At 39.5% G+C, this 144,179-nt stretch overlaps 3 protein-coding genes and 1 long non-coding RNA gene across 12 annotated transcripts; 2 read left to right on the top strand and 2 right to left on the bottom strand.

Moving 5' to 3' along the window:
• Positions 1-39,034: 39,034 nt before the first annotated feature.
• LOC133660653 (uncharacterized) lies at positions 39,035-39,870 on the bottom strand. The gene is made up of 3 exons (XR_009827858.1): positions 39,823-39,870; positions 39,691-39,743; positions 39,035-39,112 (listed from the first exon to the last, which is right to left on the bottom strand). It is a non-coding gene; the product is annotated as an uncharacterized LOC133660653 (long non-coding RNA).
• Positions 39,871-56,195: 16,325 nt separating this feature from the next.
• Positions 56,196-80,962, top strand: fxyd5 (FXYD domain containing ion transport regulator 5). 2 transcript variants are annotated; one of them, XM_062063164.1, is made up of 10 exons: positions 56,196-56,308; positions 61,678-61,723; positions 62,137-62,181; positions 62,256-62,354; positions 64,393-64,449; positions 67,382-67,435; positions 67,683-67,712; positions 79,308-79,382; positions 79,464-79,509; positions 80,043-80,962. In XM_062063164.1, the coding sequence occupies exons 1-10, from the start codon at positions 56,207-56,209 to the stop codon at positions 80,050-80,052; spliced, it is 564 nt and encodes a 187-aa protein (XP_061919148.1). In that variant the 5' UTR covers positions 56,196-56,206; the 3' UTR covers positions 80,053-80,962. The 2 variants fall into 2 exon arrangements, with proteins under 2 accessions (XP_061919148.1, XP_061919147.1); XM_062063163.1 differs by having other exon boundaries at positions 62,253-62,354; positions 80,043-80,951.
• On the bottom strand, positions 80,354-105,922 carry si:dkey-262k9.2 (uncharacterized). Of its 6 annotated transcripts, none has more exons than XM_062063166.1 (9): positions 104,309-104,429; positions 104,159-104,246; positions 95,587-95,644; positions 95,243-95,278; positions 92,087-92,119; positions 90,154-90,228; positions 89,985-90,053; positions 89,792-89,831; positions 80,354-84,163 (listed from the first exon to the last, which is right to left on the bottom strand). In XM_062063166.1, exons 2-9 carry the CDS (start codon positions 104,192-104,194, stop codon positions 84,118-84,120), a joined length of 393 nt encoding a protein of 130 aa, XP_061919150.1. In that variant the 5' UTR covers positions 104,195-104,246; positions 104,309-104,429; the 3' UTR covers positions 80,354-84,117. The 6 variants fall into 6 exon arrangements, with proteins under 6 accessions (XP_061919150.1, XP_061919151.1, XP_061919153.1 ...); XM_062063167.1 differs by having other exon boundaries at positions 95,587-95,641; XM_062063169.1 differs by lacking the exons at positions 104,159-104,246; positions 104,309-104,429 and adding an exon at positions 105,775-105,922 and having other exon boundaries at positions 95,587-95,641.
• LOC133660066 (IgGFc-binding protein) lies at positions 104,707-137,032 on the top strand. 3 transcript variants are annotated; one of them, XM_062063161.1, is made up of 44 exons: positions 104,707-104,881; positions 107,302-108,444; positions 108,522-108,856; positions 108,948-109,536; positions 109,603-110,198; positions 110,268-110,814; positions 112,113-112,654; positions 112,717-113,251; positions 113,371-113,567; positions 114,681-114,819; positions 115,087-115,664; positions 115,750-116,314; positions 116,526-117,097; positions 117,214-117,775; positions 117,850-118,049; positions 118,134-118,547; positions 118,637-119,198; positions 119,281-119,480; positions 119,570-119,989; positions 120,074-120,635; positions 120,726-120,925; positions 121,000-121,416; positions 121,502-122,063; positions 122,133-122,332; positions 122,419-122,784; positions 122,916-123,477; positions 123,558-123,757; positions 126,679-127,098; positions 127,187-127,748; positions 127,838-128,037; positions 129,115-129,531; positions 129,601-130,162; positions 130,232-130,431; positions 130,513-130,648; positions 130,740-131,062; positions 131,130-131,712; positions 131,782-132,365; positions 132,439-133,006; positions 133,334-133,908; positions 133,996-134,539; positions 134,614-134,813; positions 136,152-136,529; positions 136,594-136,865; positions 136,954-137,032. In XM_062063161.1, exons 1-44 carry the CDS (start codon positions 104,836-104,838, stop codon positions 136,961-136,963), a joined length of 18,345 nt encoding a protein of 6,114 aa, XP_061919145.1. In that variant the 5' UTR covers positions 104,707-104,835; the 3' UTR covers positions 136,964-137,032. The 3 variants fall into 3 exon arrangements, with proteins under 3 accessions (XP_061919145.1, XP_061919144.1, XP_061919146.1); XM_062063160.1 differs by having other exon boundaries at positions 122,419-122,835; XM_062063162.1 differs by lacking the exons at positions 117,214-117,775; positions 117,850-118,049; positions 118,134-118,547; ... (1 more) ...; positions 119,281-119,480; positions 119,570-119,989 and having other exon boundaries at positions 122,419-122,835.
• Positions 137,033-144,179: the final 7,147 nt, after the last annotated feature.

Here is a 144,179-nt window from a genome sequence, read left to right as displayed (position 1 = left end):
TCAGGGTGAGCAGAGCGGTGCTGCTCAGTCACGTGCGAAGCTGCCGGGGAGGCATGCTGTTCCATCCCATGCCACAGCGACCTTCACTCGCATGCCGCCTACGTGCAGGGTTGGGCTAGGTACTGCCAGTCACATCCTTGACCTGTACCAGCCACCCTTCCCCATCGCCGCAGGACTTGAGGGCGGGGAGGTTGGGGGTAGTGCTGAGGAGGAGCAAAACACCTGCGCAGTGAATTGATTTAAGTGGTGGTAGAAGTGCGCAGTCTCTACCCGCACTGTTTTGTCTTGGCCCCATGTGGCATCCTCCAGTGGCATGAAAAGCTCATGACGACCTTCTGCCGCCTGGTGTTGCAGAGGACTGCCAGAGCACCGGTCTGTTGGTGACTGCCTAATGCGGGTCCTCGCCACAGATTTTTCGTTAGGGGTTTTCTCCCGTAGCCTATAACCAAGTGGTTAGCCAGTAGGCACTGGTCAATGAGGCAGAGACTTTTGAGGCGGTCTCTGCAAGCTATTTTAACCCATAGCTGGGACCCTGACAGGTACTACCACCCCGGGTCAGAGTGGACCTGGGAGTAATGATGACTGAGGGGTAACTCCACCTACCCCAGAACTCCAGAACTCCCGAACTGAAGCCTCATCACCGGATGCAGTTTTGAGTCATACCCAGGACACAGTGGTAATACTTAAGCAATATATGAACGATTATGGTCTTTGCGATGCCTGGCGTTCTTATCACCACACTCTTAGGGAATACACTTATTTTTCCCCAGTTCACCACTCATTCTCTCGCATTGATTACTTTTTAACTAGTAGCTCAATTTTATCTGATATCGCAAACATTCACATTCATCCTATCATCATCAGTGACCATGCACCTGTCTCACTTTCCCTAACTAACAAAACTATAACTGCACCTATAAAACAATGGAGACTTGATACATCATTACTAAAGGACCCAGACTTCCTCAACTATTTTGAGAAAGAATGGACAGATTTTTTAGATTTTAATGATCAACCAGAAATCACGGCGTGCATTCTCTGGGAGGCCACAAAAGTAGTTATGCGAGGAAAAATAATTTCTTATTCATCATACAAGAAAAAAAAGGAACGTTTACTAGAGCAGGAACTTGAAAATGAAATAAAAATATTAGAAATAGCTTATGCGAACTCACAAAATGAACTGAGAAAACTCAAATTAGATTTAAGAGAAATAATTGATAAGAAAAGTCAATTCCTGCTCCAGAGGTTACGCTTAGATAAATTTGAACATGACAATAAACCAAGCAAATATTTGGCTATCCAACTAAAATTAAACAAAGAAAAAAACTCCATACCATCCATTAAGGATTCAGCTGGGAACAGTACTCACGTTCCTGAGGAAATTAACTCCATATTTAGAGACTTTTACAGAAACTTGTATACACCCCAGATTGACCCATCTCTTTCAGACATTGAGACATTTCTCAATGGTATAGACTTACCTAAATTAAATACGAGGCAGGTATCAAATTTAGATCTTGCTATTTCTGTAGATGAACTTCACGATGCTCTTCAACAGATGCCAAACAATAAAGCACCAGGGCCTGATGGGTTCCCTGTGGAGTTCTACAAAACATTCTGGTCACTGCTAGCTCCGATATTTACGAAAATGGCTTTAGAGATTAAAGAAAACTCATTCCTTCCTCCAAATATGAACTCTGCCACAATCAGTCTCTTGCTAAAACCTGATAAAGACCCAACACTTCTATCCAGTTACCGGCCAATCTCCCTGATTAATGCTGATCTTAAAATTATCTGCAAAGTATTAGCTCAAAGATTAGAAAAAGTCACTCCATATATAGTACATCCTGATCAAACAGGTTTCATCAAAGAGAGACAATCGTCCAACAATGTTCGCCGTCTACTCAATGTGATAGACTATTATGTTATTCATAATTTAAAAACAGCTGTTGTTTCATTAGATGCTGAAAAAGCATTTCATAGAGTGAATTGGAATTTTCTTTTAGCTACTCTACAGAAATTTGGATTTGGAGACTCATTTATAGAATGGATCAAGGTCCTATATAGTTTCCCTACAGCCTCGGTTAGAACGAATAGCCAAATCTCCCCAAGGTTTAATCTTATGAGGGGCACAAGGCAAGGGTGTCCACTTTCTCCGTCACTGTTTGCTATATTTATTGAACCTCTTGCAACCGCAATTCGACAGCATGCAAATATTAAAGGCATCCATACCGCAACCGTTCATCATAAAATAAGCCTTTATGCTGATGATGTATTACTTTTCTTACAAAATCCACATTCTTCTCTTCAAGATACAATCTCACTTATCAATAAATTCAGTTCTATTTCAGATTACTCAATCAATTGGTCCAAATCTACTGTGTTACCAATAAATTTTGACTTCCAGAGCACCTCATCGATTCCACTGCATAAAGGGAACATTAAATACCTGGGAATCAATATTTCCTCCACATTGTCAGATCTGAATCGCTTGAATTACTCCCCAATCTTAAAATTGATTGAGGATGATCTGGCGCGTTGGAAAGCACTGCCAATCTCACTTATGGGAAGGGTTTCTACCGTGAAAATGATGGTCTTGCCTAGGGTTAATTATCTATTTTCAATGATTCCAACCAAACCTTCTCAAATCTGGTTTAAATCACTAGACTCACACATCATTCAGTTTCTCTGGAAGAGTAAACCAGCACGAATCAGCCTTAAAACGTTACAAAAACCAAAAGAATACGGGGGTCTAGAACTCCCAAACTTTTCATATTACTTCCTTGCAAATAAACTACAATATATATTAAAATGGACCAATCCCACTTTATTAGATAGTTTATGGTTAGAGATTGAACAATCACTTAGCCAGGAGATCCCAATTTCTAACTTGCCCTTTATTAGCCAAATTCTCCGAAAACACAACTGCTTCAAAAGTATTAATATACACACTATCTTTACAGCTTGGTGAGAGTTTTTGAAAATAACTGGATCCCCGCTCACTCCCTGTCAATTTACGCCTATTTGGAATAATCCTGATTTTCTTTTAAACAAGAAGCCATTGAACTTTCCAACATGGTATGATAAAGGAGTCAGATGTCTTGGGGATATCATCAATGCAAACAGTTTTATCTCTTTTAAAAGTTTAATAACACAATATGCAATCAATCCTAATAAATTCCTAGAATATATACAAATCAAATCTGTAATTAGCGCAACAAAACAACATGGGAAAGTAATCCTACGACCGTTAAATTCTTCAAAACATCTGCCCCCAAAGCTTTATCCAAATTATATGCTCTCTTATCAAAAATAGATAACACAATAAGTATCCCAACTTCCAAATGGCACTCAGACGTATCCACAAGCCTTGACCCAGAATTCTGGAAACAAATATGCCTCAATACTTCTCGTTTGATTAAGAATCCGAATTTACGACTGATTCAGCTCAAAATACTTTACAGAATACATTACACCGGTCTAAGAATGTATAAAATGGGTTTAGCCGACTCTAACATTTGTGTACACTGCTCAGATAATAAGGTAGATAACTACTTACACTCAATGTGGTCCTGTGCTCCTGTGAGTAACTTTTGGCTTGGAGTGTGCGAGAACCTATCATTAGCGTTAGAGATTCCTATTCCCATCTCCCCCGCACTCTGCCTGTTGGGTGATCTCTCCGCAACTGACTTTGATATAAACAAAACATACCTCCTTATAAATGCAATAGGCATCGCCAAGAAAACTATTCTCATGAATTGGAAATCAAAAAATAATTTATGTATAAACCTTTACAAAAACATTTTATTAGATTATGTAGTTATGGAAAGAATGTCTGCTGAATCAAAACAACAACTCACAGAATTCAGATCTCTTTGGGCACCGCTAATTGATTTCCTGACCTGATTCCCCAGGGGGCCGAGGCTGGGGCTCTGTCCCGGGGGTCTTGCTCCGTGGGTGGGGGGTCGTGTGCCGCGGGGTCGGGTGGGCCTGGGACGTGTTCCCTGGTGCCGGCCTGGCGGGCCGATCCATGAGTGGTCTGGGGGCTGGGGTGGATGGGGTGCCTGGGCGGGGGTTGGGGTGCGGGTGGAGCTGTTGGGGGTGGCCGCCTTGGGTTGGGTGGGGGGCTGCCCCTCTCGTGGGTGGTTGGGCGGGGGGGGTTGCGCCCGTGGGGCCGGGACCTTGCCGCTGTCGGGCGGGGGTCGGCTCGTGCCCCTCTGGCTTCGGGTGTCCGTGGGCTTCCTCCTTCCCCTGGGGCGCGGGGCGGGGTCTGCCCGGGGTCGCCCTACGCTGCGGCTGTGCGGGCCCGCCTGGTGCCGGGTTGGGGGGGCTGCCCGACTGCCCTGCGGGGGTCTCCCTCCTGTGTTTTACTCCGCCCTTATTTATTTATTTATTGTATTTATATATATACTTATATATATATTTTTTTAATTATCTATTTAATAAATTGTATTTATTCTGTTAAATTATATATGTGTATATATAGGTGCGTGTGTGTGTGTGTGTGTGTGTGTGTGTGTGCGTGTGTGTGTGTGTGTGTGTGTGTGTGTGTGTGTGTGTACGTTTGTATGTATGTATGGTGGAATCTGTGTGTATGTATGTAGGTACATGTGTGTGTGTCGCTGCCCCGGTGTGCATTGCTGATCGCGGCACCAGGCCTGCATAGATGCCATGGCATGCCGGCTGTGGGCGCGGGGCTGGGCCCTTATGGCTTTTTGCCGGATGGGGTGCCTGGTGGGTGGTGGGCGGGGGGGGCCTGGACGTGCGGGTATGGCTGCGGGGTTTGGTGGCGCTGGACACTGTTGGCAACCAGGCCTCATGTTTATTTTTATTTTATTTTATTTAAAGGGTTTATTTTATTTTATTTATTATTATTATTATTATTATTATTATTATTATTATTTTTATTTTTTTTTGTTTTTGTTTTTGTTTTGTTTTGTTTTGGTGTATGTATGTGTGTGTATATGTGTGCATATGTATATGTATGTAGGTGTATATAAGTGTGTGTGTGTGTGTGTATGTGTATATGCATGCATGTGTGTACGTGTATGTATGTGTATATACATATATGTATGTATACGTGTATGTGTGTATGTATATGTGTATTTGTGTGTAGGTGTGTGTATGGGTGTGGATGTCCGGTGGATCGATTGGCCTGTATGTGGATGAGTTGGGGTAGGTGGGTTGGTGGCCTCTGTGGTAGCTGGGGGTGTGCGTTGTTGTGGTTTACGGGGTAGGTCGCTTTTTTTTGTTTCGGTTTCGGGCGGGGGCTGGCTTTGTTTGGCGGGGAGTGGGCTCGCGTGGCGTCACGCTAAAGTGGTCTGGTGTGGTGTGGGTCACGGGCCGTGGGGGGGGGGGGGGGGGGGGGGCGGTTTCCTGGCCGTAGTTCCTGGTTGTCGGCCGCATGGACTGGGGGGGATGTCCGGGCCCTCTACTCCTCCTACTTATAGCACACACAGTCACACAAATATAGGACTTTGGGGGATTGTCCTGCGGGGAGGCATGGCGGGGGGTTGAGGATGCCTCCTATGGGGCTCCGGTCCTCCTGTCTTGTCCCCTGCTCGTCCATCCCTCAATCTTAGCTGCATATTAGACACTTAGGATTTGGAGGGCTCGGCTTGGTTGGGACCCACCAAGACCTTGATGTCCCCCAATTTTAATCGCATTATTAGTTCCCACAAGCATACATATCTCACTCACGCTACAGTACACGCATCAATAGGGACTGGAGGTCGGCTGTAATGGCTGACCTCCTAATTTTAACTACACAGTAGACACTCTGGGGGCCTTGTACACATGCATGTGGGGGGGTTGGGGTTCGGCGCACCCCTCATTGCCTCGTCGGCCGGCGCGGATTCCGGGGACTGCGTTCTGGTTTATTAATTTATTTTTTTTATTTTATTTTTTTTTATGTGTATATATGTATACACATACATACATACACACATTTATATATATATATATATATATATATATATATATATATATATATATATATATATATATATATATATATATATATATATGCTGTCCTTCCCTGAGGACAGCAGGAACTTCACTCGGTGACAGAAAACACTGTGAGTAATGGCTTCCTGCGCGTCTTGCACCATACTCACGGAGAGGTTGGCTCTGCTAGAGGGCCGTGTCCGCCAGTTAGAGCAGAGTAATGTCGTAACTTTAGATGTTGCGGACACATCTGCTAGCGTTAGCTGTAGCAAGCTAACTAACCCAGCTTGTAGCAGTCCTAAGCGGCCTACAAGCTACGGTGTACCGGTTGAGACGCATAATAGATTTAGCTCTTTAGCTAGTCCTACACCCCAGTCTACCGGGCACCTCACCTTAGTCATAGGGGACTCCATCACCCGAAACATAAAGCTTAGCAAACCAGCCACAGTAAAGTGTATCCCCGGGGCCAGAGCACCTGACATTGAAGGTAATCTTAGGGAGCTAACTCGCAACAGGCCTAGTAAACACGTACGAAAGGCTAATCGCACCACTAATTATGCGAATATAGTTGTACACGTTGGCTCCAATGACACTAGAATGAGACAGTCAGAGATTACAAAGAGAAACATAGCCAAGACTTGTGATCTCGCCAGAAAGATGTCCAGGCATCGAGTAATTGTCTCTGGCCCTCCGCCTGCGAGAGGCAATGATGAGAGGTATAGCAGATAAGTTTCGCTTAACAAGTGGCTGGCTAGCTACTGTAGGCAACAGGGACTAACGTTTATTGATAACTGGCCCTCTTTCTGGGGCAAACCAGGCTTGCTGATGAGAGACGGCCTTCACCCTAACCAGGAAGGCGCCATCATCCTGTCTAGAAACATAGACTACTATTTAAGTCTCACTTGACTGACTACACTAGAGCAAACCCGGTCACAGGCAATTACAATGTCTGTTAGTCCGGGTGAGGAGTCAGTTAAGCTAGAACTAGCCAGCGCCAGGCTGGATAATCCATGTACGCATAGCAATTCTCTTAGAATAATACACAATTCACATAATGTTTTTTCTGTTGTGTCTGTGTCAGAGGTGGACATGCATTCTACTGAGGTGGCAAATTATGATATGTCCAGTCTATTGCAGCACCAAGCAAACAATCGGAAAATTCCCGTCATATCAATTCCTAGATATGGTCGAAACTATTTAAAGTGCACTACGCATGTATGTATGTATGTATATATATATGTGTATGTGTATGCATGTGTATGTGTGTGTATGTGTACATGTGTATGTTTATGTGTATGTATATATATATGTATGTATATTTCTTGGGGTACGTTCTGGGCCTGCCTGTCGGGTGGGGGTCGGCGCCTCAGGCTACTGCATCCGGACTGCGTGTCTGGAGCTCCTGGGTCCCGCCGTCCATCCCTTCCGGGTGCCCGTCTTGGTTGGGGCCTGCTGGGTCTGGTCCCTGCGTCTACTGTGGTGGCTTGGTGCTGCAGGGTATTCCGAGGTGCTGCGAGTCGGCCAGTTGTTGGGGTAGCGACCTTGTGTGTCAGCATGTCTGTGATCTTCTTTTAATTCTTTTTTTATTTATTTATTTATTTATTTATTTTATAAATAGATTTAATTATTTATTTATTTATTTTTTTCCCCTTTTTTAAAAAAAATATATTTTATTAATATTATTATTATTATTATTATTATGTATTTATTTATTTTATTTATTTATTCCCCTACCTCAGGGGGGGGGACTCGGCGGGCCGGTTGCTGGTTGTTCCATCTCCATCGTTGGGGTCCCTGCGGGTGGGGTGGGTGGTTCCTGTGGCCCCGTGCTGGGTGGTCCTGTGGCGGCCGGCTTGGGTGGGGTGGCCGTGGGCTGGCCTCGCCGCGCTCTCCGGGGTGGGGGGGGGGGGCTCGTGGGGGCCCTGTTGCCGGTGGGGCGGGGGCGGTCTTCCCGTCCGGTTGCGGGGGGTCTCCGGGCCCCTCGGGTGGGGCGTCCCGCCTTTCTGTCCGTGTGGGGTGTGGTCTCTCGCTGGCTTGGGGTCTGGCTTCCCCCTGTTTTTCTCGTGCCTTGTCCTCTGCCGGGTGCGTCTGTCTGCGGCCTGCTGCTGGCCCTTGTGGGCGGCACGGTGGGCCAGGCTCTGGGGTTCCTGTCGCTGTCCGGCTTGGCTGCGTGGGGGCGGTGGCCCCTGGTTCCCTGGGCACCACACCTACTGTTTGTGGGATGGGTTCTCGGGGAGGCTGGGGCCGTACTCTGGCTCCCGCACACACTGGGAGTCAAATGTATTGTACATGCAAATTCACATATACTCACACACATACATACAGACATACATAGGTACCTACGCTCCCACATACATATACAAATAAATACAGTACATATTTACACACTCAAAGTTCGTACATCCACACGCACATTCATTATACAAACATACTGTATACACATACTGTACATATACATTCACTGTAAAAACATACATATACACATACTGTACATATACATTCACTGTACAAACACACACATACACATACTACACATACATTCACTGTACAAACACACACATACATATACTGTACATATACATTCACTGTACAAACACACATTTACACATACTGTACATATACATTCACTGTTCAAACACACATACTGTATACACATACTGTACATATACATTCGCTGTACACACATATACACATACTGTACATATACATTCACTGTACAAGCACACATACACATACTGTACATATACAAGTACATATGTACACATACACTCATGCACATAATCACGTTTATCAAACATATATTAACGTTGTTGCCCTAGGGTAAACTGGGTATAACACATGGCACACTGACAAAGCTTAACCTATTGTTACTATAACAATCTACAAGGTTAAGGTTGCTTCTCTTTCTTCCCCTCCATTTTTCTGCATTCTTTCGTATCTCAAGTTATCATTACGTATATGTATTGTTGCATTTGAACAATTGTATTGTTGATAATAAAGGTAAAGTACTGGTATTGTTTATTATCAATAGCACTATTTCTATTGGTATTCATATTGCTCCATTTTTAGTGTAATAATGCTCATTGTCATTTCTGTATTTTTTTTTTTTTTCCGCTAACTGCTTATTTGCTATTACTTTTACCATCATATTTGTACATGTCGTATTTGCTGATGTTGCTCTGTTGTTGTTGTTGTGTTTGCTGTTGTTGTTTTTGTCTCTCTGTCTAATCCCCCTCTTGTCCCCACAATTCCCCCCTCTGTCTTCCTTTTTCTCTCTTTCTATCCCCTCCTGCTCCGGCCCGGCTGCACCAAATGATAATATAAATACATTTAATAAAGTCAAAATACAAGTAAGGCAACAAGAGAAGTATCCTACACTTCTCTTTTGTAAAGTAAATCTGAACAGCCGATATGGGCATCTACATCTGCTATATGATTTGCCCGAGAAGCTGGGCAGGACATTATAAAAAATAAAAAATAAAAAAAAAATAAAAATAAAAATAAAAATAAAAAAAATAAAGTGCACTACGCATAATAAACGCAACATTGTTAATATTGCCACTACGGATAATCTTAACAAAAACTCGTCAAAACAGCCCAATACCTATAATATGGGCTTTTTAAACATAAGATCATTGTCTCCCAAGGCGTTATTGGTTAATGAGGGAGGTCATTAGAGACAACAATCTTAACGTCATTGGTCTTAGCGAAACCTGGCTCAAACCAGACGAATTTTTTGCGCTCAATGAGGCATCTCCTCCTAACTATACGAATGCGCATGTTGCCCGTCCTCTTAAAAGGGGAGGGGGTGTCGCACTAATATACAGTACAATGAAAATTTCAACCTTAGCCCTAACCTAAATAATAAATATAAATCGTTTGAGGTGCTTACTATGAGGTCTGTCACACCGCTACCTCTCGACCTGGCTGTTATCTAACGCCCCCCTGGGCCCTATTCGGACTTTATCAGTAAATTCTCAGAGTTCGTTGCTGATCTAGTGACGCACGCCGACAATATAATCATAATGGGGGACTTTAATATCCATATGAATACCCCATCGGACCCTCAGTGCGTGGCGCTCCAAACCATAATTGAAAGCTGTGGTCTTACACAAATAATACATGAACCCACACATCGCAACGGTAAAACAATAGATCTAGTGCTTGTCAGGGGTGTCACCACCTCCAAAGTTATGATACTTCCATATACTAAAGTAATGTCCGATCATTACCTTATAAAATTTGAAGTTTTGACTCATTGTCAACAAGCTAATAATAATAATAACTGCTATAGCGGCCGCAACATTAATGCTGCCACAACGATGACTCTTGCTGACCTACTGCCTTCGGTAACGGCACCATTCCCAAATTATGTCGGCTCTATTGATAACCTCACTAACAACTTTGACGATGCCTTGCGCGAAATTATTGATAGTATAGCACCGCTAAAGCAAAAAAGGGCCCCTAAAAGGCGCACCCCATGGTTTACAGAAGAAATTAGAGCTCATAAATTATCATGTAGAAAACTGGAACGCAAATGGCGCGCGACTAAACTTGAGGTTTTCCATCAAGCATGGAGTGATAGTTTAATAACTTATAAACGCATGCTTACCTTAGCTAAAGCTAAATACTACTCAAATCTCATTCGCCTCAACAAAAACGATCCTAAATTTCTGTTTAGTACAGTAGCATCGCTAACCCAACAAGGGACTCCTCCCAGTAGCTCCACCCACTCGGCAGATGATTTTATGAATTTCTTTAATAAGAAAATTGAACTCATTAGAAAGGAGATTAAAGACAATGCATCCCAGCTACAACTGGGCTCTATTAACACAAATACGACTGTATATACGACGGACACTGCCCTCCAAAATAGTCTCTCTATTTTTGATGAAATAACATTAGAGGAATTATTACAGCGTGTAAGTGGGATAAAACAAGCAACATGTTTACTTGACCCACTTCCTGGGAAACTTATCAAGGAACTGTTTGTATTATTAGGTCCATCAGTGTTAAATATTATAAACGTATCACTTTCCTCCGGCACTGTTCCCCTAGCATTCAAAAAAGCGGTTATTCATCCTCTGCTCAAAAGACCTAACCTCGATCCTGACCTCATGGTAAACTACCGACCGGTCTCCCACCTTCCGTTTATTTCCAAAATTCTCGAAAAAATTGTTGCACAGCAGCTAAATGAACACTTAGTGACTAACAACCTCTGTGAACCTTTTCAATCCGGTTTCAGGGCAAATCACTCTACGGAGACAGCCCTCGCAAAAATGACTAATGATCTATTGCTAACGATGAATGCTGATGCGTCATCTATGTTGCTGCTTCTTGATCTTAGCGCCGCTTTCGATACCGTCGATCATAATATTTTATTAGAGCGTATCAAAACACGTATTGGTATGTCAGACTTAGCCTTGTCTTGGTTTAACTCTTATCTTACTGACAGGATGCAGTGCGTCTCCCATAACAATGTGACCTCGGACTATGTCAAGGTAACGTGCGGAGTTCCCCAGGGTTCGGTTCTTGGCCCTGCACTCTTTAGTATTTACATGCTGCCGCTGGGTGACATCATACGCAAGTACGGTGTTAGCTTTCACTGTTATGCTGATGACACTCAACTCTACATGCCCCTAAAGCTGACCAACACGCCGGATTGTAGTCAGCTAGAGGCGTGTCTTAATGAAATTAAACAATGGATGTCCGCTAACTTTTTGCAACTCAACGCTAAGAAAACGGAAATGCTGATTATCGGTCCTGCTAGACACCAACATCTATTTAATAATACCACCTTAACATTTGACAACCAAACAATTACACAAGGCGACTCAGTAAAGAATCTGGGTATTATCTTCGACCCAACTCTCTCGTTTGAGTCACACATTAAGAGTGTTACTAAAACGGCCTTCTTTCATCTCCGTAATATCGCTAAAATCCGTTCCATCTTGTCCACTAGCGACGCTGAGATCATTATTCATGCGTTCGTTACGTCTCGTCTCGATTACTGTAACGTATTATTTTCGGGTCTCCCTATGTCTAGCATTAAAAGATTACAGTTGGTACAAAATGCGGCTGCAAGGCTTTTGACAAAAACAAGAAAGTTTGATCATATTACGCCTATACTGGCTCACCTGCACTGGCTTCCTGTGCACTTAAGATGCGACTTTAAGGTTTTACTACTTGCGTATAAAATACTACACGGTTTAGCTCCAGCCTATCTCGCCGATTGTATTGTACCATATGTCCCGACAAGAAATCTGCGTTCAAAGAACTCCGGTTTATTAGTGATTCCCAGAGCCAAAAAAAAGTCTGCGGGCTATAGAGCGTTTTCTATTCGGGCTCCAGTACTCTGGAATGCCCTCCCGGTAACAGTTAGAGATGCTACCTCAGTAGAAGCATTTAAGTCCCATCTTAAAACTCATTTGTATAATCTAGCCTTTAAATAGACCCCCCTTTTTTTAGACCAGTTGATCTGCCGTTTCTTTTCTTCTCTCCTCTTCTCCCCTGTCCCTTGCGAGGGGGAGTTGCATAGGTCCGGTGGCCATGGATGAAGTGCTGGCTGTCCAGAGTCGGGACCCCGGGTGGACCACTAGCCTGTGCATCGGTTGGGGACATCTCTGCGCTGCTGACCCGTCTCCGCTCGGGATGGTTTCCTGTTGGCCCCGCTGTGGACTGGACTCCCGCTGATGTGTTGGATCCACTGTGGACTGGACTTTCACAATGTTATGTCAGACCCACTCGACATCCATTGCTTTCGGTCTCCCCTAGAGGGGGGGGGGGGGGGGGGTTACCCACATATGCGGTCCTCTCCAAGGTTTCTCATAGTCATTCACCGACGTCCCACTGGGGTGAGTTTTTCCTTGCCCGTATGTGGGCTCTGTACCGAGGATGTCGTTGTGGCTTGTACAGCCCTTTGAGACACTTGTGATTTAGGGCTATATAAATAAACATTGATTGATTGATATATATATATATATATATATATATATATATATATATATATATATATATATATATATATATATATATATATATATATATATATATATATATATATATATTTTTTTTTTTTTTTTTTTTTTAAATAATTTTTATTATTTACTTACTTTATTTTATTTAATTATTTGTATTTGTTATTTTTAATTTAATTTGTATTTCATTTTATTATTATTTTTTTTTATTTTTAATTATTGTTATTTTTGTTTAATCTTATTATTTATTTGTGTGTGGCGTCGCGCGGGTCTCGCTTCCTGTTGGGTGGGGTCCGTGCCCGTGTGGCCCGACCTTGCGCTGTGGGGTCTCTGTTGGCGACTTGATGTGGTGGCGGCGCGGCGCACGTGTCTGGTCTGGATACTGTGTCTCGGTTGTTTGGGCGGTGGTGTGTTTGTGCGGGTTTGGGTTGGGGTGGTGGGGTGGGGTCTTTTGGTGGGGGGGTGTTGGTGTCTCTTGTTTGCGTGTTGGCGTTTGGGCTTGCTGGCGGGCTGGCGCTGGCTGGTCTCTGTGATCCTGTTGGCGTGTGGTTGCCGGTCGCGGGTTTTTTTTGATCGCTTTGATTTGATTGGGTGGTGCTGGCTGTCTGGGGGTGTTGTGGCTGCTGTTTCTGCTGCCGTTTGTTTGTGGTGTGGGCGCCCGTGGCTGCTGGGTCTGGTGCAGGGGGGTGGCTGATGTTGTGACTGGTGGCAGCACGCGCGCGTGGTGGTTGTCGGGGCTTACAAACTGTGTATATGAATGTGTATGTGTGTGTGTGTGTGTGTGTGTGTGTGTGTGTGTGTGTGTGTGTGTGTGTGTGTATGTATGTATGTATGTATATATATGTGTATGTGTATGCATGTGTATGTGTGTGTATGTGTACATGTGTATGTTTATGTTTATGTGTATGTATATATATATGTATGTATATTTCTGGGGGTACGTTCTGGGCCTGCCTGTCGGGTGGGGGTCGGCGCCTCAGGCTACTGCATCCGGACTGCGTGTCTGGAGCTCCTGGGTCCCGCCGTCCATCCCTTCCGGGTGCCCGTCTTGGTTGGGGCCTGCTGGGTCTGGTCCCTGCGTCTTCTGTGGTGGCTTGGTGCTGCAGGGTATTCCGAGGTGCTGCGAGTCGGCCAGTTGTTGGGGTAGCGACCTTGTGTGTCAGCATGTCTGTGATCTTCTTTTAATTCTTTTTTTATTTTATTTTATTTTTTATTTTTTTTATAAATAGATTTAATTATTTATTTATTCTTATTTTTAAAAAATATATATTTTATTAATATTATTATTATTATGTATTTATTTATTTTATTTATTTATTCCCCTACCTGGGCACCACACCTACTGTTTGTGGGATGGGCTCTCGGGGAGGTTGGGGCCGTACTCTGGCTCCCGCACACACTGGGAGTCAAATGTATTGTACATGCAAATTCACATATGCTCACACACATACATAGGTACCTACGCTCCCACATACATATACAAATAAATACAGTACATATTTACACACTCAAAGTTCGTACATCCACACGCACATTCATTATACAAACATACTGTATACACATACTGTACATATACATTCACTGTAAAAACATACATATACACATACTGTACATATACACTCACTGTACAAACACACACATACACATACTACACATACATTCACTGTACAAACACACACATACATATACTGTACATATACATTCACTGTACAAACACACATATACACATACTGTACATATACATTCACTGTTCAAACACACATACTGTATACACATACTGTACATATACATTCGCTGTACACACATATACACATACTGTACATATACATTCACTGTACAGGCACACATATACACATACTGTACATATACAAGTACATATGCACACATACACTCATGCACATAATCACGTTTCATCAAACATATATTAACGTTGTTGCCCTAGGGTAAACTGGGTATAACACATGGCACACTGACAAAGCTTAACCTATTCTTACTATAACAATCTACAAGGTTAATGTAGGTTGCTTCTCTTTCTTCCCCTCCATTTTTCTGCATTCTTTCGTATCTCAAGTTATCATTACGTATATGTATTGTTGCATTTGAACAATTGTATTGTTGATAATAAAGGTAAAGTACTGGTATTGTTTATTATCAATAGCACTATTTCTATTGGTATTCATATTGCTCCATTTTTAGTGTAATAATGCTCATTGTCATTTCTGTATTTTTATTTTTTTTCCGCTAACTGCTTATTTGCTATTACTTTTACCATCATATTTGTACATGTCGTATTTGCTGATGTTGCTCTGTTGTTGTTGTTGTGTTTGCTGTTGTTGTTTTTGTCTCTCTGTCTAATCCCCCTCTTGTCCCCACGATCCCCCTCTGTCTTCCTTTTTCTCTCTTTCTATCCCCTCCTGCTCCGGCCCGGCTGCACCAAATGATAATATAAATACATTTAATAAAGTCAAAATACAAGTAAGGCAACAAGAGAAGTATCCTACACTTCTCTTTTGTAAAGTAAATCTGAACAGCCGATATGGGCATCTACATCTGCTATATGATTTGCCCGAGAAACTGGGCAGGACATTATAAAAAAAATAAATAAATAAATAAATTTAAAAAAATTTATAAAAATTAGTGCACCAACCCAAAAAACCTCCCTCCCCCATTTACACTCATTCACACTCATTCGCACAAAAGGGTTGTTTCTTTCTGTTATTAATATTTCTGGTTCCTACATTATATATCAATATAGATCAATACAGTCTACATGATTGTATTTTTTTATGATAAAAAAAAAAAAAAAAAAATACTATATCCCCCCGGTCCGTGGGACAAATTTTCAAGCGTTGACCGGTCCGCAGTTACAAAAAGGTTGGGGACCACTGCTCTAAGACACTCTCAATATCTTACATTTACTGTCACCACTGTGCGTAAAGAGCTGGCCCAGAGGTCCTTTTTATTTTAGAGCCCCCTTTGACTGGAATCATCTGCCTGTCTCTCTGAGGCCTTTATTAACCATTGGTCCCTTCAAAATGTCTCTTTTTGTTTATCTTAAAACTGAATGCCACTGTATGTAGTATGCCCTTGGTTAGAATTTAATTGAATAATATTATATTTATTTTACTGGATTATATGTTATTCTATTGTAAATATTGTAAATTCTGAGAGAGTTGTGTGAGCTGAGAGGGATCTTAGCAAAATTGTCTTTAATGATTGTCTGTAATTGTTTGTTGTGTAAATTGTCCTGTGTTGTACTGTATTGTGTTAATTTTAAATGTATTTGGTCCCCCTTGAAAACGAGATGCTGCATCTCAAGGGGTTTTCCATTAATACAAAAAATTAAAATTCAACATTAAGAGAACCGATAAAGAAACTAATTGTTAAGTAGAATCGAAAGTGAAATCGGAACCAAAAAAACCTTATCAATTCCCATCCCTACCTGTAGACATTACTTTTTAGATCCAGAACTATAACATATGTGCCAAATGCTATCACATGAGGGACCCTTTAACATATCCTACATAATTCTATTCATAAAATATCATGTAAGATATTGAAAAAGGTGCATGTACTGTGCACTTTGGTACAGTTCACAACATTCACACTGGTGTTTTTGTCATTGGACCAAAGGCTACGCAGGAAAAAACATGTATAAAGTAAGGCAGGGGGGCCCATTTGTGTTTTGTGTTCTAAAAATAAAATCAATTCAATATTGAGATGAATTATTTGTTAGCGATTAGGGCTCCCAAAGTTAACGCAGTATTTAATCACAAAAACTAGGATTTGACAAATACCAAGGTCAAAAATTGGTTGTCCAAGGGGGACTTTGAAAGGCTGAAATCATGGGTTTCCCAGCACCATATACTGTACATATTACCTTGAGCAAGACAATGATTTTCCAGAATAACAAAAGCTTTCATTGAGGTAGTGTTACATTATCTAACATCTTCGACAATCAGCATGATTTTGTAACAGTCACTTTTTGTTATCAATATGCTGGAGTTAAACATCATTAAAAACATACTAACATTCCTGCCATGACATCAATTTCATTCATGGGAAACCAACATTAGATAGGTCAGTATGATTTACTGTTAATGTTATGTTGACAGCACATTTCAGATTGGATAATGTTTAAAGTAAAAGTATACTTAATTGTATTACGTTGTCAGAGTTGCAGCGGGCTGTGCATGGCCAAAGATCGTATATTGAGAGAGGATGATCAACCACACAATGTGCGACACAAACTACAATTTGCAGTCAGTCATATCATCTTCTTTTTGTCACTTAAAAAAAATACAGAGGACATGACCTAGGTGTCGTCAATAGTAGTTACAGTCACGGCCACTGCATTATAGAATAACAGAAAGAAAAAAAACATACATTTTGTTTTTAATTATGTACAGCAAATTTTGTTAATAAACCTCCCAATTAACCATTATACAATATGTTATTTGTATAAACACTTAAGCTTTTAAGAGTCTATGAACTTTTACTTGAGACAATAAAAAACAAGGCACCAATAAGACCAAAAAAAAACATCTTCATGTCTGTTGGGAAAACCTTAAGACACCTGGAATTGTAGTACATGGAGGGTCACTTCAGGTCAGAGACATTCTGATGCTATCTCCTGCTTTTGTTTACCTAAATTCAGGAACGTTCCCATGATTATTACCCCACAGGTGGCTACACAGTACCACATCCTGAGGAAACAAGTAAGCATCCAGCCTATAAAATACCCTAATTTAAAATTAGACCGATGCAATCAATCAATTTGAGCCTTAACAATAGCATTAGTGTAGGAACACCACACTATGTAGCGAGAGTCAATATCATTTGTTTTTAAACATAATAATGCTTAGTTTTGTGGTGTTGATTTAACAGTGTGTGTATTATTGGCGTTGTTGCAGGGATGTAGCCCTTGTAACTATAGAACTGCAGTTAAGTGAAGTGAATTATATTTACATAGTACTTTTCTCTAGTGACTCAAAGTGCTTTTCATAGTAAAACCCCTTATCTAAGTTACATTTACAACAGTGTGGGTGGCACTAGGAGCCTGGTGGGTAGAGTATCTTGCCAAGGGCACAACGGCTGTGACTAGGTTGGCGGAAGCAGGGATCGAACCTGGAGCCGTCAAGATGCACGGCCGCTCTACCAAACGAGCCACGCCGTCGAGCATCCTTCATAAGAGTTGCTACTATGATTACCCTTGCAAAGATGTTTTGCTTATAGTTTTATTTTTATCTGATCCTTGTCCAATGTTTAACATGTGTGTTTGTCAGTCCCCAAAAGTGCGTACCAAATTTTGTGGCATTTCAGTTAAAGGCCTACTGAAACCCACTTCTACCGACCACGCAGTCTGATAGTTTATACATCAAAGATGAAATCTTAACATTGAAACACATGCCAATACGGCCGGGTTAACTTATAAAGTGCAATTTTAAATTTCCAGCTAAACTTCCGGTTGAAAACGTCTATGTATGATGACGTATGCGCGTGACGTCAATCGTTGAAACGGAAGTACTCGGCCCCATTGAATCCAATACAAAAAGCTCTGTTTTCATCTCAAAATTCCTCAGTATTCTGGACATCTGTGTTGGTGAATCTTTTGCAATTTGTTTAATGAACAATGAAGACGGCAAAGAAGAAAGTTGTAGGTGGGATCGGTGTATTAGTGGCGGACTACAGCAACACAACCAGGAGGACTTTGAGATGGATAGCAGACGCGCTAGCCGCCGACCTCACCTTGACTTCCTCCGTCTCCGGGCCACCGACCGCATCTATGATCGGGTGAAGTCTTTCGTCGCTCCGTCGATTGCTGGAATGCAGGTGAGCACGGGTGTTGATGAACAGATGAGGGCTGGCTGGTGTAGATGGATAGCTAATGTTTTTGGCATAGCTCTGTGAGGTCCCATTGCTAAGTTAGCTTCAATGGCGTCGTTTGAGTTTGAGTTTGAGTTTTGAGTTTATTTCGAACATGCAGGCATACAACATGATACATCACAATTTCCAGTTTCTTTTCAACATGTTCGAAAAGGAGTAGGAAGAAGCAGAGCTTATTTAATCCTACCCCTTTTCTTTACATAACAGTTGCAAAACTTTTTGTTCACTTCCTGTTCACAATTTTTTCACAATAAACTCCATAAGTAATCACAATAAAAATAAATAAATAAATAATAGTAAGAATTTAATAATAATAATTGGTGAAGTAAGTCATATTTCATATGATGAGATAAGTAAGATTACTTTAAGAATGAATGAATGGATGGATGAAATAAATTGAGAATGTTTGTCATGGTTCTTCTTCTTTGTACTTTGTAAACACTTTAAGTTTGAAGAGTTTCTTGAAGTGTATCATATTAGTACATTGTTTGATTGCTTTGCTTAATCCATTCCATAATTTAATTCCACATACTGATATACTGAAGGTCTTAAGTGTTGTACGTGCAAACAAATGTTTTAAATTACGTTTTTCTCTAAGATTATATTTCTCCTCTTTTTTTGAGAAGAATTGTTGTATATTCTTGGGTAGCAGGTTATAGTTTGCTTTGTGCATAATTTTAGCTGTTTGCAAATTCACTATGTCGTGGAATTTCAGTATTTTTGATTCAATAAATAAAGGGTTTGTGTGTTCTCTATATCCAACATTATGTATTATTCTAACTGATCTTTTTTGTAACACCGTTAATGAATGAAGTGTACTTTTGTAATTATTTCCCCATATTTCTACACAGTAGCTCAGATATGGTAACACTAGTGAGCAGTAGAGAATATGAAGGGATTTTTGGTCTAGAACATGTTTTGCTTTATTCATTATTGACGTGTTTCTTGCAACTTTATGTTGTATATTTTTTACATGAGATTTCCAGTTCAATTTATCATCAATCATTATACCTAGAAATTTGGTTTCGTTTACTCTTTCAATTTCTATTCCGTCTATTTGTATTTGTGTTTGACTTTCTCTTCTACTGTTACCAAATAGCATTATTTTAGTTTTACTAAGATTCAACGATAGTCTGTTTTTGTCAAACCATCTTTTTAATTTGTTAATTTCTTCTGTTATTATTTGTATTATCTCCTGTGTGTTCTCTCCTGAACAAAACGCTGTTGTATCATCCGCAAATAATACTAACTTTAAATCTTTTGTAACTTTACAAATGTCATTTATATAGAGATTGAATAATTTAGGTCCTAATATTGATCCCTGAGGTACACCACAAGATATATTTAGCGTTGTAGACGTGTGTTCGCCTAGCTTCACGTATTGTTTCCTGTTCGTTAGATAACTTCTTATCCAGTTTAAGACTAACCCTCTGATGCCATATCGTTCTAGTTTTTTTATTAAAATATTGTGATTAATTGTGTCAAATGCTTTAGTTAGATCCATAAAACCGCTGCCGCACATTTTTTACTATCTATTGCATTGGTAATTTCTTCTGTAATTTCAATTAAAGCCATTGAAGTTGAAACATTAGCTCTGTATCCATATTGGTTCTCTTCGAGTATTCTATTTTTATTTATGAAACTTTCTAATCTGTTATTGAACAGTTTTTCAATGATTTTAGAAAATTGTGGAAGTAGAGAAACAGGTCTATAATTTGTAAATTGATGTTTGTCTCCAGTCTTATAAATTGGTGCAACTTTAGCTATTTTCATTTTGTTTGGAAATGTACCTGTTTGAAATGATAGGTTACTAATATACATTAATGGTCCTGAGATCTCTTCAATAACCTTTTTTATCGTTTCCATATCAATTCCGTTACAATCAGTTGAAGTCTTAGATTTACATTTTTTCACGATTGTAACTTTTCCTCCTGTGTCACATTACTGAGGAACATGGAGTTGGGATTTCGCTCTATGGTATCATTATAGTCCTCAATTGGAACTGGGTCTGGAATCCTTTCTTCCAATTTTGGTCCAATATTTACAAAATAATTATTGAAGCTTTCAACTACTTCCTTTATGTTGTCATTGTTTTTATTTTCATCTAAGAAGTATTGAGGGTAGTCCCTCTTTGTGCCATTTTTAATAATGCTATTGAGGATGCCCCATGTTGCTCTCATATTATTTTTGTTCCTGTCCAATAATTCACTGTAATATTCTTTTCTACATGATCGTAGTATGTCTGTTAACTTGTTTTTATACTTTTTGTACTTAATTTCTGCCTCTATAGTTCTTTGTTCTATAAATTTTCTATATAGTGTATTCTTCTTCTTACAAGCCTTTTTTAATCCTTTTGTCATCCATGGTTGATTATTCTTTCTCTGCTTGTTACTGAGTTGTATCCATGGACAATGTTTGTCATAAAGTATTATGAACTTGTTTAAGAAATGTTCATATGCTTCATCAACCTCTTTTTCATTATACACATTGTCCCAATCTTGCTTTTGTAGCTCAATTTTGAAGGCAGTCATCCTCTTCTCTGTGCATAGTCTTCGAAATGTCCTTTTGTCTTCCATGTTCTTCTTGTAGTTTCCATCATATATTGTAAAAACTGGCAGATGATCACTAACGTCGCTTATAAGTAGACCACTTGTAGTGTTATTATCAAAATCATTGGTAAAAATATTATCAATAAGCGTGGCACATTGTCCTGTGATTCTGCTTGGCTTTGTGATTTTAGGATATAGACTGATGCTGTACATTGTATCAATGAAGTCATCAATAGACTTTTGCTTGTTGGGGTTCAATAAGTCAATATTAAAGTCACCACATAAGAACATTATTCTTTGACCATTGTCCATGTAAGTTGCCTTGATCCATTCTTCAAATGTTTCTATACTTGACTTAGGTGATCTATATATACAACTGATGAATATGTTTTTGCTTTTTTCCTGACATATTTCAATGGTTATACATTCTAAGATATTATCTATGGCAAATGACATGTTTTTTTTACCACTTTGTAGTTCAGGTTCTTCATCACGTACACAGCTACTCCTCCTCCATTTTTGTTGGTTCTGTTGATGTAGTTTAGTTCATATCCCTCCAGATCAAAATCTATTCCTTTTTTATCATCAATCCATGTTTCTGTGACAGCAATCACTTTGAAGGGTTCGTTGATGTGTTCCAAAAAGTTCTTAATGTTGTTGTAATTTGCATACAAGCTTCTACTATTAAAATGAATAATTGACAATTTGTTATGACATTCAATGTTGCTATTATATTGATCATCTGTATAATAAAAACAACTATTACTGATGTGGGAGAAAAAATTTGTATCTGGATCTATATCATTTTCCAAATCCTGGCTTTTGTGATCTTTGTTGCAGAAATTTTTTAGTTCCATATTTTCTTGTTCAACAAACTTTGATGTTGTTTCAATAATCTCTATAAGTGTAGGTGGATGCAATCCTGAATCTAGGTCCTCTTGTTTAGTCGTCCCTTGGAACATAGTAGTGCCGATGCTGAATTTAGGTGCTTGTTTTCTCTCAGAGTCCATTATCATCGTTTATTGGTAGCTGTGTAAACTTTAAAAATTGTCCAGGTCCTTGATGTCATGGACAACAATTACTCTTGCTTCTGGACCTCCATTCAGCTTGATGTAGATTTTACAGTTGATGCTCCAAGTTCCCTGGATTTTTCCCTGCCTTCTCAAGTCGCGTGCTTTCTTGGCGATTCCAGCATTACGTTTTGTGAGATGCTCATTCATGTACACATTTGTTCCCTTCAGCTTCTTTCCCTGTCTCAGCAATGCCATTTTAGATTTTCTGTTTACGAGTTTCACGAGCACGACTGGAGTGGCGTTGTTGTTTCTTCCGTTCAGTGGGATGCATGTTTCGATGGTATTAATGTCAATTTCAATTTATTTTGATTGCAGAAAGTTGACCACTTGCTGTTCTGCTGAGACCATATCCATTTCATCTGGTTCACCTTCATTATTCACAGCTTTCGCATAGGATCTTGGTTTAATTCGGTGCCCTGTCACAATGATATCATTCATTCGTTTATCCTGATCCATTTCATCTATGATGTTCCTCAGCATGTTGTTGTCTTCTTGAAGGATCGTCATTTGTTTGCTCATTTCAGTGGCTTCTTTATTTCTGGAGTTGTTCTCTTTTTTCATTTCTTTAATTTCTTCTTTCATTTCTTTCATATCCTCTTTCCATCCATCCATCAATTCTTCCAATTTTTCTATCATTTCTTCTTTAAATTCCTGGAGTATTTTTTGTAGTATCCCTTCTTGAATCCCATCATGTCCTGTGCCCAGCTTCAAATCAGTCTTTCCAGTCAATCCTTTAACTTTTGGCATCGCGGCAGTCACTGACGTCAGCGCCTCTTATGTCTTAAGGGCAGTTGCTTCTTTAGCGACTTGCGGCACTTTTAATTTGTTTTTTCAACAATTTCGTACCTTGCGCCGTTCAGAGATCAATTTGAGGTGTCAGCCTGTCAACTTATATCACTCTGCGACGTCGGGATCACTTTAAAACAGCTGTAAACTCGCCGTAACTTTTGGTTGCTAGGCAACCGCTTTGAACTGCGGGAGGCGCCTTTGGCTTGAGGCTAACGGCTCTTCCACTCGCCTTATTTCAGCGTATCAGTGCCTCTCAACTGACCAAAATCAGATCGAAGATGCCAGGTGACTCTCCTGTGGCTGTGATCGCAAATCAGTGGTCAAAATCTTCAGACTTAACAAAAACTCCAGTAGCAGAAGCGGAGCTTTTCTTCTTTGCGTCCTTTCTCATTGACAGGAAGTGACGCTTTTGATCGTTAGCAACAGCATTAAGCTTCGCCAGCCTGGAAAGCATTAACCGTGTATTTACATGTCCAGGGTTTAATAGTATTGTTGATTTCTGTCTATCCTTCCAGTCAGGGGTTTATTTATTTTGTTTCTATCTGCATTTAAGCCCGATGCTATCACGTTAGCTCCGTAGCTAAAGAGCTTCACCGATGTATTGTCATGGAGATAAAAGTCACTGTGAATGTCCATTTTGCGTTCTCAACTCTCATTTTCAAGAGCATATAGTATCCGAGGTGGTTTAAAATACAAATCCGTGATCCACAATAGAAAAAGGAGATATTGTGGAATCCAATGAACCCTTGTACCTAAGTTACGGTCAGAGCGAAAAAAGATACGTCCTGCACTGCACGCTAGTCCTTCACTCTCAAGTTCCTCATCCACGAATCTTTCATACTCGCTCAAATTAATGGGGTAATAGTCGCTTTCTCGGTCCGAATCTCTCTCGCTGCATTGAAAACAATGGGAAAATGTGAGCAGCCCTTCCTCCTGTGACGTCACGCTACTTCCGGTAGGGGCAAGGCTTTTTTTTATCGGAGACCAAAAGTTGCGAACTTTATCGTCGTTGTTCTATACTAAATCCTTTCAGCAAAAATATGGCAATATCGCGAAATGATCAAGTATGACACATAGAATGGATCTGCTATCCCCGTTTAAATAAAAACATTTCATTTCAGCATAAAGTTGCAGTGGCTGTTCATGTGGAGAGCATTTAACTGTGTGAGAAATGTTAGGTCAATTTGATTTATGGGGTCAAACTTTGGAGTTTAATAACAGAGTGGTACCTCGGTTTTCATTCGCACCGATATTAGTATGATTTGTTTGTGTGTTGTTTGTGCTAGAATTTGCACTCTAAAGCCAAATTTGGCCATGCAATATTTTCAAATTTTAGCTTAGCTGTATAAAATACACTAAACTATTAACTATGCCTGGTGGTATTTATTCAAATGTTTCCATATGGTCATTTACAACGCTTTCAATCATGTTTATGTAGAAATGGAAGGAACCTATAAGTACCATAATGTCTTCCCTAGTCAAAGGAATTAACTGAGCCCTAAGACCTGACCTACTAAAGGTTTGACTGTATTAAAACACATGCAAACTTGATAGCACACACAAACCTGTGCAAAGTTGATTGCGTCTGTTAAGTGAGAATCCTCCGTCCTACGAGTGTGTGTCAAAATTTTGGACGGTATATTCAGGGACATAATTGTATTATTTTTTAAGGGATTAGAGGACTTAAGGGGCTGATTAAAACACATTTAACTGATGTGTTTTGTTGTCCTTTGGTATTTTTTCTAATGACGTTCATTTTTTCCATATTTCATATATATTTTTAAAAGATTTCTTACATTTTGCATTTGAGCAGAGTAAGTGCAGCCTCTCACCAATGAGTGCACATTTGTGGTAAAAAAAATAAAAAAATAGTAAAATGTTTTATTGTAGACGCACTGCAGGACTGCTTCTAAAATGCCCATAAAAAGTTTGACATGTGGTCTGCATGTTTGACAAGATAGCAAAACTACACAGGTAGGAGCATGATAGCATGGTGAAGGCCATATTGTACATTCAAATAAAGCAGTCTGCATTACTCTACAATTGTACACGCATTGTTAGTAAATTGTATGCAAAACGCCCACCAATAATACACGCGATTTTATAGATTGCACAAGCTGTTCACCGTGTTGTATTTGGATCTTAGTAAATCAGGTCCCTACACAGGTAGGTCTTCATGTTAGATTTAGGATTACAATTTTACTACAGAAAACCTTGAAGATAGAATAATCAGCAGGTGCTTAATGTTGTACAACTGGGTTGTAATGTACTGTTCATCTCAGCTGGGTCAGCAAAGAATGATGAAATTCACAGAAGCTGGCTGCAAACAGAGACAACCTTCTTTGGAGCTGCAAACAGAGACAACCTTCTTTGGAGCTGCTACAAGAGCTGGTCTAAAAAGGAGAAGGTCAGAGCAAACAAACAGGCTGATATGTTTGAATGTTCTGCCCAATATGCTATAATGATCTTTTCCTTGAATGATATCAAAACTACACTCAATAATTCCATATTTTACCAGAAACTCGTTATGGACAGTTTTTATGAACACTCCCTATATTTCAGCAAATCACGTAAGACTTTTAAAGGACTGTCTTTGCATTTTACTTTTTCTTCAGATTTTTTTTTGTGTGTGTGTGTTGTGCCATCACAGATAGCAGACCACAAATTACTACAATGTAACAGCTTAAAGAGCACAGTTTGTCACTGCGTGTTATAATAAATCCAGCAAAAACCTCTAATTTGTACACATCCATCTGTACCTTTGGCCATTTTAAACCAGTAAATTCCGAGAGACATCTCAGCCCCTCTGGGACTATTTCCGTTTTATTGACGATTGATTGGCCCAGTCCGTGGGTTGTCTGCCCAGGGGTCTCAACCATGCATGTTCTTTCCCGTCAAATCAGCTTTAATGATGAGGAGCAGTCGATGACAAAAGTGAGAGGGAGGAACAACAACGACAAGATGCCAGCACAGAAAACAATGGAAAATGCAAGTAAAAAAACAAAAAGGCGCAGCAGAGAAATTAAGAAAGACAAGAAAAGCAGAGCTGCTGCGAGGGGCAGGAAAAGGTGGAGATGTCACCAATTGTAGTGGACTAATATGGGCCAGAAGTCCAGAGACAATTTTTGTCCCACTCCACCCCCGTCTGTACTTGTACCTAATGATCTGACGGCTTCATTGATCAGTTACAGTGCAACCAAAGTCGAAGAAAGTGTGTTGTTTTTAGACATAAAGGCCTTTATCTAAAGCAGGGGTGTCAAACTCATTTTAGATGGGGGGCCACAAGGAGAAAAATCTACTCCCAAGTGGGCCGGACTGGTAAAATCACAGCAGGATAACTTAATAATGAAGACAACTTCGGATTGTTTTCTTCCTTTAAAAATAGAACAAGCACAATTGTACAAATCATAATGTTGTTGTTTTTTTACACTTACATGTTGCGGTTAATCATTTATTTGTCGTTATTTATATTTTCTAAATAAATTATTTGATAATGTTCATCAGTCAACTCATTGGTGTCTATCAAGATAAAAAAATATGTCAAAATCAAATACATTATGTTATTTATGTAGTTTGATCATTTTCCTCAACTGATATACTAATATCATGTGGTTTATTTTGTACATATGTAGCATAATTCACAAAGTTACAAAGAATTGCTATTGCGACATCCAGTGGACACATTTAAAACAGCTGTTTCTTTCATTCAAAGATTTCAGGTTAATTTTTATACTTAGCAAACTCATCCTGCGGGCCGGATAAAACCTGTTCCCGGGGCTGATCCGGCCCTCAGGCCGTACGTTTGACACTCCTGTGTATTAAAACAGGTACAACCTTCAAAGTGTACGCAAAGCTGATCTACTAAACCTGTGTATCAACGATTTTGTCTCTTAAATGATAAAAATAGAGAGTGTAACCATTTAGCGTGTTTGTCTTGAAGTACATGCAGAGTATATGCTGAATATCAGAACGGCCACAATAGTCGTGCAGATACAATTATTTAGCGCTTGCAATTTGATTTATCAATACTAAAACTGTTCTGCAGCCGCCATTTTGTGTCTATATTTAGCACTGTCAGGAACGGTTGAGCTGGAGTACGACCTCAAAGCAGAGAGAGACAGTTTCCAAAAATAACACAAAGTATAATAACCAAAAGCGCTCTCCACAGAAGTGTAAATAAAACAGACAAACTAGGAGTGAGGTAAACAACAATACAAATACCAGGACAGAGCCACTGTGGAGCGATGAACACGGGAAGCAGCCAAGTGAGCGGGAAATGGCCTTAATGGGAGTGAAACATCTGGCAACGTGTGTTTTCTTCTTCTTTTCAATTTCCGGCAGACTGGACACATCTTGGGCGTATTGCTGCCCTCCACTGGTCTGTATTTGAATTCCTTTGTCACCTCAGATCCTTTTATATAGTCCACTGGTTGTTGTTCCCAGCTTAATATGCTTTTCAGTGAAATGTCCTTGTTTCCAGTTTATTTTGTGTGCATTATGGCTCTCTCTCTTCTTTGTACTTATTGCAGTCTTTGAGGACACGGCTAACACCTTCTTCCTCTCCACATGTGCAATTCCCATCAGTGTGCTTACCAATCATTGCCAAGCCTTTATTTAGGCACCACAGTGCCACACCTTCCCATTTTTTGTGTGTGTTTTATGTTGGATCGTAATGAAAAGTACTACTTTCCCTTACTCCCCTGTTCCCAGTCTTTTTGCCACATTTTGTTTCTTGTCGTAATACGCTTTTCCACTCCACCCTTCCATTGTGTACTTTTGCTCCTATTTAATTTGTGTTTAATGCCTTTTTTGCTCTGTAGTCAGCCTCCTCATTTCCTTGCACTTCGACACTTGCTGGCACCAACACCAACCCAACATTGCACCCCAATCCCTGCAATTCTTCCCAGCGTTACCATTGCTTCACTAATTAAGTCGTTTCTTGCCTCACTCTTCCCACCCTTCAGTGCCATCAATACTGCCTGGCGAGGTGTGGAGTGGCAGGAAAGCTTTACTAGGCCAGATCCAAATAGGCTGCAGGTGTGCGAGAGTGGCTCCGCCCCGGAATTCCAAAACCAGGTACTGCATTGGAAAGCAGACAGGCGGTAGCAGACCAGAAAAACACAAGCACATCTATAAAGTATGTGCAAACAATGCAAACACTGTTTTCTGCATGTAAAACTATAACTATTCTTCATCTGGAACGGATTAACATTATTTTTAATGGAATTTAGTTTGTTTGTTTTTTCATACTTCAGTGGTACCTCAACCTACAATAACATTGCGTTCCACAACCAAACTCGTAACTCAAAAGAACATTAGTATAATTTCAACTCACTGAATTGTTTGGAAACGAATTGTTCCAAAAAAAATTAGATCGGCCATGAATTGTATCGGAAGCTACAAATATCGAAACGAATGGTTGTCAAAATTAATCCTTACACACCTAGACGCGGGAATCCTTAGGCTCCACAAAGAATCGATCTTGGATTCAACCCGATTCTTGCATTGTTGTTTATTATAATTAACAATAAAACCTTTCCAAAACAGGTTACAAAACCTTCTTTTGGTTGCTGACATATGATGTATACCAAAGCGAGTAAGCAAATAGAGGGCCTAAAAAGGTCTTTTGAAAAATGTATTCTTAAAAAATATATTTTTTTGATACATTTTTTTAATTTTTTAATTAATTTAGAATGCAAATAAATAACAATCACAACTTGGATGTGAATCTATTTTTATGAGCACCCCTAATCATTATATACAGTTTTACAATTTGTTTGTAACAATTAAATTGGAATCCTTAAATATCTGCTAGTCACCTTGACTTATGATTTCAAAGCAAGTTAAGTTATCCATCAAATTGTATGTACAAAAATCCAAAGCAGTTAAAATGAATTGAAATCAATGTATTCCCTGTTTTGTTCTCCCAAAACAGCACACTTTTAACATACAAAATGCCTTTTATAAAGAAAAATTAACTTTAGGAAATAAATACTACAGCAGTTGTATGTAATAATGTAATCATTTTCAGGCTTGCTACTGACAACTTGATCATGTTTGTGTTTTCCTGTGTTTGGTGTTTTAATTCCTGTCCAGCGCTCTTATTTCTAGTTTCTACTTGGGTTTAGAATCACTTCCTGTCCAGGTGCTCTTGTTTTGTCAGGATTTCCTGTTTGGTCACTATGTTTTGAAGCACCTTTACTTTCTGTTCCATGTCCTGCCAGTACACCTGATTCTCATTAATCACTTTTATTTAGTTCCACCTGGGTGGAATTGTTTGCTCCCTGCTTCCTGTGACAATTATATTGGTTTTACCTGCATCCCGCCTGCAGTTCTCTGCATCCTTGGGGTCACGCTGCACGCAACGCTCACCAAACCGTGACACTAATAGTGTATATCCTTTGCATTGGGGAGCGGACTAATGCGTGTCTCTTTTGTTGATAATCCGTCCAGTGTTGTCAAGTCCGCGTAATATCTCCTTATTATAAGCTACTTGTTTTCGCAGTGCTGGTTGCATGTTTCTCTCGTGGTATCTGGCAACACTATCTCTGACATTTTTGAGGGACGGACCAGAGAAGTTTTGTCCGGGTGACAACATAACAAGTGATGCTTATGTCTGTCAACCAAAGCTAATGCTGGACCATCCAGTTTGTTGAGTCAGGACTAGACACAACGCATTGAAACAGCTTCTGCAGCTTTTCAATATTTTTTATGGATAAATGTTTATCGTTTGTGGGCACATCTGCAGAGGCTCGCTGCAGCGGGGCTTGTTTCGCTGCATTGGCTGCTAACGGGTAGGACTTACTGTAGTACCTAAACTTACGAGCTTAATTGGTTCTGAGACTGAGCTCTTAACTCAAAACACTTGCAACTCAAATTATCGTCGCCCATTGAAATGAGTTGAACTCAATTTAATTGGTGCTTGCCCCCTTTAAAAAAAAAGCAACATTTTAACATGTGACAAGCTTTTTAAAAACAAAAACAAACTTTTAGATTACAAATATTGTATAAACACAATGCAAAACGATGTACTACAAGCAACTACTGTAGTTTTATGAAATATTGTATTAATAATGTACAGTATTTAAATACCTTAGGGTTTACTACTACAATATATTTTCTGTCAAACACACCATCAGAAGTTTTTAAACGTATTTTTATGGATAAATGTCCATCATATAGATATTATTTTAACATTGAATTATAATTCAATAATTCAATGAATATAATCATTAAAATAGCATCCACTCTTTCTTCTCAACACTGTTATTTGCGATGGAAACTAATGGCGGAAATGCTTGTAAGTAAAAATGTTGCTAGTAACTTAAAGCATAACAATTAGTTGAGAGACCGCTCGCAACTTAAAACACTCTTAAGTTGAGGTACCACTGTATTTTTTATGGTGTCACTCTCTGATTTGGTCGTCCGCTTCTCCTTCTTCACACTAACCGTCATGTCATGTCTTGTTTAGTTTTTGAGTGTTGATCCTGTATTATGGGTTTACTTCCTGTTTTGCGTTCTTATCTTAATCCCACTTCCTGTTCAATTTGTGTCATCTTTAAAAATCAAAAATATAAAAGGTTTAATAATGCTTATATATATATATATATATATATATATATATATATATATATATATATATATATATATATATATATATATATATATATATATATATATATATATATATGTGTGTGTGTGTGTGTGTGTATATACACTACCGTTCAAAAGTTTGGGGTCACATTGAAATGTCCTATTTTTGAAGGAAAAGCACTGTACTTTTCAATGAAGATAACTTTAAACTAGTCTTAACTTTAAAGAAATACACTCTATACATTGCTAATGTGGTAAATGACTATCCAAGCTGCAAATGTCTGGTTTTTGGTGCAATATCTACATAGGTGTATAGAGGCCCATTTCCAGCAACTATCACTCCAGTGTTCTAATGGTACAATGTGTTTGCTCATTGGCTCAGAAGGCTAATTGATGATTAGAAAACCCTTGTGCAATCATGTTCACACATCTGAAAACAGTTTAGCTCGTTACAGAAGCTACAAAACTGACCTTCCTTTGAGCAGATTGAGTTTCTGGAGCATCACATTTGTGGGGTCAATTAAACGCTCAAAATGGCCAGAAAAAGAGAACTTTCATCTGAAACTCGACAGTCTATTCTTGTTCTTAGAAATGAAGGCTATTCCACAAAATTGTTTGGGTGACCCCAAACTTTTGAACGGTAGTGTATGTATATATATATATATATATATATATATATATATATATATATATATATATATATATATATATATATATATATATATATATATATATATATATATATAATGTAATGTCAGGTCTTATCCCTGCTACTGGTAAAATGTAACCCAGTACAACCTGCCGCATGGGTAGATGGGACCCGTCAGCCCAGTAAGGCGACCCATCTAGGAGAAGGTAAACTCCGATCCAAAACCGCCCCTGCCTTGTGGCATACCTTTCTAGGGGAAGGCTTCGGGAGTAAACCCTGAGGAAAAATCCGGAGATGGAGTCCCTAAGGTGGTCCACTGCTGGCTACAGCGGTGCACTGGCAACTCCTGCGACACTGTTGGTGCCAAATTGTACCAGCTCTTGCTGCTCCTTTGGATCCATCATCAGTGTGAAGAGGGGGGTCCTGCTGCATGGGCAACAGCTTGACCTCCATACAATTCTGCCCTGGCTTGCGCCCTGGAGAGGTCACTCCAGCCTCGTGTCATAGCGTGGAAACAACAACGGGAAGCAACAGTCTACCGGTTATAAGCTACAATGCTCGATTGGCGTAGAGCATAGCGCCAGGGGTTGCTTCCAACGGTGGGAGAGATCCTTGAATTTCATTGGACAGCTACTGCCCGCCTTAAGCTGGGCAGCCCCCAGCCAATTAGGTGCTGTCCCGCCACAGTCTGCCTTCCTCATTGGGTGCATGGGGATTAGGAAAAAACCGACAAGCAGACTGCAAGACCTGCACCAAGCAAGAAAAAAAAGTATGAAAAACAGGTGCCCAGTCCTAAAACTGGGAAGCTGGAATGTCCGAACTATGACACCCGGACACTCAAACGATCTCCAAAACATCAGTGATGCTAGAAAAACGGCTGCCATTAACAATGAGCTACTGAGACTCCAGGTAGACATAGCTGCATTGCAAGAGACCCGCCTAGCCGACTCCGGAACCCTCAGGGAGAAAGACTTTACCTTCTTCTGGCAAGGAAAGAGTGCCGGAGACCGCAGAGAGCATGGAGTTGGATTCGCTGTCAGGAACACCTTGTTAAAGATGGTTGAACCAGGAGACAAAGGATCCGAACGCCTGATGACACTCCACCTCCACACCTCTGATGTCCCAGTGACCCTAGTCTGCGCATATGCTCCCACTCTTATGTCTACAGCAGAAGTTAAGGATACATTTTATGCCAACTTGAATGACGTCATCAAGAACATTCCCCCCAAGGAACATCTCATCATCCTTGGTGACTTCAATGCGAGAGTGGGTGCTGACCATGACTCATGGCCTTCCTGTCTTGGACACTTCGGAGTTGGCAAGGTCAATGACAATGGGCAACGGCTACTGGAGTTCTGTTCCTACCATAACCTTTGCGTGACCAACTCCTACTTTCAGACGAAACCACAGCACAAAGTGACATGGCGCCATCCCCGCTCAAAGCATTGGCATCAGCTAGACATGATCCTGATCCGACAAGCCAGCCTCAAGTTTGTGCTCGTTACTCGTAGTTACCACAGCGCAGACTGCGACACAGACCATTCACTTGTCTGTTGCAAGATCAGGCTACAACCAAAAATGTTTCACAACTCCAAACAGAAAGGCAAGCCCCGCATTGATTCCACCAGCATGCATCTTCCAGAGAAAGTAGAAGAGTTTGCCAAGTCTCTTAACAACATCCTATCTGAAGAACAACAGCACTACTCCGCCTCCGAGAAATGGGGCCACCTCAGGGAGGCCATTCAGAAAACAGCCCTTGCGACTTTTGGGAGGAAGATCTTCAAAAACAACGACTGGTTTGTTGCAAAGTCCAGCGAGATGACCCCCGTCATTGAAGCAAAGCGTGCTGCCCTCGCTGAATACAAACGCTCCCCAAATGAGAAGTCCCTGCAAGCACTGAGAACTACAAGAAGCAAAGTGCAACAGACTGCAAGACATTGTGCCAATGAATACTGGCAACAACTCAGTGAATCCATCCAGTCTGCAGCTACCTCAGGTAACATCAGGGGGATGTACGAGGGCATCAAGACTGCTCTGGGCCCAACACAGAGCTAAACAGCCCCCCTAAAGACCACCAGTGGGGAAGTTATCACTGACAAGGGCAAGCAGATGGACAGATGGGTAGAGCACTATTCAGAACTCTATTCCAGAGAGAACACTGTCGTCGCCTCAGCCCTTGATGCCATTGAACAGCTGCCCATCATTGAGGAATTAGATGCTGAACCAACACTTGCTGAACTTCACAAAGCGATCGACAGCTTAGCAACTGGCAAAGCACCTGGTACTGATGGCATCCCCCCAGACCTCATCAAGCGCTGTAAAGACACCCTCCTGCAACCTTTGCATGATGTCCTCTGCCAGTGCTGGAAAGAGGGAGCCGTGCCGCAAGACATGAGATGCCAAGATTGTCACCCTTTACAAAAATAAGGGCGACAGGAGCGACTAACAATTACAGGGGCATCTCCCTCCTGAATATCGTAGGGAAACTCTATGCCCGTGTCGTGCTTGTCCGCCTTCAGAAACTTGCTGAGCGCGTTTACCCGGAATCTCAATGTGGCTTTCGCGCCAAGCGCTCTACAGTGGACATGATATTCTCTCTACGCCAACTTCAGGAGAAATGCAGGGAACAGCAGAAGCCCCTGTACATATCCTTCATTGACCTGACCAAGGCTTTTGACCTGGTTAGCAGAGAAGGGCTCTTCAGCATCCTACCCAAGATTGGATGCCCTCCAAAGCTCCATAGTCTCATTAGATCTTTTCATGACGACATGAAGGCAACCATCCAGTATGAGGGTAGCATGTCCAACCCATTTGACATTAAGAGCGGAGTCAAGCAAGGTTGCGTCCTTGCTCCTACTTTTTTCGGCATATTCTTTGGCCTGCTCATCAAACATGCTTTTGGGACTGCAACAGAAGGGGTATATCTACGTACCAGATCTGACGGCCGACTTTTCAACCTGGCCCGTCTTAAAGCAAGGACCAAAGTCCGTGAGACAATCATCCGGGACATGCTCTTTGCTGATGATGCCGCCGTCATTTCGCACAGTGAACAAGAACTCCAGTGCCTTATGGACAGATTCTCCCAGACCTGCAAAGACTTTGGGCTTACCATCAGCCTAAAAAAGACCAATGTGCTGAGTCAGGAAGTGGACACTCCACCAGCCATCACAATCGATGAGTACCAACTCAAAGTCGTACACCAATTTACATACCTGGGATCCACCATCAGTGACAATCTGTCCCTCGATGGTGAGATCAACAAACGTATCGGCAAGGCTGCCACAACACTAGGGCGCCTCATGACCCGCGTCTGGGAGAACCGGATGCTGACAACTCCTACCAAGATGGCAGTGTACAACGCCTGCATTGTCAGCACTCTTCTCTACGGCAGCGAAACATGGACAACATACTCCAAACAGGAGCGCAAACTGAACACCTTCCACATGCGCTGCTTTCGCCGCATCCTCGGCATCCATTGGAGTGACAAGGTGACGAATGCCCAGGTCCTCGAACGCGCTGGTCTTCCTACCATGTTCACGCTGCTCAGACAACGCAGGCTGCGTTGGCTCGGCCACATGTGCCGTATGGAGGATGGACGTATCGCAAAGGACATCCTGTATGGCGAACTTGCCTCTGGCAAGAGATCTGTTGGCCGGCCAAAACTGCGCTTCAAAGATGTCTGCAAGCGGGTTATGAAAGCCCTGGACATCAACACTGAACATTGGGATGATGCAGCAGCTGACCGCAGCAAATGGCGCAGTGTCCTTCACAAACAGCTGAAGACTGGTGAGGAAAAGATCCATGCCACAGCCAATGAAAAAAGAACCAAGCGGAAGACACGCACTCCTGCAGTTGCGCCTTCCAGCTACATCTGCAGTAAATGCGGCCGTGTTTGCCTCTCCCACATTGGACTCATCAGCCACAGCAGGCGTTGTCGCTGAGTTTAAACTTGACCTCTGGACTGGCGCAGTTTCCATAGTCGTTACGACTGACGGAGGCCTGATGATGAGATATATATATATATATATATATATATATATATATATATATATATATATATATATATATATATATATATATATATATATATATATATATATATCAATCAATCAATGTTTATTTATATAACCCTAAATCACAAGTGTCTCAAAGGGCTGTATATGTATGTATGTTATATATATATATATATATATATATATATATATATATATATATATATATATATATATATATATATATATATATATATATATATATATATATATATATATATATATATATATATATATATATATATCAGTGGCGTGCGGTGAGGTTCATGTCAGGTGAGGCACTGACTTCATCACAGTCAGATTTACAAACTTATGAACCCTAAAGAGTATCTTATTCACCATTTGATTGGCAGCAGTTAACGGGTTATGTTTAAAAGCTCATACCAGCATTATTCCCTGCTTGGCACTCAGCATCAAGGGTTGGAATTGGGGGTTAAATCACCAAAAATTATTCCCAGGCACGTCGCCGCTGCTGCCCACTGCTCCCCTCACCTCCCAGGGGGTGAACAAGGGGATGGGTCAAATGCAGAGGACACATTTCACCACACCTAGTGTGTGTGTGGCAATCATTGGTACTTTAACTTACCTTTAACTTTACACTCAGGCCTGGCCCTAACCAATCTGGCGCCCTAGGCAAGATTTTAGGTGGCGCCCCCCCACATCGGCAGTGAAGTGTATATACTCACAAGAAACCGAATAGCTTTGTCTTTGACCTTTTTTTTTACTTAAAGAAAGCAAATTAACTTATTATGAGAATGTTATGATTATCTTTAACCGAATCACAGCAGTGCTCAAATTAAAAAAACAGCATTCCCTCTCATGTGATATTGCTTAATTAACATTAATGATGTGCACTTTAACAACTAGGCTTACAACTATACCTAATATATAAAGGGGTGGAAAAGTGACTATTACCTGCAGGGCAAACATTAGCTAACCAGAAGGCAATAACAATGTAAACAAAAAACACCTGCTTAAAAGATCTAATACAAATGTCCCTGAGGAATGTAAGGTGAGAGTACTGTAATTACCTAACGTTACATTATTATTTTCCATAACAATTTAGCCCCCTCCACAATATTAACCCGACGTTAAAACAGAACTAGCTACTTATTGATTAGCAATTGCCGAATCATGTAACGTTAGCTTAATGCTAAAAAGCCAGGTTACTATCACATTCTGTAACAGACAAATAATTTCATGTAGGCTAACGTTACCTACCTGCTACCTCTGTCTTTTTCTCGTTTCTCCTCCTCTTCTTTTCTATTTTTTCTTCCCTGGGCACCTGACAGTTTTGGCCGTTTTGACATTTTGTGTTGATTTTTTGATGTGGTAAGAGTCATGATACGGGAAGGGAGGGGGCGCACCGTGCGGGGGGATGGGTGTGCGGGGGGGGGGGGGGGCGTAATGTTGTAACAAATAATATTTCTATTAAATAGGCTTTACTTTGCATTTTAATTCACGTGGGATTATTTTTTGTATTTAGAAATAATAGTACCAACTTTTTTTTTTTTTTTCTCCAACATTTGTGGCACTGGTGTGGCGCCCCCTGATGGACGGCACCCTTAGCATTTGCCTATATGGCCTATGCCACGGGCCGGCCCTGTTTACACTTACAAACTGTAGCACACAAAAAAGCACATTTAATAAAAAAAACGTTATTATGGTCTTACCTTTACTTATAAGTGCGGGAGCAGTGGTGTTCGTGTTGGAAGAGTTGTGAATGAATGAAATATGAAATCTGCGCTGCACTCTGCAGGTGTACCTAATGTTGTGTCCCTGTTCACGGCTCCGCGCCGCGCGAGCATTGTTGTTTTTGCACTTTTTGGCTTCTTGTTAAGTGACTTTTTTTGGGTGGATTCGGTCTTGCACGTGGAGGGTTTGGGTGTGGGCTTTGGTTGGTGTGGCCGCGGCGCTCCCGTCGGGCGGTGCATTCTGCGGCGGAGGTGTGGCACCAGGAGGCGGGGTTATGAGACGAGCCTCTCACAGTGCGTCTTCGCAGCAGTATTATGATCGCTCAGCACAAGAAATACGTAACACACATACAGTTGTTGACAAAATACACTGTACGTTATATACCTCAGCTAACTAAACTATGGAAATGTGTAATATAATTCATATAGCAATACGGTCTCACTGCACAGCAGGCCAGCAGTTAGCCAAGTCATTGCGCACAATCCATGTTGAGGCACAACGCAGTGACATGCCTCAACTGGCTGCTGATCACCGCACCGTCTCTTCTCAGTATTTGAACGGCAAATGTGAAAATAAAAATAAAAATAATCTAAAACTGGTGAAGTTAAATGGAAAATAACTTTAGTATAATCACTGGATACATATAACAATTTAATTTTTTTTTTTTCTTTTTACATTTTTTTTTCTTTCAATGATGGCAGGTGAGGCCGTGCCTCCCCTGCCTCTAGTGACTGCACACCACTGGTATGTATATATATATATATATATTTATATTTATATATATATATATGTATGTGATAATCAGCTTGGAGTAATCACAAATAAGGAAGCAACACCACACAAAAGTTTGGAACACAACCATATTCCCTTGTAAAAAGACTTTCAAAGTCCAGTGTTTAGCGGTCCAGTAGTCCACAAACCAATATTGATCCACTTAAAAAAGTGAAAAATGTAAGTAATATATAATTTAGTAATTACTTTGAAGCACGATATCATCTGCATTGAATGAGGAGAAGGTGTGTCCAAACTTTTGGCCTGTACTGTACATCCCTACTTAGAAGTTAGTGTACTGGTAAGTTAGGCTGACCATATTCTGAAATCCCAAAAAGAGGACATATATGCGTGCCAAGGCGGGGACTAGGTGTAAATTTGCCAATGATACTCGAACTTGCTTTATAAATAATATATTTATTTAAATAAAGCATTTTTCTCCTCTGTTGACAGCAGTGTTGGCGCTAGGAATTTTCAAAATGGGGTCCCAGGGACCCCATCAAGTAATAAAAATGGGGTACCACAGTAAAATTGTGGGGTCCCACTTTCTCAATATTGGGCTAATCAGAAGTCTAGATTACGACTCGGAGAGAGTAGGACAGACAATTAAATGCTTTAAATGATACTGGTGTTATTTAAATATGTACAGTGCAACAAATAGCGGACAGACATTGATAGGAATGGCCATTCAAAACAAAAGAAAAAAACAAAAGAAACTCAACAAACAACGTTGGTTTAGTTCATTGATTAAGAGTTCAGGTAATTCATACAAGGTGGTATCAAAAGTTCATAGGAGTTCTATGAGACTGATCGCAGTCCATAAGCGTGTTCAGTTTATACAGCCACACGGGTTGGGGTTGTGGATATGGCAGTTTGTAGTGACAGTTCAGTTTATGGGCAGGGTGTGTATGAGGTAGTGCAAAGGGCTGCAGAGTAATGAGGTGCGAGGCAAGGGGTTCGGCTACAAGCCGCTTACCGGCCCGACCAGAGCAGGTGGACTTCAGGGGTTGAGAGGTGGAGATCCTTGGGCTCTGGCTCAAGGCCTATCTACAGCTCGCCATCCAGGTGGAGATCCTTGGGCTCTGGCTCAAGGCCTATCTACAGCTCGCCATCCAAGACTTAGGGACCTGGCCTACACAGGACCCGGAGTTCAATCAATGTGCGCACATAAACATCAACATTAAGTCATCTATTGTTCGACCTTCAATAAATAAGTTACACTTATTATTATCATTATTAGCAATAATACTGCTAACATTAACAATATTAAACAATCCCATGTATGTACAAAATAACAAACACGACAGTACACAGTGTTGTCACTATGACGGGTGCAACATGAACAATATTAAACAATAGAAAATAACAGTGACGTCACTATGACGGGTGTAACTAACAATATTAAACAATAGAAAATAACAGTGACGTCACTATGACGGGTGTAACGTTAACAATAACAGTGACGTCACTATGACGGGTGTAACAGTGTTCATTCATTGTCTTTACCGTAGCATAAAAAGTGCAGATGGCCTTAAAACGCCACAACACTCAGTCACCATATGTAAGTACCCAGAATAAAGACTCGAAATAAATATAAATTCAATGGGATCAGAAACATTGGAGGAAACGGGATTAAAAGCCGATGCTAACCGCCCATAGACAATACATGGGTACGGCTAGCAGCTACTATTAGCAAACGGATTCACTTACCAACTCGACTTAATAACACTCTCTCGTCGCAACTCGGCCCTGATGGTCGGCACCTATAAGTTTACAATTAGTTGTAAAATGTTGGACGGTTGTTTTTACGATATGCAGGAAAACGACAACTTTAAAACATACCGGCTTCAGATGTCCCCAGGCTTAGCCACCGCACCTGGCAGCCATCTTGGGACGGTGGATCATATAGAGCGCGATAGGCTGCAGCGTGTCACGTGAGCGCGTGTGTTAAACTCGTGAGATTAAACGTGGAAACGGTGCAGGTAATATGAGGGGATGCCATGAGAGGAAATATGGCTTATTTCCCACCCGTGTTACACACACGCCTCCACGCTTTGTTTTGTTTAACCCCTTCTTAACTCTGGACGTACATTGAAAATACACGCAACCCTAACTCAAAATGCCGGACATTTGAGGCATTTAAGCAACCCCGCCCGGACATCCCCGCAAAAGAGGACATGTCCGGGGGAAAGAAGACGTATGGTCAGCCTAGGTAAGTTGAGGTACCGCTGTATTCAGTTTTCAACGTACTCTTTGAAATGGGTTACCACAAACCAGTGCACCTTTGCTCACTTTAAATGTTAAAAACTTCAATCTTGTATGTATTGACAGTGATTTCAGTGTAACAAGGAGCGGAGCACATTGTGTTAGCACGTCACAAGTGTTATGACGGATAAGTACGTTGAACTGAAACAATTTCATAATAATCACAGCAAAACCGATTGAACAAACTGAACAAACAAGTCGGACAAAGTCCTACGGAAAACGTGTTCCATCCTGAAAAAGATTCTACTGCAGCCAAGAAAAAGTACAATTTAAAAGTGAGTGCTTGTGAGACAGCAGACACTAAGAAACTTTGTTGTAAGGAAATGTAAAGCTTGTTTTAATACTCTAAGTCATTAAAGCGCAGCCAATTTGAAAAGTTACAGTTTTCATCATGCCGCTTCTGGTGTGCACTTGGATTTAGTTCAGACGGAGCACATAACTTCATTTTCGCTTCTGATGATTGGCTTTTTGGCTAAAAGTCTTCTGGATCGTGTGATGATGGACACCTTCACATTTGCAAAGGAAGTAGGCTTCATTTGCCGTCGTTTTTGTCTTTGCCACTCTGTGTCCTTGGCAACCATGTACACGCACACACACACACACACACACACACACACACACACAAAGAGCTTTATGCCAACTCCCCTCACATCTTTATATAGAAACTGAAACTGAATGTAGGGTTTGATAAAATGAAATGTATCTTAGAGTGACAACTGTTATATAGGACACCCAGTAAAATAAAGAAAAAGTAGTTGATGAACACACAATTTTAGTACAGTATTTGGAAAGCACCAGTAGGAAAAAACCGTGGTGGGCTGCCAAGGTCAGCAAGGCTTTTTCTGCAAGCCTAAATACTTTCACAAGCATTGACCAACATTTACAACTTAAAGTCTAGCATTTGTTCCAAAAAAGTGCATTCATATTAGATATTTTAGGTCCGATCAGATTTCAACTTCTATGTGGTGCCATGTCAATGTAATCTGCACAGGGCCTTCAGAATCAGAAGTGCTGGCCCATGCCTTTTAAACTATGTTAGCAATAAGGCTGTTTCTTTAACGAGTCAGATTTAAGATTTGCTTCATGCGTACAATAACGTCAGCATTTTTCTGTTTGATCGTAACAAAACTGCTCACAATGGCTTCAAGACCAGTGCTTCAAGCAAGGGTTACGGCAGGGGTCTCCTAACTATGGGCCGCGGCCAGCATCCACAATCCGGCTCGCAGGGTATCCCAAGTAAAAAAAAAAAAATGTGTATACAAAACCCAAAACCAGTGAAGTTGGCACGTTGTGTAAATCATCAATAAAAACAGAATACAATAATTTGCAAATCCTTTTCAACCTATATTCAATTGAATAGACTGCAAAGACAAGATACTTAACGTTCGAACTGAGAAACGTTATTTTTTGCAAATATTAGCTCATTTGGAATTTGATGCCTGCAACATGTTTCAAAAAAGCTGACACAAGTGGCAAAAAAGACTGAGAAAGTCTGAGGAATGCTCATCAAACACTTATTTGGGACATCCCACAGGTGAACAGGCTAATTGGGAACAGGTGTGTGCCATGATTGGGTACAAAAGCAGCTTCCAAGAAATGCTCACTCATTCACAAACAAGGATGCGGTGAACTAATGCGTGAGCAAATTGTCAAAGCCTATCCCAGTTGCACTTCAGTTAAAGTAAAAGTGATATGCATGTGGAAATGTATTCATTTACTTCATTATTTATGTATTATTTATTTCACATTGTTTCCTGCCTGCCAAGCTATAATAACCAAATCAATGTGTATATATTTTTGTCAATACACAAATGCAGCTGTTTTGGTTTTTCTTTCCATTTTACACATCTTGTTGTGGCCTTTTGTAGTTTCCAGCTTAAGGCGCACCTGAGCAATAATCATGCTGACAAATCAGCATCTGATGAAGGATGGGATTTTTTAACAATATTTAAGATAATTGTGGTTTTTTGTTATATTTCAGTTCAGCTCATGAATGGACCAAAAACAAAATGGTTGTGTGTATATTTTTTTTCTGTGTTTTTTGTGGTGTCTGAAATTACATTATTTCTTATGGGAAAAAATTGCTCGGGTTTCGGTTTTTCGGTGGATTATTGACAAAAAACGATTTATATGAATATCTTTCAACTGTGAATTTCAGGGTTTGTTTGTGATTAGAACAACTTGAAGGTCTACCAGTGTCTTAAAATTGTGTGTCTAACTTCGGACGTTCCACTGTTGATTAATATGTTGTGTATTTATGTTTATTATTTTGTCTTCATATTTGTATGCCTTTATATTGTTGGTGTGCCTTCTGCACAATACACTCACTGCACATTCAGGACAATTATAGTTTGTTCATTTATTTATATTTTAGCCGCCAGCTTCTGCTTTTCCCCGAAGCAGGATTTGTCACATCACTCACATGAGCAAATGGCAGTTGTCAGAAAATTGGGAACTGTTGCTGCATTTTTCATTCACTTACATGGCTTCTTTTGACTTTTTCCTGCCAATACTGTAAAGCAAACACAAGTCATTGTACAAGTGTGATTACACGTCATATTTCATGTGCGGCCATTACGGTCTTTCCTGTCAGAAGCCTGCATGGCAGCTTCCAGATACATCTCCCCAGTTTCCCATTCAGTTCCATTCCCTCAATTAGGCTCCCTGTTCTCTCCATCACGAGCTGTCACCGTACATTTGACTCCATACTGAACGATTGTTTAAGTTCCTGTCAAGCGTGCATGGCAAAGTCCCCCCTTGGATGCATCATCAACAACAGTAATATGCTACAACTGAAGGCTTGACAGCTCAATACTATGAGTCAACGTCTATTTTTCATCTCCAACATATGCACATTTAGACATGTTGCCTTCTGAACAATCTCCAAGGATCATGAACATTCCATTAAAAAAGAAAAAAAAAAAAACAGGACTTAAGTTGGCTTCAAGCCTGTTTTCACATCCTTCCTAATGCTTTCATGAATGATTTTCTGAACAAACACATAGAAGACCAGAGCGAGAACTGAAGAATGCTTTAAGAGGGTCTGCCAGTAGGAAATGTAACACAAATTTCTGGCGTGACTTAAAAATAATTTAGAAGTCACCCTCAGCTTATTAAGAACGACAACAAAGCACTGCACACTTTTGTAGTGTGTATACTACACAAGCCAAGAGGAAGAAATAGGATGTATAAAGTTAAGTCATGCAGGAGTATGGCTGTAAACAGGAACTGAAAACGAAGCAATATAAAATACCTGATATCAAATTGTCATGTGTATATTTGACTCACATTTTTTCTTTATTTCCACTACTACCGACCACGCAGTCTGATAGTTTATATATCAATGATGAAATCTTAACATTGCAACACATGCCAATACGGCCGGGTTAACTTATAAAGTGCAATTTTAAATTTCCCGCTAAACTTCCGGTTGAAAAACTCCTTTGGATATGACGTATGCGCGTGACGTCACGACGGCAACGGAAGTATTCATACCCAATGTGTCACCATACAAAAAGCTCTGTTTTCATCGAACAATTCTACAGTATTCTGGACATCTGTGTTGGTGAATCTTTTGCAATTTGTTTAATGAACAATGGAGATTGCAAAGAAGTAAGTTGTAGGTGGGATCGGTGTATTAGCGGCTGGCCGTAGCAACACATCAAGGAGTACTTACTTGGATAGCAGACGCGCTAGCCGATGCTAGCCGCCACCGCATCTGTGATCGGGTGAAGTCCTTCGTCGCGCCGTCGATCGCTGGAACGCAGGTGAGCACGGGTGTTGATGAGCAGATGAGGGCTGGCTGGCGTAGGTGGAGCGCTAATGGTTTTATCATAGCTCTGTGAGGTCCGGTTGCTAAGTTGCTAAGTTAGCTTCAGCGTCGTTAGCAACAGCATTGTTAAGCTTTGCCAGGCTGAGAATTATTAACCGTGTAGTTACATGTCCATGGTTTAATAGTATTGTTGATCTTCTGTCTATCCTTCCAGTCAGGGATTTATTTATTTTGTTTCTATCTGCATTGGAGCCAGATGCTATCACGTTAGCTCAGTAGCTAAAGAGCTTCGCTGATGTATTGTCGTGGAGATAAAAGTCACTGTGAATGTCCATTTCGCGTTCTCGACTCTCATTTTCAAGAGGATATAGTATCCGAGGTGGTTTAAAATACAAATCCGTGATCCACAATAGAAAAAGGAGAGTGTGTGGAATCCAATGAGACCTTGTACCTAAGTTACGGTCAGAGCGAAAAAAGATACACCCTGCACTGCCTCTCTAGTTCTTCACTCTAACGTTCCTCATCCACGAATATTTCATCCTCGCTCAAATTAATGGGGTAATCGTCGCTTTCTCGGTCCGAATCTCTCTCGCTCCATTGTAAACAACGGGGAATTGTGAGGAATTCTACCTCCTGTGACGTCACGCTACTTCCAGTATAGGCAAGGCTTTTTTTTATCAGCGACCAAAAGTTGCGAACTTTATCGTCGTCGTTCTATACTAAATCCTTTCAGCAAAAATATGGCAATATCGCGAAATGATCAAGTATGACACATAGAATGGATCTGCTATCCCCGTTTAAATTTTTTTAAATTCATTTCAGTAGGCCTTTAAGTAATAGGGGGCCGATGATGACTTTCCTCTTTACTGACTTAGGAATGTTGTTACAATGTTGCATACTTGTGTTAAACAATATCAAAGCATCAAATTACGCATTTTGGAGTGATCCTGCAGGCAGTTTTGGATGCCTCTAAACCAGGGGTGTCCAAACTTTTTCCACTGAGGGCCGCACACTGAAATATCAAAGCAAGCCGGGGCCATTTTGATATTTTTTATTTTAAAAAACAATACAATATATGTATAAAAAAATATACATTTAGGCCTCCACTCAGGCTTGATCCTGGGGACCCCAAATGGTCTAGGTAAAAAAAATATTAAAAATGTGTCATTATTTAGTATTATTATTATTATTCAAGGTCTAAATCTCCAGATCGACATTAGGTCTATCTGTCAATATAAAGTGTTTTTTACAGATTTAAGTTGTATGCTCTTTTTGTCAAAGAAAACCCAGTTTTTTTATGGAAAAAACACAAAATATGCAATATTTTCCCCTAATAACATTTTAAAGTGGAATATTTGAGATTATATAATAATTGGAGTTCATAGCATAACTCATAACAACATTAATTCATTATTATTTTTGAGCAACTTAAATAGACACTTTAAAAAAAAGTCCCACTAAAATTATTGGGGATCCAAAAGGGTCCTGCTCAGTAAAGTATTAAAAAATAAATCATACTTTTTTTTTACTTTTAACACAATAGTCTCAAGATCAATTTCAGATCTATCTGTCGATTATAACTTTTGTTGTTGTTTATGTTTTTTGTTTGTTCGTTTTATGCCCTTCTTTAAACAAAACAGCTTAGTTTTTTATATGGCAGACACAAAATATTTTCCCCAAAAAATATTCCAAAGTGCAATATTTAATGTGACGTAATTGGAGCTTTGAATAGGTCAATCCATCTCAGTGGCCTAGTGGTTAGAGTGTCCGCCCTGAGATCGGTAGGTTGGAGTTCAAATCCCAGCCGAGTCATACCAAAGACTATAAAAATGGGACCCATTACCTCCCTGCTTGGCACTCAGAATCAAGGGTTGGAGTTGGGGGTTAAATCACCAAAAATGATTCCCGGGCGCGGCGCCGCTGCTGCCCACTGCTCCGCAAGGGGACAAATTTCACCACATCTAGTGTGTGTGTGACAATCATTGGTACTTTAATCTTTAATCTTAATCAATAATTAATAATGACATTGATTTTTATTCATTATTATTTTTTAAAGAAAGGAACAGCCTGCATGGCAGCTTTTTGTTATTGTAGTAAACATTGCAACATGCTCTTGTTACATTTCACCTGTTTACTCTTTTATACCACTTTTTATGCTTTTTATTTTTTTTAAATCGTATTTTTAGAATGTGCCGCGGGGCCGTTAAAAAATTACCTGCAGGCCGCAAATGGCTGCACTTTGGACACCACTGCTCTAAACACTGTGTTTTCTAGTCTTTTTATAACAGTGGATGATGTCACAACGTTTTTATTTGGGCACATGGAGGGTTTCAGTTCAGTTCAGTTTCAGTTCATTTCGAACATGCATACGATACAATGTAATGCATCACACAATTCCAGTTGTTTCATTACAGCACGTCCGAAAAGGAGTAGGAAGAAGCAGAGCTTATTTAATCCTACCCCTTTTCATACCATAGCAATTGTATCCAATGTCCTTTTTCTCTGTAACAGAACAGTGAACAAATAAATAATGAATAAATAATATACCATAGTAAGCAAGCAAATATTAAATACATAAATAATCTTCCTCTCAATAAAAAAAAAAAAAGAAGAAAAAAGGGTTGAAGATGTTCATCAAAATTATTGTTCTGTGTACTTTGTGAACACTTGTAGTTTGAACAGTCTCTTAAACTGAATCATATTGCTGCTTTGTTTGAATTCTTTGGTTAATCCATTCCATCATTTAATTCCACATACAGATATGCTAAAGGTTTTAAGTGTTGTACGAGCATACAAATGTTTTAAATTAGATTTTCTTCTAAGGTTATATTTTTCCTCTTTTGTTGAGAAGAATTGTTGTATATTCTTGGGTAGCAGGTTATAGTTTGCTTTATACATAATTTTAGCTGTTTGCAAATGCACCAAATCGTTGAATTTAAAATAATTGTGATTTAATAAATAAAGGGTTTTTATGTTGTCTATTTCCAACATTATGTATTATTGTAATTTATCTTTTTCGTAACACAGTTAGTGAATGAAGCGCACATTTGTAGTTGTTTCCCCATATTTCTGCACAATAACTCAGAATGGTAACACTAACGAGCAGTAAAGAATATGAAATTATTTTTTTGGTTTAGAACATGTTTTGCTTTAATCATTATTGACGTGTTTCTTGCTACTTTATGTTGTATATTTTTTACATGAGATTTCCAGTTCATTTTATCATATATTATTACACCCAAAAATGTGTTTTCTTTTACCCTTTCAATGTCTACTCCGTCTATTTGTATTTTTGTTTGACTTTCCCTTCTACTGTTACCAAATAGCATTATTTTAGTGTTACTGAGATTCAAAGATAGTCTGTTTTTGTCAAACCATCTTTTTGATTTGTTCATTTCTTCTGTTGTTATTTGTAATATTTTCATTTGCAATCTAAAGGGAACGCCTCCACAAACCAAGCTATTGCAGCCACATGCGGAAAGTGGGTTATGAATGTGACAGTGCAGCAACATTTACACCAAAGCATACCCATTACATCTTATCTAGAACAGCGGTCCTCAAACTTTTTTCACCAAGTACCACCTCAGAAAAAACATGGCTCTCCAAGTACCACCATAATGACCAACATTAAAATACGTAGTAGGCCTAAGTGTTCATTAAAAACAAGGTAGAGGTTTAATTCAACTATATTTTTGGCCACTGTAACATCACACAGTTTGAACAGTAACACTGTGTTTAAATATAGGAAAATAAAACACTTTACTTTATTCAAGTGATTCTTTGATATACCACTAAAATGGAGCCCCACAGTTTGAGAATAACTGATCTAAATGACAAGGGGGTGTTTTTAAATATAAACTCAAATCAACCTTAGGTGATAGCACTTTTTTCTGTCAACTAAAATCTGAGCTATTTCATTTGGAATAAGCAAAATAATGCACAGGACTTGAAAATATGACTTGCAAAAATGCTTGAAACAAGCAAAATGGCGCATGTGCTTTATTTTTTAAGAAGTACTGCATGGCTTATATTTTAGTACATCATAGGTCAGTTACTACATCACAGAAAATGCCTGCCAAAAAATGTCAACGTCTGCAGTGAATGTTGAGTTTTAGAACAACATTGAAACAACGAAAAAAAAAATTGTACCAGTAGATACATTTTTTTATTTTTTATTTTAGTATAGCCACACAAGTGCTAGTGGAAGAAAAATTGCAGGAAAAAACATCATAAGAAAAAAAAAAATAAAAATTGTTGGACAAAGGTAGTAATAAAAAATTATATATATTTTGTATTTTTGGGAAGCTTCATGACGCAGGTTTATAACCATCATCTTACTTTATTGTTGTACAAATAATACTTTTGTTTCGTAAAATTATTATTCAGCAAACCTAAAAGAAAGCAAAATATTGACAACAAAAGACAAATATTTGTTTGTATTTCGACAAATTAGACTTAATATTACATTATTGTATTGTTCGTCATATAATCAGCAGTATTATCGTCATTTATTCAGCACATGTCTCTGTTTTAAAAAAAATAATCCATCATCATTCTTCACTGTGCTTATGTCTCTGACTCCCGGAAGGAAAAAAAGGTGTATATGCTGCTAACCTCCGTGTGCAACGTGAGGTCTTTTATTTTGATGCATCGTGGCTCATCTTGCACTATGCTTTAAACTGTGCTTGCAACGAGACCTGCTCCAAATGAATATATGTAAATGTCAAGTAAAACCGTCTATGAAACCCTAACGACCTCCGGAAGATTGCCAGTAAAATAATGAGATGTGTTTGCATGTTTAACACCGCAGTAGCAGTGCACTGAAAGTCCACATGTTTATCTTTTTATGTTTTCTTTTTGCCTCAAGCCACCGGGTTAACTTTGTTCTCGCTTTCTCCATTCTATTCTTGATCTCCGTTGATTGTTTGTATGTTATTTTTTTGATCTAAGCCCACATCCGACTAAAAACATGAAAAATAAAAATGTATTTGTTTATTTCACCAAATCGGTGCCATTTGCATCCCCAATAAAAAAAACATGTATAAGTGCAAAATAAAATGATCTCTAATTTGCAGATAAAATTTGACTATACCATGAGGTATAATGTTTTAAATCTGGGGTCCACAGACTTTTTTTTACCCTCAACTTCAGGGGTGTCAAACTCATTTTATATCGGGGGCCACATGGAGTAAAATCTACTCCCAAGTGGGCCGTACTGGTAAAATCACGGCATGATAACTTAAAAATAAAGACAACTTCAGATTGTTTTCTTTGTTTAAAAATAGAACAAGCACATTCTGAAAATGGACAAATCCTAATGTTGTTGTTTTTTACACTTACATGTTGCGGTTAATAGTATTCTATCTTTATTTGTTGTTATTTATATTTTCTGAATACAATATGTGATAATGTTCATCAGTCAACTCATTGGTGTTCATTTTCAATCTATCACGATAATAAAATAATATCAAAATGAAATTATAGGATGTTATTTATGTAGTTTGCTCATTTTCCTCGACTGGTGCACTAACATGTGTTTTTTGTTTTTTTTACATATGTAGCATCATAGGGCAGCACGGTGGAACAGGGGTTAGTGCATGTGCCTCACAACACGAAGGTCCTGAGTAGTCCTGAGTTCAATCCCGGGCTCGGGATCCTTCTGTGTAGAGTTTGCATGTTCTCCCCGTGACTGCGTGTGTTCCCTCCGGGTACGCCGGCTTCCTCCCACCTCCAAAGACATGCACCTGGGGATAGGTTGATTGGCAACACTAAATTGGCCCTTGTGTGTGAATGTGAGTGTGAATGTTGTCTGTCTATCTGTGTTGCTCCTGCGATGAGGTAGCGACTTGTCCAGGGTGTACCCCACCTTCCGCCCGAATGCAGCTGAGATAGGCTCCAGCACCCCCCGCGACCCCAAAAGGGACAAGCGGTAGAAAATGGATGGATGTAGCATCACCTACAAAGATGCATCCATCCATCCATTTTTCTACTGCTTGTAATTGCTATTGCGATATATCTAGTGGACACATTTAGAACAGCAGTTTCTTTCATTAAAACATTTTGGCTAATTTTTATACTTAGCAAACTCATCCCGCGGGCTGGATAAAACCTGTTCGTGGGCCTGATCCGGCCGGTGAGCCGTACATTTGACACCCCTGCGCAAGTTAAACAGATCAGATTTGTTTGCCAGTCCAAACGCTCCAATGTGTTTCAAATCTGACCTTTTTACATCAGATTCAGGCGACATCAGCAGGTAGTCCAAATCTGATTGGAATCTGATATTTTCAAATGTTACTTCAGTTGAATGTAAATTCGACCTGAATATGACCTTTATGTGACTTTTTCATCACCTTAGCTCAAACTACGTCATTCATGTGCGCGGGGAAAGACACAGCCCGCCACTGGAAGTGGATACGTCTTTACAACTCTGGTTTCGGTGGACGAATTTTCGGTGCATCAATAGTGCACAAATAATAGGCTATATGCATTATATGCATTTTTATTTGAATTCTGAAGAAATATTAATCGTTGAAAAAGACCGGATAAAAACGCTGTGGAGGATTTGCTTACATGTTATTAAGGGTTGGAATTGGGGGTTAAATTACCAAAAAATTATTCCCGGGCGCGGCCACCGCTGCTGCTCACTGCTCTCCTCACCTCCCAGGGGGTGATCAAGGGTGATGGGTAAAATGCAGAGAATAATTTGGCCACACCTTGTGTGTGTGTGACAATCATTGGTACTTTAACTTTACTTTAACTTTATTTGCATTACTTAACTTGTTAATGCAAGCGAGATGAAAAATAAAGCTAACGTAGATCCACGATGATGTCTGTGCCTCCTCCACAAAAAGATTAGAACCCTCCCAAATATATTACACATATTTTCACATTAAAAAACTCTAATTTTTAAGGTGTGGCTACCTTATCTATGGTGGCAACTTGTATTTTGTTTTGTAGTAGTAGTAAATGATAAATGATAAATGGGTTATACTTGTATAGCGCTTTTCTACCTTCAAGGTACTCAAAGCACTTTGACAGTATTTCCACATTCACACACACATTCACACACTGATGGCGGGAGCTGCCATGCAAGGCGCTAACCAGCAGCCATCAGGAGCAAGGGTGAAGTGTCTTGCCCAAGGACACAACGGACGTGACTAGGATGGTAGAAGGTGGGAATTGAACCCCAGTAACCAGCAACCCTCCAATTGCTGGCACGGCCACTCTATCAACTTCGCCACGCCGTCCCTAGTAGTGACATCCTTGTTCATTTGGGGAATTTGGTCAATTTCCTTTGTTTTCACTTTATCAAACTGCACATGTAAGTGACTTTGAGGTCACATTGAGGTCATATTGGGGTCACACAGATTACACATTACTTGCTGTGTAAACAGCAGCTGGAAAAAATCTGATTTAAAAAAATCTGATTTGGGCAACTTTGGCCTGCAGTGTAAATGTTGTCTTTGTGCTAAAATCTCATTCATGTTACTTTCAAATGAGTATTGGCTTATGAACCTTGTACAACGATTAAATAAAGTAGCCTACAATGGGCAAATACACATTTTGATTAGTTCAATATGTATATGATCATATTTAGAGTTGAAAAAAGACAGACATTTAAGATTATTGTATCAGAGCTACAACAAGCAAATGGCATTTATTTGGTAGAATGTCCTTATTATATTAGCTTACATAAAGATTTGAAGTCACAACTATTAATCTTCATGTTTTCCCTAGGAAACCTTCTTTGCCATCGCCCTCCTGTTTGAAAGTTTTACTGTAAATGTCCTGTATTTTGTTTTATTATTTTTTTATCCTCTACTGCAGGAGACAAATATCAATTATCCCTTTTTTCCGTAAAATTATCTTAAAATGTTGACAGGGATGATATTAACGCTCCACAAACTCTATTTGTTACTTTAATGTTTCACTTTCCTATTTTCTCTATTAAAAAAAAAAGTAACCCGGTAGAAGTAAAACATTGCAGTGGTAGGATAAAATAAGCTTTCTCTTATTCGTAGTCCTTTTCGGACACATTGAATTGTGCAAGTGTAAAAGCGATGTTTTTTAATAATGTTACCTGTTTGTTTTTTTTAAGATAAAGATTATTTGTGTATTTAATATTTGTTTACTTACTATGGTATATTATTCATTTATTATGTATTTATTCACTGTTCTGTTACAGAGAACAAGGAAATGGGATAAAATTGCTATGGAATGAAAAGGGGTAGCTGGATTAAATAAGCTCTGCTTCTTCCTACTCCTTTTCGGACATGCTGTAATGAAACAACTGGAAATATGTGATACATTACATTGTATCGTATGCATGTTCAAAATAAACTGAAACTGAACTGAACCTTGTCAAGCATGCTGGAAATAATGTAAACAATTAGCATTACTACTGTATAAGTCTGACACTTAAATAACGACGACTTGGTTGTCTTTCATAGTGACTGTTAGAAGTGGGCGTTGTCAAATGTCAAACTAAAAATAAGCCAACAGTCACTGATGTGTTCATTGTCAGCAGGGGGAATTAATCTGAAGTACTCAAATGAATTATGATTTCATTTTTTTCAAAGTGAGACGTCTAAATCCCTGACATATGTTCATTAGAAATTGTCCATCTGGAAAGAATAAACTGATCCACAAACAGAAGGACAGAAACTCCTCTGCACATGAGAATGAATCGCTGGCTTTGTCTCGTGTTTGGCCTCACACACACACACAAAAACACACACGTAGGTACACAAACACACACACAGTGCTGCACGCGTGTTCAGGGGGGAAAATATCCAAAAGGTGCCATTGATTGTGTGTCAAAGCAATGTGAAGAAATGAACATATTAAATATACAGTCGTGGTCAAAAGTTTACATACACTTGTAAAGAACATAATGTCATGGCTGTCTTGAGTTTCCAATCATTTCTACAACTCTTATTTTTTTGTGATAGAGTGATGGGAGCACGTACTTGTTGGTCACAAAAAACGTTCATGAAGTTTGTTTCTTTTATGAATTTATTATGGGTCTACTGAAAATGTGACCAAATCTGCTGGGTCAAAAGTATACATACAGCAATGTTAATATTTGGTTACATGTCCCTTGGCAAGTTTCACTGCAATAAGGTGCTTTTAGTAGCCATCCACAAGCTTCTGGTTGAATTTTTGACCACTCCTCTTGACAAAATTGGTGCAGTTCAGCTAAATTTGTTGGTTTTCTGACATGGACTTGTTTCTTCAGCATTGTCCACACGTTCAAGTCAGGACTTTGGGGAGGCCATTCCAAAACTTTATTTCTAGCCTGATTTAGCCATTCCTTTAACCATTTTTGACGTGTGTTTGGGGTCATTCAATGACCTGACCTAAAGTGTGCGCCTGCGCAATTGCGCACCGCTCACGCGCCCTATGCGCACAGCAAATTAATGCCGCGCACCAAATCAAATCCCATCTGAACTTTAAACAAAATAATCACTTTACAATTTATTCTGTATGATTTTGCAATGCAACTCTGTGAGTGACAGCTGATAACAAGAGTGGCCCCAATGAATAAAACAATCTTTGTCAACACAGTTCAATTATCGTCTGTCGAGACACTTTATGGACAGGAATTCCATCAATCACTTTATTGAGCAAAACTTTTTGTAACCACACCAAAAACATGAGTAAACAAAACTTTTATCTATAAAAACTGGTAATTTTCTGCCATACAAACCAGGCTTAAACCAACTTTGTCATCCGTCATATCAACAGAAGCCGCTCACTCGCTCACCTGCACCAACACACGCTCTCATGGCACTTAACCAGTGCTGCGTTTATGGTAACACAAAAAGTTGGACAACCCCAACGCCACACAATGTGTAAATGCCAGGTTGTAACACTCTGACTCCACAATCAGATGTGTGCTTATTTTACTGCCATTTATTAAGGATGTTAATCCAAGGATATTATTCTTGAAATATTGTCACTAGATTTCATAAATGCTAATAAAAAGATGTATTTTACAGACAAAAAGTTACAGGAACTAAATGTAATCTCTGAAAGGGGTAACATTTCTTTTAAAGGCAGGTCCCGCAACCAGACATACAATACTAGCACATAGGTCATGAAAATCATGTTTTTTTTTATTGACATTGTAAGAGGGCAAAATCACTTATATCAGAAAATTATTTTAATAAAACATTTAAATTGTTATGATGTCAGGTTTGGGTTTGAGCTGGTGTGGCCACAGTGTGCACGTCTGTTGTTGCTCACATGTGCTCCACTGAATGCTCAGGGAGTTTGTGCGTTTGCTCACACACGTGAAAAATTAGAGGGAACATTGGGTCATTGTCCTGTTGGAACACCCAACTGTGTCTATGACCCAACCATGACATTTTTTTTAGCTGTTTGGCCACAATACCCAGCAATATGTTTGGATGAGAAAAAGTGAGGCCTTTAATCCCAGGAACACCAGGCCTACCGTCAAGCATGGTGGTGGTAGTATTATGCTCTGGGCCTGTTTTGCTGCCAATGGAACTGGTGCTTTACAGAGAGTAAATGGGACAATGAAAAAGGAGGATTACCTCCAAATTCTTCAGGACAACCTAAAATCATTAGCCTGGAGGTTGGGTATTGGGCGCAGTTGGGTGTTCCAACAGGACAATGACCCCAAACACACGTCAAAAGTGGTAAAGGAATGGCTAAATCAGGCTAGAATTAAGGTTTTGGAATGGCCTTCCCAAAGTCCTGTCTTAAACGTGTGGACAATGCTGAAGAAACAAGTCCATGTCAGAAAACCAACAAATTTAGCTGAACTGCACCAATTTTGTCAAGAGGAGTGGTCAAAAATTCCACCAGAATCTTGTGGATGGCTACCAAAAGTGCCTTATTGCAGTGAAACTTGCCAAGGGACATGTAAGCAAATGTTAACATTGCTGTATGTTTTGATTTGACGCTGTGTTGTTTAAGTCAGGGGTGTCCAAAGTGCGGCCCGGGGGCCATTTGCGGCCCGCAGCTAATTGTTTACCGGCCCGCCACACATTCTGCAAAAATTGCAAAATTGATAATATTGCAGAAATTAAAAAAAACATTTAAAAAAAAGTGGAATGAGGTAAAATCTAACAAGAAAAAGTTGCAATGTTGACACAAAGCTGCCATGCAGGCTGTTCTTTTTCTTTTGTCTTTGTTTATTTTTCTTATTTTGCCATTGCTAAAAATAATTATGAATGAATTATTACTTAAAAAATATCACTTTAAAATGTTTTATGTGGAAAAAATATTGCATATATTGTGTGGTTGCCATATAAAAACATCAAAGTTTTATTTGACAAAAGAGCATAAAACAAACAAAATAATAGTTCAAACGTAAAATCGACAGATATATCTGAAGTTGATCTCGTAATTTAAGTGTTAAAAGTAAAAAAAAACTAATAAAAATGTAGCACTTTATGAGTGGGGGACCCTTTGGATCCCAAATATATTTAGTAGGATTTTATTTAACTTTTCACTGTGATTACTCAAAAATATTAAATAATTAAAATCAATGGTGTCCTGCATTATTGATGTTTTAAGGCTATAATACTAAATACTGCATATTTCAGTTTTACTATAAAAAAACAAAGTTGTCTTTGACAGAGAAGGCATAAAACCTTTTTTTTATTTTTTATTTTATATCAACCTGAAGTTGATATAGAGATTTACTGTAAGCGTTAAATAAAAAATAATAATAATTTGACTTATTTTTAACATTTTAATGACTGAGACCCTTTATGGTCCCCGGGAGCCCTAAAGGTTAAAAAAAAAAAATCCATATATTTTGTTAAGGTTTGAAAATGAAAAATATCAAAATGGCCCCTGCATGCTTAAATTTTTCCGTGTGCGGCCGTCAGTGGAAAAAGTTTGGACACCCCTGGTTTAAGTAGTAGTAAACATCATTGTAGCAACATTTATAAGTCAGAAAAGACGAAACTCGTTTCTGAGTATTTTCTTGTTTGAAGTAGAAAGGATGCTGCTAATGACCGACCAGAATGTGGACAGGTGGGATGCGTGCGAAGCGAAGATAAACACACTCGGCCTTATTGTAACAACAAGATGGTTTGTTGTTGCTGAGACAAAGAGCGAGTGAGATTGCAAGACAAAGGACATTTAGTATGGCGGGGAGGAGTGAACGAGTGAGTTGACATGGCTGGATGAGGAAGTGGTGTCGGTGAGCACATGGGTGTGGCCGTGTGGCCTCATCTGCCTCTCGTGAGGAAGAACGCCTCGTGGAAGATGAGGGTGACGAGGATGAAGCTCTGGAGCACAATGGCTAGCAAGGTAAGCACAATAGCCTTCCTAGATGTGTTTTGGTGAAAGGCAACTGATGGCAGTTGACAGACTGAAGGAGATGTGACAAACAGACAGGTCTTGGGGGGGACGGGGGTGGGGGATGTAAGCCTTTAGGGCCCGAGGGGGGGACAAGCTTCAGCTTTGACATATGCTCCGCACTGAGATGAAGATTGGCATGACCTGCTAATGTGAGCTGTCACCGCTCACGTAGCCTCGATGCTCACCTGTCACACTCGTCCAAGCCTGGAGGACGAGCTGCCACCCGGATAGGTCAAAGACTCATTTCGTCTTCCCCATTCTGCTGTGTTCAAATAGCTACAAGATCATGCGGCGCTTCATTTATGGGGGAGGAATCCATACTGGATGTGAGTCAGGAAGTGTAGGACTTCTATTATTTTGAAAATAAAAGTTTTGACACATTGCCCGATTCCACATTTTAATTGGTGACAGGTCCACTCTTAAACATGTGCTGAAGTTTGATCGATACAAAGGGTGTGTGTGTGTGTGTGTGTGTGTGTGTGTGTGTGTGTGTGTGTGTGTGTGTGTGTGTGTGTGTGTGTGTGTGTGTGTGTGTGTGTGTGTGTGTGTGTGTGTGTGTGTGTGTGTGTGTGTGTGTGTGTGTGTGTGTGTGTGTGTGTGTGTGGGAGGATCTTGCAAATAATGCGAACCCTCCATCGAGAGGAAAAGAAAATGGGTCGCTATGATGTGCGCATCTTTATAAATAAATAAAAAAACAATTCCAAATAAGTAGCTGTTGTGTGCCATAATGCAACAGAAGTGTGGGGGATGTTGCTTCATGAGGAAGGAGAGGTGCCTGTGTGGCGTGAACCGCAACACAAACTTCCTGTCTGCAAAATGTGGCTTGTGCAAAAAGACCCACACAGAACTCATTTTAATCATCCGAAGCAGTTTATGTATGTGCAGTCGATTCTTGTTAAACAAAGGTCAAATTGATGTTGTCAGTTGTCTAAGTTGTGTACAAATGACTGACGAATGGACACCAGTCGACTTACAGTAGTTGAGGACATCATCATGTTTTTCCGTCTTTCCTTAAATAATGTCAGCCTTAAGGAAAAAAACTGTCAGTAACTTATAAAGCAATCTCTTTGCGTAGCAGTAGACTGACAGCTGGGCGCTCCACAATGTTGTTCTCATCCATGTCTATGTTTCAAAGGGCTAGGAGATTTTGGGGTTGATTAAACTGTTTTTTAATATATATTTTTTAGATTCACTCTGCAATTTTTCCACAAATGGAAGTGTTTTTAAATACACTTTAACATTGATCCAACACACTTTAGTGTAGTTCAGAAATGGTTCTGGCATGGCTACCGTACTCACTGTACCTTGCAGGTTTAAAATAACAACATGAATATAGAATAGAATGCCTTTTATTGTCACTATACACAGGTACAATGAGGTTTAAAGCAAATCCAGTATCAGTGCGACAGTCTACAAATATGCAAAACATAGGAAGGAAAGAAAATAAAAATAGTGCAAAAAGGTAAGGGGCACAATCCAGTCCTGTTGTTTAAATATACTATATACATATATACAGAAGCATTCAGACTGTGGGTGGAAAGTAAAAGTTGCACACAGAGAGGTGCTAAACTATAAAATCAGTGCTTATGAGAGTTCACCGTGGTTATGGCTTTAATAATAAATAATAATATTATATTACTGTTAGCATTTAAGATAGTTAACAATTAGCGCTCTAGTCCAGCTAGCAGTAAGTGCGCCAATAGACAGCTAGCGATTAGCACGACATTTGCCCGTGTAACTCGCCAGGTCCAGTCCCTGCTTTTCTGTTCCACCCGGGACTCATACGTTCTAGCCACCGAGCTAAAAGGTTTCCTATGTACACATGGCCAAGCCACACTGTCTGGTTTCCGTTACACCAGATAGCGATTAGCAGACTAGCTGCCAGCTAGCTATTAGCATACTTGCCAACCCTCCCGTTTTTAGCGGGAGAATCCCGATATTCAGCGTCTCTCCCGACAACCTCCCGACAGAGATTTTCTCCCGACAAACTCCCGGTATTCAGCCGGAGCTGGAGGCCACGCCCCCCCCCCCAAAAAAGTCTGCCGCAGCTGCGATTGGACCTGACCAGCCTCCGGGTACAAGTACTGGAGTACCAATTGCTTTCCAGGGAAGATCTTCCCCAGGAAGCAAGGATTGACCGGTTTTGGGCCATGCTAGGGAGAGATGGAAGATTCCACACTCTCGTGCATTTGATGAAAGCACTTTTGTGCGTGCCACACAGCAATGCATCATCAGAGACTGAGAGGGTGTTCAGCATGGTTAGAAAAATAGTGACAGAGAATAGAAAGAGGATGGACAATTCAACCCTTAACAAAGCATTGTACTTTCAAGTACAACAATGAGTAGATGAGTGTTGTGTGTGTGTGTATATGTGTAAATAAATGAACACTAAAATTCAAGTATTTATTTTATCTATATATGTAATAAAATAAATATATATATATATATATATATAGCTAAAATTCACTGAAAGTCAAGTATTTATATATATATATATATGAAATACTTGAATTGGTGAATTCTAGCTGTAAATATACTCTCCTCTTAACCACGCCCCCACCCACCACGCCCCCCAACCCCCACCCCACCTCCCGATATTGGAGGTCTCAAGGTTGGCAAGTAAGGCTATTAGTGTACTGTACTGTACTGTATCATTTGAATATTTTACAATGTATTAGTATTTATAATGTATTATTAATTATATATTATTTATTACAATTTTACAATAACAAGGTACCTTTACAACCAGTTTAATTCAAAATAAGAATATATAAGGAAGGAGGTCCCCACTCCATCAGTTTGGCTTGGAAATCATTTAAGATCTCTTTGTGTACCAGAGGACTGACTGAGTGGTGCTCCGCAGTGTTGTGTACGTCCATAGTAATGTACAGGGAACCCGCATGCCTTTTTATTTCTGCTCAATCTGCCTAGGTTCGCCACAGGGTTTTTTTGTTTGTTTGTTTGTTTTTTTTGCATTTCTCAAAAAAATAAATTAGAGTACGAAGACCGACAAATGCATATTATGCATTTTCCAAAGGGGTTCACAACACACCCTTTTAGTGGTACTATCTTTAAAAACTGACGTCTTCAACAGGGGGGTTGTGAATTTTTTGGTTGATTAGATTTTGTTTTTAAATAAAAACAATTAAATTACCCCCTGCAATCATTTAAATGTTTTTGAATTAGCGCTGTCAAAAATAACAAGTTAACTCATGTGATTAATCACGAATAATGATTGCATTAATCAGGTATATACGCAAAATAATAATAGACTTTATTTTTACTGCACACGCTCCTTTACCTTATTGGGTTGTTACAAGGTCAGTAATCAGGTAAATGCATACGTCAGTGCAAAGATGTGTAAGGAGACTTTGACTGATGGACTCACTGGCAAATGTCACTCCAAAATACACCTAGATGGGACTTTTGATAAAACTGTTGGCAAGTTTTGAGCAAAAAATGATGTCCACTCAAGTAAAACATAAAAAAAATGTTTCTGTATGACATTCTGACAAACAAATTGCATGTGTGTCCAAATTCTAGGCTCTTTTTAAGTTAAATAAAATTCTACAAGAATGTAATAACCTGTGTATAATCATAATTAATTCAAATTCAAAAGTGTGATTCATCTGATTTAAAAAATCCTATCATTTGACAGCACTACTTTAAATACACACTAACACTGATTCAACACACTGTGGTGCAGTGTAGAAATAGCAGTGTCATGGCCACCCTACTCACTGTACCTTGCAGGTTTAAAATAAAATATTATTATTATGTTAATGGTAGCATTTAAGAGAGCTAGCAGTTAGTGTTCCAGTTGCCAGCTGGCGATTAGCACACGAGCTGCCATCTAGCTATTTGCGGTGCTATACTGTATTATTTGAATTTCTTATTATTTCACAAAAACAAGGCACCCTTCTGCAACCAACAATGTATATTCAAAATACATTATAATTGTATACAGGATATTTAAGTAGGGAGTCATCTTTTATATATATATATATATATATATATATATATATATATATATATATATATATATATATATATATATATATATATATATATATATATATATATATATATATATATATATATATATATATACACTACCGTTCAAAAGTTTGGGGTCAGCCAAACAATTTTGTGGAATAGCCTCTTAATTTCTAAGAACAAGAATAGACTGTCGAGTTTCAGATGAAAGTTCTCTTTTTCTGGCCATTTTGAGCGTTTAATTGACCCCACAAATGTGATGCTCCAGAAACTCAATCTGCTCAAAGGAAGGTCAGTTTTGTAGCTTCTGTAACGAGCTAAACTGTTTTCAGATGTGTGAACATGATTGCACAAGGGTTTTCTAATCATCAATTAGCCTTCTGAGCCAATGAGCAAACACATTGTACCGTTAGAACACTGGAGTGATAGTTGCTGGAAATGGGCCTCTATACACCTATATAGATAATGCACCAAAAACCAGACATTTGCAGCTAGAATAGTCATTTACCACATTAGCAATGTATAGAGTGTATTTCTTTAAAGTTAAGACTAGTTTAAAGTTATCTTCATTGAAAAGTACAGTGCTTTTCCTTCAAAAATAAGGACATTTCAATGTGACCCCAAACTTTTGAACGGTAGTGTATATATATATATATATATATATATATATATATATATATATATATATATATATATATATATATATATATATATATATATATATATATATATATATATATATATATATATATATATATATATATAATTATATGGTGTACCAGCAGACCGACAGATGGTTGCTCCACAATGTTGTGTGCGTCCATGGTAATGTCCCAGGGAGCTCCAAACCCTTTTATTTCTTCCCAGTCTGCCAAGGTTATTGGTGTCTCTCTGCATTTCTCTAAGAAAGTCAATCAGCAGACCAACCAGCACACGGGTGTATTGTCGCTCCACAACGTTGTGTGTGTCTATGTTTACATTTCAGGACTGTACTGACATTTTTTGATTTTGCCCAGTCTGCCCCAGTTCTTAAAAAAAATGTTCTGCAACCTATTAGTTTAGTAGCAGACTGACAGGTGGGTGCTTCACAATGTTGTGTGCCTCCATGATAACACACCCTTTCATTTCTAAACAATCCCACAAAATCCCTGGAGGGAATCGAACCCATGTCCTCTGCCATTAAACATTGCTAAATATGATGTTAATCAGGGTGATATCCAAAGTAAAAGCTTAATTGTATTTACTTTAGAACCTAAGCTTTTTCTTTTCTTTTATAAAGTGTTGTGTAGAACGGTGGTTGACAGTTAATTGTGTTATTTCAGATGTACCTGGCCTTTTTGTTCTGTCTCCTCTCAGTGCTGTTCAACGGTGAGTGAATACTGCATGTACATTATTCCTCGTGAAACATGTGCTTGATCCACTTTACAATTAACAATGCTTGGCGATCATTTAAAAGTTGTATTGCAAAAAGGAGGTTTTGCAGTGCTTATAGGTCCTAATTTAAAAGGTGCAGAGTGGGTAAACAAGGGCAGCCTTGTGCAGCAGTGGCACTCAACAATCCAGTTCTGTGGAGCTTTCATGAGAGCGATGTCTGTGTATTGTAACTACAACCCACTCACAAGACTATTACTGGGACATACTTAGAGGATTTGTCCACCCTGCATGGTCAGACTCATTGTCGAGTGACAATACATCACAGCGTTGTGTGAGGCAATCACAGCACTGTGCTTTGTTCTTCCTATAAAGTACACATCTAATAAAAGTTTTCTTTCTGTCTGCAGTGTCAGAGGCTCTTACTGCTGAGCCTTCCACTTTCATGCCAGATGGTTTGTTGCTACCGCTCATCACTTATAGGCAATCACTTCGATCATAATTGATTGTGACAATCTTGGTGCAGCAGGAAAAGGACAGGAAGCCACCAAATTTCCTGAGCCGACTGTGATCACCTTAAACCAGAGTTTCATCAGCACCACAAAGCCACAAACGACCACCTTAGCAGGTATTTTGCTGTGATCTTATACTGTATGTGACACTGTTGCTAGTATCATCATTTAACATGACAACACTGCCACGATGTCGTATCATAATTGATAATAATCCATCATTCGTTCCATTGAACCTTTGTAAATATTTAGATAGTAAAACTGTCACGAGCTGACAGCATTGCTTGCAACGTCACCCCAAGATGCAGAGACAGCAGGCAGCGTGCAAGTAAAACGTATATTTAATGAATGCAAATGAAAACTAGTGCGGTGATGGAGTGCAGAGAAAGGTCTACATTTGACGTGCTTGCAAAAACATGATCTACAGAGATAAGAGCAAAACGAGTGAAAATGTTACAAAAACGAGCATAGCATCAACATAAAACATAACACAATTATCCAGCCCTGTTTAAAGGGCAGGTGTGCCCTGATTGGCAATCAGGGACAGGCGTGAGAACCAAACAAAGCATTATTTCATTTGTTTTCTATGAATGCAGATAAATAACGCAATTTATTTTGTCCACACATGCTCCTTTACCTTTAGCTGACCTTGAGTGAGAGGAGACGCTGACTGGACTTTGGATAAAACTTTCAGCAAGTTTTGAGTAAATAAATGATGTGCATTCAAGTAAAAATATGTAGAATTTTTTTTTTTTACATGACATCCTGACAATAAAGTTGCATTTGTGTCAGAATATTGGGATACTTTTTAAAGTTAAATCAAACTTACTTAAAATATATGCAAGATGTACATATATATACACACATAATACATACATACAAATATATATATATATATATATATATATATATATATATATATATATATATATATATATATATATATATATATATATATATATATATATATATATATATATGAATGTATGTATGTATGTATGTATGTATGTATGTATGTATGTATGTATGTATGTATGTATATGTATATATATATATATATATATATATATATATATATATATATATATATATATATATATATATATATATATATATATATATTTCTATATTTTTTTTTTTCATATATAATACATAATTTTTATATTTGTATATTTATTGTATTATTTTTGCTACTTTTTGTTTGAGGTTTCTATTTTTTATCATATCATTTTGTGTATTTTTATTATTATATTTATTTATATCTCTTGTATTTACTTTATTGTTTTTATTTGTTATAATTATTATTATTATATAATTATTAACATTTTTATATTGTTTTTGTATTTAATGTTATTATGTTGAATATATTATATGTATATGTACTTATACATTTATATATTATTTTTTGTATATATTTATTTATTGTGTTGTACAGAATTTACTTTATTATTTTAGGTTTAATTGTTTATTATTATTATTATTATTATTATCATTATTATTATTATTATAAATTAATACAAGACTGTGTCTAAACTTTTTGCCTCCAAGGGCTAAATGTGCTGTTTTATTGTTCAATTAAGGACATTATGTACAGTGTGTCTATCGTGTGTGCTATTGTGTGCGTAGCTGTTATGTTACAGCTAGCTCCTAGCAGCCTATAGCCTACCATGTTTATCTTTTGTAAATGCCCATCCATCCATTTTTTCCCGCTTGTCCCTATCAGGGTCACGGGGGGTGCTGGAGCCTATGACTTGACTAAAATAGAAGAAAAGACCAACCCTGCGTGTTTACTGGAGGACATTTAGATGTTAACTGGCTGTCCAGCTTTGCACAAGTAAACGCTGCTGGACTAATAGTGCAAAGATATTCAAAATCAATATCAGATCGGGACAACCCTAATAAGCTTGAAAGAGTTTGAGTATGAATATGTTACATTTGGAAAATTCCCCTTTGTCGGGCCAAACCAAACAACTCGACGGGCCAAATGTGGCCTCCGGGTTGCACTATGGATGCCCTTGCTCCAAATTGTCTAAAGGAGTGAATGTTATGGGATAGGCTCCAGCCAGCTGACCTGAGATCCTGAACAGGATAAACTATGGAGAATGAATGAAAGAACATCATGCGACTCATTATAAATAATTTGTGCTCCTGCAGCTTCCAAGGAGGGGACAACCCAGCAGCAAACAACCGACAAAGTGACATCCACACCAGGTAATAGTCTGCACCCTGTAGGTTGCTGACACTTTTTTTTTTTGCAAAACTGGTCCAGCCAATGTGATTTAGTCTTCACGAGAAGATGGCGGAGTGCAGGGGCTCTGTTCAAATGGATCACAAAGTCTTCCATTTATTCATCCTTCATGAGAATGTCTTTCATTTGTTTCACAGAAATATGCAACAATTAATTCGTGTAATACACAAACTGTGTCTTGAATTTGAAGACCTTACAAAAATATATTTTCAAATTAAGTTTTATGGGGTAAATGTGTGTTTTTAGTATGTACTTTATATAATTGTGGCATACAGTATATCACAAAAGTAAGTTTCCCCCTCACAATCCAAACTTTGTTTGTGCTATAAAAGGTAATTTGACAGCAATTTAGACAATAATGGATGTGTGTTGACTCATCTTCAGTGGGTAGTGAATCTACTGGATCTACACAAGCTGTACACTGACTACTCTAGTGTATCCCAATTTCATTTCTATAGTTTAGTCACCCTAGAAATGGTTCCTGAAAGGTGAGGGCTGTACTCACTTTTGTGAGATAATGTAACTTTACACTCATGATAGCACAAAATGATACAATATGAATTAATTGCAAAAGGAATATAGGGCCATATACTGTTTTTTTTCTATTAAGAATTTTAAAAAATACATAGAAAAAAGTCTTAACATTAGGATAAACAAATAACTAATCATTTAATCTCTTAACATTTGTTATTATTACTAAAATAAAACGGTAATTTTTGCAAGTGAAATTTAAATTCCCCACATGAACTTAAACGCAAAAATCTAAGAACATCAACAACTGTCTCTCTACTATATACGCTTAAATATTTGCTTAAATTGTTCATACTGATGATGGTGTTAATGTACAACAACTTATTACCATAAAATTACAATTTTATTTCAAAAATACTTTGACTTTATACTAGTAATGCTGTATTATATTCCCTCATAATCCAATTGCATTCTTATATATTTAATGTGTAGTTTTCTATTTTTTATCACTCTAAACCTGCTATGTATTTTTATTTGTGCACGTTAAAATGACTAATAAGCTGCAACAACAAATACATTGCTAGGTTTATTTGCTTTCCCCTCGTAGGTGTGGGGGGCGCTAAAGCTCTAGAAAAAATAAACAAAGTTTATGAATCTCTGGCCCAGGTTTGAATATACTGGTTCATATACCAGCATATAAACAGTATATGGCAAATTAGTGTTTTAAATTATATTTTTAAACCCCAGAGAACAGTTAGTTCGTCCTTTCAGTAAATGTTTGCTGTATTTTTGGCCATCATTTTTGTTGTGTTACTCAATTATACTTTTTTTTGTTCATCTTACATTTAAACATTTCAATATCCAATTCAATCACAGGTGTTTGATACATTGGCAGTTATTTTACAATACCTCAAAGCCGAACAGCAGATAGAAGCATAAAAACGAGTTATATACATATAAATAGAATAAAAAATAAAATAAAATAAAAATAAAGATAAAGATAAAAATATATACATATATATATATATTAATTTTTTTTTGCGAAAACCTCACACTTCAGCCCTAAACAAAAATCCAGTCTTCCTTTTACAGAAAATAGCTGTAAGAGTCATTTGTGGGTATTGAAACAGTGAACCCACAAACCAACTACATTTATTGAAATTCAATGCACTGTACAATATTCCAAAAATTATATTCTTTACATTGAAAAATTCTACCAAGCAATATCAAAAACAGTTTTGTAAAAAGAGAAAGTAATCATAACCTAAAAGGAACTGAGATTTTGAATCAATGTAGTTTTACAACAGTGGCACATTTGGAATTATGCATTTCAACATGTGATGCAACAAATTTGACAGTGGAACATTTTCTCTCTTTCTGTAATTGATTTTTTTTTTTTTTTTAAATCATGAAAGATAAGACTTTAAGTAGGCTAATGTTTTTTTTTCTCCTGTGGTTTTTATTATGAAATAGAAATGTTGTATTTCTGTGAAAAGGGGGCAGATAATACATGTTAATACTTCTTTCTGCTCCTTTTCATCAATTATTTGTATTAAGATATTGAGTGAAAAATAAAAATGGATATTGGAAAACATGGTATGTGTTGTTTGGACGTTCTTATGATCAAACGATGTCACAGTTTTCAATTAGTATAAATTTGAATGACATGAGTTATTTTAGTCATTTAAACCGGTGACAATATCTGCTCGAAAGGACTAAAAAACATGCATTTTTGATGTTTCTGTTTCTGAAATTTGAGCAAAAAAAGTAAATAAAAAACATAAATCCACAAAACTAAAGGACCTTCATGTCTTGTTTGGCTTTAAAGATAATTAATATCGAATGTCCCCAGAGGGTTAAATATATAATCAGATCAATATGCAGGACATTCTATTAAAAAGTATACTTTACAGTTATTTCATAGTCAAATGCGTACAATTTATTTCCTGGGGATACAAATGACAACCAATGTTGTGGAATTACCCTAAAATATGTGTAACATGAAAATGTTTAAGTTGTAAACATTGGTGTTTGAAAAATAATTATTTGTTTAAGGGGTTATCCGGCTTAGTGTAGACATAGCCTAAGTGATAAGTAATTGGGGCATCGTGGCTCAGGTGGTAAAGCGGTCAGCCAGAAAGTTGAGGGTTCCTAGTTCAAATCCAACTTCTGCCATTCTAGTCACTGCCGTTGTGTCCTTGGGCAAGACACTTCACTTATCTTGCTCCCAGTGCCACCTTCACAGTCACTGATGTAATTGTAACTTAAATATAGATAATGGGTTTCTCAATGGAAAGTGTTTATAGTCACTTGAGAAAAAAGCGCTATATAAATAGACTTCACTTCTATATATTCATCATAAATGTGAGAGGAGCTGAGAAGACGATATTTATTGTACTGTTTTTGCCCGTTTGATATCCACAGTGACATCTTCTCCAAGCACAACCAAAATGGGGAGCCGTCAGTCTCCTGCCTGGGGTAATTAAACATTGTCACTACATTCAATGCCTCAGGCTGGCTTCTACATTTCTGTTATCTCACATCAGGCTGACAATTTCACACTACCTTCTCAACAACAGCATCAACACTCACTGCACACTGGAGTGAACAGAGCAGCAGATTATTGTTCGATTGTGTCTTTTTGCCAAGAAGAGATAAGAATGTTAGTGATACGCCATCATCGACGTGTCACCTCTGACTTAACTTCTCTTAACTTTTGTTGTAGATCCAGCTTGGGATAAAGATTTCACCTACGGTAAGAGTATGTTCATAGTTTTACTTTGTATTTGATCTACCAAGCAAATAACTAAAAATAGCCTCAAATTAGGTTAAAAAAAAAACATTGGCATTAACCGTTGTGGCTGTAGGCACCCTGATGTGGATAACTCCACAAGATGGCAGTAGCTGCATTTGAAGTATGAGTTGTCAGCAATTATCTACCTCTGCATGTACTTGAAATCAGTGATTCTCGAACTGGGGTACACTGACCCCATCTAGTGGTATCCCTTGATTAAAGGCCTACTGAAACCCACTACTACCGACCACGCAGTCTGATAGTTTATATATCAATGATGAAATCTTAACATTATAACACATGCCAATACGGCCGGGTTAACTTATAAAGTGACATTTTAAATTTGCCGCTAAACTTCCGGTTCGAAACGCCTCTGAGGATGACGTATGCGCGTGACGTAGGCCGGCGAACACGGGTATGCCTTCCACATTGAAGCCAATACGAAAAAGCTCTGTTTTCATTTCATAATTCCACAGTATTCTGGACATCTGTGTTCGTGAATCTGTTGCAATCATGTTCATTGCATTATGGAGAAGGAAGCTGAGCAAGCAAAGAAGAAAGTTGTCGGTGCGAAATGGACGTATTTTTCGAACGTAGTCAGCAACAACAGTACACAGCCGGCGCTTCTTTGTTTACATTCCCGGAAGATGCAGTCAAGATGGAAGAACTCGGATAACAGAGACTCTAACCAGGAGGACTTTTGACTTGGATACACAGACGCCTGTAGAGAACTGGGACAACACAGACTCTTACCAGGATTACTTTGATTTGGATGACAAAGACGCAGACGTGCTACTGTGAGTATGCAGCTTTGGCTTCTAAACATTTGATCGCTTGACCGTATGTGCGCAACTTTTTTTTGCGTATGTACGTAACTTTTTAAAAATATATAAGCTTTATGAACCTTGGGTTAGGGGAACGGTCTTTTGGGCTGAGTGATTGTGCGTGTTGATCAGGTGTTTGAATTGTATTGGCGTGTTCTATGGAGCTAGGAGCTAGCATAGGAGCTAGGAGCTAGCATAACAAACACGCAGGTGTTTTTATGCAGGATTAATTTGTGGCATATTAAATATAAGCCTGGTTGTGTTGTGGCTAATAGAGTATATATATGTCTTGTGTTTATTTACTGTTGTAGTCATTCCCAGCTGAATATCAGGTACCGTGAGTATGCAGCCTTGGCTGCTAAACATTTGACAGCTTGACCGTATGTGCGCGTCACGTACGTAACTTTTTAAAAATATATAAGCTTTATGAACCTTGGGTTAGGTGAACGGTCTTTTGGGCTGAGTGATTGTGTGTGTTGATCAGGTGTTTGAATTGTATTGGCGTGTTCTATGGAGCTAGGAGCTAGCAGAGGAGCTAGGAGCTAGCGTAACAAACACGCAGGTGTTTTTATGCAGGATTAATTTGTGGCATATTAAATATAAGCCTGGTTGTGTTGTGGCTAATAGAGTATATATATGTCTTGTGTTTATTTACTGTTGTAGTCATTCCCAGCTGAATATCAGGTCACCCCCGGCTCTCACAGCATCTTCCCTATCTGAATAGCTTCAACTCCCCACTAGTTCTTCACTTGCACTTTACTCATCCACAAATCTTTCATCCTCGCTCAAATTAATGGGGAAATTGTCGCTTTCTCGGTCCGAATCTCTCTCACTTCATGCGGCCATCATTGTAAACAATAGGGAACTTTGCGTATATGTTCAACTGACTACGTCACGCTACTTCCGGTAGGGGCAAGCCTTTTTTTTATCAGATACCAAAAGTTGCAATCTTTATCGTCGTTGTTCCATACTAAATCCTTTCAGCAAAAATATGGCAATATCGCGAAATGATCAAGTATGACACATAGAATAGATCTGCTATCCCCGTTTAAATAAAAAAAATTCATTTCAGTAGGCCTTTAAAGTACAGTGTTTTATGTTCCTATATTCAAACACAGTGTTACTGTGTGTAATGTTACAGAGTCAAAAATATTCAACTTCCTTGTTAAATAAAACATCTGACTTGTTTTAATGAATCCTTAGGCCTATGACGCTAATGTCATTTAAAGTTGGTCATTATGGTGGTACTTGGAGAGACAGGTGTTTATTGAGGTGGTACTTGGTGAAAAAAGTTTGAGAACCACTGCTTTAAATTATTGAAAGTTATAAATTGGTGGAAGTTATTTATAACGGAGATATGGCTGAAAACTGTAAAAATTAGAGATGTGCTTTAAATGCTTTAAAAATATAATATCGTAAATTATCGGTATCGGTTTCAAAACGTAAAATGTATGACTTTTTAAAACGCCGCTGTGTACACGGACGTAGGGAGAAGTACAGAGCGCCAATAAACCTTAAAGGCTTGGCCTTTGCGTACCGGCCCAATCACATAATATCTACAGTTTTTCACACACACAAGTGAATGCAACGCATAGTTGGTCAACAGCCATACAGGTCACACGGAGGGTGACCGTATAAACAACTTTAACACTGTTACAAATATGCGCCACACTGTGAACCCACACCAAACAAGAATGACAATCACATTTCGGGAGAACATCCGCACCGTAACACAACATAAACACAACAGAACAAATACCCAGAACCCCTTGCAGCGCTAACTCTTCCGGGACGCTACAATATACACCCCCCTGTACCCCCCCCCCTCAACCCCGCCCCCCCAACGCCGCCCACCTCAACCTCCTCATGCTCTCTCAGGGAGAGCATGTCCCAAATTCCAAGCTGCTGTTTTGAGGCATGTTAAAAAAAATAATGCACTTTGTGACTTCAATAATAAATATGGCAGTGCCATGTTGGCATTTTTTTCCATAACTTGAGTTGATTTATTTTGGAAAACTTTGTTACATTGTTTAATACATCCAGCGGGGCATCACAACAAAATTAGGCATAATAATGTGTTAATTCCACGACTGTATATATCGGTATCGGTTGATATCGGAATCGGTAATTAAGAGTTGGACAATATCGGAATATCAGTTTTATATCAGTCGATGTCAATAACTAAATGTTTTATGACCTATCGAAAATAAGAACCAGGAGAAAAATAAATATAAAATGTAAAAATGTGTATATGAAATTATAATCCCCTCAGCACAAAGGCAGAAAGGAAAGGAAATGTCAACACAAGCATGGAAAACACTCAAACAATCAATGTAAACACAATTCTAAAATCACATTGAACACTTAACAAAAACCTCTTAAAATGAAGATGCAAAAATAAGGAATATGTAAGAAATGCTTAATTAAGTGTAACAATATAGTGCAAAGTGTGAAAATGTAAACATAGAGAAAACTAGAGAGAAATATGTCTGCATGTTTAGTGCCGGGGAGTTACGGCTGTGTGTAGTGGTTTTACTGGTCCTGCTGGGGAAGAGCACCTGGCATATTATACCAACCACATTGGTCTGATTTACGGTCCTATTTAGAAAATCCAAAAAACTGCCACACTGTCAAGGTTTTTCTGTTTAATTGACAATTTATTCGCCCTGTGCAGCACTCTTCTTCTGTTCTTTTCTCACTACATGCAAAGATAAAGCATCCATCCATCCATCCATCTTCTTCCGCTTATCCGAGGTCGGGTCGCGGGGGCAGCAGCCTAAGCAGGGAAGCCCAGACTTCCCTCTCCCCAGCCACTTCGTCCAGCTCTTCCCGGGTGATCCCGAGGCGTTCCCAGCCCAACCGGGAGACATAGTCTTCCCAACGTGTCCTGGGTCTTCCCCGTGCCCGAAACACCTCCCTAGGGAGGCGTTCGGGTGGCATCCTGACCAGATGCCCGAACCACCTCATCTGGCTCCTCTCCATGTGGAGGAGTAGCGGCTTTACTTTGAGCTCCTCCCGGATGACACCCTATCTCTAAGGGAGAGCCCCGCCATCCTATCGGTCATAACCCAAAGCTCATGACCATAGGTGAGGATGCAAAATGGTGCAACCGAACTTGATAGTTGATACTGTTACCTGATTGGCTGTTAGCGTGTCACTCCCACTGATCAGGGATCACTTCCTGTATTGCTCAATTACCAGAGAGCAAGTGCATTTGTTCATGCAACCAACATTCCTTTTCAACTTACGGTTTCTTCTGATAAATACTGAGAAGAAAAAAAACACATTTTATCGAACGCATTTTTAATTAATATCGGTTACGTGTCTGTTGAGATTTACATACATTGATATTGTTTTATCTCCTGGCCCTAAAAAAAAAAAAAAACATAAAATTGCAAGATAAAACGCCAACATGTATCATCATTGCAGAATACTCGAGAAATATGATTTACACACTTGGGAAAACGTAATAAAGTATGTTGATTAATTATTGTAAACAAAATTCTTAATGACCTATACTACCGCTAGCTTCTCTCTTAAAAGGGAACTTCACTTTTTTGGAATTTTGTCTATTGTTCACAATCATTATGAGAGACAAGAAGACAAAAGGTTTTTGTTTTTTTTGCAATCTAACATGTACAAATCAGCTAGTGCTAGGTGGCTAGCAATGCATCTCATGGGAGCAATCAATTCCACCTATAAATAACTTTAACATCCATCCATCCATTTTCTACCGCTTGTCCCTTTTGGGGTTGCAGAGGGTGCTGGAGTCTATCTCAGCTGCATTCGGGCGGAAGGCGGGGTATACCCTGGACAAGTCGTCACCTCATCGCAGGGCCAACACAGATAGACAGACAACATTCACACTCACATTCACACGCTAGGGCCAATTTAGTGTTGCCAATCAACCTATCCCCAGGTGCATGTCTTTGGAGGTGGGAGGAAGCCGGAGTACCCGGAGGGTCACGGGGAGAACATGCAAACTCCACACAGAAAATGTACATTCTGTAACCTGTATAATAACCAAACTGTAGCGACCTTGTTATTGTGAGAGCGAACACAGAGGAACTATTTTCTATCGTAGCAACACATCGGCGTGCTTTGGTATTTGCCGTAAAAGCTAACTACAGCAAAAGATAAGTCAGCTTCTACGTCAGCACAAAATGCGTTTGAGTTTGTAATGCACAACACGAAATGATAAGATACCAATCTGTACTGACTGAAAAACATGAACAATCATATAACAGTATCTGTAAAGTATTATTCCTCATGTCATGTTTTGTTTGTACACAGCGAGCTTGACAGCGTATGGTGTCTGTTATGATGCACGCATGACCTGCTGCGTGCATTTTTATGCATTCTAAATATTAAATCAACGTCAATAATAGTCAACTCACAGCGGAGCCAATTGGAGGTTCTCTATTCCGCCCATAAAACTCAAATAACCATCCAAAAAGTACCAACAATACTCTATTTACATTTTGTTACTTGAATATTAACCAAGTATAAGTGATATTTCTAATATAAGTGCTAACGCAGACAAACTATTTATAGAGGCGACGTGATCACCAGATTATGCTGCTATGTTTACATCATCGACTGGTCTGCGGTTTCCTCTTTTCTTGCTCGTGGACGTTTAGTCTATATCATAAATCATGCATCTCACCTAGACAGAAGATGGCTGAGGACGTATTCCGACAAGTTGGTACTTAGACATCCAATTTAGACTTAGAAATGGCAAGAACGACAAGAAAATAGCTCCGAGCTTTTTTTTTGCGAGGATTATGAGTCATTCTTCATCTAAATGGCTTGTACAGCCCTTTGAGACACTTGTGATTTAGGGCTATGTAAATAAACATTGATTGATTGATTGAATGGTAATATAACAAGATTCTAGCAGCCAGCATCCCAATGACAGCAGACATTGTACAGTAAGTGGTTTTATTATGTTTATTGGCTCTCATGAAGTCTAAAGTGAGTAATAATCTGTTACTGCATTACATTACATTATGAATATAATGTAATGTAATACAATGTTATTAATTTTCTCTGCTTATAGTAAATAAAAACAGCACACATCTATAATATTGACATACAATGTGTGTTGCTTGGGAACAGTTGATAATAATTATGTGCAGTAAAACGTTGAACTCAACTCACCTTAATGTGTGTTCTTAAATGTGTGTTCCACCTCTTCCATTTCGAGAGCAGTTTTTGATTTGGGCTTACAAGATAAACAACTAAAATAAATATTTTGGGCATTGTCTTATCCAAACGCATACATTTGTCCAAATGTGGCCAAGTAGACGCATTGTGGGTTCCTGGACGTCATCCTCATCACTAAAAGAAAAATCTAAGGAAGAGAATCTCTCTGCCATCTTACATTAGTTTTTGTTTTTTTTAAATCGCCCGCTTGAATATTCCCTCTTTTCTTCTCCGACTCCCTCGTCTTCATGTGGGATGTGCATGGCTGTTGTGATTTCTCTTCCTTCTTCGATGACACGCCCTATCTTGCCTCTGATTGGTCTGTCCCTAATGTTTTGACCTAACCTTAACCAATCGTGACTCCTCATACTAAACCAACCAATTATCATCGCTTTTTTTCGGACCCTTCCCCTTGCATCTGCGCAGTCCATTTCTCTTTCTTTTCTCTTCTCCCGCTCTCTTCTTTTGTAGTGTGTAGCTTTGTAGCTAAGCTATCCGCTACATGGGTCTAAAAATAGCTAACATACAGAAATCGCTACTCATTTAAAAAGTAGCGAAGCTACTGGTAAATGTAGATTAAGCTATGTAGCGAGCTACTGCCCGACATGGTCAATACTACAATAGTATTGGCCCTAGAGGAGACCAAAACAATCAGAGCATGGTTCAGTATCGTGGCGATTGATTGGCTCAGCCTCAGGCATACTTGCTAACCTCCCGAATTTACCGGGAGACTCCCGAATTTCAGTGCCTCTCCTGAAAATCTCCCGGGACAACCATTCTCCTGAATTTCTCCCGATTTCCAGCCGGACCTGAGTGAGGACAGTCTGTCGTCACGTCCGCTTTTCCTCCATATAAACCGCGTGCCGGCTCAGTCCCGTTATAACATCTACGGCTTTTGGAGCTCAGTGCGCAACTGCACACACAACAAGAAGGAGACTATTATATATGTCTCCGTTATCCATAGGTTTATCTATAACCCATAAAGTTGGCAGGCACCGAGCTATTTCTCAGCGTGTGTTTATTCCAGCCGGCACGTTAATACCAGTGGCGTGCGGTGAGGTTTAAGGCTGAAACGACGCGTCGACATAGTCGACGTCATCGGTTACGTAAATACGTCGACGCCGTTTTTGTGCGTCGACGCGTCGCATATTTACGTCACACTACCGTCATGGCGGAGCGCAAAGCAGACTGTGCAAGCGAGGGGAAAAACGCACGCCAAAAGTGGTCAAAAGTGTGGGAGTATTTCAATACACGGCCTAATAATGTTGTTGTATGCACACTGTGTCGAGCGGAAATGGCATATCATAGCAGCACAATGGCTATGAACGAACATTTGAAAAGAAAACCATCAACCATCAACTAGTCAATCGTCCGCGTTAGCATACGTTGTCATCATTACACAAAAACATGAATGTGTCATTTGTATCTGCTAGGGGTGTAACGGTACGTGTTTTGTATTGAACCGTTTCGGTACGGGGCTTTCGGTTCGGTACGGGGGTGTACCGAACGAGTTTCTAAGCTAAAGCTAACTTTAGCTGCTAAAGTCTTAACAAGTTGCTTTGCTCCTCTGCCTCTGTCTCAGCACGCAGCATTGTCCCACCCATACAACCATCTGATTGGTACACACGCAACATTGTCCCACCCACACAACCATCTGATTGGTACACACGAAGCATTACCAGCCAATCAGCAGTGCGTATTCATAGCGCAAGTAGTCAGCGCTTCAGCGTGGAGCAGATAGGTGTTTAGCAGGTGAGCATCAGGCAGCGGACTCTCCCCAAATGATAATAAACACCTCCCAGTCAACTACTAGTAACATCACTATGAGCCCGTTGACCTTCTAGAAATATAAACTGCAGCTCAGCTCACTCGCAGTCCTGGCTTGAGGTGAAGGCTAATTACCTCTCAGTTCCAGCCACATCGACCCCTTCTGAGCGCCTATTTTCAGCTGCTGGGAATATTGTAAACAAGAAAAGAAGCAAAGCAAGTAGACATGCTAACCTTTCTTCATTACAACTGTTAGTCACTCACTGGAATGAGTAGAATTGGTTATTGTGTACTGTGTTGGACTGGATGTTTATTTTGCACATTTTAAAAGCAATACTTAATGTTTATAGTGCTCCAGAATATTTAGATTGGCACTTTTTTGTATTGGATGTTTATCTTTATTTTTGCACATTTTAGCAAATAAGCAATACTTTCACTTTTGTTGAAATGTTTGCACTGTTGTTACAGAATATTTCGTTTTGCACTTTTTTGTATTGGATGTTTATCTTTATTTTTGCACATTTTAAAGCAAAATAAGCAATACTTTTACTTTTGAAATGCTTATACTATTGCAGAATATTAAGATTTGCACTGGATGTTTACTTTTATATTTGCACATTAAAAAGCAAATAAGCTACTTTTAATTTTGTTAAATGTTAAAAGTTTTGAATGTTTACATTGTTACAGAATATTTTGTCATGTTGTTTTTTTTGTAAATAAAAGCCATGCCTTTTGAAAAAACTGGCCTACTTTTATTTTTTCATCTTCATTTTAAATAAAATAAAATAAAAAATAATCGGTAAAAGGAAAAATAATCTATAGATGAATCGAAAAAATAATCTATAGATTAACCAATTAATCGGAAAAAAAATAATCTATAGATTAATCGATAGAAAAATAATCGTTAGCTGCAGCCTTAGTGAGGTTCATGTCTGGTGAGGCACTGACTTCATCACAGTCAGATTTACAAAACATAGGAACCCTAAAGAGTATCTTATTCACCATGTGATTGGCAGCAGTTAATGTTTTTAGTTATGTTTTATGTTTAATTATATTATTATATATTATATTATATATTATATTTTATATATATATAATATAATATATATATATATATATAATATATTATATTAGTTATGTTTAATGTTTTAAGTTAATGTGTTTAAAAGCTCATACCAGCATTCTTCCCTGCTTTGCACTCAGCATCAAGGGTTGGAATTGGGGGTTAAATCACCAAAAATTATTCCCTGGCACGGCGCCGCTGCTGCCCACTGCTCCCCTCACCACCCAGGGGGTGAACAAGCGGATGGGTCAAATGCAGAGGACAAATTTCACCACACCTAGTATGTGTGTGACAATCATTGGTACTTTACTTTAACTTTACACTTACAAACTGTAGCATGCACACAAAAAAGCACATTTAATAAAAAAAACGTTATGGTCTTACCTTTACTTATAAGTGCGGGAACAGTTGTGTTTGTGTTGGAAGAGTTGTGAATGAAATATGAAATCCGCGCTGCCGTCTGCAGGTGTACCTAATGTTGTGTCCCTGTTGACGGCTCCTCCGGCGCGCCGCGCGAGCATTTTTGTTTTTGCACTTTTTGGCTTCTTGTTAAGTGACTTTTTTGGGGTGGATTCGGTCTTGCACGTGGAGGGTTTGGGTGTGGGCTTTGGTTGGTGTGGTGCTCCCGTCGGGCGGTGCATCGCGGCGGAGATGCTTGGTACCAGGAGGCGGGGTTATGAGACGAGCCTCCAGTTTTATGATCGCTCAGCACAAGAAATGCGTTACACACATACAGTTGTTGACAAAATACACTGTACATTATATACCTCAGCTAACTAAACTATGGAAATGTATAATATAATTCATATAGCAATACAGTCTCACTGCACAGCAGGCCAGCAGTTAGCCGAGTCATTGTGCACATTCCATTGAGGCACAAATCAGTGACGTGCCTCAACTGGCTGCTGATCACCGCACCGTCTCTTCTCAGTATTTGAACGGCAAATGTGAAAATAAAAATAATCTAAAACTGGTGAAGTTAAATGGAAAATAACTTTAGTATAATCCCTGGATACATATAACAATTGTTTTTCTTTTTACTATTTTTTTCTTTCCATGATGGCAGGTGAGGCCGTGCCTCCCCTGCCTCTAGTGACTGCACGCCACTGGTTAATACACTGACACACAACATCCGGATTCCCATCATGCATTGCTTCAAAACTAGGCAAGTAGTAATGTCCAAAAAAAGATAGTGACAGAGAATAGAACAAGGATGGACAATTCAACCCTAAACTCACTCCTTTCCTGCAAATTAAATTTCACAGATGCTGCCTATACCTATGCTCCTTCAAAGGCTGTGCTACTGGCTGCAAAGCATTGCACTTTCAAATACAACAATGAGTAGAGGAGTGTTATGTGTGTGTATATGTGTAAATAAATGAACACTGAAATTCAAGTATTTATTTTAAATATATATATATAAAACAAATATTTGAATTTCAGTGAATTCTAGCGATAAAAATACTCCTCTCCCCTTAACCACCACCACCCCCAATCTCCTGAATTCGGAGGTCTCAAGGTTGGCAAGTATGGCCTCAGGCAGCATTACTATATTGGATTGAAAGAGTGTAAAGGTGACTAAATGGAGTTATTTCCTGTCTAGAGGGCTCTCATAATGTTGGAAAATGTATTTAGAAAGTCGTAAACAGGTTTCATATATAGCAGCTATAAAATATATATAACAATTAATAATACCTAGTTTGCGGATATTCATTTATCGTGGTCATGTCAGAACTAATTAGCAGCGATTAACAAGAGACGATTGTACTTTGTTTTGAAAGCGTTTGTTTTTGTTTTCTTTAACATTTGTTTGTTGCCTTTTAGGCATATACCATTTGCAGAAGTACATCACATATCAAATGCTCCTCTTGTTTTTTTGTGTTTGTCTAAATTTTAAAAGGAGAACTGCACTTTTTTGGAAATTTTGCCTATCGTTCACAATTTTTTATGCATTCTAACTTGGAAATAAACAGAAGTAAAAGTCCGCTTACAGTGGAGCCAATGGGAGGTCCTCTATTCCGCCCATAAAACCCAATAAAAAACATCCAAAAAGCACCAACAGTACTACATTTACATGTCATGATTTAAATATTTAAACTATTTATAGCGGCGCAGTGATCACGAGCCTGTGTGCCAATATTGACATGATCGACTGATCATGTCATACGCCTCCAGTGTAGAATGACGTCTGGCACACCAGATAGTTCCACATGTCTGGTAACCTGGCTGACAGTTAATACTTCAGATCACTCGGCAAATCTTATTTTGGTAAAGTATAGGGATAGATTCTATTGCATAGTTTGCATCTTTTGCTTGTATTTGCTTTTAGTGGTAAATCTAGGCCCCTAGCTTACTCAGATATGTCACATTCTGTTTGCTACAGAGTAGCCATGTTGGTTTGGTGGCTCGAGCACTTCGTTCACATTTGTTTATAAATCACATGTCCGAATACAACCTATCCGCAGACAAATTGGTGATGGAAATTCGCAGTTGGCTTTAATCTCACATATTTACAGGCAACATTTTAATTAGTGTCTCTTTTTAGATAAAGTAAATCTGTAAAAGCTACACAGTTGTTTACAATGAACTCATCACTGCTGCTGACTGCTATTACAGCATTGGTTCTGGTGCTGCCGTCTTGTGCAATTAACTTATTATTGAAAGACTGCTTGGTCTTTTTATTTTTTGTTCCTTCAGATTATGCAACTTTGCGAAAGGCTGGCCTGTCCGTTGCAGCGGTTCTCTTCCTGATGGGCACCTTCATCCTCGGCTGTAAGATAATTTGACGACCAAGTTTGTGATTAACGTTCACATTTTTCCCGTCAACTCTTGCACTCAATCTGCTCCGTGTAGGTGATAAAGTCTGTCGGCTGCCCAAGTGCTGCAAGAGGTCCTCAAAGTAAGAACTACAATTTGTTTTACAGACTCTTCTGATTGTGCTAAATTACTGCTGACCGGGTGATTTTTGGAGTGAAATGGAGTTCAAGTATGCATGAAAGCTATCTGCTTATATGATGCACGGGTGGAGTCAGGGGCGCCGCTAGGGATTTTGGGCCCCATGAAAAGAATCTTTACAGGGCCCCCTGTATTATAATTTCATCATCATTAGGGGCCTCTCTGGGGCCCCCTCCATCATGGGCCCCTAGAATCCGTCTTCTTTACCCCCCCTTTTCGGCGCCCCTGGGTGGAGTAATTCAGCACTGAATCACCTATGACGCATAATCCATCACTTGAAGCAACTGCATGAACAGAATGCTGACGAGCATGTTTTCTGTGACTAAATGATCCAAATCATGAGAGTCTAATTGCTACAAAAAAGGGGTTTGTTTTGCTTTCATACTTAGTGATTGATTGCATTTTGTTAAGATAATGTTTAATATTTAGTGATTGATTGCATATTGTTATAATAATGTTGATGTGTTTACATTCCAGGTCATACTGACAGGAGCAAAGAAGAGATACTGTCATAAAAATGCTGGAAAGGATGTGTTGAAAAATTACAAATAGAACTGAATGTCTATTCAGAACCAGACTGAAAAGGGTAATACTGGCCATAAAGTGACATTATTCACTTTTTGTCATGTTATTTTATTTTAGGATGGAAAATTAGAACCTGGTCATTTTATTGTGTTTAGTAAAACACATCGAAGTGGTTCTACGCTAATGAAAAAAGTACCCGAACGAACACGAGTCACGGACATGTTACTTTCACCATGGCAATAAACATGAGGCAAAAAAGGAAAACATTTTTAAAAACATTTAATGGCATAATCAATTCCATACAGCAGTACATTTTCCAACTGATTTGAGCTCTTAGCTTCCAAATCTGCTATGAAATGTTTGTTTTTGTTGTTGGTTTGGTCTACTACTTACTAAAAAATGTTGGCACAAATTAACTGATACCAAAGTACAAATACTTAAACATTTAAACAAGTATTTTACAATGTTTTTGCTAAACTGACAAACACTAAGTAAGCAGTAGAAGGTATCACAATGTCATAGACACAAGCATATACAGTATAAAATAAAGGTCATAATGTAAATATATTGCTTTGTGAATTTGTACAGACATTTAAAGCTACAATATGTTGAGAAAGTGTTAAGACAGTTTAATAATAAAACTAGCTTGGCTAAGATATATTAGATATATGCACAAGCTGATTTTTACCTGCCAGAAATATTACATACAAAGTTACTATGCACGTGTGCAGGTCCATCCATCCATTTTCTACCGCTTATTCCCTTTTGGGGTGGCGGGGGGTGCTGGAGCCTATCTCAGCTACAATCGGGCGGAAGGCGGGGTACACCCTGGACAAGTCGCCACCTCATCGCAGGGCCAACACAGATAGACAGACAACATTCACACTCACATCCACACATTAGGGCCAATTTAGTGTTGCCAATCAACTTATCCCCAGGTGCACGTCTTTGGAAGCCGGAGTACCCGGAGGAAACCCACGCAGTCACGGGGAGGACATGCAAGGTATAAAATGTGAAATGGTTTATATTGCAATTGGTTATATTGACTTTTTGTTAAATGTGGAATAACACTGGTCAAAAGTTTAGACACTTTCTCATTCAAAAGCATGAGAACCCATCTTCAAACCTTTGAACAGTACGTGTGGGAAATACTCCAAATCGTCAAGCATGCTCACTTTTGCTGGAAAAAAAAGTGACTTACTGTAATCGTGAAAATGTACTGGCTTATACGGTGTTTTGTTGCAGTATTTGTTCAGTGTATTTCACATAGATTTACTTTTAGTCTCATCTACACCTAATACATTAGTGACTACTGTAAATGCTCCAATTATTGCCTAGAAAAGCAAAGGACGGTATTTTATTATCGCCTGGTCAAAAACATTGCCATTAACAGCTGTGGCTGTAGGTAACCTTCGGATGTAGCCTGTGATAACTCCACAAGATGACAGTAACTGCGTCTGTAGTATGAGTGATCATAATTCAACAGTGATCAGCACTATTAATGTTGGCTGAACAGTTACTGGTATAACAAAATTGGTTCTGTTGTACAATATAGCCTCGTCACATCAGACCACTCACAGTGAACCAATGAAGCTGCTCACATTAAATCAAATGTACTCACACAATCATTCCGTCAGCTATTTTTCAAGTTATGGACTTACCATCGTCATGAAGAAGAAAAGACGAAATACACACAGCACAGCCAAAGATGATAAACCCGTCACTCGAAAAAGGAACGGAAATCCACCATCACTAACAGGGCTCGAAAGGCCGAACCACCGTGCGCCGATGAACACGACTTTAGCATCAAAGGAGGACAACGATGAAGGCCGCGCTCAATGTCTTCTCCGGTAGGCTACTGTATGCCGTGTTACAGGCAATGTCTTTTGTTAAATTAGAAAACTAACACAAGCACCTGTGTAAATATTTAATGTTTTAATGTGTACACATGCGGCTTGTAGACTTGTCAGCCAATACTTGTACAACATAACATTTCTCCAAAAATTAGGTGGGTGCGCAATATAACTATGAAACTATGGTACCGTAATTTCCGGACTATAAGCCGCTACTTTTTCCCCTCGTTCTGGTCCCTGCGGCTTATACAAGGGTGCGGCTTATATACGGCCTGTTTTTCTCCGACACCGACGAAGAGGATTTCGGTGGTTTTAGTACGCAGGAGGAAGACGATGACACCATGATTAAAGACTGACTTTTCATATACCGGTAGGCTGCTTATTTTGATAATGTACAGGCGAGCACTTTGTATTACTTTGCACCGTTGTATTGTTTGTACTCTGCACGAATGCTGTTCGCCGTGTCAAAGATGTGAAAGTTTGATTGAATGATTGAAAGATTTATTGTTAATAAATGGGACGCTTTGCGTTCCCAAACAGTCATCTCTGTCCCGACAATCCCCTCCGTGGTAGCAGGAACCCCTATATACTACGGTAATTACACATCAAAACCCTGCGGCTTATAGTCGGGTGCGGCTTATATATGGAGAAATCTGTGTTTTCCCCTAAATTTAGCTGGTGCGGCTTATAGTCAGGTGCGGCTTATAGTCCGGAAACTACGGTACTTGTTAATAAATGACCATGTAGTAAAAAACAGCCATGTTTTCCCTTTTGACTTTCTCATGCACTACAAATCATGCCGTCTGGGGATTACTTAATTTAATGGCAATTGAGAAGCATTCAGGATGAAAAAGGCCTCTTTCTGCTTTTTTCCCCTCTCAATCACCTTCAGTCCTAAATAAAAATAGCAAACATGTAATTGTTTATTTTTTTTTATTTTAACCCTTTGAATGCCCATTAATGTCATCTTTTTTTTTAAAGATTTTGCATAAAATGAGCTATCCTCAACACAGTTAAAGGGCTAATTTGGGAACTAACACCCACCCTCTTACGGTTTGTCAATAACCAGCAGACTATAATTCAAGCATTTACAGAAATACAACAATGTTCTAATCTTGTTAGTATTTGCTGCATGTGAGGCGAGCTCTTTTTTGTGTCCATTGAAGTCCATTCTCTGTGTTATTGATATAATTCAAAGGAACCGCTCATTACACTCTGTTTGACAACTTAAAAGTGTTACAAAAAACACCTTCCCCGTCGCCTTCTGTATGGGAACAAACACGCATATGAAATGAAAGCTTTTACTCTTCCGGCAAAGATTGATTTGGCCTAAGACGACGGCAGGGAAACATCACGCTCTGTACAGCGAGAACCCAGCTATTGTTGGTATTTTCCCCAATCATCCATTAGATTTGATTTCATTTTACCCCATTTTCACACCACCACCACCGTGGGCCATTAGCCTGCCTCCTCAGAAGTCACACAGCTATTTACAACATGCACCATTTTGAAAGGAGAACTTTCCAAAACAAAGAGGAAAAAAAAAAAGAGGAAAGTAAACATCCACATTCATGGTGGTCGATTAATTTGCCACCTTGCAAGCGGGTGTTTACCCTGACAGTTGTTGGAGTGGCTGAGAAGGAGAAGAAGACTTGGGTGGTTTGGCACTTTTTATCATCTATTCCACAGCCTGCTGTCAGCCGAAATGGCTCGGGAAGAGAAAATATCAGACAGCGAACAGGAGACTCAAGTGTGGACCTCTTGTCGGTGTCTTACTTTGGATTAGCATGTTTAGTCTCAGTCAACGACCATTCCACACAAATAGGTTTGCTTCACGTGTACCAAACAAAACATTGTTGTTTATGCTGATAAAACGAGAGAGTATTTCTAACAGTGCAAACAAAAGACGCACTGAGCCTTATTTGTTTAGATTCCGTAAATAGAATCCAATTAGAAGGTTTGAATACGTTCCAAATGTCCTAAATTGTGTTACAAACAGTAGAGACAGAGGCAAGAATGGAATATATTATGGGATTGCTTATGGATTGATAGTTTCTTTTGTAGGAGCAATAAACAGAGCTGTTGAAGGAGTCTAATCCTCGTGATGAGATCACAGAACCTTGTGAGACGCTCTTTCTTGCATGCGTGTTCCAGAGTTGCTGCTTTGCCAGGAACTAGACTGCCTCTTTCTGGTCCTGCTCTGTAGGTACAGAATAGATCCTAAAGCAGAAAGAAGGGCGGGGCAAAAGACAGATTAGTTGAGACAGAGCAAACGCAGACCTTTCTAGTTATTTTTAGGCCGTTTCTCCATTTAGTGACACAAGGACACCTCTGTGTGTCGGAATTTGGGAAACGCATGTCTGTCTCAAACGACGGGGCTGTGACAGGTGCACAGAGGCTGCATCGTCTCTAAACACAGCTCACCCCGGGTGAGACTTAAAAACCCGGCAAGCCACTGTTGATCCAACAAGCCAAAGGTTGCTGTGTGATTAAGCGTCTTTTCAGCAGAGCAATCAGCAGCAAACACAAACACACACGCGCACACACACACACACTGCAGCCCGGGAGGCAGGCAATAATCCTACAGAGAAATGTAACCCTTCAAACTTGACTTGGGACACGGTTCAGTAAATGTTCTAAGATCCCCCCAATCTACTCAGAAATGTGTAACCCCGTTGACACAATTTGCGAATCATGGATTACACCAGCCACCAGAGCTTCATTCAATTGAATAAGCAAAGTTTGGGTGTAAAAAGCCCTATGTTACAATTATGACTACCTCGTACTTGTCCTACTAAACATGTACAGTAAAGCAATTACTGGTTTAAGTGTGTTGCCCTGCCCTTGTCACTATTCCCCCCCCCCCCTTTTACCTATTTGGCTGTGTCTAAATTCATGCACTTGCCTACCTATACTTACAGTAGCATTTTGAGTGCACAAGTGGGTTCACGTAGACAAGTACGCCAAAACGTAGTGCGCCGACATTGCCCAGATGTTGCACTCAACACACCTCAAAAAGTGAGTGTACAGCGATGGATCTTATCCACAGATGTACTGTATAGACCCCTGTGACGCCTGTGCCCGCCTACTGCTTTGCTACGTCAACACGGGCGCCATTTTGCGGCAGTCAAACCCCCCCCCCCCCCCCCCATCAACGAGTACAAGTCAATGTGAGAACAATGTGTATTATGATGAAATTGCACTAACTTTCACATTCATGTGGCTGTCAAGAATCAAAATATTCATAGATTTGTAGTAAACGATGTAGCATATGTATAGTAGTAAGCAGGGCTGCCACCGGCTAAATTGGGGGCCCTATATAATTTTTCACACTTCTATCTAGGAAACAATTGTTTTACTTTTTTTTTTAACCAGATCTAAGTAGTATGTGATTCATTTTGTACTAAAATGAATTAATGAAAATGAAATTAATATTTTTTGTGCGAAATAAAGTTAATATTATTGAAACATGAATTTGCAATTCTTACTGATACATCTCCAACCGACATTGGAACCCCGTACAACTGTTTACAAGACTAGCACCAACACTGACGCAGCAGGAAGAGGCTAGGAATATGATGGCGGTAAAATTTCATGAGTAGCTCCCTGTAATTCATTAATTTACATTTTACATGTGCTTCTTCCCCCACGGATTGCAAGGCTCGACACACAGTGCGCGATCTGCGTATTGGGAGTGGCAGCAGCCCTGGTAGCAATCGTGGAGAGGAAATAGGGAAAACATATTTTAAATGAAATGATAACATTGTAGAATATGATAACATTGTAGAATACAGTTTTCTTTTAAGTTGAAATTGAGAACCATCACATGATGTAGTTCATGTCAAAAATATGAAAAACTATTCAGTTACATAGGTCATGTACCGTATTGCTGCTGTAGTCTTGACAAATGACTGCCGCAAGATGGCGTACGAACTGGCCAGTCCGTGAGTCATCTATTGTATATGTCTATGATCCAAACCACCTTCAATCATCACCATATTGGCTATGTGGCGTAAGGGAAAGAGATGGACTAATTTGAGTGGTTTGAATTCAAAATGAAAAAAAGAGAAAAAAAGAAGAGGAAGCGGCTCAATACTACGATGGTCATGTAATGGATTTGGTACAGAACTACACAATTTAAAATGTCAGGCTTCAGGAACTAAGAAGCCAGTGTATATAATAAACATAATATAAGTACAGACATATTCGATTTGAGACACAGCATTGGTAATTTACTTTTTTTGTATTTGTAGTGTAATTCTACAAAATGTGCGCTTAAATAAAATTATTAATACAATAAAACTGGTGGCCCAAGATTTTAAAACTAGTAAAAATAATAATACTTTTAATATTGATTACTTTGTTGCAAATGTAATATATATATATATATATATATATATATATATATATATATATATATATATATATATATATATATATATATATATATATATATATATATATATATATATATATATTTTTTTTTTTTTTTTTTTTAGGATGTAGAAGTGGCAGGTAAAGCAAGCTGTACATCCAGCAAAAACACAGGCAAAAAACAGGAGGGGCTAAGAAATGGGACAGTTTTAAAGGAGCATTAGTTACTTTCACACAAAAAAATCCCAAATTATTTTTAGGCGTACTGCTGCCCCCTTTCTGTTTATTTAAATACTGCATGTCCACTATTTTAAATTACTGTATCTGTTTTTGGGGGGATTTTCAAGTCGCATTGTTTGAAGAGTCTGTTAATAACAGCCTACTTTTAGATCAAAATATGGTGCACCAAAATGTGCAGATAGTGTGAAATAGGCAAACTGCAATTATTTTGAAAGGACTTCAGTTTGTTGTGTGATTTGGGGCATTCCCAGTTACATGAGCAGACACAATCAGACGCATTATTCAGTCCACTGATACAATTTCATTCAGACATTTGCAAGTGACCTGACCAATGTTTCAAGATTATCAGCATAAAAATCTTTGTCACTTTATCAAAACAACAAATAAAACGCTTCAAGCTTTGGTGTGGTGACTGCTGATAGGAAACAGTATCATTAGAACACGGTCGATGTATTTGGAAAAACAAAACATGTGTTTAAGGTCCATCATGAGGTTAGCTGTAGAACAAGTTAGATCTTGTCCGATTTGGTCACGTGAGACCAGTGGTGCTAACCGTTTAAGATGGGGAAGATGCAGGGTGTGCTCCAGGGTGACGCATGAAGACCTCAGGCTGGGATAGTAATTGCTTAGCAAGTCCAAGCAGGCTTGGAAGGGTGAAAGCTGGTTTCAATTTGCCACCTAGGTGTTTTTTTCTGGTTTCGAGGCTGCTGGGTTGGGTAATGTGGGCCAAATGGGCAAAGGCAGCAGGGTGACTGTTAGCCACCAGACTGGTTCGGTCTCCTACAGGCTAACTTCACATAAAAGTTTGAGTTGAGTTTGAGTTTGAGTTTATTTCGAACATGCAAGCATACAACATGATACATCACAATTTCCAGTTTCTTTTCAACATGTTCGAAAAGGAGTAGGAAGAAGCAGAGCTTATTTAATCCTACCCCTTTTCTTTACATAACAGTTGCAAAACTTTTTGTTCACTTCCTGTTCACAATTTTTTCACAATAAACTCCATAAGTAATCACAATAAAAATAAATCAATAAATAATAGTAAGAATTTAATAATAATAATTGGTGAAGTAAGTCATATTTCATATGATGAGATAAGTAAGATTACTTTAAGAATGAATGAATGGATGGATGAAATAAATTGAGAATGTTTGTCATGGTTCTTCTTCTTTGTACTTTGTAAACACTAAGTTTGAAGAGTTTCTTGAAGTGTATCATATTAGTAAATTGTTTGATTGCTTTGCTTAATCCATTCCATAATTTAATTCCACATACTGATATACTGAAGGTCTTAAGCGTTGTACGTGCAAAGAAATGTTTTAAATTACGTTTTTCTCTAAGATTATATTTCTCCTCTTTTTTTGAGAAGAATTGTTGTATATTCTTGGGTAGCAGGTTATAGTTTGCTTTGTGCATAATTTTAGCTGTTTGCAAATTCACTATGTCGTGGAATTTCAGTATTTTTGATTCAATAAATAAAGGGTTTGGTATGTTCTCTATATCCAACATTATGTATTATTGTAACTGATCTTTTTTGTAACACCGTTAATGAATGAAGTGTACTTTTGTAATTATTTCCCCATATTTCTACACAGTTGCTCAGATATGGTAACACTAGTGAGCAGTAGAGAATATGAAGGGATTTTTGGTCTAGAACATGTTTTGCTTTATTCATTATTGACGTGTTTCTTGCAACTTTATGTTGTATATTTTTTACGTGAGATTTCCAGTTCAATTTATCATCAATCATTATACCTAGAAATGTGGTTTCGTTTACTCTTTCAATTTCTATTCAGTCTATTTGTATTTGTGTTTGACTTTCTCTTCTACTGTTACCAAATAGCATTATTTTAGTTTTACTAAGATTCAACGATAGTCTGTTTTTGTCAAACCATCTTTTTAATTTGTTAATTTCTTCTGTTATTATTTGTATTATCTCCTTTGTGTTCTCTCCTGAACAAAACGCTGTTCTATCATCCGCAAATAATACTAACTTTAAATCTTTTGTAACTTTACAAATGTCATTTATATAGAGATTGAATAATTTAGGTCTTAGTATTAATCCCTGAGGTACACCACAGGATATATTTAGCGTTGTAGACGTGTGTTCGCCTAGCTTCACGTATTGTTTCCTGTTCGTTAGATAACTTCTTATCCAGTTTAAGACTAACCCTCTGATGCCATATCGTTCTAGTTTTTTGATTAAAATATTGTGATTAATTGTGTCAAATGCTTTAGTTAGATCCATAAAAGCCGCTGCCGCACATTTTTTACTATCTATTGCATTGGTAATTTCTTCTGTAATTTCAATTAAAGCCATTGAAGTTGAAACATTAGCTCTGTATCCATATTGGTTCTCTTCGAGTATTCTATTTTTATTTATGAAACTTTCTAATCTGTTATTGAACAGTTTTTCAATGATTTTAGAAAATTGTGGAAGTAGAGAAACAGGTCTATAATTTGTAAATTGATGTTTGTCTCCAGTCTTATAAATTGGTGCAACTTTAGCTATTTTCATTTTGTTTGGAAATGTACCTGTTTGAAATGATAGGTTACTAATATACATTAGTGGTCCTGAGATCTCTTCAATAACCTTTTTTATCGTTTCCATATCAATTCCGTTACAATCAGTTGAAGTCTTAGATTTACATTTTTTCACGATTGTAACTATTTCCTCCTGTGTCACATTACTGAGGAACATTGAGTTGGGATTTCGCTCTATGGTATCATTATAGTCCTCAATTGGAACTGGGTCTGGAATCCTTTCTTCCAATTTTGGTCCAATATTTACAAAATAATTATTGAAGCTTTCAACTACTTCCTTTATATTGTCATTTTTTTTATTTTCATCTAAGAAGTATTGAGGGTAGTCCCTCTTAGTTCCATTTTTAATAATGCTATTGAGGATGCCCCATGTTGCTCTCATATTATTTTTGTTCCTGTCCAATAATTCACTGTAATATTCTTTTCTACATGATCGTAGTATGTCTGTTAACTTGTTTTTATACTTTTTGTACTTAATTTCTGCCTCTATAGTTCTTTGTGCTATAAATTTTCTATATAGTGTATTCTTCTTCTTACAAGCATTTTTTAATCCTTTTGTCAGGCATTGTGTCTGACACACTAAAATAGTCTGCATAGTAGAGCCATTCAACAGCTACAATAAAAAATAAAATACATATAACAAATAGAAAATAAAAATGCAAGTTTGACAGTGAAGAAATGCGACCTTACCCTTGCTGTTTGTGCATGCGGCGTCTGACTAATATTACAGCTGCAAGACAGAAAGGGAACATGTCACATACATAGAATACATTTATTCAGTTCTTCACAATATTACATGGCACGCAGGGATTTCAGCCACACATTGAAGGGCTTGTCACCAGTGGACTTGAAACACCCACTTCCTCTCAAGTACAACACTTACCAACTATAGCTGCAACAGAGAGAGCCAACATGCTCACAGCTACAACGATGACTATCAGAGTGAACTGATCTAAAAGACAAAAACACCAGGAAGCTGTCAGCTCATATGACGTTCAATGCTCAAATACATATTTGCCCTGAGCGTTATATTCTGCTGCTGATTTAATCACCTGTTGGGTCTTCTTCCCCTTTGGTTTTGTCAACAAATGTGCCAGAACCTCCTCTGTCATGGAACTCTATAATCTCTGCAGGACAAGATGACAACATCACAAAATAAAAAAATAAAAACGCCAATAAACAAACACCCCAAAAAATGTATTCAATTAATTTTAAATCAGCCCCCTTAAGTCATCCAGCAGATGTAGCATTATAAAATGGCATTGCGAATACACGATATGTCTAATATTTACATTTCTGACAGATATGTTGACACACATTCATTCCCTCCTTCACAGTCATTTGTGCGTAACTGTGCCAGTTTGCCCGTACCTTCCAAACATACTAAATAAAGACATGAAAACAGTGGCCGCAAACAGTTTCAGGCTTGATAAATCACATTGTGAGCGCTAAATGAGCATATGTGCATCTCCTTCTCTCAATATTGTGGCCGTTCTGGATAACAGCATATACTGTACATGAAGGTTAACATGCTAAATGGATCGCTTTTGTTACATTGTTCATTTAAAGTATGTAATCCTCAACGAACAGGCTTAGTAGATCAGCTTTATGTGTGCTATCAAGTTTGCATGTTTTAGTAGACGTAAATCCTGTGATTTTTCTAAAACTTGTTGACAGAAAGTCGTAACACTTGTTAATTCAGGCAGTATCTATAAAACGCCGCCAGGTGACAGTATTCTCTGTCATGCGTTTTCAGTGTATATTACATTTTTATTATGTATTACAAATGATACAAATATTTATTACAGCACATACATATATATTACATTTGTTCAATATTCATATTATAAATATAATTTTTATTATTTTTTGTATTATTTATTTTTATGTATTTTATTTTTCTAAAAAGTTTTGGACAGAAAGTCGTAACACTTATTAATTCCAGCATAACTATAAAACGCCAACAGGTGACCGTATTGCTTCATCCTGTTCATCCTCTGTCATGTGTCTTTAAAAGAGGAGTAATTTTGCTTTATTTTATTTTCATTATTTTGTGGGTATATTGTGGCACTTTAAAATGTTAACCAATACATTGTATGTACAGTTACCAAAGGTTTCATGATGGAAACAGTTTGAATTTAGATTAAGTTAATTCCTGTTAATTCCTCATATGTAACATAAAAAAAATAATCTACAGCAATATAGAACAACTTGGAAATTGTGTTTGACATTAGTGGTTGCACTGTATGCTCATATTTGTTTTGAAGATTGTGTTCCTGTTTGGACTAGTCTATATAGGTAGGTTACTATTTAGGGAGGGTCCAACTAATATCTAGCACCATACTCATGACCATAATATCTTATTTACAAAATAAACATAATAGTGTTATTACTTTTGCAATAACAGCGAGAAGGTTTCTCAAGTTTAAGTTATTTCAAAAGGAAATGGAGAAAATTCTATGCCATAGCAAGATAGTGGCAGCTTTGTGAGTGTATACAAGGAAATTGTATTTTTTTTTCCAAAGAGTCTTCTGCACGAATCAAGTGGCATCAGGCCCGGGTGTGAACAGATCTGTAATTCCATCAAATGTCTAGCAGCGCCAAGATAGGGAGTGACACAGAGTGGCGTAAAGAGGGAATGAAAATGCCAATGTTGATTAGCTGAGCGGCGGGCGAAATGGCTGGGATGGTGAAATGTTCGTTGGCCTTTTGGCACAATCCTCAGGGCTCCTATAGGGAGCTAATTGATTTCATTCAGGGCGTAATGGTGGATGGGATGAGACTACGGAAAGTCATCTGGGACCAAAGCTGTTCGCACAACCCTGTTGGTCGAGAACGACCTGTACACACAGATTAATGACAACAACTTCGGGGGCCACAACCTTCCAGTACTCTCCCTTGGACGCCTGCCAGTACAGTGTCTGCATGAGTGACGCAAACACAAAGACCTTCTCACACTACTGGGAACTGAGGTAATCAACTCACCATTTTCCTCAAATGAATCCTCATCATCCAGACCTGTGAATGCAGGAAAAACACTTTAAAGACAGGCCTTTAGCAAAGTGCTCAGAATGTAGATAAACATTGGGCGTAGCATTAGGTACATGTTCACAATCAAAAGACAAACAATATAGCATTGTAGTCTGCAGTGGTGTAAGCTGCATCATGGTGACAGGTGCTTCCAGTATTCTATTTCACACCAATGCTACCACAATAATACTGTTAATGCTACAATTAAGTCCTATAATTAATTAACTGGTGAGTTTGTTATAGTCACCGACTGTGTGGTTATCAAAAGAAAGGGTCTCTATTAGTGCCATTAGTATTAACAGCTGTGGCTGTAGTCAATATACTGTACTTGTGTGTTTTTTAATTTGTCCCACACGATGGAAGTAGCTGCATTGGAAGTATCATAAGTGGTCAGTGCCCAACAACATTATTTACCTCTGCACATACTTTAAAATGTTGGTTGCGCAACTCCGCTAATGGCGTGAAACTCCCACTTATTACACTTTCAGTATTGCTGTTTAAAATGAACTCATCAGGGGTGTTACAACATTGGTTCTGTTGCTGTTGTGTTTTACACACACACTTGGTCAATTTTAAGACAAAGATAAAGTTGAATACCAACCATTTCAATTATTTGCTTCTAATTAATGGCCTGTCATTTTTAAAGTATAAGTAAATATTATTGGAACATTTACGGCATGTTCCAATAACGTATAGCAATATACGTATATGAAGGCAGAATTGTGGATTCTGCTCTTGCCTTGGAACTCAGACTGTGTAGGTGTGGGTGCAAGAGAAAATACATGAGAAAACTGAAAATACAGGAGAGAGATAGTGGAAATTAGAAAACCTCAAATGTGATCTTTTGCAACACATCATACATAAAGTGTCAGTGGTCTGCAGATGCAAACTTTTAAGTATATTTTTCTAACCAGTCGTCACTGAAGCACAAGTCTCTATTTGACAACAACTGCACATGTCGATGTTAAAGGCCTACTGAAAGCCACTACTACCGACCACGCAGTCTGATAGTTTATATATCAATGATGAAATCGTAACATTGCAACACATGCCAATACGGCCGGGTTAACTTATAAAGTGCAATTTTAAATTTCCCGCTAAACTTCCGGTTCGAAACGCCTCTGAGGGTTGACGTATGCGCGTGACGTCAATCATTGAAACGGAAGTATTCGGACACCATTGAAGTCAATACGAAATAGCTCTGTTTTCATCTCATTATTCCACAGTATTCTGGACATCTGTGTTGGTGAATCTGTTGCAATTTGTTCATTGCATTATGGAGAAAGAAGCTGAGCAAGCAAAGAAGAAAGTTGTCGGTGCGAAGTGTCTATTTTGCGAGGGAAGTCAGCAACAACACGTACACAGCCGGCGCTTCTTTGTTTACATTCCCGAAAGATGCAGTCAAGATGGAAGAACTCGGACAACAGAGACTCTTACCAGGAGGACTTTGATTTGGATACACAGTTGCGATAACGTGAGTACACAGCTGCGCTTCCAAACATTTGATGCTTGCTATAACTAGCTCGAGCTAGTAGCTAGGAGCTAGGAGCTAGCATTAGGATTAATTTGTGGCATATTAAATATAAGCCTGGTTGTGTTGTGGCTAACAGAGTATATATATGTCTTGTGTTTATTTATTGTTGTAGTCATTCCCAGCTGAATATCAGCTCCCACCCGCGCGCTTCCAAACATTTGATTGCTTGCCCGTACGTGCGTGTCATGTACGTAACTTTGATTAAATATATAAGCTTTATGAACCTTGGGTTAGGTGAACGGTTGTTTGGGCTGAGTGAGTGTGTGTGTTATGCAGGTGTTTGAATTGTATTGGCGGGTTATATATACGGGATCCCGTCCATATTACCCGCTCGAGCTATAACTAGCTCGAGCTAGTAGCTAGTAGCTAGGAGCTAGCATAACAAACACCTAGGTGTTTTTATGCGGGATTAATTTGTGGCATATTAAATATAAGCCTGGTTGTGTTGTGGCTAATAGAGTATATATATGTCTTGTGTTTATTTACTGTTGTAGTCATTCCCAGCTGAATATCAGGTCCCACCCGCGCGCTTCCAAACATTTGATTGCTTGCCAGTACGTGCGTGTCATGTACGTAACTTTGATTAAATATATAAGCTTTATGAACCTTGGGTTAGGTGAACGGTTGTTTGGGCTGAGTGAGTGTGTGTGTTGTGCAGGTGTTTGAATTGTATTGGCGGGTTATATATACAGGATCCCGTCCATATTACCCGCTTGAGCTATAACTAGCTCGAGCTAGTAGCTAGGAGCTAGCATAACAAACACCTAGGTGTTTTTATGCGGGATTAATTTGTGGCATATTAAATATAAGCCTGGTTGTGTTGTGGCTAATAGAGTATATATATGTCTTGTGTTTATTTACTGTTGTAGTCATTTCCAGCTGAATATCAGGTCACCCCCGGCTCTCACAGCATCTTCCACTCCCCACTAGTCCTTCACTTGCACTTTCGTCATTTAAAAATATTTCATCCTCGCTCAAATTAATGGGGAAATCGTCGCTTTCTCGGTCCGAATCTCTCTCACTTCATGCGGCCATCATTGTAAACAATAGGGAACTTTGCGTATATGTTCAATTGACTACGTCACGCTACTTCCGGTAGGGGCAAGCCTTTTTTATCAGATACCAAAAGTTGCGATCTTTATCGTCGTTGTTCTATACTAAATCCTTTCAGCAAAAATATGGCAATATCGCGAAATGATCAAGTATGACACATAGAATAGATCTGCTATCCCCGTTTAAATAAAAAAAATTCATTTCAGTAGGCCTGGTGTAGCAGTAGGCCTTGTTAACTACTTGTCACATGACCCAAGGGACACATAACACAGCCCCAGAGAGAAACATTGGAACTGACAATAGCGAGACAAAGGACAAGTAGAAACATGGGAAGCCAATATGTCAGCTGGATCCTCTAAAAGGAAGGATATATTGAAAACAAACAAGTTCTGCATCAATAATGAACGACAGAAACATATACTGTAGCAATAGAAACATAGTTATTTATCATTTAATGATCTGCAGTTTTCCTGGCAGTTCCTGATACTATCATGACAACAGAATGATGAAGATGCAATACATACCATCACCGGCTGATCCTTCAAACTCATCTGAAAAAACTGTAAATAATAGAAGGCATTAGTTCACATTGTTCAACTTTGTCCATTTGGCTCAAGATGAGTAAGTCACTGATATGATCTGCATTATATATGGAGACCTTGAGCTGGATCTCGGTGGTACATTACCTGTGCATACAGGGCTTCTAAAGTTACTATTATTTGTGACTGAATGTGGTGTATACTGTACATGTGGCCGATACTTTACATACAGTACTGTTGAGTATGTGGGCAGATAAGAAAAACATGTTGGCGGCACACAGAGCCTGATTAGATGTTTATCAGCAAGCGGCACAGAGATGAGAACTCACCAGTAGTGGTAGGCAGCAGCAGACACAGGAGCAACAATCGCATCATCTTCAAATACTGCTTGGGAGAGAAAGGCCAAGTTAAAAATATCTGTTTTCATATGTGTGAAACCCTGCTGTTTCTGGTTTGGAACAGTGGTGTGATGGAAAGCTTCAATGAGCCCTATTATTGGTCTTGTTTGGTGCGGTAAGTCTCAGGATCACGTAACCAGTCAGTGGAAAATTAAAAAATCCCACTCGCACTGTTTATACTAGTCTCTGGGACTGCACGCAAGGCTACGTTGCAACTTCAGGTGCTTGCGAGGGTCAGAGAAGGAGAGCCTAATTTCCCACACTGCTCAGCAAAAAACAGACAAATTCCGTCACAGTCAGCTGTCAACAAGTAGCTATTTGACATTGTCCTCTCCTTTGCACAATCAAGTGTTCTGTGAGCGACGTTTAAACAATTTCCCTCATAAAAAGAAACAAGTGATACTATTCCTTTTTAATGTAATGTGTACGAGAGAAGACAAAGTAGCTTTCAGGTGAACAAACATTTACCAGTCAAACTGACATACACCGGCAGCAATTCTTAAGGGAGCACTTCCTGGTGGAAAAGGATCCTTAACTAACTGTACCTTTGCACCACAAAGATGTAAAACACAGCTGTTTTGCATGTCGCCAAACAATGCCCGCAGCTGTACCCAACACAATACGAGCGGCTGATATTTTTTAAAAAGGAAAGCATGGGAATGACCTCTCTTCCAGTGGAAATCCCAGATGAAGCCTCGCTGGTGGTATTGGGTCATTGAGGTTTGCATGGGATCAGGAACTAGTAGTCACTTGTGTAAGTAATACAGAAGGAACTTCGCCGCTGACCTTTGTGCCCAGTGTTCATTGTTAGCTATACCCATTGTGTTTGGTTTCCCCGGCTCTTAATGACCGTGCGGAAAGAACTAATGTAACCCACATTACATATATCGCACATCTGCAGACGGCAGCTACAGTCTCTTGCTCATTTTACAGGAATTACATTCTAATGACTACTTGGTGAATTGAAGTGAAAACATAAGAGACTAACAGAACAATCCTTAAAACAGTCTGTTGAAAATGTATTCTGCTGCCATGGATGCTGGCGTCTGCAAAAATTCAATTTGTCTCCCCTGCAGGGCCACACAGTAATGAGTGCAGACCACATCAAGATTATGTGCTAAATTAGAACAGTATCGCAAACTATTAGTTTGGCCATACTGGAAAATAAAGACGTTAATCACACAACAGATGTCGATCGGGGAGGGTGTGTAGAGAGGGCTGTTGCGGCCTCAGAATGGCTGCGGGAGCTCTCTAAATACAAACAACCTAAGACGCTGCAAATAAAAACGACCTCCAAATTACTTTTCCGAGTCGCTTTGCCTGAAATAATAAACTGGTTCAATTTAAAGAGTATTTATCAAGGCAGACCACTGCCTCTGTATCAAAATGGCTTGTGATGCCTGCAGCGTTTTCAAACTGGTTAATACATTCTTGTACATTTGAATGGCGAATGAATTTCCTCTTTGATACAGGACCTAATTTACAAACCAATTTACTGCGAATGTCTTGGTTATAATAAAGGAACACCAGCTGCCTTCCGGACACAGACTCAAAGATCATCGTGGATAAATCTACACATCATAAAACTAGGGAGCAGTGCTGAAAAAACCCGAAAGTTGCACTTTTCCCATACATACATTTAGTTTGTATTCATTTACATAAGAAGCTACCAAACTTGGGTTTAAAGCCAGGCTGTCAAATTCAATGCATTAAAGTTTAAGTAGCCTAGAGGAAGCTAAAGCTAACTTTCCAGAGAGTTGACAGCATGAAATGCAGACTTTTTCCGACTTTTGGCACGTGCATGACGTAAACCACGCCCGTACGAAACACATAAGCACAGCATTAGCTTTGTGTGTGGTCAGCTAATGATAGCCATTTAGCAAAGTTTATTTACCAATGTTAGCCATCATTGAATGTATAGCCTAGCCCTATTCAACTGATGGTCTGGGGGCCAAATCTCGTTCCCGAGTTCAGTTCAAAATTTCTAAAAACAGTTGAGCGCTTATGTTATATAGAGGAACTTGGACCACTGTAAACACCTTGACAGATCCTTGCATTGACATTTTAACATTGCTAGCAAACAGAACACAGGGGTCCAAACTTGTGATTTACAAAACTGAGGCGTTCCTCAAGGCTTTCCTTCAAGTCCTCTTCTATTTGGCAGTTACACATTTTTTTTAATGCAGTGTTTCCCACACATTCATTTATTTGTGGCGGCCCGCCACGAAAGAATTACGTCCACCACAAATAAAAAAAATAAAAACTTTTTTTTTGTTTTTGTGTGTCCTGTCCCGCTTCTCAGGTAAATCATATAGTTGCTGTAGATGCCCATATAGGCTGTTCAGATTTACTTTACAAAAGAGAAGTGTAGGATACTTCTCTTGTTGCCTTAGTTGTATTTGACCACTACTGTTTTCTGTTTATTTGTTACTGACTGTGGCAGGACACCTCTGCCTCTGTTTCACTTTATGTTGCTGGTAAATAATATGGTTGTAGTAGTAGGCTAAAGTTAAATTATTTAGTATGCACTAATTAAAGGGGCAGAGCTTTAAGAGACATTTTAGCTTTTATATTTTATGAGATATATTTTTTGTAAGAACCATGATTAATAAATATATTTCAGTGAATAACTTATTGTTCAAATCTGTATATAAATATGTACACAAAGTGTTGTAATTATATTGTAAAATGGATGGATGGATGGACGTTTAAAACAAAACCGTTATTATTAATTAGTAAGTATACATTTTTTGAGCCTTTTTAGAGAAAATCATATAATTGTAGTAAATTATGCAAATTATATGATGATGTCATGTGACCACGCCCATAGCCACGCCCCCACCGCCACAGGTATCTTGGCAGTTTATGGGAAACACTGTAATGTGATTTATGTAACTATGGTGTTGTTGTAGCTTGTTCACTTCAGATGCAGTCAAGAGTCATTTGTTCAACTTAGTTAGTTATACTATTGGGATTACTAAAAGATTCCATTTTATGTCCTCACTTTCTCATCATTTGGGCTATTCAACTAGTGGCCTATGAGTTTAGTTTAAAGAAAATTCCCATTTTTACAGCAGATTCATTAAAAACAATTAAGTGCTGTTATAAAGATTATCTTTAACTAGCTTTTTTGCTTAAGTCCTTAAGAACAGCAAAACACTTCTGAAACTTTGACAACATAAATGGACCAAAATCAAATGTCTACTGTAGAGGGTGCTGGTTTTCCGGAATATGCAAAATAAGACTACGGTGAAGGAAAAAGTCTGGCACCCCTGTCCTTAGTTTCATGTGGCACCCAAAACTATTTATTTGAATATTCCTAGTCTCGCTTATCGTAACAACAACATGACTGCAAAATGAGACAGGTACAATTTAGACAGCAGTGAGTGACAATCATGAACGCCAGCCAAATTCCCCAGACCGACCAGCAATTTGTATTCAATATAATTTGCAATTATAGACACTTGGGATGTAACGGTATCCAAATCTCATGGATATTATCACAGTATTAAGGCCACGGTACGAAATTATTGTGGTTTACAGTATGTCCAAAAAAAAAATAACTGTGCAAGAACATCTACTGTTTCAAGCAAATATTTAATAATAACTTACAGTTGATGTATATAAAGTGACAATATAAACACTACGTATAGCAAGTGTAAAACAATAATGTTCAGTTGAGAAGCAGTGTCCTCTACAGTAGACATGTTTTTATTTCAGTTTGGGAAATGCTGTTTCTCGGAAAAGTTAACTAACCATTTAAATAATGTAAATACCCCACCAATAGATGTTTAGCTTCTCTGGCTTAAAATATATTTTCTAAGTGAGTACAGTCAAGTAGTTTTTTTACTTTTAATTCCCCCGATTTACAGTTGAGTTTTTTTGTTGAATTCCCTGACTGGCGGTGTCGTCTTGGAAATGCTCAAAACGAAAACAAAACTTTCTTACCTCCACCAAAGAGTTTATGTTTTTGCCATGTCTGGTTTGTTAGCAACATAACTCAAACAATTATAGACAGATTTTGATGACATTTTCAGGAAATGTCCACAAAAAAACAATTTCCCTTATCTACTACGACACTTCACTTCCTGCTTATGGCATACCGTGGCGGTCCCAGGCTGCGCACAGAATTCTGGGAGAGGTAGTTTATTTCAGACCTGGCCAGTGCTAAAGCGCCATAAAAAAACTACACTCACCAAGTTTTCGTTTGATACAGTCACACGTCACGGCATTGGTGTGAAGACTTTGAAACTGCAATACAACGGTATTTACAATAATGTTACATCCAGACTATAAAAATGGGACCGGTTACCTCCCTGCTTGACACTCAGCATCAAGGGTTGGAATTGGGGGTTAAATCACCAAAAATGATTCCCGGGCAAATGCAAAGAATAATTGGGTCAAATGCAAAGAATAATATTGCCACACCTAGTGTGTGTGTGACAATCATTGGTACTTTAACTTAAAACATACAGTAAAATATAGACATTTTAAGAAAATATATGTTATGTCTTCTTTTCCGCTTTACTATTTGGCTCGTTGACCAGAGTTGCGCATTTAATATTCTCTTCAGTGCAGCTATTAGTTAAAAAAATAAATAAACACAAACAATTGTATTTACTAATTATTAATTGTAGTTGCAGATCAATTGCAGTGACTTTTTAACCCAGCAGATGGCAGACGGCCATTATGAAAAACTAACACAGTGTCAGTGCAGTGTCAATACAGCTGCTAAGTGTACCACACAATCTCTAAGACGTCATTTTACCCATCATTACAATACGTTCAGTGATCAGATCAATGTATACAGTATACACCAGTGCAAAGATGAGTGACGAGACTACGACTGGTGTGGTCTGTGACAAATGTCACTTCAAAATACACCCAGCTGGGACAGGATAATACTTTTACAAAGTTTTGAAGTTGATGTAAATTATGCAAGCAAGTAATTTAGTGTGATTAATCATAATTCAAAAGTGAGATTTATCTGATTAAAAAATGTATCAAACACTAGGAGCTATTTTATAGATTAACAACCTGGCAAACCATTTATGTAAAGGTAATAAGTTAAATCGGCCTTTTTAGTAGAAGCAGCTTTGTCAAGCCCTGCCTTTTTGTCCATAAATGTTTGGCCGTTGCAGACGACATTGCAGATATGATGCACAGTTGCATATCCTCAAATGTGCTGTCTGATTAAAATATTGTATTAATAGAGCAATGAACTGTCTAATGACAAAATATTTCATGAAACAACACTTCAAATTAAATATTTTCAAAGTCATTGTATACGGACTTGTTTGAGCGCTGTTTGACAAAATGTATATTGTCATTTATGGCTTTCTCGAGCACTTACCTTTTATGGTTCTTGTGGGTTTTTTTGTTCATCTAAATGTATGTATCAACGTTATGGAAAAAAAAATGCATTTTAGCAAGTTTGGTCTCCAAAAATAATTTTAATTTGGATTTTCAGTTAAAACAAAAAAAGTTTGTAAAACCCTGTGCTAAATAATCTGACAAATTTAGGTAAAAGTTTTATCTCAATACACGATCCAGTGTGGAAAAACATAAAAGTGAAGAAAAATAAAGTGAGACAAAGGTTTTTCTTTGTTATCTACTCACACTGGTAACAGTGCTGCACTCTATTGTTTGTCAACACCAGTGATAAGAACTCCTAATGAGGGTACATATCGGAATGGCTCGACAACAGAGTTTGGAAAACTAGTGCAAGTGCTGAGAGAATATAAAATGCACAAACGAATGCAAAAGACTAATTGGCATTGCTTTAAAACACTTAATAGTAAATAAAATATGCATGCATGAAAAAAGCTTATAATTCAACCTTGGCATCTGGGATTGCAACCAGTTTGATGCATAACATTAAGGACTATAAGCAATATATAATGAGATAGAACCAAAATGTTAAAAACAGATTTCAGTAAGATTCCATACAGTTCTTCACCAACTGCAATAATAAACATATTGTTACATTACTACTTCTTTGACAGAGCATCATTATACTTAGGCAGAATTTTTAATACAGAAGTTACATTGAAACATTAGATTGTGTCTGATAAGTGGGAAAACACTCACATTTCTTCAGTTGATGCCATGCATGTCAGTGAACCTTCCTTCATCAAGGAACTGAGCCCTACTCATAGGAGTAGTTGAGCCACTAAGAGGATCTGGTGTTTTGGACAATGACAGCCTTATACACGTACATCCTGTATTGCCTCCTTCACATCCTCCGTACAGTGTGTGTGTGTGCAGATGTACTTTCAACACACACCAGGATGCATGAAAACAAATCATACAATAGGTGTACCATAAAGGCTGCATTTCAGACAAAAACATCACCAACTGGGACGTGCAGGTCTCAGCTTCAATTTACTTTTACATTATCAGATGGAGACAGAGCTCCAGTGCTGTGTTTTGTTGACAACAATAACACAAGGACTTGAGCAAGATTTTTGAAAATCAAGTACTATCTAAAATCTTAAAGGCTGCCTCGTCATGCACCTGACAACAAGGAGCAACATGTTTAAAGTAGACAAAACTCAAGCCGACCGAAATGTCAAAGATACAATTAGGCATGTCCTGATAAATACTTTTGGCCTGCGATCACGATCAGATTGTGAGCCGTGATCCAATACTTTAACAATATATAATAGAACTGAAAATATTTTATATTGTAGCAAGTAACTAAATTAAACACAATAACACATTTTTATAGTGTATCTTATTGAATTTAAAATGTGCCAGAATTGTTGTAAATCAGATGGTGTATTCAATTTGTAATATTTAAAGCCACATACATATTTTTAACAAAATAAAGCGGTTAGTGCACAATATCTAAACAAAAGCAAAAACTACGATTGGCTCCCATTTAAATCATTTGGGATTTGCTCTCAAAGCCTTCCTGTATACAGAGACCTACTCCCTGAGTTTGTAAACAAAAAACGACAAAAAATATATTGTAATAATAACAAGAAAAAGAAAAAGATCAATCGAATCAGGACAAGTGGTAGAAAATGGACGGATCACTTTAGTATCATTTGTATACTGATACAATACTAGGTATCGATAGTGTTGACATCCAGATTGATCACCGTTACATTACCTCTTTTGGCTTCTCATATGTAATGACGTAATTATGTACGTACCACGTGCACGTTTATTAGCTTCCGCCCGAATGCAGCTGAGATAGGCTGCAGCACCCCCCGCGACCCCGAAAGGGACAAGCGGTAGAAAATAGATGGATGGATGTTTTTAGCTAATAATAGCCATTTGGAAAGCTAGCGTTGAATGTATATTCTATCATAACAACAACATGACTGATAATTGTTCATTGATCCTCTTGGACTGCATTTGAAAGTGTTCATGCGATATCTGCGCGTACATTGATGAGACTGGGTGAGTGACTGATGTAAACACCAATTATTTTATTTGGGCCATTAAAATGTTTTATTATATAAACTTTGTAACTGTTAAAAATATAGACAATTGTCAAAAAAATGTGTACTTTTAAACCACTAATGGTAACATAACCTGGCCGGTAGTGTTCTTGTTAAAATTGTTGCTTTGAAAAATGATACTGTGAGGAAGTTGCAAACAGCACCTTTAACTACCCAATCACAACATTATGTTTCTTGAAAAATTATCTCTAAGATTTTCATTTTGACTGGAACAGATTATTTATATTTCTATTAGTCCCATCTTGAAATCAGAACAAATCATATCAATCAATCAATCAATGTTTATTTATATAGCCCTAAACCACAAGTGTCTCAAAGGGCTGTACAAGCCACAACGACATCTGAAGGATCCACTGTAGTCTTCTGGAACAGATCAAAGTTTGTGTGCTCTAGATTTTATAAAGCCATTTTATAAAGCTTAATAAAAGATAAAATAATAAAATCTTTAATAAATAAAGATTTCATTAAGCCAACCGTGTGGCGTGGTTGGGAGAGGGGCCGTGCCAGCAACCCGAGGGTTTCTGGTTTAAACCCCACCTTCTACCAACCTTGTCACTTTTGTTGTGTCCTTGAGCAAGACACTTCACCCTTGCTCCTGATGGGTCGTGGTTAGGGCCTTGCATGGCAGCTCCCGCCATTAGTGTGTGAATGGGTGAATGTAGAAATAGTATATTCTACAATCCAGCAAGTAGATAAATAGTACAATAGAAAACATATCCTCCATAGTGTCTGAGGTAGAGAAAATAAAATCAATTCTACAGAGATGAAATGGCCCTGAATGACCTCTGACACCAACAGTGAAGCTGCTTTAGCTTCTGCAGCTCATGTGAGGCACACAAAAAATAATTGTCTGCACTAAATCATTACAGTACTGCAGTGTAATAAATGTATTAAACTGAACAACTTGAAAATGTCAAATTGCAACTAATAGTGTTTTTTTGGGGGGGAAAATACGTTTACTGCATGAAAGCATGAAAAATGCACCGCAAAATACTATGGTAAAGCATTAGTAAGAGTCTTTTTGTACATACCAACAGAGCTAGCGAGGTGAACTGGATGAAGTGCATCGTTTTGCGCTGCCATTAAAGCGACGCACTGCCCACAGCTGGAGCCCGTTTCCTGACAAAAATCCGCTGCTTCATGACTGAGTCAAACACGGGTCAAAGTTTTCGTTCACCTACCGGGGGAATTTACACAGCCACCATAATGGGCGCTGGCGTAACATATCTACGTAACTCTTCCTGCAATGTGGACCATTCTGCACCGCTCAGCCTCAACTGTTTCCTGTCTAGTGTGAGTACGTCGCCACAACTTCCGGTGGAGTTGACTTTAACTTCAAACATTAGTGATTTTCCTTTCATTTAATTTCATTTTCAAACAGATTTGTTGTGAGGGGGATTACAGGGTACATTTTTTATATATAAAAAAAAACACATATTTAGTATCATGATGATACATATCCGGTTATTTAACGGGATTTATGATTAATCCGAACTACCTCCAGCTGGTGTCGGGACTTCTCGCGATAACTGGAGAAATATATAAAGCGTGTTTGTGCCCGGTGCATTAATTGCTATTTTTAGTGCCGTGCTGGCCGCGTGTTGTTCACGGGTTTTTGTTTGTTTGTTGTCCCCCCCAACAATAGAGCTAGCATAAATCCCCCTTAAAGACAAATCAATATACTGTAGTTTCCTTGCTCCAGTGCAAGATGATGCTGTTTGTCCTCCTGCTTCAGGTGTGCCTGGTGGGCATCAGTAAGTATTTGTAAGCTTTTATTTGTAGTCTTGGGGCTATAATTAACCCAAACTTAATTAACCTGTCGGTCTGATTTAACACAAAGTGTATGTTAAGTAGCTTGGGTTATTTAATACAAGTATAGGTCATTGACTTTTATGGAAATGTCCCAATATTCCTCATTTAAATGATAAATGGGTTACACTTGTATAGCGCTTTTCTACCTTTTAAGGTACTCAAAGCGCTTTGACACTATTTCCACATTCACCCATTCACACACTGATGGCGGGAGCTGCCATGCAAGGCCCTAACCACGACCCATCATGAGCAAGGGTGAAGTGTCTTGCTCAAGGACACAATTAACGGACGTGACTAGGATGGTAGAAGCTGGGGATTGAACCAGGAACCCTCAGGTTACTCTTCCAACCACGCTACGCCGTCTGGTGACCTACAACGCTGAATATGCCATGGAACATTTGCCTTTTTTCCCCCTCCCCTTACCTAAAACACTCAAATCTGGACTATTCTTAAGCACCCTCACAACTTGCAATTGTGCACTTTTGCTTGGGGTGTGCCTGTGTATCCAAACCTTAGAAGCTACCAAAGCCAATGTGTATATATATTTTTAGTGTTATAGTAACTGTCCTCGTGTCCTATAAATGTTACTAATCATGAAAAAGTGAAGCATACCTCACCATCTGGGATTAACAGGTGTGAAATTTTATTTCACCCTTATTTTAACATATGCTTCTGCTGCCAGCAATGAAACCAGACACCCATGCTCTCACTTACCATATGTAAAATGTGCGTGTCTTGTTTTTGCAGCTATCGGCTCAACCATACAGTATGTTGTAAGCAGTTTCTTTGCCACTATCCCAGGCTAGCAAGCGCCATGTCCCATCAGAGTACTTACATTTAAGTTTGCAGTATGTCAGGATTGTCGCCTACGCACTGCTCCTATGTTGTTGCTCCCCACACCAAGATCCTTGTTATCATGGAAACTACTGGAGTTGTTCTGCACGTTAATACAGGTGTACCCAGTCAGGAACAAGGAACGTGTACAGGTACTTCATTGGCTGCTGAGCGTGTTGAAACTTGACACCGCACCTTATCTCAGCTAGCATGCTGGGAAACCTGTATAGCTCTGCACACAAGATGTTGTCAGCCTTCTGCAAGTGTGTAGTTTACAGTTGTAAATCAAGCTACTGTCACAAATGTCTCATCTGTTAATCTTTTGTGCACACCCTTTCAGTTTTTATTAGGGACGCAAGATACTGGAAATTTGAACCGATAACTGATCATTTCCAGACCTTTATAACTTTTAGGTATATATGTACACTTGATTCGGAGAATACATTAATTTAAAAGTTCATACTTTAGCCCAAAATGTAGACACTACTGAATAATGTACAAATATATTGTAGGTATAAGATAACTTCAACTGATATTTGTCTACCTAATGGACTAATTTAAGTACACACATCCTAGTATAATTCTGACCCATGCAAACTATTACAATTTTTGCATAAAGCAGAAATAGTTGGATTTGTTTTATATTTTAACTTTTCAATTATTTTGTGGATAAACGTGCAGCTCAAACATGTTGAATGATTTTATAAAATAAAACATACATATAAAAAATGAGTCCAATAGACATCAGTCAATAAAATTCTGCATTGCAGTTAGCAACGGCACCTTAACAAGTGGAGAAACATCTCTTGTTTGACAAAAATGGAATTATATTTTCCCTTGACAGTAATAAAATGGTGCCCATTAGAAAGGCAACCGTTGTAGAAATCAAAGTGCATTTTTTTCCACTAAAATCATAAAAGATGAACCATGAAGTCTAACATAAACTACTAATTTTGTCAAGTTCTTTCCCTCTAAGGTATTTTTTTTCAAACTATTGCCTCTTGAATACTTTTCTCAGTAGTCCTGTGGTTTTGTGTTTACTGTGGTCGCCGCTATTAACGCCAGGTCTCGGTTTAACAGCACAGACTGCTACGTACCCCTTCCATAAATCTTCACGATGGTGAATTTTAAAGTGACTCATCCGATGTGTATTGTTGAGACTCGTCCTTCTCCCTCCCGGTGGTATTTCTGCAGAACACAGTTGTTAACAGAGTGAAATGTCGTCTTCTGAAATTGTAAAGAAAGCCCACACTGGCGATTGCTGCGCCATGGTGCTTTTCTCTGTACACAACAGGCTGTGCACGCAGTATCATGACATCACAAATATGCGACCATACCGTAGGGGACGTTAAGGGCTAAGGAACCAGGCAGAAGCCACAACAGAGTAACTAACAACAAACACTGATGATAAGCTCATTTTATCAGCTGATTTTTCATTATCAAAATTATTAATGTGTTGGCATAATTGCATCCCTTGTTTTTATTGTACGTATATATTCAGGACACTGAATTTTGTTTTCCCTTTCAGGTCTCTCTGTGGCCAGTCCAGGTTGGAATTTTTTCATGAGGTTTCCGCCTCATAATGACCCCACAGCAAATGCTAGCCACCAAGTAACTATCACAGCTACTGGTATTCGGACTTCAGTCACTGTGAAAGTTCTACAAAGTAACTTCAAGCAGCATATAGTTCTCTCTGCCAGCCAATCGGAGATCATTCACTTGCCATTATCTGTGGGCGGGGCTAGTGCGCGTTCCTCCTCGCTCCTCAGCGTGACATCTTTACAATATGTCAGAGTTTTAGCCACATTCTGCACCCACACTGGATGTGAGCATAGCCTTCTCCATGATGTGTCATCCTGGGGCACCCTCTACTATCCAGTTACACCAAACTTCCCCAATCAGACTGGTGTCAGTGAGGTGGTGGTCACCAACTCTGGTAGAGAGACCTCAGTGGACATCTTCCTCTCAGGAGAAGTGAGCTTTAATGGCGATTCATATGCTAAGGGAAGTGTCCTTCAGTTGCATTTAGGGGTGTTTGAGAGCATCTACCTCCAAAGTAATGTCAGCCTTGCAGGCTCCAAGCTTTACTCACAAGAACCTGTTGGGTGCATAGTTGGTTTTACCTGCTTTGAACATACAGTAGGGAATTGCTTGTATGGATTTGCTGAACTTAAACCAGTCTCTCGTTGGAGTTTTGAATATTTTGTTCCCCGTGTGGTAAACGCTGGACTGAACTCCAGCCTCCTTTTGGCTATGACTAAAATTGATGCTGATCTGGATGTCATCACTACAAGTGGGAAGAAGAACTTTTCTCTAAGTGGCGGAGTTATGAAGACTATCCCGGTTGTTACATCAGATCATGTTTATGTAGAGAGCAATGTCCCACTTCAGCTTATTTACTTCAGGCATGACATTAAGCAGTATGCTTCTACTCTCACAGCACTGCTCTCAGTAGATGATATCTGCCACACTGGGGCCATGTTTGATTCAGAGGACATTAATTCACGTATGGATAACTTTTCTCATACAAATCATATCAAATCTGTTAAGCTTCCTCCTGTGCACACCTTTGCTCTGTTACCTAACAATGAGTCCAGTTCTACTTATGTGGACGTGGGACACTTTCTGAACACTCTAAACAAAGAGTCGTATCCATCAGTGTGTGAAAAAAGTGAGTATTTTCATTTTTTTTGTTTAAATGTATGGCTGCATTTATGAAGATTACCATTCTTGTTTTCTAATTTACAGATGCATCATCCTGTGAAGACTTGCACTGTGGTCACAAACAAAAGTGCTTCATCAAAAATGGACTTCCATCTTGTTATTCCGAAACGAAAATATGCTCGATGTGGGGTGATTCATATTATCGCACCTTTGATGGAACATTTTTTGTCCTCCTCGGAAATTGCAACTACACCTTAGTCCAAACCACCTGTCTAGGATTAAATACTTCACTTACACTACAGATATTACTTGCAAGAGCATATTTAAATGGTGCCACTGTTTCCAGCATCCACAGTGTGGAAATGCAAATTCAAGGATTTAATATATCCATGTTAAAAGGAGAGCAAAATCAAATTAGGGTAAGAACACAAGGCATATTTAAGATATAAAGTGCAGTTTGTGCATCTTTGTTGTGTGTGTATATAATGGTTTTCCTTTTTGATTTCATAGGTAAATGGACATGGAAGGTACCTGCCTCTTACTTTAGGGAATGGTTACCTGAAAATCTATCAAAGTGGTTCCGGTGTTGTCCTTGACACTTCATTTGGCTTGACTCTGCAGTATGACTGGGTTCATAATGTCCAGGTGGAAGTAGGCCCGGAGCTGTATGGAGCTCTATGTGGGCTTTGTGGAAGCGCCAATGACAACCGTTCGCATGACACTATTTCTTCTAATGGTCTAGCACCGTCCAAAATAATGGATTTTACCTTGCCCTGGGTGTTAGACAGCAATGCAGGCTCATGTCTGGAAGACTGTGGACGCGGCCCGTGTCCAGTGTGTAGCCAAAGCACACGTCTATTTTACCCTGGCATTAAAGGTGGCTCCCTTGAGAATAAGTGCACTTTACTGAAGAGGGCTGATGGACCTTTTAGTGATTGTCATTCTTTAATTGATCCTGAGCCATATGTTTTTAGTTGTGTAAATAACCAGTGTGTCAGCAGATTAGCCGGTTCGGTGTGTACAGTCTTCAAGGCCTATGCCAACATCTGCCAAAGGCTTGGGGGCAGGATCCAAGACTGGAGAGCAAGCACGAAATGCTGTAAGTTTGAAAATGTATTGTCATTTGTTAAAAATAACTTGGTATATACTATTTGTTTTTTGACAGATCTGGCATGTCCACTAAATAGCCATTTTGAAGTTTGTGGTTCTGCCTGCCAACCAACATGTGTTAACCCAGAGGCCCAACATACCTGCTCCCTACCATGTGTGGAATCATGCCAGTGCAACAAGGGTTATCTGCTAAGTGATGGCAAGTGTGTCTCGCCTAGCAAATGTGGATGTGTCTACAATGACTCTTACTACCCCCCCACAAAGACCTTCTGGACAAACGGGGAGTGTCAGGAGAAATGTGTCTGTCAGCCTCATTCCAAGACTGTTATGTGCACTGAGTCTCAATGCCAGGCCGGCGAAGTCTGCAGGGTGATACGTGGAATGCCTGGCTGCCACGCAGATGGACCTGGTCTGTGTGTCGCTAAAGGAGATCGTCACTATACCACCTTTGATGGCCGTAAGTTTGACATTAATGGGAACTGCAGTTACTTACTTGCATCTCACTGTCCCACCTGGGGAGACCTGCAAGATTTCAGCATTGAGGTTCAGAACCATATCAGACCGACTGCCAACGTTTCCTTTCGACGTGTACAAATGTCAGTTGCTGGTTTCTCCATTGAGGTGTCATATGAGTGGAGTAACAAAATCAAGGTAAGTTACATTGTACATTAAATGTTTTTGCAATACTGTATTTACAAATAATTGTTGTACCTGTTTCAGGTGGATGGTCTGCTAGTGAACCTACCGTCTATTTTGAGCCAAGGCCAAGTATTGCTTTATCTGAAAGGGCAAACAAAGTGTATAGAGACAGACTTTGGTGTTGTTGTGACATATAGCTCAGACATCCTAACTATCACAATGCCCAGGGGCTTCTCTGATAATATATGTGGACTGTGTGGGAACTTCAACGACAATCCTGAGGATGACCTGATGCCAGATGATACATTTGATATAGTTCAAGCTGTCAGGCAATGGAGAACAAGCAATGAACGTGAATGTTTGGATCTCCCTAGAAACACCTCAGGTTGCAGTCAACAAGAGCAAGCTCTTTTTCAGGGCAAGGATTTCTGTGGAATGTTGTTGGATCCTGAGGGGGCATTCCAAAGCTGCCACAAAATGGTGGATCCCCAAGATTTTTATGATAACTGTGTTTATGGTCTTTGCAATGGGAATCGGATGACCCTGTGCCAGATCCTGTCCAGCTATGTTGCAGTGTGTCAAGAAGTGGAAACTTTAGTAGATGAATGGCGAGAATCCAATTTCTGTTGTAAGTAATTAAATACCGTATATCCTGGACTATAAGGCGCACTTAAAATACTTTAATTTTCTAAAATATCGACAGTGTGCCTTTATAACCCAATGCACCTAATGTACAGAATAATTCTGCTTGTTCCGACCGACCTCAAAGCTATCTTATTTGGTACATGGTGTAAGTGTGACAAGTAGATGGCAGTCACACGAGATAAGTTTAGACTGCAAGATGACACCAGTAAACACCAAAACTTTAAATGTTCCATTGAGAATATAGAACATTACACGCGGTGCTCAAAAATCCATCAAAATGTTTTAGTACGACTTTGGTAAGCTAAGAAGCTGCACCGCTTGATAGATTGTTGGAGCATCAGTGGCCTAGTGGTTAGTGTCCGCCCTGAGATCGGTAGGTTTGAGTTCAAATCCCAGCCGAGTCATACCAAAGACTACAAAAATGGGACCCATAACCTCCCTGCTTGGCACTCAGCAACATAGGGTTGGAGTTGGGGGTTAAATCACCAAAATGATTCCCGGGCGCGGCGCCGCTGCTGCCCACTGCTCCCCAAGGGGATGGGACAAATGCAGAGGACAAATTTCACCACATCTAGTGTGTGTGACAATCATTGGTACTTTAATCTTAATCTTTAAATTACGGCCACCGTATGTGATTCATATATGTACTGTGATTCAAGATACGAACACTATTATTAAAGCAATCAGATTTAATCAGAAATCAACTTTTCTTACCTTCTGGTACCTGCTGATGTGTATTTGGGGTCTGCATAAGTCCTGAAAATGTGCGCACAGCTGCCATTGTAGTCTGTGCCAACACCGTAGTCTATCTTCTTATAGGACATGAATTATCCGCTGTTGTCATATAAAGTAGCGTAAAGTTCTAATTAATCTCGCTATGCAAGCGCTAAAAACTATTGGTGTAGTGGGTTTAGATAATTCACCCACAGAATTTTAGTTATTAGATTTCCGGTCCGGCGGTTTTTCACGGGACACAAAGCGATTTGAAGATGGTCTGTAAAACATAACCTATGCCACATTTTCACCAAAGAACCACCATTACATGTTACGTAGACCACAAGGAAGTGTTTTGAATTTTAGAAAAAAATCATGACGACCCCTCTAATGCACCTTATATTCCGGTGCGCCTTTTGTATGAAAATAGACCCGCTCCTCGGCTGTGCGCCTTATAATTCAGTGTGCTCTATGGTCCGGAAAATATGGTACTGTCAACTTTATTCTAAGTATAAATGTTGAGGCGTGATTTCTAAATGATTTGTTTACTGATCTTCTCTTCTTCAGTGATCACTTGCCCACCCAACAGTGAATACCACCTCTGTTCCAGTCACAAGTCTGCCTGTGTACAAAACCCGAGTCTTCTTTCAGAGAGATGCAAAGAGGGCTGTTATTGCAAGCCTGGGTTTTTCCACAGTAGTGGGGAATGTGTTCCAGAATCTGAATGTGGCTGCAGTCATAATGGTGTTTACTACAAAATCCATGAAAACTTCCACCCTGATGAAAACTGTCTTAAGTCCTGTGTTTGCGTGGGCCGCAATGAAGTGCAGTGTACAAACAACACGTGTCCAGCTGAAACTAAGTGTGTCAACAAACATGGCCGGCGTGCATGCCATACTTCTCAATTAAAATGTGTAGTCATGGGCGGGAGACACCTCCAGACCTTTCATGGACAACCCTTTGATTTGAACTTTGGAAATAGTTCTTATCTCCTTTTCCAACATTGTGATGATCCTGGGCTTTCTGCTGGTGTCCAACAAGGCCAACTTAACCTCAGAATCCATGGCATGAACCTGACATTGACCTGGAAGAATTTGGCGAAAGTAAAGGTAAATGGCATGGACTTCAAATAATTGTAAATACAAATAATATAATATGTTGTTGCTTGCAGATTGATGGGGTTTTGATGGCCCTTCCTGTTCATAAGAATGGCGTTGCAGTAATATTCTCCGGCTCGCTGGTCCGTGTCATTTGTCCTGACATTGGAATTGTGGTAATCTATGGAGGACCTAATCTGATACAATTAGCTATTCAAGTGACTCATAAAAGACTTTGTGGCTTGTGTGCAAATGCTGCTGCTATGGCCACAGAGGAGCAAGGAAGTCTGATGACAAATCATTCCATTACACCACTTTCCTTGTGCCTCTCACCTGGAGCAAATTGCAATGTTGACTGTTATAACTGTTCTCAATGCAACACCACCATGGAATTTGCCTCAGATAGCCTTTGTGGCATGCTGCTTGCTTCCGAAGGGTCATTTGGTGCTTGCCATTCTACTGTGGACCCAATGCCATTTTTCCAGAACTGTGTGAATGACCTGTGCAGGTCTAATAACGATGACTTGCTTTGTGATAACTTGAGACAGTACACGTTTGCCTGCCAGGATGCAGGAGCTGAGGTTAAACCATGGAGGGGTGATAAGTGTGGTGAGTGTTATCACCTTTTTCTTTTGAAATCATCCAGATTTGTTGTATACACTGAATTGTACTAGATTAATGCTTTTAGAATGGCACACATGAGTCTAATTACTTTCTCCTCCACACAGGACTTTCATGCCCTCAGCACTCCCATTACAGAATATGTGTTAGTGCATGTTCTGTGTCCTGTGGTGTTTTATCTGATGCACCCTGTCCATGGCCCTGCTATGAAGGATGTCAATGTGACGCTGGACACGCGCAAAGTGAAAATGGCTGTGTCAGAAATGAGAAATGTGGCTGTTTCTTCCGTGGGCAATACCATGAGGCAAGTATTCAAATGTTAATTGAGAAAACTGACCATGTTTGTTTCAGTGCAGCTAAATGTAAAGCATGTAGCTCAGTATGATTGTGTTGAAAAAGGGTCGCCCAGAGGCATTGAAGTTAGGTGGGGATGTTGGGCTTTTGTAAAGTTTTTAATTTTTTTCCTGTCATTTAAATATGCAAGTTTAAAACAAACAAAAAAAAGTCCTAAATGGTAATATAAAACAATATATCTGAAAGTTAAATGAGGTTCCTTTTTTAATCAAATTAAGAATGTCTAAGCCCACCTATATACCCCTATGCAAAAATGTTTTTCCACCTGGATAGAGACAGACCTTTCATTGACACATGTCAGTGTCATCAAAACTCACCTTTTTAAGCATTCACACTTGGCAGCATTTTTTAACAAGAATAAGGTGATAGAAAAAAAATATTTTTGCCTCTGTGGCATCATAGGAGAAAGTTTCACTTTTGCATCTCATTGCACATAACTGGTGCGTTCAAAGACCCTTGATTAAAGTTAAAACAAAGGCATCCCTATGTTTTAAAGACAAAGAGACTTAACCTCCAGGACATGTACTAATAATATAGTCAATGTGTTATGGTTTGTATTATCCACTGATGATCATACCTGAATCCTCTGTGTGTATGTATACACTCTGATGTGAAGGGGAAACTTGGCAGATTTATAAACCTATTTAAGTGAATGACAAAATTATTTAAATGTATATTCTGCCCACATTATATTGAATTTGTCGGCACTTAAAAAAAGTATCAAAATGGTGCATTATCTAGATAGGTTAATCCTATCATTATTTTGTTTTACATGTTTTAACTAAATCCATATAAACAAGTGTGTGTATATGGCGTGGGATTGGGGCCCCAAAATTTGGCGCTATACCCCTGAGTGGCCCACATTTGATATTGCATACACAGGCAACATGGTGGTCAAAGTTGCAGCATAATCCCCACCTTTTTGAACAAATTCTGATTTTATCACAGAAATCTGAAGCCTTTATCTTGATGTTTGTTGAAAGTTCAGAGAACTATCAGGCGACATGCATCTTCCCCTGCTTACACAAACCCAATTACTCTACTGTATTGTTCCTCCCTGTAGGTTGGAGAGGTCGTGTGGAATGAAGGCTGCTCGAAGCGGTGTAGCTGCTGTTCCACTGCCACCCTGTGTTGCAGACCAGCTTCTTGCCCTAAGGGGCAGAGCTGCGTCCTTAATCAAACCTGGCACTGTGCAGAGAAAAGTACGATTAGCCACATCTTCTACTTTCTTGGTGGACATTCCATCACAACTCTTCTGTCAGCATTTCCATGCAAACAGTCTTCTCTTGTGCACTGTGAAATACCATCTTACTTGTCAGTCTCACGACTATTTTTCTGTGATGTTACTGTATGCACAAAAGCTCGCCTGTCTGAAGCTTCAGCATGATTAATCTGTTAGTCCATACAATATCAGGCTAAATATGGAATATTTTATATGAATTTTTTACACAATGTTTTCCCTCTTTTAGCCTTGTCATGCCCAGTGAATAGCCATTATAAGTCCTGTGGAACCGCCTGTCCTGCCACATGTGAAGCTCCGTTTATTTCATCCTGCAACCTGGCTTGTGTGGCGGGATGCCTGTGTGACCCTGGATTCCTTCTGGATGGAGACACTTGCGTCCACCCATCTCAGTGTGGCTGTAATTACGATGGACGTCGTTACCGTAGCAATGAGACCTTTTGGGCCGATGATTCATGCACTCGACAATGTATATGTGACCCCAACACACACAAAGTGTTTTGCCGTGTGGCTTATTGCGGCGCTGAAGAATATTGTGATCTTCAGGATGGACTCAGAAGTTGTGTGAATCATGACTATCAGATGTGCGCCTACACTGGAAATCACATACGCACCTTTGACCAGCACAACTATGATTTTCATGGCACCTGCCAGTATCAGTTATTTGGCATTTGCGAACAAAAGCAAGGTCTAGATGTCAAAGTGCATGTTCAGACAGATGAGCATCTTCAGTCAGCACGAATGGTCTTAGTCACCATAAATGGACAGCTTATGAAGATTGACAGTAAAAATACAGACACCATAAAGGTAAGACTTTTTTTGTGCAGTGTTTCCCACCACATTTAAGTGAAAAAATGTTGACCATAACATGCACTTTTGGCACCCCCTGCAGGTTAATGACATAAAGCGAAACATGCCATTTTACCCCAGCAATACTGCGTTGGTGTTTTCACTAGGCCTTCACACTTACATCTACACAGAGGGCTTTGGATTGAGTATCAGCAAAGAAGGGACTGTAATCATTGGCCTCTCTAGTAAATATGCTAATGCTACTTGTGGTCTATGTGGTAACTTCAACTCTGATCCTGCTGATGATCTCACAGTAAATGGCACACAAGAGCAACTCAATCCCGAGCAATTTGGGAAAGCTTGGAGAAGTGGACAGAACCACTGGTGTGTTGAAGGCTGTCTAGCTAGAAGCTGTCCAAATTGTTCATCTGAGGCTTTGGACCACTTCTCTGACCCAGGGGCTTGTGGAAAGATTCTGGAAGTTAATGGACCATTCAGAGACTGTCATAGCAAAGTGGACCCCTCCAGCTTTTATAAGAACTGTGTCAGTGACCTGTGTCTTTATGGAGATGTGCAGCCCGCAGTGTGTCGCTCCCTGGCAGAGTATGCTGATGTCTGCCTTTATCGCAAGGCTCTGGTTTATGCCTGGAGGAGCCCTGAGTTTTGCTGTAAGTAGTTTCTGCTCAGCACTTGTGTTGCAACAGTATGTAATTCTAATGTTGACAGAAAAGTTACTTACTTCATGGTCAAAATGTTATCCATTGTTTTAATCTTTTTATTTTATAAAAGGCCAAATTATTTCCTGCCCATTAGATGTCACTGATGTTCCATCCATCTCAAAAACTGACTTCTTGTCTTCTTGTCACTGTATCTCCACAGATGAATCCTGTCCCTCCAGTACCATCTACAATATGAGTACTGCCCCAATTCACATTTGCGTTGGTTGGTACAACTACACATTTGAGCTCCTTCCAAACTTAGGAGAAAACTGCATATGTGAGGCAGGTTTAGTCCACAGTGGAAATGGCTGTGTGCAACCAAACAACTGCGGCTGCTTGCACAACGGGGAATATTTCACACCAGGGGAGGTGGTGTCTACATGTGACCAAAGGTGTTTATGTCATCCTGGGGGAAACTTGACGTGTGTTGATGTGCCATGTAGTGAGCAGGAAGAGTGTAAACTTATCGAAGGCATTCGAGGTTGCCACCCTAAAGCTAAAATGACCCACTGCTCTATTAATGGATCCCAGTATACCACATTTGACGGATGGGTGTTTGAATTTCAAGGTTCATGCAACTACACTTTGGTACAAACTTGCTCTCCTAAGGACCTTGATGTAGAGCCCCTTTTTATAAGTGTGCTTGGTAACAATAGTGAAAGGAAACAGATCTATCTGCATGTCAATAACATGACTTTTAAGATGTCAACTGCCTATCCTGGCAAAATCCAGGTAAGTTAATATTCTGGTCATCAACTAATTTGTTTGAAAGCAGACCAATACACCTTAAAATATTCCAATTAATCTTCTTTTACTTTTCTTTTTGCTTACAATGACATTCTATTTAGGTTAATGGACTTTACCAGAACCTCACATTCTCTCAGAACAATGTCACAGTGCAACAGAAAAATAAGTTGATGACATTCAAGACTGCAAATTCTGTTGAGATTATTACCGACCTGCATGACCACATAGAGGTTAAGCTTCCAAAAAATTACCGCCAGACAACATGTGGCCTCTGTGGGAACTACAATGGTGACCCCTCAGATGACATGCAGCTACCCAACGGCACTGCTGTCTCTAATCCCGACGTATTTGGTAGTGGATGGAAGTTGTCGGACTCTGAATCCTCATGCAGCGACACATGTGACAGCACTTGCCAACGGTGTCTATCCCCCATGTCAGAGTATGCATCAGACCTGTACTGTGGTCTTGTCAAAAAGCCAAAAGGACCCTTTTCTTTGTGTCACCCTCTAATATTCCCACAGAAGTACTACTCTCTCTGCATGAAATACGTTTGTGCTACAGACGGCCAAAAGCAGGCTTTATGTGATGCACTGGCATTATATGAGGCAGTGTGCAAAGTGGCTGGCGTCAGTGTTGACAAATGGAGGAACAGCACGGGCTGTGGTAAGGCTAACTAAAGCGCAATTGTTTTAGATGTTGTTATACAGTATGTAAACTCAGACTTTGTTTTTGTCTAGCTCCAAAATGTCCTCAATTCAGCCATTACAGTCAGTGTGCAAATGTTTGCTCCTCATTGTGTCCTGGGATAAATCTTGCCATGCAGTGTCCCAGGCAGTGTGAGGAAGGATGCCAGTGTGACGATCAGCATCTTTATGATGGCCATGCATGTGTGCCAGCTGATCAATGTGGCTGCATGTACAATGGAAGGAGATTTAACGTCAGTTACACGTTATAGACTAATTTAAATGTGTTCCATTAACATAATTCCACCATAACCAAATTTCATTTTATCCAATTATAGATCTCTGAAAGCCAACTTCTGCAAAATTGCACTGTTAACTGCACCTGTGGTCCTCCCCTTGATTGTGAGGAGCACAAGTGTCCCCCACTACACGGTTGTATGGATTTAGATGGCAATTTTATTTGCCACAAGGAGGAAGAGTGTGAGCCTTTCGGAGGCGTTAAAGATTGCCACCCCAAAGCTAAAATGGCCCACTGCTCCATTAATGGATCCCAGTTTACCACGTTTGATGGAATGGCGTTTGAATTTCATGATTCCTGCAACTACACTCTGGTACAAACTTGCTCTCCCAAAGACAATGTGGAGCCACTTCTGATAAGTGTGCATAGTAACTACAGTGAAGGCAAAAAGATACATCTCCGTGTCAATAACGTGACTTTTGAGATGTCAACTGCCTATCCTGGCAAAATAAAGGTAAGTAGATGGTCTGGTCATCGACATTTTTTTTGTTTAGAATGTTTTAATGAGTTGAATATTTCTGCTTACAATTACATTTCTTTTAGGTTAATGGACTTTACCAAAGCCTCACGTTCTCTGAGAACAATGTGACTGTGCAACAAAAAAATAAATGGACGGCATTAAAGACTGCACATTCTGTAGAGATTATTACCGACCTGCACAACCACATAGAGGTCAAGCTCCCAATACATTACCGCCAGTTAACATGTGGCCTCTGTGGGAACTACAATGGTGACCCCTCAGATGACATGCAGCTGCCCAATGGCACGGCTGTCTCTAATCCTGATGTATTTGGTAGTGGATGGAAGTTGTCTCACTCTGAATCCTCATGCAACGACACATGTGACAGCACTTGCCAACGGTGTTTATCCCCCGTGTCAGAGTATGCATCGGACCTATACTGTGGCCTTGTCAACCAGCCAAGTGGACCCTTTTCTTTGTGTCACCCTCAAATATTCCCACAGAAGTACTACTCACTTTGCATGAAAAACCTTTGTGCTGCAGACGGCCAAAAGCAGGCTTTGTGTGGTGCACTAGAGGTATATGAGGCAGCGTGCAATGTTGCTGGAGTCAGTGTTGACCCCTGGAGGAACCGCACAGGCTGTGGTAAGTCTAACAGCTCAATTACTCTCCATAGAAAAAATTGTTGTGATATGTAAACTCATACTTATGTTTTCTTTTTGTCTAGCTCCAAAATGTCCTCAATTCAGCCATTACAGTCAATGTGCAAATGTCTGCTCCTCCTTGTGTCCTGGGACAAATCTTGGTAGGCAGTGTCCCAGACAGTGTGAGGAAGGATGCCAATGTGACACCCGGCACCTTTATGATGGCCATGCATGTGTGCCAGCTGATCAGTGTGGCTGCATGCACGATGGGAGGAGAATTAAGGTCAGTAACACGGGCTGAGAAAATTATTTTTGTGAATATTTTTCCAGAACGGTTTTGCCACAACTGTTTTGTCATGTTATCAATTGCAGGTCTCTGAAAGCCAACTTTTACAAAATTGCACCGTTAACTGCACCTGTGGTCCTCCCCTCGTTTGTGAGTTGCACAAATGTCCCCCACTGCATAGATGTATGGTTTTAAATGAAACGGCCAGTTGCCACAAAGAGAAGGAAAAGTGTAAACTTCTTGGAGACATTGAAGGTTGCCACCCCAAAGCTAAAATGACCCACTGCTCCATTAATGGATCCCAGTATACCACGTTTGATGGACTGGTGTTTGAATTTCATGGTTCCTGCAATTACACTCTGGTGCAAACTTGCTCTCCCAAGGGCCTTGGTGTAGAGACACTTTTGATAAGTGTGCGTGGCAACCACAGTGAAAGCAAACAGATCTATCTGCATGTCAATAACATGACTTTTAAGATGTCAACTTTTTATCCTGGCAAAATTAAGGTAAGCAAATATTCTGGTCAACAAGCCACTTGATCATCTGTTGAAATGATCGTATTGGTCTGCTTACAATGACATTCTTTTTAGGTTAATGGACTTTACCAGAACCTTACATTCTCTCAGAACAATGTGACTGTCCAACAGAAAAATAAGTGGATGACCTTCAAAATTGCACATTCGGCAGAGATTATTACCGACCTACACAACTACATAAAGGTCAACCTTCCAAATAATTACAGCCAGACAACATGTGGCCTCTGTGGGAACTACAATGGTGACCCCTCAGATGACATGCAGCTACCCAACGGCACTGCTGTCTCTAATCCCGATGTATTTGGTAGTGGATGGAAGTTGTCTGACTCTGAATCCTCATGCAGTGACACATGTGACAGCACTTGCCAACGGTGTCTATCCCCCATGTCAGAGTATGCATCAGACCTGTACTGTGGCCTTGTCAATCAGCCAAGTGGACCCTTTTCCTTGTGTCACCCTCAAATATTCCCACAGAAGTACTACTTGCTTTGCATGAAAAACCTTTGTGCTGCAGGCGGCCAAAAGCAGGCTTTGTGTGTTGCACTAGAGGTGTATGAGGCAGTGTGCAAAGTGGCTGGCGTCAGTGTTGACCAATGGAGGAACAGCACAGGCTGTGGTAAGTCTAACAGCAGCTCAATCACTCTTATAGAATACAAGTTCGCTGTAATATGTGAAGTCATACTTGGGTTATTTTATTTTTTTCTAGCTCTAAAATGTCCTCAATTCAGCCATTATAGTCAATGTGCAAATGTTTGCTCCTCCTTGTGTCCTGGGATGAGTCTTGCCATGCAGTGTCCCAGACAGTGTGAGGAAGGATGCCAGTGTGACACCCGGCACCTTTATGATGGCCGTGCATGTGTGCCAGCCGATCAATGTGGCTGCATGCATGATGGGAGAAGAATTAATGTCTGTAACCATGACTAAGAAAATATTTTTGAAATTTGAAAATTCTGCCAAATTAATCATTTTATCAATTACAGGTCTCTGAAAGCCAACTTATACAAAATTGCACTATTAACTGCACCTGTGGACCTCCCCTCGTTTGTGAGGAGCACGTGTGTCCCGCACTGCACAGTTGTAAAGTTTTAGATGGAATTGCCGGCTGCCACAAAGAGGAAGAGTGTAAATTTGGAGGAGGCGTTGAAAGTTGCCACCCCAAAGCTAAAATGACCCACTGCTCTATTAATGGATCCCAGTATAGCACATTTGATGGACGGGTGTTTGAATTTCGTGGTTCATGCAACTACACTCTGGTACAAACTTGCTCTGCCAATGGCCTTGATGTGGAGCCATTTTTGATGAGTGTGCGTGGTAACCACAGTGTAGGGAAAGAGATCTATCTGCATGTCAATAACATGACTTTTAAGATGTCAACTGCCTTTCCTGGCAAAATCTTGGTAAGTTAATATTGTGGTCATCAACTAATTTGTTTGAAAGCAGACCAATACCACTCTTAACAGATTCCAATTAATCTTCTTTTAGGTTAATGGACTTTACCAGAACCTCACATTCTCTCAGAACAATGTCACTGTGCAACAGAAAAATAAGTTGATGACATTCAAGACTGCAAATTATGTTGAGATTATTACTGACCTGCACTACCATATAGAGGTCAACCTTCCAAATAATTACAGCCAGACAGCCTGTGGCCTCTGTGGGAACTACAATGGCGACCCCTCAGATGACCTGCAGCTACCTAATGGCACTGTGGTCTCTAATCCTGATGTATTTGGTAGTGGATGGAAGTTGTCTGACTCTGAATCCTCATGCAGCGACACATGTGACAGCACTTGCCAACGGTGTCTATCCCCTGTGTCAGAGTATGCATCGGACCTGTACTGTGGCCTTGTCAACCAACCAAGTGGACCCTTTTCTTTGTGTCACCCTCAAATATTCCCACAGAAGTACTACTCACTTTGCATGAAAAACCTTTGTGCTGCAGATGGCCAAAAGCAGGCTTTATGTGATGCACTAGACTTATATGAAGCAGCGTGCAAAGTAGCTGGCGTCAGTGTTGACCCCTGGAGCAACAGCACGGGCTGTGGTAAGGCTAACCAAAGCGCAATTGTTTTAGGTATTGTAATATGTAAACTCAGACTGTGTTTTTGTCTAGCTCCAAAATGTCCTCAATTCAGCCATTACAGTCAGTGTGCAAATGTTTGCTCCTCCTTGTGTCCTGGGATAAATCTTGCCATGCAGTGTCCCAGGCAGTGTGAGGAAGGATGCCAGTGTGACGATCAGCATCTTTATGATGGCCATGCATGTGTGCCAGCTGATCAATGTGGCTGCATGTACAATGGAAGGAGATTTAACGTCAGTTACACATTACAGACTAATCGTGTGTTCCATTACTTAACAAAATTCTGCCATAACCAAATGTAATTTTTATCATATTACAGATCTCTGAAAGCCAACTTCTGCAAAATTGCACTGTTAACTGCACATGTGGTCCTCCCCTTGTTTGTGAGGAGCACAAGTGCCCCCCACTACATGGTTGTATGGTATTAGATGGAAATTTTATTTGCCACAAAGAGGAAGAGTGTGAGCCTTTCAGAGGCGTTAAAGTTTGCCACCCCAAAGCTAAAATGGCCCACTGCTCCGTTAATGGATCCCAGTATACCACGTTTGATGGACTGGCGTTTGAATTTCATAATTCCTGCAACTACACTCTGGTACAAACTTGCTCTCCCAAAAACCTTATTGTGGAGCCACTTCTGATAAGTGTGCGGGGTAACCACAGTGAAGGCAAACGGATACATCTGCAGGTAAATAACATGACTTTTGAGATGTCAACTGCCTATCCTGGCAAAATAAAGGTAAGTAAATATTCTAGTCTCCACCAAATTTTTTGTGAATGTTTTAATGAGTCGTATTCTGCTTATTACATTTATTTTAGGTTAATGGACTTTACCAGAACCTCACGTTCTCGGAGAACAATGTTACTGTGCAACAGAAAAACAAGTTGATGACATTCAAGGCTGCACATTCTGTTGAGATTATTTCTAACCTGCACAACCACATAGAGGTCAAGCTTCCAAAAAATTACCGCCAGTTAACATGTGGCCTCTGTGGGAACTACAATGGTGACCCCTCAGATGACATGCAGCTGCCCAACGGCACTGCGGTCTCTAATCCTGACGTATTTGGTAATGGATGGAAGTTGTCTGACTCTGAATCATCATGCAGCGACACATGTGACAGCACTTGCCAACGGTGTCTATCCCCCGTGTCAGAGTATGCATCCGACCTATACTGTGGCCTTGTCAACCAGCCAAGTGGACCATTTTCCTTGTGTCACCCTCAAATATTCCCACAGAAGTACTACTCACTTTGCATGAAAAACCTTTGTGCTGCAGACGGCCAAAAGCAGGCTTTGTGTGATGCACTAGAGGTATATGAGGCAGCGTGCAAAGTGGCTGGAGTCAGTGTTGACCCCTGGAGGAACAGCACAGGCTGTGGTAAGTAACAGCTCAATCACTTACAAATGACAGGTGTTTATAATGTGAACTCATACTTGCATTGTCTTATTTTTGTCTAGCTCCAAAATGTCCTCAATTCAGCCATTACAGTCAATATGCAAATGTTTGCTCCTCCTTGTGTCCTGGGATGAGTCTTGCCATGCAGTGTCCCAGACAGTGTGAGGAAGGATGCAGGTGTGACACCCGGCACCTTTATGATGGCCATGCATGTGTGCCAGCTGATCAATGTGGCTGCATGTACAATGGGAAGAGAATTAAGGTCAGTAACACTTCCAGCGTATCCGCAGAGTCTTAAAGTCTGAAATCCATCAATTTTGATTTAAGGCCTGAAATTTCGCAAATACCATGAAATGTCTCAAAATACATAGATTTGTTTTTTAAAACAAATGCATAAGCTTCAGTCCCTCTTTTAAATGTTAAGATTTTTGAGGTCACTATTAATTACAAAATAAAATGAAGTACCTGTGCAGTGCTCTGCACACACCATTGTATGTTACAGCAGAATTTAGCTACCAACACAGATTACAAAAGCCATCAGCAAAGCAGTTAAGGTGTGTAAGTTCAACGATTTGTGACTGCAGAAGAATCAAGTCAATGCATGATTGAAGCCGGTGAATGAAAACTCATGGTGTTTTCACCGATGTAACGTCTCTGGTCAGGGCCCGGATGTGGAGCAATCATGAAAGGCAGTGATTGTAGACATTGTGGTAAAAGTAAATTGAACCATATTGTAAAAGTAGAAAACCTTGGACAAGTTTGTGTAAAAAGATGCCAAAACTTGCACAGCTTTTATGTTGGTAAAGTGGCACAAATTGCCAAAGAACCATGAGATTCTAACTATTGAAATCATACATACATCGTGTGTGTGCGCGCACATGTAAATGATCTGTGGTGTAATGACTTGGTGTAATCACAGCAGGTTAACCTTGTCTTGTCATGCTAAAGCAGCGCTTCTCAAATATTTTCTGTTACTCTGCCCTAAGAAAACATTTTGCGCTCCATCGCCGCGACTATGAATAGTATCGTTTGTCTATAAAATTGTTCATTGTATCCTTAAAAATATACCTGTAGAAGACAGAAAAATAAATATGTATCACCTTTCAACAAAGAATAACTACATTTTTTTTTAGTCTGTAACAGAAAATATTTAAAGTGCCTTTTAAAATAAATTATATCCTTATTTGTAATAGAAATTGTTTTTTGACCGACTTGAACTATTTGATACTGAAAAATAAACTTAAATGAAATTAATGAAGAATAAAAATGTAAAAATCAGCAGCATTGATTTAGGAGCACAACATATAAAACACTTTCACCTACAAAACCGAAACGATTTGTGCCTTTTTTTTTTTTTTAATCAAAATGATGTCTGGCTAATTGCTACTATAAGCATGTTCTGTAGTGCACAGCTTTTTTGAAGCATGATGCTGTATACTACATGTTCATAGGGGACCACCCCACTATTTGAGAACTGCGCTAAAGTAATGACTTGTCCTTAATATTTTTGTAAACTATTCACTGAAAGCAAATAAATGTATTCATGAGCTGAGCAAATTTGAATCTTAACTACATTTTTTCCTGTCAAAATTCTGTCTGGGGTTTGATCTATAATCGCCTTTCATTTTAGACAATTGTTCTGTCTGTGCTCACTGTTTTTCACAACTTTGGGCCAACCCAAGTACTGTAAATTGTTTTTCTCTGTTCACTGAATTCTGACAGCCCAAAACGCAAAAGTTAACTAACTTTTGCAGAGGTGGTAAGAGTCTCTTTCAGATGATAAATTGTGCTTTCCTCCAACATTGCTGACTTTTTGGTTATCACATGAAACCAGGGCCGTAACCAGGATTTGACAAATACCTAGGTGGAAAATTGGTTGTCCAAGAGGAGCCTTGAAAGGCTGAAATTATGATTATCCCAGCACCATATAAAACCCTGAGCAAACAATGAATTTTTAGAACGAAGTCTTTTATTGAGGTATAACTATCACGTGTTAACATCTTCAACAATCAGCATGGTTTTGTAACTGTGCACTTTTATTAATATGCTGAAGTTAAGTGTATTAAACAATTTTAACATTAAAAAGTACCAAAAGTTCGATCACGACCGGAATTCAAACCCAGCACCTTCTGTTTCACACAGCAAGTATTAATGACGCCTGCAACGAAGCTACCAGAAGTAAATGAGGAAAATCTGTTCTCGTATTCTAATCCGTGACAGAGCATGATGTGGCCAAGAATGTGTTAGGGGTAAAACATTTATTTAAAGCGCCTCGTCATTCAATAATTTACAATTTAATGTGCTTCTTCATGCAAAACAGGCCCCACCCCCCACTTATACGCAGAGTGAGTGTTCTTCATTTTGGGTGGGGCGGCACCTTACTGACACGACAGGAAAAACGTTTTTCCTGAAGGAATCAATATCAAGACAGCATTTCACATCAATTTTATTCAGGTGAAACCAACATTAGTTACATCAGTATGATTTAATGTTATTGTTATGCTGACGGCACATTTCTGCTCGGATAATGTTTAAAGTAAAAGTGGACTTCATTGCGTTACGTTTGAGTTGTAGCCGGCGTGTTTATGAATAAAGATTATATATTGTGAGAATGATCTACTTCATGGTATTGCACAGCACACAATGTGCTACACAAAGTACATTTACAGTCAGTCATATCTTCTTTTTGTCATTTACAAAAATACCAAAGACAAGACCTCTGTATCTTCCAATGGTAGTTACGGCCATGCGTGAAAACACTCGAAATTAAGTACACTGAACTTTATCCAAGAAAACATGGAACATTCGGCATGAATGCACTAGAATTCCATGTTGAATGAGAAAAATGGCCGGTGTTTGCCAATATTGATTTCAGAGTTCCAAATAGTCTGCAATGGAAAGGCTTATGGTGTTTTTTTAGTTAAGTTAAACATGTTTTACCAATGTAAATAGCAGTGAACTAATTTCTATACTTGGCATTCATTCTGGGTTTTTGATTATCCTTTGTCAGTATACTTTTTTTGTTAGTATGGTTGTGAAATGGTCTTAATTTTATTCGTTATGGTCCTGAATTTAACTTGTTAAAGCATGCAAAGGCCCTGATTACATAAAACTATTGTCTCAGTCTGTAATCATTGATTCCAAAAAAGTTTTACAACAATTTGTCATTTTATCTAATTACAGGTCTCTGAAAGCAAACTTCTACAAAATTGCACTGTTAACTGCACGTGTGGACCTCCCCTTGTCTGTGAGGAGCACAGGTGTCCCCCACTGCATAGTTGTATGGTTTTAGATGGAACTGTTGTCTGCCACAAAGAGGAGGAAGAGTGTAAGTTTCTCAGAGGCGTTCAAGGTTGCCATCCCAAAGCTAAAATGGCCCACTGCTTCGTTAATGGATCCCAGTATACCACATTTGATGGACTAGCATATGAATTTCATGGATCATGCAACTACACTCTGGTCCAAACTTGCTCTCTAAAGAACCTTGATGTGGAGCCACTTTTGATAAGTGTGCGTGGTAACCACAGTGAAGGCAAAGAGATCTATCTGCATGTCAATAACATGACTTTTAAGATGTCAACTTCCTATCCTGGCAAAATCCAGGTAAGTAATCTGGTCACAAACTATTTTTTTGTTTTGAATTTGTTTTTAAGGAGTTGTTTTGGTTTGCTTACATTTTTTTTTTTTTTAGGTTAACGGACTTTACCAGAACCTCACATTCTTGCAGTACAATGTGACTGTGCAACAGAAAAATAAATGGACGACATTCAAGACTGCACATTCTGTAAAGATTATTACCGACCTGCACAACCACATAGAGGTCAAGCTTCCAAAGAATTATCACTTGACAACCTGTGGCCTCTGTGGGAACTACAATGGTGACCCCTCAGATGACATGCAGCTACCCAATGGCAGTGCGGTCTCAAATCCCGACATATTTGGTAGTGGATGGAAGTTGTCTGACTCTGAATCCTCATGCAGCGACACATGTGACAGCACTTGCCAACGGTGTCTATCCCCCGTGTCAGAGTATGCATCGGACCTGTACTGTGGCCTTGTCAACCAGCCAAATGGACCCTTTTCCTTGTGTCACCCTCAAATATTCCCACAGAAGTACTACTTGCTTTGTATGAAAAACCTTTGTGCTGCTGATGGCAAAAAGCAGGCTTTGTGTGGTGCACTTGAAGAATATGAGGCAGCGTGTAAAGTTGCTGGAGTCCGTGTTGACCAATGGCGGAACAGCACAGACTGTGGTAAGTCTAACAGCAGCTCAATCATTCTCATAGAAAAGTGTTTTTAATATGTCAACTCAGACTTACCTTGTCTTTATATTTTCGTCTAGCTCAAAAATGTCCTCAATTCAGTCATTACAGTCCGTGTGCAAATGTCTGCTCCTCCTTGTGTCCTGGGATGAGTCTTGCCTTGCAGTGTCCCAGACAATGTGAGGAAGGATGCCAATGTAACACTCAGCACCTTTATGATGGCCATGCATGTGTGCCAGCTGATCAATGTGGCTGCACGTACGATGGGAGGAAAATTAAGGTCGGTAACATTACAGACTGCGATATTAGTGATGCCACTGACATTTTTGCCACCCAGTTTTGGGCCAAATACAGCCCTAATTTGGCATATTTGGCTTTCGATCGAAAGACTATCACTGAAACAGCACTGCCGAAACAAGATGTGATGACATAAGCAAGAAGCAGGGGATAGTCTGGAGTAGAGGCAACCAGTCCGCAGTGTGGACATATTTCAATATATACGAGCATCACCTGCGGAAAACTGCGAAACATGTAATGTGAAAATCAAGACGGCAGTGGTGGCTGCTTGTCTTTCAAGGTGGGGAATTGCTAGCTGGTGCTGTAGCCCAAGGCTACTAATTGCTTGTGAGTGCTTTGCGTCTGATAGAGGCTTGTAGCAGCACTGTTTATCGGGGACATTGCAGAGTGACAGAAGTCAAGTCTCCAACCATAAGACCAGTCTCCAATTACACCATAAAAAGATGCCACGTTTGTCGCTAGTCAGTTTTTAATAAGGAGAATGTCACTAAAGGAGTGGAAATGTCCCCAGATCAACTCAGAACAAAATTAAACTTTAAAAATGCTCCAGTGGTGTTCCACAGCAGCCAAACTAGACATTGAATAATTGCCTGGCTTTGTCCCGCCCATTGGACATTCAGCGTCTCTGGGAGGCTATGGACCCTTGGCTGTCCAGGATGATGATTTGATGGTCTGAGGATTAATCCCTTGACAGCAAAATGAGAACCCATTCAATACTTCCCTTTTTGACTTCTTTTGAGCATGTCTACACCGCGTTGTCTCTAGCCCCATTCAGAATTTGGCCTATTTCGTTAGTTTTAAATATTTTGTATTGGAATACCAGTGGTATTTTTTTTCATAATTTTGATTTTTATTCCTTAAAGGATGAATATTAATTTGTAATTGCTTTGCCTTGATTTTAGTGAGGTTAGTATAGTTGTAAGCATAATAGCAAAGGTAATTGGCATGCTTTATTTCAGTGTTTCGGTTTTGGCCAAGAATTTTAGTATCGATGCATACCTAGAAAATATTTTGGATTTGTGAGTTTCTGCCGCAACGATTTGTCATTTTATGATTCCAGGTATCTGAAAGCCAACTTCTACAAAATTGCACAGTTAACTGCACCTGTGGACCTCCCCTCGTTTGTGAGGAACACAAGTGTCCCCCACTGCAAAGTTGTATGGTTTTAGATGGAAATTTTAGTTGCCACAAAGAGGAAGAGTGTGAGCCTTTTGGAGGTGTTAAAGGTTGCCACTCCAAAGCTAAAATGGTCCATTGCTCTGTTAATGGATCCCAGTATACCACGTTTGATGGACGGATGTTTGAATTTCATGGTTCATGCAACTACACTTTGGTACAAATTTGCTCTCTCAAGGGCCCCGATGTGAAGCCACTTTTGATAAGTGTGTATGGTAACCACAGTGAAGGCAAAGAGATCTATCTGCATGTCAATAACATGACTTTTAAAATGTCAACTGCCTTTCCTGGCAAAATCCAGGTAAGTAAACTCATTTGTTGATTTGTTGAATTAACTGTAATGGTTTACTTACAATGGCAATTATTTTAGGTAAATGGACTTTATCAAAACCTTACAATCTCCCAAAACAATGTGACTGTGCAACAAAAAAATAAATGGATGACATTCAAGACTGCACATTCTGTGGAGATTATTACTGACCTGCACAACCACATAGAGGTCAAGCTCCCAAAGAATTATCGCCAGACAACCTGTGGCCTCTGTGGGAACTACAATGATGACCCCTCAGATGACATGCAGCTACCCAACGGCACTGATGTCTCTAATCCCGACGTATTTGGGAGTGGATGGAAGTTGTCTGACTCTGAATCCTCATGCAGCGACATGTGTGACAGCACTTGCCAACGGTGTCTATCCCCCGTGTCAGAGTATGCATCGGACCTGTACTGTGGCCTCGTCAACCAGCCAAGTGGACCCTTTTCCTTGTGTCACCCTCAAATATTTCCACAGAAGTACTACTCTCTTTGCATGAAAAACCTTTGTGCTGCAGATGGCCAAAAGCAGGCTTTGTGTGATGCACTAGAGGTATATGAGGCAGCGTGCAAAGTGACTGGCGTCAGTGTTGACCAATGGAGGAACCACACAGGCTGTGGTAAGTCTAACAGCAGCACAATCATTAAGTGTTTTGTAACGAGTCAACTCAGACTGTTTTTCTGTCTAGCTCCAAAATGTCCCGATTTCAGCCATTACAGTCAGTGTGCAAATGTTTGCTCCTCCTTGTGTCCTGGGATAAGTCTTGCCATGCAGTGTTCCAGACAGTGTGAGGAAGGATGCCAGTGTGACACCCGGCACCTTTATGATGGCCATGCATGTGTGCCAGCCGATCAATGTGGCTGCATGCAGGATGGGAGGAGATTTAACGTCAGTTACACATTGCAGACTGAAAAAAAAAGTAATTTATTCCAGAGGTTCTGCCACAGCAATTATTTAATCTAATTGCAGGTATCTGAAAGCCAACTTCTACAAAATTGCACTCTTAACTGTACCTGTGGACCTCCCCTAGTTTGTGAGGAGCACAAGTGTCCCCCATTGCACAGTTGTATGGCTTTAGATGGAATGGACGGGTGCCGCAAAGATGGTGAGCCATTACAACTACTGCAATGTGCATTCTTGGCCCACTCTGCACGTATGTCACTCTAGTGTGTTTAAAACATTTTTGTGTTGTTCAGAGCAAGCCTTAGATGATCCCTCTGAGGGGAAATGTGACCCCTCTGAGATTTACTACCTGAGCAATGGTGAAGCTGTTTGTGAGAGCCGCCCGGGTCGGTGCTGGACGTGGGGAAGCCAGCATTACCGCTCCTTTGATGGGGTCAACTATGATGTGGATGGTACCTGCACATATCTGCTTTCAGGTAGCAAAGGTGCCACCTGTGGTGCTCCATCTTTCAGCGTGTCCAAGAAGAGCAATTGCAAAGAAGAGTCCCTCGTGCAGTTGGTGACTATAAAGGTGTATGGGTTCATCATCAAGCTTGGTCACAAGGACAGTATATATGTAAGTTTCTGAACTGTAAACCAATGCTGGCTCATTATGTTAATGACTAATGTCCCCCTTTTTCCAGGTTAATGGGGAAGTCAAATATATTCCTTTTACTCTTTTTCACGGTAAGATTGAAATGTCAAACAAGGACAACAAGGCTCTACTAAAGACAGACTTTGGGCTGCGTGTTTTGTTTGACTGGAATACTACGGTTTTCATCACACTAAAGCCGCATTACAAAGGCATTGTCTACGGTCTTTGTGGCAATTTTAACGATGATCCTCAAGATGAATATACAGTTAATGGACCTGGTTCCCCTCAGTTTAAAACAAGTGTAGAGTTAGCTCAGGCTTATCGCGTTTTTGATGACGAGCAGAAGTGTTGTAGCGGTTGTTGTATAAAGAAGAAACTGGATGTTGCTACATTGCTGGAAGATGTGGCTTACAGAGAACCTTCCAGTGGAAAAAGTTCCTGTGCTGATTTTGTATATCCAGCTGGTCAATATGCACCATGCCACAGTCTTGTCAACCCAGACTCCTTTTTTCAAAGTTGTGTATCAGACCTCGCATTTAAAGGTGTAAAAGCTGCCGTTGACCAGACTACATCATCGTATTCCTTGGTTTGTAAAGAGCTCAATGAAGACTTCCTCTTTGGAGTGACAGCTCGTAAGTATACGCGAGTGTAAAATGTAATTACTTTACTTTGTAATAATTTATTCTACCAATGTTTTTCAGCTATTCGCTGTCCACCGAACAGCCACTATAAGACTTGTGGCTCAGCCTGTCCAACAACGTGTGGCCTTAAAAACAGAATCTGCATTAAAACTTGTGTCAAAGGCTGCTTCTGTAACCCGGGTTTTGTCATGAGTCCAGAGGGTTGTGTGCCACCTGAAGAGTGTGGTTGCAAAGACTTCAGAGGCAAATACCACAGCCTAAACTCTGCTTTCTGGATCCCAGATGATTGTGGACAACTCTGCACTTGTAAGCCAGGAGAGATGAACTGCAGCCCATCTCATTGCCCAAAAGGAATGTCTTGCAACAAACTACTGCACAAGATGGTGTGTCAATATGACAAACCGCAGAACTGTAGCATCGTCACTGGGATGCACTTCACGTCGTTTGATGGACATCGTTTTGACCTTAGGGACAGTTGTGCATATATTTTTGTTCAAACAAACGCCAACATCAATGGACTTGTACCATTCAATATCACCATCGCTGATGCCAGTTGCAAGAAGTTTTTTCATAGTCTAACTTTAAAGCTCTCTGCCTATGGATTGGAAGTAGTAATTGGCAAAGAAGACCCTAGAAAACTTCTGGTAAATACCCGATTTTCAAAAATATATGTATATAGTATAAGTTAATGATTATTTGAACTTTTTTTCCCCTTAGATTGATGGGCTGCATAAACACCTACCATACTATCACCACACAGGACATGTCAGTGCCTACCGCACACCTTTATCCCTCGTTATTCACCTTGATATGGGGTTGCAGGTGATAGTCTATAAAACTGGCACAGTGGTGGTTGTGCTTCCTACCAGTTATGCTTCTTCTGTTCATGGACTTTGTGGGAATGCTAACTCTGACCCCCATGATGACCAAAATATGCCTGATGAAGAAAAGGCCCAAAATGTGCTCGAGTTTGCTCACAGCTGGCGATTGGGGGGATCGATGGCTTGTAGGCCAAGCTGTACTTCCAGAGTAAAGAACTGCCTTGCAGATGCTCAGAAACTCTTTGAAGGCAGTGATTTTTGTGGGGTACTTGTAGATGGACTTGGGCCTTTTGCGGAGTGTGCTTTGATTTTGGATCCAAAGCCATACTTTTACAACTGTGTAGCAGATACCTGTTCTTATGGGGGACATAACCTGGCTCTCTGCAGTTCCATTGCATCATATACTGCTGCCTGTCAAGCAGCTCAGTTGCCTGTCAGGCAGTGGAGGAGTGACACTTTCTGCGGTGAGTAAAATGTATTTAATGTTTACTTTTAACCAATGCCAAAAGTTAAAATCCAAATAAGTAAAAAAAAGAAGGAACTTCATGTTCTGTACTGATTGGTTTTACTTGCTTGCTCTGCTGCTGGCGAACATAACTTTTGGCTCTGTTCCTGACTTGAACATTTGGGGAGTTTTTGAGTTAACGCTGACAACTTTCTCATCATTTGCAGCTATGTGCAGTCTCACTTAAACAAACATTTTTGACAGAAATTAAGATCTGAAGAAGTCAGTTTTGTTTACCACATTTTGTAAACCCCAATGCTCTTATCTTCTCAACCCTACTCCATAGGTATGACATGCCCTCAGAATAGCCACTATGAACTGTGTGGCCCTCGATGTCCTGACGTGTGCGCTGGACTTGCCTCTGCCACAAACTGCACTGGTGCTTGTGTGGAGGGTTGCCAGTGTGACCCTGGCTACATCTTGAGTGATGGTGATTGTGTGATGGCGGTCGACTGCGGTTGCTTAAACGATGGACAATACCATCCTGCTGGTTACTTTTACAACGGTAAAATCTGTCAAATTTGTCACTGTTATGAAGGTAAATTGTCTTGCAGCCCGTCCCCTTGCAGGCCCACAAAGGGCCTCTTGTCACGTGTTGACATGGTCTATCAGAGACACTGGCAATATGGAGTATGTGAAGTGTTTGCAGGCTTGGGCTATGTGACATTTGATGGATTGTTCATACCTCACTATGGAGCTTGCACCTATTTAATTTCTGAACGCTCTCCTAAAGCTATACATGGTCACACTGTGCTCCTGAGCTTTGAGAAAGACATTAATAACTTTATTGCAAGCAAGCTGGCATTTATGTTTAATTACATGAAAGTGACCATCAATCCAAAGACACCATGGATAATACAAGTAAGTTCTGCACTCTGAATTATGGATGTAAAGAAATTTGTTAAACTAAGTTGGTTTCACTCTCACTCCCCCACCCCTTTTTCTAAGGTGAATGGTGAAGACTTCAGCGTGCCTTACAACAGTGGTGTACTTCAAGTTTATGAAGATGGCAATACGTTAACAGTCATCACAGTGGCAGGGGTGAGACTCGAGCTGTCATCCACTAAGTATCTCAGACTCAGCATACCACCGAATTTTGATTCGGCTTCAGGACTTTGTGGGAATTTCAATGGGGACAAATCTGATGACATGGAACTAAGAACGGGTAATCTTACCCGAGGTGTTGCAGAGTTTTTGCATAGCTGGTCTGTTGGACAAACATGTGGTGAGACTTGCAAAGAAGACTGTGGTCTGTGCAAACTGTCTTCGAATGCCACAGTAATGTGTGATATCCTCTTGACCACAAGCATTGAGTTCAACCACTGTTTGAGCAAGGGTGTTGAAGCCCATCTTTACAGAGATGTGTGCCTCAGAGCCATTTGTGGCGGGTTAGCCTATATGGAGGCTGTATGTCTAGCCCTGGAAGCATATACTGCAACCTGCCAGGCCAATGGAGTAACTGTAGGGTCCTGGAGGAAGAACACCCCCTGCTGTGAGTGAAACTTTTTCGTGTTTTGAGTCGCGGTTATATGGTCAACGTTAAATTGTGTTCATGTCTACCCCCAGCTTACAAGTGTCCACGCAGCAGCAGCCCAAGTCAGTGTGTTGACTCTGGTTCCAACTCGTGTCCTGCTCTGCTGCAGCCCGGGTCCTCAGCAACTGGCTGTTCAGGAGGCTGTCAGTGCCTGAACGGAAATGTGTTTGATGGAGGCGAATGTGTAGCAGTCGGCAAGTGTGGGTGTATTGTCCATGGTCAATATGTCAAGGTAATGTATAAACACAATGGCATGTTGCAGTATTTTTTTTTAAGTGTGCAGCGGACCCCCTCTTAGAACCTGGGACTTATTTTACACCCCAAAAAATATTTTCAGGAGTATATTGTGGTGATTTCTGCTCACCTCAAGCTCTAACTAAGAGTCAGTGTTTTGCCTTCAAACATAACTGAAGTTAGCTTAGCATGTTTGAAATACTTTTTTTGTCAAGCTGCTGCACTCCTCTTGAAGTCTTTTGAATCCTCTCAGAGGAGGCTCGGCTCGCCTCACACTTTGGAAACTGCTGGAAAATGTGAACGATAACCTTTTGTAATAATTACTGTGCAGTAGGACTCCATTTCTAGAAAGCTAGGAACCGGTGAGCTGGACTTTTTCATTCAGTATTATTCCTATTTTGAGAACCAAAATTCTCTAGTGGACATTTATTTGTCTTGTCAGTTACACATTTCTGAAAAAAATAGCTCTTATGTAAAATGTGTCCACTTTAGTGGACGCTGAGCTTTAGAGGCTAAAATGGATCTGCCTGTATTTACACTGGTCTGTGTTCCTCCTTACAACGGGAACACTATTTGAATTGCATTTCATTTGCTGCAAAAATGTTAGTCTTTCCCAACTGAACTTGTGGAGCCAGTCTGGTGTCATTCCGGAGCCAGAATTGGCCCTCAAGCCGCCAGTTCAGTAGTGAGCTGTACCGTATATGTATCCTCTGCTCTAATAGACTTGATAATGTAGTGATCAGTTTGTTCTACTTCTTGTGCTGCGGAACTACTACCCATCATTGTAATATGAAAATAACCACTATAACATGCAGCGCACAAAGTTCTTTTGGCTGTTTGTTCAACAATACTTGGGTCTCTCTGCAGTTGAGTAAAAGGTCTTATGCCATTTGTGTTAAATGGCTTAATCAGTTTGATCACACTTGAATTTGGATTCATTACTTGCTTGCATATTTAAATTAACTTAAGACGGGAACATTTTTATTGTTTTACTTTAATGTATTTGCTCAAAACGTGGTAACCGTTTTATCTGAAGTTCTATTAGGGTGTCTTTTGAAGTAAAAACTTGGCAGCGAGCCCAACAGTCGGCGTCCTTTTCACTCATCTTTGCACTGACGTGTGCATTGACCTGATCACTGATCGTATAACACTCGCTGCCTTTTAGGTGAAAGAGCATGCGGGGTCAAAATAAATTGTGATTGATTTGCGTATATTGATGTGAATTGATGATTGATGTGAATTTTGATTAAACATGAGTTAAATTATTTTTGACAGCTCTGGTAAAAATGCATTACAGTATTTACTGATTTCATCTTTGTTTTTCCCCCCTCCAAAGCTGGAGGAGCAGTTGTACACTGAGAATTGCACCGAGAGATGCTGGTGCCACCCCCTAGGTGGTGCCCTGTGTGAGAAGGCGTCCTGCAGCCCCTGGCAGATGTGTGCTCTGAGGAACGGCTCCTGGGGCTGTCATGTTAAACAGGAAGTTTGTCAACTCAAAGACAGCCTGCAGGTCTCCACTTTCACTGGGCAGCAGCTAAGCTTGACACCCAGAACGCCCTACAGGCTGATGGGCCTTTGCGATGAGGATGCTGAAAATTGGTTCAGCTTGATCTCTTACAACGGACTCTGCGATGGCAGCGGCACCAGGCTTGTTACGGTCTTCCAGATCCTTTTCTTGGGATTCTCATTAACTATCCAAGATGGCATAGTGAAGGTGACAATTCTTTAGAGACGATGAGCGCATATATCTTCATAATTATTTTCTTAATTCTTCGCAGGTGAATGGACACATTGTGCCCCTCCCACACAGTTTACCTACAGGGGTGTCCCTGTCACATGGTGTGACCCAGGACAAGTCAGAAGTGGTGGTGATCCTGAAGAGAGATTTTGGGTTAGAATCTGAGTTGGAAATGAAATTTGGTGTTGCTATGTTCTCACTCAAAGCAGCATCATGGTATACTGGGAAATTATGTGGCGTCTGTGGAAACTTCAATGACACCAACTCTCAAACGCCACTCAAATCTTGGATTCTTTCAGATTTCCAAGGCTGGTATGTTGAAATCTCCTATATATATATATGTATATATATATATATATTCATAGTATGTTTTTTTATAAATGTTTCTGTTTTTCCACAGCTCCACTTAGCAGTTTGACATCTGCGTAACAATGTATTATAATGTTAGACTGCATAATAAAACATGTTTTCAAGTTTAATTGTTCTGTTCATTTGAAGGCCACATTTCATAAAGCACTTACTAAAATAACTGAGGAAAGCACATCAAAGTTTATTTATAAAGCCTCAGGGATTATCCTTAGCCATCAGATAACCTCCTTGCAGGAAAGCGAAGCAGCATGTATCAATTTATCCATTTTTAAAATTTAAATGATGTACTGAAAAGTAAAAATTGTTGGATAATCTTTAATCATGACCTCACTAAACTGAATTTACACACAGTGGCAGTACTTGAGATTTAGATTTAGTAATTTATCAGTTTGAAGGGTTATAATTTGTCAAACCTAATTGTATATAGGGACCTAATATGAAAATTTCACATCAGTTATTGTGACCAGAATATCCCGGTTGGCATTATCGCAGTATTGTTGAATTTGCTCAAAGTACATATACACACACTGGAATCTTGATTTAAAAAAACAAATAAAATACAGTTAGAAACCCCACTACTTTGCATGGTTTGTTTCTTATGCTTTACTGATAAGTGTTCTCGCAGATGTTGTGGTGTCCTCTGTTCAGCGGTCCTTGAATGCACCATAAAAACACTTGAGTATATATCAAAATCAAATGTATTGGCCAAGTTTAACAGGACAATCATTGGTACTTTAACTTTAACATGGAGTTTGACTTTGTAGACTGTGCTCTTTGATCAACAGAAGACACAAAAAAAATCGCAACTACTACAAGAGCACGGTACCGGGTAACTGGGGATCATGTATGTGCTGCATATATGATCACTCTGTAGAAGTTAGTCTTGTATTCATGTCAGCATTTTTAGCTAGCGCCAGTCAGTCCGTGAGTTTATCAATGCCCCACAGCAAACCTGGGCATTCTGCGGCACGCGGGCCACATCCGGCCCTTTGTGCGTCCCTGTCCGGCCCGCGTGAGGCCAATCATAAATTAAGAAATACATTTTTAAAAGTATCTTAGTCGAGTGTGCAATACAACGGTGCTGCTTTTGTTTTGAAAAGCGTTATTTGTATTACTTCCGTGTGGACGTATGCTTGTGCGCAATTGTGAGTGAATGTGAACAGCGGCAATCACAAATTACAAAATTTTAAAAAACATCTGTCGTGCGTGCTATACAACTGTGCTGCTTTTATTTTGAAAAGTGTTATTTATGTGTGTATGTCCGTGTGTAACCTGTGAGTGAAGGTGCACAGCGACAAGTGATGCCCGGTTATCCCCGAGACGCTAAAAAGAGAAAAGTTGATGACGAATGCCGTGTTTTCAACAAGACATGGACTGCCAAGTATTTCTTTACAGAGATGAAAGGTAAAGCCGTGTGCTTAATTTGTGGTACACAGGTTGCTGTGTTTAAAGAATATAATTTGAATCGCCACTACACGACGAAGCACGAGGAAAAATACCCGAATCTGTCTGAAGCGCGCGCAAGGGAGGTTGATGCGTTGATGGTAAAACTGCAAACCCAACAAGGACTTTTTGCCAAATTTCACAACCCCAGATATGCAGCAGTCAGGACAAGTTTCGTCATTTCTCACAAAATCGCCAGAAAAAGTAAGGCGTTTTCTGACAGAGTTTATTAAGGAGTACTTATTGGACTCTGTTGCGCTGATAGGCCCGGAGAAGAGGGGCGCATTTGAGAATGTGTCACTCTACCGACGCACTGTAACGAGGCGGGTTGAGACCATCGCTGGAAACTAGGAGCTTCAGCTGAAGAACAGAACGGCAGACTTTGACTGTTTTTCGCTGGCTTTGGATGAGAGCCCAGCTGCTCATCTTCTTACGTGGGATAACTGCAGACTTTCAAATCACGGAGTAGCTGGCAGCCATGCAGTCAATTAAAGAGACAACCACAGGTAATGACTTGTTCACAGAGGTAAATGCGTGTTTGGACATGTTAGGACTGAAATGGGACAAGCTGGCAGGTGTGACAACAGATGGTTGTCCAAATCTGACGGGAAAAAAATGTTGGACTTTTAAAGAGGATGCAGGATAAAGTGACAGAAATTTACATTTTTGCATTGTATTATACATCAGGAAGTGTTGTGTAAGACAGTGTTAAAAATAAAACCAGCAAAAGCAATCTGCTTTTGTATAAAGTTAAGTTAGGTTAAATGAAATTATTATTTATCTTATGGTATATCAAAAATAATTTGAGCAAAATTTAATTTAAATATTGTCGGTATGGCCCTCCAGCAGTGCTCAGGTTGCTCATGCGGCCCCCGGTAAAAATTAATTGCCCACCCCTGTCCCACAGGAACATTTCGTATGTGTTACTAGAATGCACTACATTTATTTGCTCAGAAGAGTGTTAACTTAAGTCCTGTGTAGATGTCTTTTGAAGTGAAATTTGCGCACAAAAGGCAAACAAGTCCAACTCTCCTCACTGACTTATGCATTGACCTGATCTTTGAATGTATAACAACCTGTGCCTTTTCGATAACAATCCACGATTAGGGTAAAAACACGTCCTGTCAAAATAAATTGCGTGATTGTATACAAGATTGATGCAATAATTTTTTGTGATGAATCACAAAAGTGAACTCATTTTTGACAGCCTTAATTTATATATAAATATTTAATTTGGAAAACATCCTCCAAAGACATGCACCTGGGGATAGGTTGATTGGCAACACTAAATTGGCCCTAGTGTGTGAATGTGAGTGTGAATGTTGTCTGTCTATCTGTGTTGGCCCTGTGATGAGGTGGCGACTTGTCCAGGGTGTATCCCGCCTTCCCCCGAATGCAGCTGAGATGGGCTCCAGCACCCCCCACGACCCTGAAAGGGACAAGCGGTAGAAGATGGATGGATGTCATACGGTTTTGCGTTTACTACGTCACACTTTAAAGCCCCAGAGTAGCTGATACTTTGAACAATATTCTGAGAAATCTGTCTGAGGCCCTGACAAATCATCCTTGTTAGCTATTTAGCATGACAAAATGTGGCTTAATCCAGGTAATCAATCACAGGGACTCCTCTGACTTCATCTAACAAGACTCATTTCCAAATGATGGCTTTGTTCAAAGTAATTCATCATGTTGTCAGTGCTCTCTCATCCTCTGTGCTCGACTGAAGGAAGCCAAATGTTTGCATGAAGAATTCAAAAGAGTGCAGCACATAATGGATCGCCATCTAAATGGTGCTATGTTTATTGGAAATTGCATTTACCTTCTAGCCCTTATTGAGTTGGGACCATTACGTTGAATGGGTGAAGCAGGCTTGTAGTATAAATCCCCCGGGCTTTCACTGAGCCCAGAAAAATGTTTTTTTTTTGTTTGTTTTTTTGCAACAAAGTCATAGCTATTGATATATTTTCCTCCAGCAATTTATATTGTCTGCACAAGTACCTTTTTTAGGGAAGAAGCAAGCAAACAAGTGACTTTTAGTCTATTATTAAAAATGACAGCAATCCCTCTATTATTCTTGAAATTATTCCAGTTGGGTAGTTTTCAATTTCCCGTTGAATGTATATTTATTTGTTCTGTGTGTACAATGGAAGTCAGCTGTGTAAATTATTTTTATTTACTTTTATTTCTTAATGCTTTCTTGACATTTATAAGATGTCAATTACTATTAGGTCAGGTTACTTGCATGTGTTTTTCTTTGTCTAAGGGCTATTCCCCTTGTGTGCCATTTGCTGATTGTACCTTTCAGAATAATTCATCTGAATCTTAGAATACACAATGAACTACTTAAATGTTTACACAAGCCTAGGCAAAATATAGCCACATTCAGCATTTATGCTAATTAAATATTGGTAGTGAGCACATTACAGTGATTCAACAACAAAAAATATTTATACAGATTTACTTAAGAAAAGAGAAGTGTTGGATACTTCTCTTGTTGCCTTATTTGTATTTGATTAAATGTTTGGGTATAATTTTATCAAACAAAAACAAGTTTATTTTAAGTAATATACATTTATCAGAGCTGTTCTATTTTATGGAGGAATGTAGTTAATCATATAAATGTCACCCAATGTTATTAAAGCAAATGTGTAGATTTTGAATCGTCTGGTGCCCAAAGTTACACACATTAGTACGTTCACACAAGGTGTTAACCACTTGCTATCAAGAGCAGTAAACCTCAACATGAGCTTGATCAGGCCGGGATGGAAACCGGCAACCCTTTGTTTACAACCTGCATACTATTCTATAAGTCAGCCACTCTATCGACTGAGCCATGCTGCCCATTTGGAAAGTATTGATACGACTCAGAATTTGTTTCTGTGTCATGCAATGTTCACCGAAATACATTATTTAAGAGAACTAAAAAATATATTGAGCTTTTTTTTATCAGATGTTCAAGGTTCAACACTGTGTGTGATGTCACATTGCTGGTGATGATTTAAAGACCCACCCTGACTTACTTTCTGAAGTTACAGGAACTTATGTGTTTCTTCATGACTTTCCGCGCTTTTTGTTTTACTAAAAGCCAAAATCACTTTTAACTGTATGTATGTATCAGTGACGTGCGGTGAGGTTCATGGCTGGTGAGGCACTGACTTCATCACAGTCAGATTTACAAACATATGAACCCTAAAGAGTATCTTATTCACCATTTTATTGGCAGCAGTTAACGGGTTATGTTTAAAAGCTCATACCAGCATTCTTCCCTGCTTGGCACTCAGCATCGAGGGTTGGAATTGCGGGTTAAATCACCAAAAATGATTCCCGGGCGCGGCGCCGCTGCTGCCCACTGCTCCCCTCACCTCCCAGGGGGTGAGCAATGGGATGGGTCAAATGCAGAGGACAAATTTCACCACACCTAGTGTGTGTGTGACAATCATTGGTACTTTAACTTAACTTTAACTTTACACATACAAACTGTAGCACACAAAAAAGCACATTTAATAAAAAAAAACGTTATGGTCTTACCTTTACTTATAAATGAAGTCCATGCGCAGCTCCTTTTGAACAAAAACATCGATAACTTGTTTATAGAAGTCTTCCTTATCTTTCTTCAGTTTTAAAAGTCTCTCTGCCTCGATGGAGATGATCCTTTAATTATTACCTTCTGCTTTGATTGAAAGTCCAGTTTAGAAAACTGTTTTATTTTAAATATGTAATCCTCCATGTTAAACGTCCAGGCAAGAGGAAAAAATAAACGATCGCTGCTAACTGTTGCTGCTTGTTGTCACCTCTGCAGCCGAGTAGTCGAAAGAATGATCTCTGGGATCACTACCGCCCTCTACCACCAGGAGGCGGGATTACTGCGAGCCTCACACAGTGCATCTTTTGCAGCCGTTTTATGATTGCTCAGCACAAGAAATACGTTACACACATACAGTTGTTGACAAAATACACTACATTATATACCTCAGCTAACAAAACTATGGAAATGTATCATATAATTCATATAGCAATACGGTCTCACTGCACAGCAGGCCAGCAGTTAGCCGAGTCATTGCGCAATCCATGGTGAGGCTCAACGCAGTGACGTGCCTCAACTGGCTGGTGACTCACCGCAAGTCTCATCTCAGTATTTGAACGGCAAATGTGAAAATTCAGCGATTTTGAATAAAAATAATCTAAAACTGGTGAAGTTAAATGGAAAATAACTTTATAGTATAATCACTGGATACATATAACAATTGAAATTTTTTTTTTTCTTTCCATGATGGCACGTCACTGATGCGTGTGTGTGTATATATATATACAGTATATATATACTATATATATATATATATATACTTTATGTATATATATATATATATATATATATACTGTATGCGTCAGTGGCGTGCAGTCACTAGAGGCAGGGGAGGCACGGCCTCACCTGCCATCATGGAAAGAAAAAAAAAAGTAAAAAGAAAAATAATTAATTAAATTGCTATATGTATCCAGTGATTATACTAAAGTTGTTTTCCATTTAACTTCACCAGTTTTAGATTATTTTTATTTTCATTTTCACATTTGCCGTTCAAATACTGAGAAGAGACGGTGCGGTGATCAGCAGCCAGTTGAGGCACGTCACTCAGTTGTGCCTCAACATGGATTGTGCGCAATGATTCGGCTAACTGCTGGCCTGCTGTGCAGTGAGACTGTATTGCTATATGAACTATATTATACATTTCCATAGTTTAGTTAGCTGCGGTATATAATGTACAGGGTATTTTGTCAACTGTATGTGTGTAACGTATTTCTTGTGCTGAGCGATCATAAAACTGGAGGCTCGTCTCATAACCCCGCCTCCTGGTGCCAAGCACCTCCTCCGCAGAATGCACCGCCCGACTGGAGCGCCACACCAACCAAAGCCCACACCCAAGACCGAATCCACCCAAAAAAAGACACTTAACAAGAAGCCAAAAAGTGCAAAAACAACAATGCTCGCAGGGACACAACATTAGGTACACCTGCAGAGTGCAGCGCAGATTTCATATTTCATTCATTCACAACTCTTCCAACACGAACACCACTGCTCCCGCACTTATAAGTAAAGGTAAGACCATAATAACGTTTTTTTTATTAAATGTGCTTTTTTGTGTGCTACAGTTTGTAAGTGTAAAGTTAAAGTTAAGTATACCAATGATTGTCACACACACACTAGGTGTGGTGAAATTTGTCCTCTGGATTCGACCCACCCCCTTGTTCACCCCCTGGGAGGTGAAGGGAGCAGTGGGCAGCAGTGGCGCCGTGCCTGGGAATAATTTTTGGTGATTTAACCCCCAATTCCAACCCTTGATGCTGAGTGCCAAGCAGGGAAGAATGCAGGTATGAGCTTTTAAACATAACCCGTTAACTGCTGCCAATCAAATGGTGAATAAGATACTCTTTAGGGTTCATATGTTTGTAAATCTGACTGTGATGAAGTCAGTGCCTCACCTGACATGAACCTCACCGCACGCCACTGGTATGCGTGTATATAAATAGTATTTCTATAAACGTTTGTGTATACATAGAGCTGTGAATCTTTGGGCACCACACGATTTGATTCTTAGGGTAACAATTCGATTCAGAATTGATTCTTGATTATGTATAGGATGCTTTGCCTCATAACTTTGTTTGATCACAGTCTATGGGGCATTTATACATTTCATTTTCTGTGGATGCAAATGACACTGATTTGGTAGAACGGCTCTTCAATGACACTTAATTGGGGAACGGGTTCACATTACTGTTTCCTATAATAAATGACTACGCCCCATGTGAGTAACGCTGGTC

This window comes from Entelurus aequoreus, linkage group LG11 (assembly GCF_033978785.1).
Source record: "Entelurus aequoreus isolate RoL-2023_Sb linkage group LG11, RoL_Eaeq_v1.1, whole genome shotgun sequence".
In the NCBI taxonomy this organism is placed as follows: domain Eukaryota; kingdom Metazoa; phylum Chordata; class Actinopteri; order Syngnathiformes; family Syngnathidae; genus Entelurus; species Entelurus aequoreus.
The sequence above is the reverse complement of the archived record's forward strand: the minus strand, read 5'-3'. Positions and strand labels throughout refer to the sequence as shown.

What these genes read in the sequence shown, in the direction of transcription:
- LOC133660066 (XM_062063160.1), top strand. Translation starts at nt 104,836, where the DNA reads ATGATGCTGTTTGTCCTCCTGCTTCAGGTGTGCCTGGTGGGCATCA. An exon ending in ATGGAGGGGTGATAAGTGTG is followed by an intron (nt 113,252 to 113,370) that starts GTGAGTGTTATC and finishes TCCTCCACACAG; the next exon opens with GACTTTCATGCCCTCAGCAC. An exon ending in ACGATGGGAGGAGAATTAAG is followed by an intron (nt 119,481 to 119,569) that starts GTCAGTAACACG and finishes TATCAATTGCAG; the next exon opens with GTCTCTGAAAGCCAACTTTT.
- fxyd5 (XM_062063163.1), top strand. Translation starts at nt 56,207, where the DNA reads ATGGGTGTGGCCGTGTGGCCTCATCTGCCTCTCGTGAGGAAGAACGCC. An exon ending in ACAAACGACCACCTTAGCAG is followed by an intron (nt 62,355 to 64,392) that starts GTATTTTGCTGT and finishes GTGCTCCTGCAG; the next exon opens with CTTCCAAGGAGGGGACAACC. An exon ending in CCGTCAGTCTCCTGCCTGGG is followed by an intron (nt 67,436 to 67,682) that starts GTAATTAAACAT and finishes CTTTTGTTGTAG; the next exon opens with ATCCAGCTTGGGATAAAGAT.
- si:dkey-262k9.2 (XM_062063166.1), bottom strand. Translation starts at nt 104,194, where the DNA reads ATGCACTTCATCCAGTTCACCTCGCTAGCTCTGTTG. An exon ending in AGGGGAAGAAGACCCAACAG is followed by an intron (nt 90,054 to 90,153) that starts GTGATTAAATCA and finishes TTTGTCTTTTAG; the next exon opens with ATCAGTTCACTCTGATAGTC. An exon ending in CTCTGTTGCAGCTATAGTTG is followed by an intron (nt 89,832 to 89,984) that starts GTAAGTGTTGTA and finishes TCTGTCTTGCAG; the next exon opens with CTGTAATATTAGTCAGACGC.